General features: G+C 39.7%; 5 protein-coding genes across 9 annotated transcripts in view; 1 reads left to right on the forward strand and 4 right to left on the reverse strand.

Moving 5' to 3' along the window:
• LOC132863811 (serine/threonine-protein phosphatase 6 regulatory ankyrin repeat subunit A-like) overlaps positions 1 to 184 on the reverse strand; it is a 34256-nt gene extending 34072 nt beyond the window's left edge. The window contains exon 1 of the mRNA XM_060896808.1: positions 1 to 184. This exon is cut by the window's left edge and continues 11 nt beyond it. Within this exon, the coding sequence (XP_060752791.1) occupies positions 1 to 16 (16 nt within the window). The 5' untranslated portion in view covers positions 17 to 184.
• Positions 185 to 2387: 2203 nt separating this feature from the next.
• snx13 (sorting nexin 13) lies at positions 2388 to 35373 on the reverse strand. Of its 2 annotated transcripts, XM_060897052.1 has the most exons (27): positions 35318 to 35373; positions 34358 to 34538; positions 20306 to 20418; positions 19404 to 19506; positions 18314 to 18403; positions 16209 to 16330; positions 15742 to 15863; positions 14465 to 14569; positions 14054 to 14142; positions 12989 to 13072; positions 12070 to 12208; positions 11686 to 11774; positions 11498 to 11597; positions 11202 to 11395; positions 10901 to 11005; positions 10669 to 10801; positions 10514 to 10551; positions 10354 to 10423; positions 9212 to 9354; positions 8832 to 8939; positions 8634 to 8744; positions 8385 to 8546; positions 7126 to 7194; positions 5895 to 6040; positions 5474 to 5542; positions 5284 to 5396; positions 2388 to 4800 (listed from the first exon to the last, which is right to left on the reverse strand). In XM_060897052.1, the coding sequence occupies exons 2-27, from the start codon at positions 34469 to 34471 to the stop codon at positions 4568 to 4570; spliced, it is 2964 nt and encodes a 987-aa protein (XP_060753035.1). In that variant the 5' UTR covers positions 34472 to 34538; positions 35318 to 35373; the 3' UTR covers positions 2388 to 4567. The 2 variants fall into 2 exon arrangements, with proteins under 2 accessions (XP_060753035.1, XP_060753036.1); XM_060897053.1 differs by lacking the exons at positions 34358 to 34538; positions 35318 to 35373 and adding an exon at positions 32057 to 32230.
• Positions 35374 to 37851: 2478 nt separating this feature from the next.
• Positions 37852 to 86396, forward strand: LOC132864009 (histone deacetylase 9-B). Of its 4 annotated transcripts, XM_060897184.1 has the most exons (13): positions 37852 to 38079; positions 39071 to 39284; positions 40238 to 40317; positions 57128 to 57339; positions 59694 to 59874; positions 60821 to 60959; positions 61601 to 61725; positions 70951 to 71085; positions 72332 to 72438; positions 76296 to 76418; positions 78910 to 79057; positions 80014 to 80225; positions 84175 to 86396. In XM_060897184.1, the coding sequence occupies exons 3-13, from the start codon at positions 40296 to 40298 to the stop codon at positions 84532 to 84534; spliced, it is 1764 nt and encodes a 587-aa protein (XP_060753167.1). In that variant the 5' UTR covers positions 37852 to 38079; positions 39071 to 39284; positions 40238 to 40295; the 3' UTR covers positions 84535 to 86396. The 4 variants fall into 4 exon arrangements, with proteins under 4 accessions (XP_060753167.1, XP_060753166.1, XP_060753164.1 ...); XM_060897183.1 differs by lacking the exon at positions 39071 to 39284 and having other exon boundaries at positions 37853 to 38079; XM_060897181.1 differs by lacking the exons at positions 37852 to 38079; positions 39071 to 39284; positions 40238 to 40317 and adding an exon at positions 47448 to 47945.
• Positions 86397 to 122396: 36000 nt separating this feature from the next.
• twist1a (twist family bHLH transcription factor 1a) lies at positions 122397 to 123736 on the reverse strand. The gene is made up of 2 exons (XM_060897390.1): positions 123071 to 123736; positions 122397 to 122834 (listed from the first exon to the last, which is right to left on the reverse strand). Exon 1 carries the CDS (start codon positions 123613 to 123615, stop codon positions 123106 to 123108), a length of 510 nt encoding a protein of 169 aa, XP_060753373.1. The 5' UTR covers positions 123616 to 123736; the 3' UTR covers positions 122397 to 122834; positions 123071 to 123105.
• A 2711-nt stretch (positions 123737 to 126447) lies between these two features.
• On the reverse strand, positions 126448 to 126981 carry LOC132837596 (fer3-like protein). The gene has a single exon (XM_060857349.1). It carries the CDS (start codon positions 126865 to 126867, stop codon positions 126448 to 126450), a length of 420 nt encoding a protein of 139 aa, XP_060713332.1. The 5' UTR covers positions 126868 to 126981.
• Positions 126982 to 144179: the final 17198 nt, after the last annotated feature.

The raw sequence follows: 144179 nt of genomic DNA on the forward strand, positions 1-144179 counted from the left end.
TTTTGAGAACCACCATGTTTTTGGCTCGTTGTTAGATTTCATACGTTTTTTTTTCACTTTAGTTCTCCTGCAAGAAGCCAGTCCTCCGCCAGGTAGTTACTTTATTGTGGTTTATTTCAGTTCCCCACACACGGTCTGCGGTTCCACAACATTACCGCCACCATAACCGAGCAGTTAGGACGTATGCCATTGGCTGCTAATTTGTTCGACGTAGCAGTAAGGTTCTCTCCTATTGGTTTAGAAATGTATGGCGGAGTCCTTTATAGATTCACGCAGTTGCCTGTCAAATACATTAATTTAGCCAATTTTCATACACTTTATGGCACGTTTGTAAACCTTTTTTAGGTATACAATTACTGGCTATAGATTATCTGGAGCAGTTCTAAAAAAAAAAGAGGCTTTTCTCTAAGACATGTTAAATGAAGTGAAGGAGTCTCCAGTGTCAGGGCTTTGTGACTCAGTATAGAGGAATTCGTGCTGTCTAGTTAATAAGCTTTGATAAGCTTTTTCAGCTTATTAACTAAAAGGGAAAGATAATAATAAGTTGGTGAGAGAAGGAACTAGATATAACTTCTATAAGTGGTGTGTGTATAAGATGTGTGTGTGTGTATATATATATATATATATATATATATATATATATATATATATATATATATATATATATATATAATGTGTGTGTGTTTTATATATACTTATATATTGTGTGTGTGTCTTATATATACACACAAAACACACACACACACACATATATATATAAAATGTGTGTGTGTGTTTTGTGTGTATATATACATATACACCACATATATACACACACCACTTATATATACACACAAAACACACACACACATTTTATATATATATGTGTGTGTGTGTGTGTTTTGTGTGTATATATAAGTGGTGTATATGTATAAGTGGTGTGTGTATATATGTGTATATCAAAAGTCACAAGTAAGTCTCAAGTCACGAACGTCAAGTCAAAGTCAAGTCTTTTTTTAATATTAGTCAAGCAAGTCTCAAAATTGCGACTTAAGTCTGACTCGAGTCAAGTCATATGACTCGAGTCCCCATCTCTGGTGTATATAAATGGTGTGTATATATAAGTGGTAACCGGAACTAACTTGTGTTTTTTTAACTAACGTTCCCTAAATGTAAATATAAATGGATAAAACATGTAGCACGTTCTGTAATAAAATACACCACCTAGTTGATGATTATTTGTTTGTTTATGTTGCTATTGGATGCTTGAATTTCCTCCGGGACCAATACAGTATCTGTGTAGTTGTGTAGTGCCAGGGGTTGGAAAGAAAAATAATAAATAATTTAAAAAAAGCGAGTGAAATAAATTATAAGAGGAAATAAAAGCAAATCATTCGCTGAAGTTGTATGTGTATAATATTTCGTTTGAATTTTTTTCTTCTTAATATATAAATTATATATTATTATAGTATATATTGCAAATTTCACACTTGTACATACAAATTGTCTATATTGTATATGTCATTATGTGGATATAATTATAGCTGATTCTGAAATTAGTTCAGTCCATTACATCTTATATAATATAAACAGTTGTCTTACCATTTACACACATATTTACACAGATATCTGAAATAAACCATCACATCGATAATAGTCATTGAGAAATTCTGTCCATCGGTCATCAGTCATGTTTGTAAGGACCTCAGATGCAGTTGTGTTGATGTTCCGTGTTTGGCTCCACCATGTGCTCACTTCTGTTAGCGCAGAACAGCTTCACACAATTGTGCTCGTCAGTCTATAGAACTGATCGTTTGACTGTTCAGAGGTTCCTCGTGTTCATCAAACCCCACATCCTTGTGTCGGTGCAGTGTGTAGCTTTGCAGTCTCTCAGCTCGCCCGCATCCCCACGGTCCATCCTGACCTCGGCTCACGTTTCGCTGTTTACAGGTTTCATTCATTCATCTTCTACCGCTTATCCGAACTACCTCGGGTCACGGGGAGCCTGTGCCTATCTCAGGCGTCATCGGGCATCAAGGCAGGATACACCCTGGACGGAGTGCCAACCCACACACACTCACTCATTCAATCACACACTAGGGACAATTTTCCAGAGATGCCAATCAACCTACCATGCATGTCTTTGGACCAGGGGAGGAAACCGGAGTACCCGGAGGAAACCCCCGAGGCACGGGGAGAACATGTAAACTCCACACACACAAGGCGGAGGCGGGAATCGAACCCCGACCCAATTTTCTGAACTAAAAGACTTTAATTTCTTAAATGGGTAACTAAGGGGGATGTAAACTTTTGCACTCAACTCTCTACTCCACTATACTGAGTGTTAAATGACAAAATGACAGTAACGGCATTCAAACAAATTAGAAATGACACCATTTACTGCACAGTGAGTTAGTCAAAGTTTTATTAGTGTTATACTGAGATCTGCTGCTCAAAAGGAGTATCTTAGAAGCAGGATGCAAACACTCTAAACCATTTTAGAGTCTTTTTTTTTTTTCAGTCAACTGACCAGAACATTCAGCTTCACTTCTTTTTTTTTTTTTGTTTGTTAAAGAAAAAATAAGAAAATATAATTGACAGTACATTTAGGCACACTGTTGACACATACTGTACACTGATATGTACAAGGTAATAATTAGAGATTCATATATACGGGAATTTAACCGACACAAAAGAAAACAACAGCACTGTCCTGCGTCACCTGCACAGAACCGTTTACTTGGTTCTAGGTGAAAGTGGAGTGTGATAACGCATTAAAACGTCTCTGTATAGCGTCAGTTTAACCGATCGCAGAAGGCTGCGGATAATAAACCGAGTTTTTCCAGAAATCGGGAATGGTTTAAAAACTGCATATGATGGTTGGGGTGTGGAGAGGAAAAAAGAAAGAAAGAAATGAATCAAGAAACCCTCATCTCTATAATTTAAGTGCTATTTAGTTTAAAAAAAAAAAAAAAATTTAGATTGAACCTCTAGTCAGGTTCACTGTGCTGATCGATTCACGGAGATCGTGTGACTTCGGATTAGCAAGTGGCACTTCCTGCATGCTGTAAAGCCTTGAGGAGAAGCACGACTTGTTTACTTTGACGATTCAGATCCGGTAGAGATACAATACAACTCTCAACCCTATAACCTCGAATTAACGAGTGTCAAAGACACAACTCTCAGTACAGATCTCCGTTGGTTTGATAGAACGCTTCATCTCCTGGAGTGAAAATGCCATGCACGGACGCACGAAATCCATCATCAAGGAAGCACTACGGTCACCGGGAGACGAAAGGAAACGAACGCAGACTTTTAAAACAAGTCTTTACAAAAGCCGAGTCTTTTACGACGGAATGTATTGTGATGATTTTTTTTTTTTGTTTATTTTTGGATTATTTTATCTCAAATCTGAAAATCATTTTCATACCAGTATTTGAACACATGCAAAGAAAAAAAAAAATATTGCACAAAAGATGAAATTACATATTTCTGTAAATAAAAGTTGTGATTAGAGCTGGATATCTTTAATGCGCCTCTGAAAACTTGTGGATGTGTTTAAGGAACGTTACGTCTAAAGCACACCTCTCTTTTGGTTGTAGAGTATTAAGGCTGATTTTCTAACTGGCACAGACTTCTGACTTCAAACTTGATGCTACAAACTGGTCTTTATAAGCCTACTAGTATTCAAGACATGTACACATCCTGTATGTTCAGTATGTGATCTGTGGGGGAAAAATATGAAGGACGAGTACAGACAGGTTTGCCAGAGACAGATACATTCTTTAACGCATAGTGCTGTATGCTTGGAGTGCTGCAGGGTGCCGAATCATTTGTGTGCGTGTGTGTGTGTGTGTGTGTGTGTGTTTGTGTGTCTTCCGCCAGAATCTGGTTTGTCTGAAACGCACCCGAAGTCGCAGCGAGTCGTGTGATGGCTATAATAATCAAAAGGCCTGTATGTCAGTGCTGTGCGTATATTTGGTTATTGAATCACTCGCATGGATTTGACGATTTCACTTGCTAAAACGTGTGGTGCAATTAAAACCCGCCTAAAAACAAGCTTTACCTCGGATACGCTTGTGATAAGTGGCTCGGTACGAGCCACGCGTGTGTCAGTTTTCTCTCCTTTCGGTGTCTAAAACGTCGTTTAAAATCATTTAGTCTTGACGTCGACTCGATGACCTTTACAAATGCAAACACAGGTTTTATCCACCGCGAATCTTCCCACATTGCAACTTCTTCCCAATAATAATAATAATAATAATAATAATAATGACAAAATAAGATACAAATACTGAAATGCTGACGTTACAGGTCAGGCACTGCAGCATCTTAGTGGTGACGCTCCACAATGCTAAAATGAATCCTCTATGCTACAGCTGTGTGGATACAGTGCTTCTCTTAAGAACAGGAAGGACTGAGAGGGCTGAGGTGTGTGATCCACAACACACACACACACACACACACATCCCCTCATACACGCGTGCACACCCACACACCCCCAGCCCTGTGTCTTTCTCCAGCCTCGCCGTGGGCCCGGTCACTCCCTCTTCTGTGAGTGGTGCTTCCTACTGCCTGAGCCGCTGCGTCACCTCTTCTGTAAAGTGCGGACTTTCTGCGAATAAGTGTGGATGCGCGGCGAGCGTGAGTGCAGCTTGATAAACAGCTCGGGAAACTTGTACTGAGGGAACATGGTTTCTAGAAACCCCTCCAGGAAGACGTAGACCAGACGGCGGTTCAGCTGCTGGTGCTGGAACATTTCGAAGACCCGGAGGATGCCCTTGCGTGTGGTTTCTGCCCCGATGATGTGCTTTAGCTCGTCTGAGGAGGACAGGAAGGAAAATAAACCGTCGTGGTAAAGAACACGCGTACGCTACAGTATCTCAACAGATGACTTGAAGTGCTATCAGAAATATACTAATTATGAGGAAAGAGCACTTTTGCATGTGTGTGTGTGTGTGTGTGTTTGTAGAAATCAGATAAATCCTTTGTGCATGTACAAGACAGGTCAATTTAATAGTATTTTCATGGTTATGGCACAAATCTTTTAAATTCAGGAAGTGCTTTATCCTGGTCACATTTGTAGTGATCTGGAGAAGATCCTGGGAAGGATGGGAAGTCTTAGAAAGGAATACACACTGGATGGGCAGCAAGTCTATCACCGTGTACAGAACACACACATTCATATAATGCTTTACTTCCAAAAGCACTTTAGCACAGCCGATCGATTTTACTAGCGTGTTTCTGAGAGAAGTCTACGGTCTGGCTGGAGACGAGGTGTGTTATGTTGCTGTGTGTACAGACCTGGCATGATGCCCAGGAGGATGGTCTTAGCTGCTACTCTTGTTCTCATGCGGGTGCTCTTGTCTCGGCGTGGTGGCGTCTCTGCTAGGATACCGTTTGGCCAGTAGGAATCTCTGCGAGCACGCGGGAAAGTCGTCAAAACTAGGACTTTTCAAAACACCCAGGTGTGTATACTAATTACAGCACTTACCTAAACCTCTTGACGTAGTCGGCTACTTGTTCAGGAGACGTCATGAGGTCTACGTGATCCACAATTTTCCTGTAATGACAGAAAATCGAATTTAATAAAATACAGCTGCTTTGTCCCATTTTATAAACACGCCGAATGCTCAGATTTGACTGCTCAGGTGGTGCCGAAGACGTTTCTTTATCAGCAGCTCGGACAGTACGTTCGAATACATTACCGTTTCTATAGCAACAGCTCATTCACAGGGATGTGTTTGATACTCCACATAATCTAAGCCTAATAATAAACCGAACAAATGTGTACCCGTTGATATGGTGGAGTTCTTTAGAACGAGACGTTCCTTTAACATTTAACGTCTCTGTGTTGGTAACAGTGCGTGTGTGTGTGTGTGTGTGGGTGTTTGTGCATACGGTATATAACAAACCTGTTGATGGTGTCTCCGTAGGTGGCTCTAATAAGTTGCTGTAGAAGGTTCTTGATGTTCCTGCGGAGCCACTGGTTCCTCTCCTTCAGGTCAAACACCTCGTCCATCAGCAGCAGCATCACACGCAGTGGGATGTTATCGTCCACCTTCACACAGCCAAAGACGAATCGTTTATCATTGATCAAGACCACTGGTCATTAATAAGAAACATGAACTAAATGTATTAACCTGTTAAAGCAAAAAAAGTTCTAGCAGCTAAGCATCTAATCTGCAGAAGATTTCATTATTAAACTCAACACGCTCAACCTAGATGACTTGCACTATGTGGCCAAATATTTATGGACGCTGGACCATTAAACCCATACGTGGTTCTTCCCCAAACTGTTGCCACAAAGTTGTAACAACACGCTTGTCTCTGATGTCTCTGCACGGTTTAACGTTAGAATTTCACTTCACTGGAACTTAAAGACGGAAATCACGTCCCAGCATGACGATGCCCCAGTGCACAAAGCACAGAGCTCCATGAAGACATGATTTGGGAAGGTTGGAGCTGCAGAACTCGAGTGTCCTACACAGATCCCTGACTCTACCTCACTGAACACCTTTGGGATGAACCGGAACACCGACTGAACCTCAGACCTCCTCACTCTTACATCATCGGTGTCTGATCTCACTAATGCACTTGTAGCTGAATGATCCCTAATCCCCACAGCCACGCTCCAACATCTGGTGGAAAACCATCACAGAAGAGAGAGTGGAGTTGATTATAACAGCAGAAGGAAACTAAATCTGGACTAAATGTGATGTTCAGCTCTAACGTGACTAATGTACTAAAACCCTTCTGGAAGTACTGTTATAAAAAATAATAAGTAACTGTTCCCACCTGAAGCTGAGTATCACTTCCTGACGTGATTCCACAATAATTCTGGCAGTGAACCTTTAATTAATTAATGAGTCACATGCTGTACTTTTTATTCATTTTAGTCACACTTAATGTTGTGGATCATCAACAAGACTTGTTGTTTCTTGTTATCACTTATCAGGTTTCTGACACCTTCTGACTAATCAGATAGGAGAATTTTGTATAAGAAATAAACTATATAACAGATGTACTCCGTCTTTTTACAGGTAAAATCATTAGCGGTGCATTTTTTTTCAAGATTTTCTCTTTACGATAGATCAACATGCTGTATTATGGTTCCACCGGCGTTTATTCCTAGAGGGCACTCACATTGTCATCCAGCTGAGCAGACACACGGCAGTGCTCAGGATCGATGTCCGACTTCGGAATTAAGGGCACCTGAAAGCAAAAATCACCAGATTAAAGGTGGGGTGCACGTTCTCTGAAAGCCAATGTTGACATTTGAAATCAACAAAACAAACACGGCCCAACCCAAATGGGTGTCACCCAACCGCTCCGCCCACACATACATACTGTACGTAACCCAGGCAACTATTATGGCGGAACCTGCTGGGGCGGCTGGCCGAGGGGATATTTTTATCAATAAATGAACACAATGAGTAATACTATGGTAATACACATGTGTTTTTGTAGTACTGTGTGTTGTACCATGAAAGGTTTAGCTCCGTTTCACCCGGAAGACGACGTTCAACACCTAGAACCCGAGGCAGAGGTAACGGCAGGTATCCGCCATGTCAATGTTTCAATCGCTTTCTGCTAATGTCACACATGCGCACTGAACACTCTCTCCGCCGCATATTGACAAGACACGCCCCTTTCTGCTCATTGGCTACACGTTTGTTTTGTTAGTCGGACCGACTCGGTTTTCTGAAGCATTTTTGAAACATTGTGCACCCCACCTTTAAAACGTGAAATGAGAACATGGAGAACTGATGGGTACTGCATTGTGTGGTATATCTGGGGAAAAAACTCTGGGGCTTAAAACTCCTTATCTTTTTATTAATTTAATGAAATCCTGGATCAAAATATTTCAAACAGCACAAAGTAGATGATGTCTGAAACATCGCTAGATAAGTGTGATTGTGTTCGGTGACACATTTATATTCCTAATCAATACAAATTGAATCTTTACATCTTTAGATTTTTATTAATTGTGGGTTGTTGGGGGGAAGAAAATGCTGGATATGAAGACTATTTGTAAAAAAAAAAATCAGAAAATATAATTCAATCATGAATGTTGTTAATAGCTACGATACCGTTGTATTCCATTGTGTATCTACGTTTCCCCCAATTGGGATTTTAAAATGCTAGAACTTCACTTGTGGTTGCGATACGACGCAGGAGAGAAACGTGTCGGTTCAGTAGTTTTCAGAACTACATGTGATTGGTAATCTTGGAAAACCAGACACACAAGAAATCCCTGTTCACAAATCCAAGCCAAATTCCACCAAAATCCAGATTAACACACACAAACATTTCTTTGTAGCCTGTAGGAGAGTTTTCATAGCCAAGCTGTGTCTAATAAATAAATAAATGCTATTAACCAGTACACAGAATGATGCACCTGCCTTGAATATGGACTGTTTGATGTCCTGGCCCAGTCTCTCGGACATGCGCCCCATGTTGTCCGACACTTTGGTCATTCCTTCAGCGAGGCTGTCAGGAAGTGACTTCACAGCATTTGACACGTTCCTCATGGAGCTACGCAGAGGGTTCACAAACGTGTCCATCTACACACGCATAAAAACAGTAAACATCGTCACTGTGAACGCCGGAGGTGTCGGATCCGATCCGGCAAATCGGTAACACGCTCTCACCTTTCGTGCAAAGTCGCCCTTGCCTTTGCTGTATGCCTTGTTCTCCAGGAAGTCATGGATGTAAGGTATCAGCATGGGGCAGGCTTTCACCATCTCTGGGTTCAGGAGCAGCTGAAACATAAATGCCACGTGTTCAAACAAACACATACGGTACAAGACCCAGAGAGAGTCAGAGACAGAGGTACAAACCAAGTCTACCTGCAAATAAGCGTTCAGGTCCTTTTTCCTTCTCTCCAGGAAGTCTCTGTCCATGTTGTTGAACGTTTTCTTCCCTGGAAGTTTTAATATCGAGTTGAGGTTCTCGAACTAGAGTCGATTCCAGGTGAGCAGGAGGAGGAAGAGGAGGAGGAGAAGGAGACACAGAGTTAATATATTACAACATAAAGCTTTGTAATGCAATATTTATAAAATCAATTTCACATATCTAAAAGCAAGAGGGTTCAGGATCAGGATTCTTTAAAACGATTATAATGCGATAACAGGAACTCTGGAGCGGTCACAGTGACATGAGACCAGAGGATAGCTCATGAGAATGTGTCCTCCTGATGGAGCCACAGAGTCATGTTCTGTGGTTTTACCTGTTCAGTGATGCGCATGTGGAAGTCGTGGAAGTCGCTATAGCGACGGTAAGTCTTCCAGCAGTCCTCGCTACCGTCTGGGTTCTTATGGAAGACGGTGATGGCGTAGAGTGCATAGGTCTTCCCGTGGTCATTACACACACCTAGCACGGGAACTTGGGTTAGAGAAGCATCGGCTACTACACACGAACCGGCGGTCAGAGGATAGATGACGGCCAGAGGCCAGGATACAGGGAGTGTGGCAGATGGGAAGAGAGCGGGGGAGGCGACAGACAGTACATGACCCGAGCCAAAGCATAAGACAGGGCGAGACAAAATGAGCAGCAGACAATGACAGGACGGGGAAAGAAGAAGGAAGAACAAAAGAAATGGTAAAGGTGACTGAATGATAGAGCCATGAAAAAAAGCTTACACAAAAAAGAAATATAGATAAATATTTCTATATAAAAAAAGTGATGAAAATAGACGGCACAGCGGCTGCGTATAGGAGAGAAAAGGTCGGGGGGGGGACATGCAGTTTATTTGGGGGAGAAAAAGAAAAACTCTTCCAAGAGCTTCAGATATAAATACACAAATTAATAATTCAGCAATCATTCGACATCAAGTAATACTTTACATCACATTAACGTTCCTTAAACTAACCGTAATAAACCTCAGTATTAATGGGACAGAATGCAACAAAGTCAGAGCTGTTGTTTGTAATTAAATGAACAAATCAAATCAAATAATGAACTTATACAGGGATTGTTTTCCTGTTATATTTTATTATTATTTACTGGTGTTTTTTTTTAATTATTATTCTCTCTCACCATCTATAGAGCACCTTGATTAATCCGTCAGTGAGGGTTAATGGTTAAAGTCGTGGGTGCCAATATTTACACCAGGAAACCAGTTAAATTCATTTCTAATAATGAAATGCTCAGTTTTAATGTGTTCATTTATGTGGGTTTTCCCCATGCATTAAATAACTGAACTGCATTAACCCTATTCTCCTTACATTACAGTTCTGTTTCTTTAACGCTGAGGTGTATGCTTTGTTAAAGTTAATAATAATACAGTAAAAAGTTAATAAAAGAAACTTTATTAGACGTTTCAAATTTCATTCAAATCCATAGAGATAGAAATCTGGGATGTTTTCGTACCGGTATCGGAAATAAAAGCGTGTAGCTGCAAAGACTCGTCTGCCGTGGCGTTCGCCAGGTCATCCAATGACTGAAATAGACCACAGAAAGAAAAAAACATTAGACAAAAACATAGAAAGCTCGTCAGAGAATAAGAAAACAAGGTGAAAGGAGTAAGTACCAAAGTAATGCTTCCGGTTGGAGATCCATTAAAAGACTCTGCAACAAACAAACAAACAAACAAACAAACAAACAAACACAGCAGCATTGAGGTGAGAGAGTTGTACGTGAAGAGCGTGTGTGAAGCGTGAAGCGTCCTGTGTCGGTTCTCCTCACCTATGTCTCCGTCTTCCGATCCCCGGTAGCTCGGCTCTTTCAGCATGTCCAGTTCGGCCAGCATGCGCACGTACAGAGGGTGCTGCTTAAACGAGGGGTAGAAGCGTTCGTCTCTCAACATCATGTCATACACCTGTGAGAGAGCGAGAGAGATGGAATGAGATAAACGTGACATGGCACGTATTATATGGCACGTATTATATTTCGGAAGTAACGATGAACTATTTACTACCTTTCTCTGGATGTCATCGAAAATCTCTGGAGTCGGATCTTCTTTGTCGAGTTTCTCAGCCAATCTGTCCACAGAGGCCGGGTCCACCTGCACTCTGGGAGACGCCTACACACAACACAACATGGATTATACGTTATTTATTTGATTTCCTGCAGCCAACACGGCATGCCTGCTGGACAGCCCTTGCCTGGCGAGTTAGCTGATAACTGCATCATGTTTAAGCTGTGTGTCAAACAGGGCCGCATTTCTGACAGTGTCTCAGTGAAGTGTAGCAGAGAAAACCCTGGTGTCATGGACCGACCTTCTCTGAGAGGTACTGCTCATAGACGCTGAGCGCGGCGGCTTTCAACAGGCCCTTAGTCTGGCCGATCTGCTTCCTGCCGTCTTTCTGCCAGCTCTGTAGAACCTCGAGCTGCTGCTGTGCCGTTACTCGGTATCCCTCCACCGTCAGCCAGAAGAACAGCTCTGCCTGACCTCCCATCTGCTGCATGTAGTCTGGATTTTTGTAGAAGAAACAGAAGAGGCATGACGACCGTGATGAAACCGATAAGATTTAGAATGCTAAAAGTCTTGCGTTTGTGCTTTGAAATAACTAACCCATAAAAAACTGAAGCGCTATGTTGTGTACGAGGATCTGGTCCAGCGGGATTATACACAACTTGCCGAAATTTGCCGCGAGTTTCAAAGCGTCGACTTCCTGCAAAACGAAGATGATGGGAAGAAAAATGAAAACCCTTTTACACGTCCGTGGAAGTGTACGACTGTGTTACGATCCGGTTCCTTACCTTTCCTGATTGTAGCCTTTGTATTCTTGTTTCACAGACTTTTTTCACAAACATCAAACTGTTAATTTGATTCTTGATAGTATTGATATCTGTGGAGAAATGAGACAGGGCGTTGATGGATATATATTTAGCACGTTCTAGAGTGTGTGTCTGTGGTAGCGTGATGAAGAGCAGCTTTTAAGTGGGAAATGTGCAAGCAAGCGTGATGCTTTTACTTTAAGACAAAACAGATCAACAGAAATCATCAGTTCTGCTGTCTAATGAATAACGTAAACAGGAGTGAGATTTTGAAAACCACTGATTTAGATAGTGTCGGTTGTTGCCCTTTATACCCTTACGTGTGTGTAAGGGTGTGTGTGTGTGTGTGTGTGTGTGTACACATACCATCTCCTGCAGTATCTAGCGAGCGCAGGTACTGGAGCTCCTCCAGTACTTTGTCTTTGACAGCCTCCAGTTCGGCCGGCTTGTCCGTCAGCTTCAGGATGTTCATGAAGGCTTCGTAGTTGCAGCTGGAGTCTCGGATCTACACACAAGCACACAAGGAACTTACATACAAACACATAGATGAAAATGAGCGTACAGCACACATGCTTGCACAGACTCATGCAAACACATATGTCAGAGCACATTTTCAGGACTGGAGTCCTACAACCCAGAAACACTAGAATAGGAAAGCTCAAGCATTCCTGCGTGCGTGGCTCGTTCACTGTGCTCGCAATGGTGCTATTTTACAACTGCTGTCTGCAAAGTACTCCAGAACATCTCAGTTTTTCATCAGATGTACAAGAACGCATGCAAGCCGGAGAAAGGCTATGTTATGAATGAAAGAAAACGTTTATTTACAGAAATAACGTTAAGAGAGCGACATCTCCTTGGACGGTTATCATGCAAAATTACCCCATCCACGATACCGCATTCTAAGTAAAATTATTCGGTGTCACTTTTTTCCATGAGACATCACAGCAGTCTGTCCTTTCCTTTTTATCCATAATCTAAACAAGATAAATGTCGCTGGTCCGTGCTTCAAGACTGTTGCACGACATCAGACAAACCCGACACAAAATAATCATTGCTACTGATACTGAAACACAAACGCTGCACTATATTTAATAATAAAAATAAGCCGTAACTCCTTTGCATTTCGTTTCGTTAGCCATCACTACAGAACCCAGAGGGTATCAGAAGGAGCTCTTTAACACGAACGTGCGGTTGCGAGATTAAGGTTCGTAGCTAAACTGTCAGAGCAGCTGCTCTCGAAATGAAATCAACACTTACTGGTATGGTATAAAATCAACACACTTACCATCCAGATGATGAACTGATTGATATAATCAGGATCGCTTAGTTGGTTAATCAGCGGCAGCAGGACTCCTCTCGCCAAAATTTCCTGGACAGATAAATGGCATTTTTTTTTGTGAATAACACAAATAACTGCGCAAACAACTTTCATGAAAGGTGATTGTTCAACTTAATCTCCATGTACCACATCTTTAGAGTATAAAAGATCCTGGACAAATAGCTACGATCCTCTGCACCGAGCAAAAGAACAGGAAGTCTGTGGGCTGCTGCTGCATTATTTATGTAAAAATTGTGGATTCATTTTGAAATCACTGTAATTTTTTACAGGTACAGCCAGCTATACTCCTAACTATAGTATACAACAGTATCTCCCGTGGCCATGAGGAAGGAAATGAAAGGGCCCCTTGGTCAGACGTGCGTCACGTATGCCGTGAGACACGTTACAGTAATTACGGCAGAAATAAATAAAGAAGCTGGTTACTAGTCAGCCGTAACTGCTAGTTGCCTGCGTTAGTATTTACAGAATATTTAGTATTAATATTTTTTTTTATTATTTACAGCTGAGACTGTAAACAACCCGAACAAGGCATTAGCTGGAAGTTAAGCTTATTGTGAACGTGCTCCGAGCAGCCGAGAGATATTTGCTAAATTCCTGTATGGCAGTGTTTCGTTTTTATTATCTATGATCTGTTTCCGTATCTAGATTGAAGCTCTGTTTATGTGTGAAGACATTCACAGATTTATCTGTTCAACAGCACAGGCATGGGAAGATAAGGTACATTAGTGAAAGATGTTTGTTGATCTCTGAAGTCAGGTAGTCTGGAATATTAAGGAAAATAAATCACGAGGTACGACGCAATATATTTGTCGTCTTCTTAGCTTTAAGAAGAAATGAAATGAAAGGGCCTTTCAGTATTTCACCTTTTTTTAGCACAAGGAAATAAACAGAGATTAGTTTTAAGAATGATGACGCATTCCTGACGCATTCCTGACGCATTCCTGACGCATTCGAGCTACTTTCTCGGTAGCATCTGCCGTACCCATTCCCACTTCCATCCCCACGCCTCACCCTGAGGAAGTATCTCATGTTCTTGTTGTGGAAGTCTCCAGGAGGTAGAAAGAGATACAGCAGCACCTCGCACAGATCCCGCAGGAAGCCTGTTGGAAGAGAACGCTGTTAGAAACCTTGCACCATAGCAGCATTATTACCATAGCAGCAGTATTATCTCAAACAATGAAGAAGACATGATATTGACTCTCTGTGGCAATTCGGACGCTCGACCAGGAAGTCACCTGGAGCTTAATCTGTCCATCTGTCATTTTTCTTCCTTATTCTTTTATTTTACTTTTATATTCCATTCGACTATTTTGGTGATGGCATAAAAAAAAAATTCACTGCATGTCATACACTGCATGTGTGTGTGTGTGTGTGTAGCAGCTCTGTTTCCCGTCTCCTTGTGTCCTGTACTGAGAGTCTCACCTTCTTCATCTTTATGGGAAGTGCACACTACATCTCTGCAGATCTTTCTCTCCAGCTCCACCTCGGTCTCAAAAAACGCATCCAGTAGCTCCTCTGGTGCATCACCTGTGTGCGCGCACACACACACACACACACACACACACACACACACACACACACACACACACACACACACACACACACACACACACACACACACACACACACACACACACACACACACACACACACACACACACACACACACTCTGTCGGTCTTGCTCTCGAATATTTCTCTTGCTCATTCATTCTGCCTTTCTCTCATTCTGTCTGTCTGTCTTGTGTTCTCTCTCAGTTTCTTCTGCTCTTGTCCTAAGACTGTCCTCCTCTCAGGTAGTTAAGGTTCAGGTTTAAGGTTCTGGTTTGTTGATCGGAGGATCAGGGTTCGAGCCCCAGCACTGTCAAGCTGCCACTGTTAGGCCCTTGAGCAAGGCCCTTAACCGTCACTGCTACAGGGTCGCTGTATCGTAGCTGACCCTGAAATTAAATCTTCTGTAATGTATATGTGACAAAAATAAATGCTTCACTCTGCATCTCTCTCACTCTTCTTCAGAGGCTCTGCTTTCTGTCTTGCTCTGTTGCACTCGTTCTCTCTCAGGCTCTCACTTGTTGTCTATGCGTCTCTCTATATTCTCTACCCCAACACCCCCCCCCACCCCTCCTGTCCAGCTTGCTCGGGTGCTCTCTTGTTCGCTCTCTGTGTGTAGTTTGTATTCTTGTACAGTCTTTCAGTCTCTACTTTGCTTGTTCTGTCTTTCTCACTCTCATCCATTCTATCGGTCTCACTCTTGTTCTGTTTTCCATCTGTCTATCAGACACTCTCTTTCTCTCTCTTGCTCCCTCAGGCTGTCCATCTGTCACTCTTACTAGCTTGCTCTCTCGCTCTCCCTCTGTGTGTGTGTGTGTGTGTGTGTGTGTGCTTAGTTTGCTCGGTCATTCCCGTGTTCCATCTCTCGTTTTGGATCAGTCCTTTACACTCACACACCTATGTGCCAAAATAATCCCAGAAAACAGAAACCTTTAAAAATGACTGCAGTTCTCAGGCTGAAACGCAGCTCCAGGCTGCAGAGGTAGACAAGTTTATTCTTGTGGTTCATTTTATTACCTATAACTATTTGCTGCAGGTGAAACCGTCCCCCAGCACACGACATCCGTACTAATCAGTGCAGTATGACTCGTTCCTCTGAACGCACAGTGTGATTTAAGTGGAAGTAAACATTCTGGTACGTGTGACTCACGTTGTTTAGGGTCCTCTCTCTCGTTCAGCCTCTCCTGGGCCTTTCGAAAAACACGGAGATGAGTGGCGAAGTCGTCCACCAGCCTAGTGGTGAAATAAGGCTGCCAGTCCACCTCTTTGGACCTGAACAAAGCAAAGCATCATGGTCATCCTGGGTGCTACACAAAAAGCCACCAAATTCACAGACACTCAGCAAAAACTTTGTTGTAAACCGATGCGTTGACGCAAGCTCCACCCAATGACCTATTATTTGCATGTCAAATGTGCAGGACGTGCCCAGGCCTACAGTTTACAAATGTAGTTACAAACCTTGTAAAGAAATCCCAAAAGCTATTTGTTTCTCTCTTATCCGATACGTCCGTACACAGTTTTGTGAGAGACTCGGTCGGTCTCTCAGACAAAAAAATGAACCTCATCACGTTCCTATGAACGCTGAGAGAAGATAAGCGCTGAGAAGTGGAGGATTACCGTGTGGAGAACTGCACGAGAGCATTCTGCACAGTCTGTCTGATCTCCAGCAGGAAGGACTCGTCCTCGCTCAGCGTGTAATACCAGTACTGGATGTAGTCTCTCAGAGCAAACTGAATCACCTGGACAAAAAGAACAGGCGATGTGACTGCTGAAAAACAGAGAGATTCAGATTATTGAGTCACACACACGCGCTTTGTTTATATGAGCCGTAGAACTGTGAAAAGAATCAGCAGACGATCAGACCTGGGGTCATCTGTAACACAGGAAACCAGCCGAGGAGGAACGAGATTTCTATCAGATAGAACAAGGTGGATAACAGAAGAACGATCGGCATGTTAAAACGTTCTCATGTGTTCGCTGAACGCGCTCTAGAAGTCGTCGTTTTTATTTGTCACCAACTTTACAGCACAAAGACTTTTCTTCACATATTCTAGATTAGGAAGAAGTTGGGGTCAGAGCACAGGGTCAGTCTTGATACAGCACCCTGGAAAAGAGAGAGCTAAGGGCCTTGCTCAGGGGCCCTACAGTGGCAGCTTGGTGGTGCTGGGGTTTGAACAATCACTAAGCCGGAGCCTTAACCTTTTAGCCACCAGCACCATGATGCACACGGCCATGACTCACTCACATTGTACATTAGTAGATTTAATTGGGATTTGAACTATAACATCCAGTAAAGAATATTAAATGTGTTACTTCTCATTATATGCCTGCGTTTGGGTCATTCACACCTGACCTTGTTGTTTCTCCCCCTTTTATCTCTGCACATTGGTGTGGTCATGTGGTATACTGTCGATTAATCAATAAGTGGCTTGTTACCTTACTTACTCCTGTCAAAAAAAAATAATCGAACATTACAATCTTCACTCAAAAGGTCTACTTCACTCTACTTTCAGCTTTCCCTTTAGGGGTCGTCACAGCGAATCATATTTTTCTCTATCCTCTGCATCCTCCTCTCTCGCACCAATTACCTTCATGTCCTCTTTCAACACATCCATACAGAATATCTCCTGTTTGTCCTTTCTCTTGACCTCTTATCTGCTTAATTAAAGGTTACTAATAAGGAATAGTGGTTTTGTGCAATTGTGTCGAAGACGCAAATTGATCTGCAACAAGATGCTGAAAAGCCACACACACCCGACATGCAGACACGCACACCCGGCAGACATGCAGACACGCACACCCGGCAGACATGCAGACACGCACACCCGGCAGACATGCAGACACGCACACCCGGCAGACATGCAGACACGCACACCCGGCAGACATGCAGACACGCACACCCGGCAGACATGCAGACACGCACACCCGGCAGACATGCAGACACGCACACCCGGCAGACATGCAGACACGCACACCCGGCAGACATGCAGACACGCACACCCGGCAGACATGCAGACACGCACACCCGGCAGACACGCGCACACACACACACACAAGGCAGACACGCGCACACACACGCGCAGACAGACGCAGACACACGCACGCACGCGCAGACACACGCGCACGCAACCGCAGACACACGCGCACGCACGCAGGCAGACACGCGCACGCAGGCAGACACGCGCACGCAGGCAGACACGCGCACGCAGGCAGACACGCGCACGCAGGCAGACACGCGCACGCACGCAGACACGCGCACGCACGCAGACACGCGCACGCACGCAGACACAGGATAATCTAATATGCATGAGCCTTACTGGTGAACAATAAACCTGCTGACACACTTCAGCAAATTCAGCGCACGTACTCTGCTGTGTATATAACTCAGTTATCAAGCACACTGCAACATCTCAAACAGAAACATGTTAGGAAACTGAACATCAGCAAAAAAAAAAAAAAAAAAAAAAAAAAAAAAAAAAAAAAAAGATTCTTGACGTAATTGCCAAAATAAGTGGAAGCAGTCCTCAGCTACTTCTGAGTTTTAGGGAAAAAAAATTAAAATATCCAGCAGAAAACGTCTGCACTATCAGTGTAGCAGAACTCAACTCTGACCGCATGCAATTGGACAGCATGTGACTTTGACCACCCCTGCTGTGTCATCACTCTTGTGAAAGATCATCCACAAAACCATGATCTAGCAGGGAGTTTTGTGCAGACGTTACCTGTTGCAGAGGCTCGTCGATGAAGTTGGATCCCGTCAGACGCCGGTCGATTTTTATGGGCCTCATCTCCTTCTTCAGCTCCTCTAAAGTCTGAGGAAACAGGGAGATGGAATGTTGGTCTCCTGAACAGGTTTCCCTGCTCAAACACAACGGTCCGCACTTGAGCTGGGAGAGTAAGCTGACAAGTTGATTTGGGTGTTAAAACAAGGGAAGGAACGAAGCCCTTTATGAAATGTAGAGCAAGGTGTAATCGGAGGACAAAAATAAACTGACAGTTTTATGAAGAAGTGCTAATCTATGAGCGTGAGTCAAAAGAAAAGCACACAAGTGTGACAAACGAGAACGGAATCGGCTTTTTTCTTGTAGGTTCTCATGAAGCAGTCGAACACTTAAACGGAAGAAACCCACATGAAACAAATCACCTGTTGACAATAAATTGGAATAAAAAAAAACATAAATTAAAAAAAATACAAAAAACACAAGTTGCGTAATATTTATTATAGTATATTCTACAAGAGTGCCTTCATCTTAAAAACCAATCCAAAATAATCACTTCTGCATTTTATCATTCTTTAAATACGTCAACATCACAAAACATGACAGAAATAACCATGGACAAAATTTATTTTTTCCCCCAAAACACCCTTGAAAGTCAGACGAGTTTCCTGTTTCTGTTTAATCATTAGTGTCATGGCCTATTTCTTAAGCTTAACCTCTAAGAGGTGTGAGATAGATCATATTTCCTTTAAGAAGCCATCGACACCGTACGCCTACTTCACAGCCATTTAAATGTAATAGTTTTCTGACTAAAGCCAGGTTATTTAAAATTATATTGTCTTTCAGGTGTCGATAGTCTGGGGAAATCCTGCTTTGGCTGATTTTTGACAAAAATAAATAAATAAATAATTTGGTAATTGTTACACCTGCTATGGACTACAACGGTTAGTGTCGTTTTTCTTCTATCTAAATGTGGAACACAGATTTAAAAAACAAAACAAAAAAAAAAAACAGCTTGCATTGTGTGTGTGTGTGTGTGTGTGTGTGTGTGTGTGTGTGTGTGTGTGTGTGTGGAGTCAGCTCCGGTTCTTACCTTCGCTATGCCTGTCGGGGTGGGGGGCAGGTAGGAGTGTTCACATTTCTCAAGGTGTTTTTCTGAATTTGTCTTTCCAAATAAAAGCGTGACGGCGAAGCCCCTGAAGAGAGAGAGAGAGAAAAATGAGGCATTATTCTGAACACAGACGCAGGCCTGTGGGAGAAAGATAAGATGTTATATGCCCCTTTTCCACAGAGGCAGTTTGAGTGCTGGTTCGGAGCCAGAGCCTAATTTAGAACCAGTTCTTCCTTTTTTGACAGCCAAAGCACCGACTGAACCAGGAAAAGTGGTTCTTAAGTAGCACCAAAACGATGCTGGTCTACACTTAAGAACCGCTTGTGTCCGGGGCTGTGGGCGGGGCTACTGTTAGCGCATTTTATAATGTACCTTAAGTATACTAATGTTTAATACACTTTTACTTTACCGTGATATGATACATTATCAGCACACATGATAGTAAGTAGCTACATGCTAAGGCTAAACTTTTTTCTGTGTTAATGATAAAATAACGTTATGTACTTTATCGATTACAACCTCCGTTTATACAGATTACATGGAGCTGCACGTACACGTTTTATTCGCTGCGTTTGGATGCCAATGTAGGTTCACAAAGTCATGAGCATTAACAGTAAAGCAACATCCGCCATTGTTTATGTTGTGTTTGTAGCTGCTGCGCTAAAGTTGCTGGGACACGTGACACGTATACAGTGACGTCAGACTCGACTCTGTGACGGCTCTCTAGCTGGTGGAAAGACAAAGCGGTTCTTAGAAGGTTCGCCAGTGGAACCAACTTTGAACCAGCACCAGCCCTAGCTCTGAACCAGCACCCGGTTCTTTTTGGTGGAAAAGGGGCATTAGTGTCAGGGAGAACGGTGGTGCTTAAAGACAGAGCCACTTACCCGCCGAAAAAACAGAAGATGTAAAACGCCAAATAAAATATGGCAAAGGGTCCAAATGTGATGAGGAAAAGCAGGATCCCAAGGCCCCCCCATCCCCAGACGGACAGGCTGGCCTAAAATAAAAAAAATAAATAAAAAAAAAAAAAAAAACACACACAGAGAGAGAGAGAGACTGTTAATGACATTACAGCTTCCTCAGGCAACACTGCAAACATCAATAGCTGTGCATACGCAAGTGCGTCTGTGTGTCTGGGATTTGCGAGAATTCCTTCAGTCAAGCAGGATTGGACTTTATAAACCATCCCACACACAGCTCAGGCTCTGGTACACGTTCATCTGTGACACTTACATACAGCTAAAGAATTTCAGGCTCTGTCTACAGGGTGGCAATTCGGTGCCAAAACATACGACGCATCCGATAACGTTGTTGTTGAGCACTTTTCTGCCAAAAGGCTTCTGAATGTTACAGAGTGATTCACAGCCTCCCTGTAAATCCTTGTGCTGATTTTCAGCAAACTTTTGGACAGCGTTTGAAGCTTAATACAGTACATCCCCTGCCATCAGCAGCTACAGCTACATTCATTTATTATTCAAGGGCCTTTCCATCACACAGCAAGAGTACTACAGGGAACTGCCTAAAGTCAGTAGAGCAGAGCTGAATGTGGACTACAGAAGCAGCAAGCAGAGAAAATCCAATGCAGACATCCATCAGCTATCCGGCTGACCAAGCACTTTCAGTTTATTTTTAACTTCTGCACATGGCAAAAAAAAAAAAAAAAAGAGAAAAGAAAGAAAAAGCACAACTCCTTCCTTCATACTATAGCTTTTGAGTGGCTCCAAACCAGAGTTGACAAGTAAATAAATAAATAAATAGGTTAAGTTACTACTACTATAATATTAAGAAGAGCACATACAATTATATTTTAATTGACACTATCAAGTGGAAAACAAATATCCTAATCATCACCGTCGTTGTTGTCATCGTCATCATCGTCGTCATCTATTGCAAAAAATGTCTTCAGTTTCAATGACACATTACTGCCTTATCTCCCAACAGTATATGTAAAGTACAGTGTACTGTAAAAAAAAAAAAAAAAGGGCTCTCAGGGTTCCCACTCTTTTTCAGAGATCATTTTCCAGGACTTTTCAAATCTAGCAAAAAAAGACAAGGCTCACATATTCACAGCCTAAAGTAATATGTTCTTCTCTCCAGAAGTCTTAAAAACAATGTACACTTTATGGCTATTACTTAACTATACTTTTAAAGACAATTTGTTATGTGAATGAAATTTCAACATTTATAAAATAAAAAGACCACATATTAATACCCTTTCCTTTCTCAGACCAATGCCGTCATGCATGCTTTAGTTTGCTGTGCATTCCCCTTGCACATGATATTCAGATTAACAAGGTTAATATAACCTGGTTACCCGTCACCATTTGCTGAAAACATTCGAGCACTTAAACCATTCCTAGCACCTGAAACCGCCAACACAAGACAGCGTCATCCGTCACAGCGAGATTAAACAGCATAACAAAAAACCCGTCAAAACTCGGCGTCCCTGAACAGAGCGCTTTCTGTTACTAACGTTAATTGTTTCGACCAGGTGTAAACTGTTCTTTAAATGATCAAGAACATTTAAAAATAATAATTTTCCAGGACAACAAGATTTTTTCCAGGACAATTTATGTTTTCTCTCATTTTCCATGTGTTTTCCAGGACTGGAACATTGGTCATTAATTTTCCAGGATTTCCAGGTTTTCCAGGACGCGTGGGAACCCTGGCTCTGTGTTTAAAAACAAAAACAATCATTGACTTTCATCATTTAGCTATTATCACAGTCAACTTAAAGATTTTCCCTGACTCGTTAAGACGATCCTGAAATTATTAGAGTTAGAGATGCGAATCAACCTATCCATCTTTTAACTCGGCGAAGAAAATGAAGTACCTTAAGGTTTGTTATACCTTTAACAGTCTGATTTAAACTCATCATGGACAAAGAAAAAAATATGTAGTTTTATATACACAGTATTATATGTGCCATGCAATAGTGAAAAAAAAATAATCTGAGGCTATAGACTGTTGTGACTGGTGCTTAATTAAAACGCTGCTGCTTTGTTGATCTCACAATCGCGCCTTCTCACCTCCAACCCGGTCACAAGGCCGAGGCTCGTGAATTTCACAGATCAAAGTTCACTCGAATCAAGTTGCCACAAAGTGAAGGTAAACGCTAGCAGAAGCAAATGTGGTTTTCACATCATGTGTCCTTTAGTGATCTGTCTTTGACACAGCTACATGATTTTCTATAAAAGGAGAGTAGACACTGCCAAAACACATTTCCTTAATGAGTTGTATTGCCTACATACCCGTCCACCCGCCAACCCAAACCGCCCACCCGCCGACCCACCCGCCCACTCACACTCACCGCTGTGCTGTATATATGCAATTGCCTCAGATGTGGACTGTTTACACCGATCGCATCAGATGTGGACTGTTTACACCGATCGCATCAGATGTGGACTGTTTACACCGATCGCATCAGATGTGGACTGTTTACACCGAAGGATCAGATGTGGACTGTTTACACCGAAGGATCAGATGTGGACTGTTTACACCGAAGGATCAGATGTGGACTGTTTACACCGAAGGATCAGATGTGGACTGTTTACACCGAAGGATCAGATGTGGACTGTTTACACCGAAGGATCAGATGTGGACTGTTTACACCGAAGGATCAGATGTGGACTGTTTACACCGAAGGATCAGATGTGGACTGTTTACACCGAAGGATCAGATGTGGACTGTTTACACCGAAGGATCAGATGTGGACTGTTTACACCGAAGGATCAGATGTGGACTGTTTACACCGAAGGATCAGATGTGGACTGTTTACACCGAAGGATCAGATGTGGACTGTTTACACCGAAGGATCAGATGTGGACTGTTTACACCGAAGGATCAGATGTGGACTGTTTACACCGAAGGATCAGATGTGGACTGTTTACACCGAAGGATCAGATGTGGACTGTTTACACCGAAGGATCAGATGTGGACGGTTTACACCGAAGGATCAGATGTGGACGGTTTACACCGAAGGATCAGATGTGGACGGTTTACACCGAAGGATCAGATGTGGACGGTTTACACCGAAGGATCAGATGTGGACTGTTTACACTGAAGGATCAGATGTAGACTGTTTACACTGAAGGATCAGATGTGGACTGTTTACACTGAAGGATCAGATGTGGACTGTTTACACCAAAGGATCAGATGTGGACTGTTTACACTGAAGGATCAGATGTGGACGGTTTACTGTAAAAGCCCTAAAACTGCGAGAGAGCATGTGGCCAGTCACCAGACTTCCTGTTTTTGTCAGAGCAGGAAAGCCGGCTTTTTGTCACTCCTGACCTAGTGCCACATACACACACAGACACATTATTTAAAAAAAATTGATACTAATAAAAATAAATAAATAAAATGGCTCATGACATGATCTGAAAATTCCCAGCTCAGTGGTAAATAATGCCGTATAACATTTTCTAAATACGGAGCTCTGCACATGCTTTACACTCAAACCTTGTACTATTATAATCTCCACCAAAACTGCTGGGGTTGAAGGACACATCAGGCATCGATGCGAATTCGAAGACGTGTGGAAATCTGGTAGAGGTGCTCTTCTATCACAGCAGCTACAATACACAGAGCTATTGTATGTGATTAAACTAAAAACAGTCAGAGAGACGGGCGACTGAGGCGCTCATAAGACCTGCCTCGAGCTCTCCGGCATGCCATAAAGAACAATAAGTAAGTTCTTTAAAAGGCCAGATAAGAAGCAGGCTCAGCGCCACGACAAGCATGACTCAACAGGTCACATGGGTGCAGCACAGCAAGACACAGGGACAAACTCAGACGTTTGTGTATTTCATAGCTGATCTGAGAAAAGGAGAGTTCTTCAGATTCCTCTCACCTTCAGAAACATTACATTAGTAGTATTAGTGACTCGAGGTGTGATTGAGTATGTAGGTGTGTAAATGTGTGTGTGCGTGCGCGTGTGTGCGCGCAGTGTCTTGTGTCGTTTTCAGGGTGTATTCGTACAGTACCTCGTACCCTGTGCACGAGGAAGAGGTTTCAGATTCACCAGGATAAAATGATGGTTGAATGAATGAATGATGGTATAAACAACACGATGTGAAAATGCTAACCATTAAAATCCTGAAACTCAGTGTAAGTGAAACCTAGACTCTGTGGCATCATAACAGGCAAAATGAACAGGTTAGGTCATGTCTATTACTTTATAAACATGAACACCTCGTTATGTGAAAAGTGCCAAAGGTGAAGGAAGATTAAGCTCCGCACACCAGACATCCACTCTTGTGCAGCAGATTAAAAAGCCCACAGTGGGGAGAAAAAAAAACAAAAAACAAAACATGGTTAGATCTTGAACACTGGCTAATTATTATAAGTGATGATCTAAAACAGAAAAGCAGTGTGGGGAAGCAGTACTGTACATTTCACACATCCCTTCTGAAACAGGTTAAAGCAGTCGGTCCACTCGCTGTACGTCAGGCGGTAATGTTTTTAAATCAACAAATCAGTGTCCTTCCTGGTTTCGCTCAACCATAAATAGAAACGAAAGCTAGAAATCTGTACTGGTTTAAAGAAGGAAAAAAAAAAAGTTTTCATAAAAATCACTGAGTGAAATTTCTCGCTAGAATACACATTTAGAGACGCCAACGGGATCGTCGAGAGTGACGGGGTGGAAGAGGGCAGAACGGGCTTTGTGTTACTGTGCCAGGAGACGCAGCATGATCAGCAGTTTTAAACAAAGATGTGGCATGACGAGGGAGAGAGAAATTGGCCAGGACGGCTGAAGAAAAAAAAAAAAAAAACAAAAACAACAAAAAAAAACACATAGCATCACTTACACTCATTATGTTATGCTACACTTTATCTATAGATTCAATGCAGAATGAACTTCTTCGGATTCCCACAGATATATTCTGGTGTTTTGGACTGAAGCATTTCGCCTTAGTCCTGACTAGTAATACATGTGGCGTCTTTTCATCAGAGTTTTACTGGCTCTGAACGTACAGCTCTTCTCCCGTTCACCGAGCAATTCATCGGTTGAATTCCTGAGCCTCAGATACGCTTTGTTCGTCTCGTCTTCACTGGCCTCCTACAGAAAAGACTTAACAAGAGGCTTTATACCTCAATGTTCTTGAAGGTGTTCATTAATACATGTTCTATAAAAGCAGCCATCCTTCAAACGACAGGGTTATATTAATGATGTAAGACATTACCATTTCTTTAGTAACAACTTTACTAAAGACTAGAACTAAACGAGTCTAAATCTGAAATCGGAAAAAAGGTTTTGGGGTGTGATATCACACAAGATATCATATAAGTTTAATATCTTACAAATATCTTTAAAAGAAAGAAATAATGAATAGACAAAACAGCATATTGAGCTCCACAGCAGCAGCTGAGGTGTCGTGTTATTGGAGATAAAATGCTTTTTTCCCCACTGCCTTTTTTAATGGTTATAACTTGGTTGTGTAACAACAGATAGGTTGTTATGTTGTAATGTGTGGCGTTTTCCACAGTAATCGTTCACTTTGTAGGTGCAGATGATTCCCGTATTGCCACAAATGAATGAGATTCTGTGACTATCATGTACTGCACTATACAGTTGGGACGTCAGCATGCTTTTTTTAACAGAATAGATTTTTCTATCCTTACACACCTAGCTACTGGTGCATGTTTTCTCTTAAGGTTCGAGGGGAACCTCAAGGTACTTTAGGTAATAAAATGTATTTGTCCAGTACCTTTATTTCTAACAGCACAGATTTTATGACTTCTACTTATCACCAGTGTAGCTGTCAAGCTGGATAGACTTCCTCCTGCTTAAAAACTTGGCCACATTGTGCTTAGAACCCTCTTCCATTTCCTGTCATATGAGCTCTCGAATGTGACGTTCACAGAAACCCAATAAAAGCATGAACCAAAAGTGGTGATAACAGAAGATATGGGACACATGACTGAGTTGGGGAGTTTACTGTAACCCATGTAGTTACCAATGTCACAAGTCTATTGATCGAAAATCTTCATCATGTAATCAGGCATTTAGAAGATGCCCTCACACAGATTGTCGTAGCGTTCAAATAAAACTGAATTATTAAATCCTCACGTACACGGTGACAACATAATCCTAAAACAGCACTGATTACACAAAACGCTGAGAATTTTCCTTCGCTGATTAAGGCTGAAGAAATCACCAAAACGACTGGGAAGTTCATATTCGAGCGAGTTAACAGCAGAATAAGAAACGGCTCATGCTTCAGACACGTCCTTCTTGTGAGCCACAGCAGAGAAAGCTTAGCACGTAACATTTGTTCCACCTCTTCCAATTTTAAAACTAATCTTTAATAATGTTAATGAACTAAAAACAGAAACTTAAAGACACGTTATCAGGCGGTGCTTATTTCTGAAAACGCATCGTATCAAGACACCAACATACACTGATCTACTCCATTGTGTAGGATAGGCGGTGCGAGGTACAATGTTCTACACATCACGCACTCAATACACAGCTTTTCTTATGTTGTCGAAGAGGGGCGGGGCTACCAGGTGCGGATGCTGAATGGGGGGCAAAAACGTGTCGAGATGGCTGAACGACACTCCCGTGAACATGACATCTTACAATTACTACTTGTTGTTGGTCTTCTGCGGCTCCCTGTTCGAGGTCGCCACAGCGGCTCATCTGGTCCACGTATTTGATCTGACGCGTGTTTTACGTCGTATGTCCTTCCTGACACAACCGTCCCATTTTTATCCGGGTTTGGGACCGGCACAGAGAGTAACTCTACAGTGGATGGGTTTACCTTCCTGCTCAGGAATCGAACCTGGGCTGCTGGACGCAGGAGGCATATAAATGTCTTAAATCGTGCAATTTAGTGTTCAACATTTAAAAAAAAAAAAATGCATTACATGCATCAGGCTTGGAAACAGTATATACTTCTTTTTGGTAAAAAACAAACAAACAAACATTTGGAATAAATTCATCTGCTAGGCTGCAGAGTACACAGTGTATAGTGTACAGTAAGTCACTTGGGACGTAGCTCCAGACAGAACAGAACACAACACAACCCTGGTGCTGAGGACATGACTATACAAGCCTCAACCACATTTCTGTTCAAATCAAAGTTTTTCCATGGGAAGGTGGATATGTACGTTACTATGGTTAGCAGATGTTGCGGTAGAGTTATAGTAATAATAATTAAGTAATGTAGTCGTCTTGATTTAGGAGCTGATCTACATTTCTTCAACAATCCCCAGAGCTAGAAGGTGGGCATTATGGCATGAGAGAAACCCCATGAGCCCATGCACTCAGCACTTTACACTCCATAGCTGATTAACTGTGTAACGTGTGCACTGATTAGAGAGAACACGGGTCATCCACGTAAGCTCATTACTTCCTCTGTGGACAATCGTGTCCTAACCTATGTCACAAAACCGCTCAGAGAAACGTATCATTTTTTTTAATTACATTTTTATATTGAATATGATACCGATGTCTGAGCCAGATACCGGAGAAATCAATGAAATCACCACCAGAGCCTTGATTTAACTGATACAGTACGCTGTTTTTCACTTTAAAGTACAGAAGTTGGTCTCTAATGTGCACTGTTGGCCATTTTTTCGTTCACTAAGCTAGCAGAATTTTCAAACATATCAGACAGTGTGAGTCATTAACATAGCAGCATTAACATTTATTTAAAAAAAGAAAAAAGATTTGCGCAGTGTATCCGATCTCGGTCCTCTATCGATATTCAGAACTGATCAGTACATGGCGTTGGCTTAGTGATGAACGTTTGCCACACACCTCGGTTGTTAGGGGTTTGGTTTTCACTTCGGCCGTGTGTGAATGTTCTCCCCGTGCTTTAGAAGTTTCCTCCGGGTACTACTCCGGGTTTTCTTCCTAACCCCCAGTCCAAAGACATGCGTCTGTGATTGTGCCCTGTGATGGGTTGCTACCTTGTCTCTCCAGGGTGTCCCCTGGGTTCCCTTCTGAGTCTGGTTCCTCTCAAGGTTTCTTCCTCATATCAATCATCTCAGGGAGTTTTTCCTCGCCACCGTCGCCTCCGGCTTACTCATTAGGGCTAGATATACAGTACTTTAAATTTTTTACTAATATTTTAAAATTAATTTTCGATTTAGAATGTATGTTTTTGTATGTTTTTTTCTTCTTATTATTATTATTATATTTATTTCTTTTTTCTCTTCTTAGACGACGCCTAGAAAATCGTCACGCATTTGGGTGTAAACATACAACAAGAAGGATTTGTGTGTTTATGTAACAAGTCTTCTGGTCTCCTCGACATTAACCTGATGAGCGTAAGCCCTGAGCGAGAGCGGATAATAAGATTAAGACGAGCGTGCGCTCTTTCAGCATCTTTAATAAGTACTCTATAAATACTTCCTGAGTGTACCCAGAGCTTTGTGTAAAACAGGTGGGCTGGAATTTACCTACTTAACACTAATGGAAAGCACTTAGCATGGCGAACTGATAGAACAGGTGACTCATCAGTTTTCTGATCACAGCGCAGGCTGCAGATGAGACACTGTCGCGGCTTTTATCTACAGCGTTACTGCGTGTGTTCACATAGTGTGAAGATGACAGACTATAAAGGACAATCTTGTGAGGAAAAAAAAGGAAAACACTCCAGCATACAAAAGCTTCGTTCAGGGGCCCAATAGTGGCAGCTTGGCAGTGCTGGGCTTTGCACCCCAATCATCTGATCAACAACCCAGAGCCTTAACCACTTGGGCCACCACTGCCACTTCCCCCACTGCCCCCAGTGTTTAACTCAAATACACAGGGATAAAATGTGTCTAGAGTGACATGTAATCCAGAAGTGCTAGATAAAGTGTGAGCCAAAAACAAAATATACAATAGCCGAGTTCCGAAATCGCATACTGATAATTCCAACAAGAAAAAGAAGTGCACTTCAGGTACCCAGATGATTCACTTATCTAACTGAAAAAATGAAGCGTGGAATGTCGGACACTTCGTGCGTTCAACGCTCGTAGCTTTGCTTATGTAGCGGAAGCGGGGCGGGGATAGCAGACGTTGATGCTGGATGAGGAAACAAAGACGACCAACAGGATTCATTTTTCAAGGTAAAAAACACTGTATGGTGCAAAAATCTAGTGTCGTCACAATCATACTCTAGATGCTAGAGTTCAGATACGCCTAATTTGTAATAAATCAGTCGTAATACAACTAATAAATACTCAGGGATTTTCTTTAATTATCTAGATATAACAACACTGTTCTCTTCCTTATACTGTGCTCATCTAGAAAATAACTACAACTAAGAGAATATTATGATATAATGTGGATAGTATGATCCACTATGCAATATGACAAAAAGATCACAATATCTTAAGCCGTTTCACACAATATTCACGTTTCACACAATATTCATGATGCAGTCTACAGGATTGATGACAAGCAGCCAGAGAATTACCAAAAATATATATATTTTTTTTATATTTTACTTTGATATCCACAAAAATAAATCAGCACTAACACAGAAGGCAGGAATTGTTTTTAATTTTTAAAGATAATTTAACAATTTTTAAAAAATCATTTTAGTTATTCAAAACTGTTCGATTTGTAGTATTTACTGAGCAGCTTCCTGACAGCATCATTGTTAAATATATAAATAATAAGAAAGCTGTATTCAGGATATCTAAAACAAAAAGAGGTGCATTGTGGCGTCACAGTACTGATCACGATAACGGTCATATTTTCCACCTTTATCACACACTCACGAAATGCTTTGGAGATTTCTGAGATAGTGTCACAATATCTTTTAATTATATTTATTATTTATTTATTTATGTTAGTAAATGACTAAAAACGTCCAAAAAAAACAAACAAGAAAAAAAACATAAAACATCTTCAGGAACGTTTGTCAAACACTTAAGCTCTAAACAAACTCACATTTTAAAGCTTATATTCAATTTTTCAAACATAGTCATGATTTTTAAATTTAGAAGAAGTGGTGCATAAGATTTTTTTAAGAGTTTTTAACCTTTTATTCATGAAATCTTGGATATTTACTAATTTAATTTTCTTTATATTGAAAAACTCAAACTGATCTGTGCAATAATAATAATAATAATAATCATGATAATAATAATAATAATAATAATAATAATAATAATAACATTATTAAAAAAAATTGAAAACAGTGAAAACAGTGAAAACAGGAAAAGGTTCAGTTTCGACACCTAATCAGAAATTACTCAGCGTGAAAAAAACGGAAGGAAACCGAGGAAACGCGTAATACTCTTAAAAAAGCATGATGATGCTATTTATGCTGATATTAGTGAAGAATTATTCAACAAAACCTCTCAGTCAGGACAGCTATAATTACGGTAGCAGATATCCTTATTAAGTTCACCGTGAAAGAGGAGTCACGCGAGCTGAATTTCTGCATAAAACCCAAATCGTACAGCAAACACTGTAGACGATTCCCTTCATCGCAGGTCTATCGATAGAAGACCTTATCACACAGACAGTTCAGATTGGCCTTGAAATATTATTGGGAATGTCTCGTAAAATATTCTTAAAAGAAAGTGTGCGGTCTAAACCTGGATGGAGAGTTGGAGAATAGAAGGGACGTGGTAGTGGTTAAGGTGTTGGTCTACCTATCAGAAGGTTGAGCGTTTGAATCCCAAATCCACCAGTTGTATAAAATGAGATAAAAACAAATATATACTACTACATGGCATAAATGTAAAGGAGTTGATCATTTTCACACGAGTGATTCACATAGAGATAAAAAAATGACAGGGGGAAAAAAAAAACTCTACTTGTTTTCAGTAAGGTTTTGGCTTGGTATTGGTTGAGCTGGTTTCCTGTTGACCTTGCACGTAATCTGTGTGCGTCTCATATTCCCAGTTTCTGCACTGTAACATTATGATCTTGACATACATAACATAAACCTGGAGAAAGTTGACGGAAAGTTAAAGCCAGTTCTTTACGCCTTCGCGGTACAGCACGATAAAGATATCAAGAGATTTAATGTGTCAAATATGATCTATAAGTTTTTCAATAGAGGACAATTTAATCTTAAGATATATTTGTATTCAACATGTAGAGCAAAATAAAAAGCAGCTCTAACGTGTGTATGTGTGTGTGTGTCTGTCTGTCTGTGTGTGTCAGTGTGTGTTTTAGGAGAGATGCTGTACTCTTGCAACCAACTAGTGAGACATTTACACTGGAAACACTGGGTGTGTTTGTTTAATGAATCATTAATCTCCTGCCAGCCTTTTTCTAGCATGATGTACACAGATAACAAGCGAAATACAAAGTATTCATTGTGCACCGAATAAACTGCAGTGTTTTAAAAGCAGTGTTTGGTGTTTAACTCACTCTCCACACACCTTTAAACACAACTGCACCGTTTTTACCTGGAACTCTGAGCTCCACTTTACTCCAACACGGTTTATTTATTCATCCAGTTATTTAATGGTTAGAAAGGAGAAATATTCTAACAAAATAAACCCACATAGCATTAATCTGTGTGATCAAAGGCGTGTTTATTTCAGTGCACTGCCCTGTGTTTACCTGTTAGCTTAGCTTAGCTTAGCTTAGCTAGCTTGGAAGCTAATCCAGCTAGCCGGCTGCTGTCACACAACACCTCGGAGACTAAACTTGTTTGACCGAAAGCACTCACCTCGGCAAACATGGTGTTAGACGTCGAGGCAGAAGCCGCGCAGATTAACCCCAGCACATTTTACCGACTGTGTTCTAGCGTTCTTGCGGCTTTTTGTATATTTAAAAACACACAGCCTTCCAGACTCGCTGCACTATCCGAGGAATCTCCATATTGCAAGGTTTACGTGCAACAAGCCCCGCCCCCACGCCTAAGTCGCGCCCTGATTGATCGACGTGACGTGACGCAATGGACTCGCCAGTTATTAGTGCGAAGGCATTCAGCTCAAACTGAGATATCCGTCGAGATAACGTTATCTATTTAAAGGTATTGTTTAACACTTATCACAAGTAAATATGCAGTTACGTTAAGTGCAAGCTCGTCTGTTGCTATGAATGTTTTTCCAGCCTTCCTTCTTCACTATAGGACCTCTGTGGGATTCAAACCCATGACCTTCTGGATCAGTAGTCTAACACCTCAACCGCCACATCCCACAACTCTGTTCAATGATGTGTTTGCTCAGTGGTTAAGGCGTTGGACTACTGATCGGGAGGTCGTGAGTTCAAATCCCAGGGCCAGCAATCTATCACTCCTGGGCCCCTGAGCAAGGCCCTTAACTTTCAATTGCTCAGCTGTATAAATGAGATAAATGTAAGTCGCTCTGGATAACAGTGTCTGCCAAATGGCATAAATGTAAATGTTTAACCAGAGTTCCTATATGTTTTCAGGGAACCCTAGCTAAGATGCGGTTGTTGTGGGATGTGGTTAAGATGTGCGACTGCTGATCAGAAGGTCATGGGTTTGAATCCCAGGTCCACCAAGCTGCCACTGCTGGGCCCCTGAGCAAGGTGTTTAACCCTCTTTAATTGCTCAGTTGTATAAATTGAAATATAAATGTACGTCACTCTGGATTAAGGTGTCTGCTAAATGCCATAAATATAAATGTAAACAGAGGCTGAAAAACATCCATAGCAACAGTAGGGCTGCAGTTAGTAACTATATCTTTTACTTAATAAAGTGATGTAAATGTTAAGCGTAAAACAATACCTTTAAATAGATAACATGGTATCTCGACGTATATCTCGAAGGATAAGGATGTCCGATACTGTACCAGAAGTCACCAGATGATGCCGTAGACTAATCTGTATATACGTGGAATTGTCAACATGGCATACGTATCGAAGCATTTTGCATTAAAAAAAATAATAATTCTATAGAAATAGAAATAATAAAGTAGAATATAGAATAGAGTAGACTTTATTACAATGGAACGGAATGCAGCTTTGCTAGAATAAAACAAAACAGAACAGAGTTTATGATAAAGGATTGGGGTAATTTTTTTTTTAAATAGAATAGAGCGCATTTTTAAAAAACTGAATGAAATAGATGGTTTGATCAGAACAGAAATAGAAAATATAATAGAATTATTAGAATAGAACAGATTCGTTTTTATTATAACAGAATAGAGCCAAATAAAGTTTTATCATAGTAGAATAGAATAGAAGAGGTTTTATCATAATGGAGTAGCAGACAATGCATTTATTACTATATAATATATTTATTTTATCATAACAGAATAGGATAGAGTAGACTGTATCATAGTGGAATAGAATACAGCTTTACTTGCATAAAATTAAACAAAATAGAGTTTTTGATAAAGGATTTAGAGCAGATTTTTAATGAAATAGAATAGAATACAATATGTTATACTTTAACGGAAATGAAAAGAGAATAGATTTATTAGGAAAGAATAGTTTTTTTATCAGAATGGAGAAGAATATGATAGAATTATAACTATAGAATATATTCATTTTATCATAACAGAATAGAATACAATAAACTAGAATAGAATAGTTGTTTTTCTGGCCCAGAACCCAGCTCCTCTCTCTCAGCTGAAACAGAGCTCCACCTTCTTTCCTACTGCAATTCACCTCACACACAGCAGATGGCTGTGAAATTCAGAAACTCCCCCTTTAATGCCATGTGGAATGTTCCTTTTACTCCTCTGTGTTATAACTTCACAGCACAGAATTTATGCTGCATATACAAACACGATGCCAGTGCATTCATGTTAGATTTCTAATGTACCAATTGCTCACATTTACCCAAAAATCTGGATGCATGATCACAAAAACATACTGCATTACCAACCTTTTTTGGGATCTAACCCAGAACAATTTTATATATATATATATATATATATATATATATATATATATATATATATATATATATATATATATATATATATATATATATATGAGAAGAGAGAGGAAGAGAGAGGAAGAGAAAGTCAGTATATAGAGATCTATATGGAGATACCTGTCCCAGATTGAATAAGGCTCCAAGTGGGTCACACTGTAGAAACGGGTGCAGATAAACATCCCAGGTTCCACCTGAGGCTCTGTAGGAGATCACAGTAACCAGGTTCCCCATTATAGTGCCTTATTAACACGCACATTTAAGGTTTCTGATGAATAAGCATCACGTTGACACTGCAACACTGATAACACACACAAACACACACACACACACACACACACACACACACACAGAATCAGGACTGGTTGGGTCACAACCTACCACATGATATTGTCAATCACAAGGTAAAGCAAACTTTGAACCCGTGGACACATTACAGCTGTAAATCTGCAGTGTACATTCACTTTCTCATACAAATACCAACTTCAGGAACATTAAGCTTCATTTGAGTTTTCTAAAGAACGCAGTGGTTTAACATCTGCATACAGAACTGAATGTCTTTGGTAGCAAAGGTACAGAAATGACCCATTAATCTTGGAGGTATTCAACTAAATATGGTTTAAAAAAGTTAGTACTAATAGTACTAAAGAGTAAAAAGCATATTAAAAAAAAGATTTAATTAAGTTACTGTCATGTTTTCATCCATGTAGGTAGCTCAATTTCAAATCTTTATTTGTCCCCCAATGGGGCAATTCATCGTGCAACAGATAGTGTAACAAATCACACACAGTCACACACACAGCAATACAAAAGATTGCCTACTATGCAGGCATAGTAAAATAATTTGCTAATGAATTAAACAGAATGAAAAAACGTCATGCAAATTATCACTATTTACCAGTTGCTAGAATTTGACTTGATGAAATCTATTATTTCTAACATGCCACTAGTGAAGAAAGCAGAATGACATAAATATAGCCAGTCAAATGTTAGCAAATAAGCAAAGCTTAGCATGTTTTTATGAGTTGGAGTTCGTGCCTTCTAGGGAGGCAAAGAAGATGTCAACAAGTCTTTACTTACTCCAGCATACTAAAACGTTTTCCAGAGGTATGATCGTAACTTTCACACCACAGTCCAGTTTTCTTGTCCGTATTCAAACAGTGCTAATGATTTTGTTTAGACATGAGAAGGTGACAACAGATGATGAAATGCTGTGATTCTCAATAGCTTTTTTCTACACTGATAAATGTGATTGGATGGAGCCCAGTGGTTTGATGGGTTGCAGCTAGTCATTGGCTGAATGAGAGATGAAAAAAATGAGTTGAAGAAAGAAAACTTTGAAAGTCTAAACAGACAAGTTTCTGCTTGCTGATATTTATCACTTTAGACTCTATAAACAGAAAAGTGCATTAAGGGGCGTCTGTGCCAAGTAATTTATATCATTTGAAGATTAACATTTACATTTACAGCATTTGGCAGATGCCTTTATTCAGAGCGACGTACAAAAGTGCTTTTAAGTCTCATCATTAACTTTTAACATCATTAAGGTTCATTGAATGCCTTAACTCTGGTTCATTAATTTACAGACTTAAAATGCCATGAGGGGGGCACAGTGGCTTAGTGGTTAGCACGTTCGCCTCACACCTGCAGGGTTGGGGGTTCGATTCCTGCCTCCACCTTGTGTGTGTGGAGTTTGTATGTTCTCCCCGTGCCTCGGGGGTTTCCTCCACATACTCCGGTTTCCTCTCCCGGTCCAAAGACATGCATGGTAGGTTGATTGGCATCTCTGGAAAATTGTCCGTAGTGTGTGATTGCGTGAGTGAATGAGTGTGTGTGTGTGCCCTGCAATGTGTTGGCACTCTGTCCAGGGTGTATCCTGCCTTGATGCCCAATGACGCCTGAGGCACAGGCTCCCTGTGACCCGAGGTAGTTCGGATAAGCGGTAGAAAATGAGTGAATGAGATACCATGAGCCTAAAACATTATTTTATTTAGATATTTATCTATCTATCTATCTATCTATCTATCTATCTATCTATCTATCTATCTATCTATCTATCTATCTATCTATTATTATTCTTATTATTCTTATTCTTCTTCTTCTTCTTCTTCTTATTATTATTATTATTATTATTATTATTATTATTATATTTATTTTATTTTTTAAATAAATACACACATTCAACAAACAGGGGAGAAAGTGTTACTTTATTAACCCAAAAAAGGATTTCAAGAGCATGCTAAAGACTCTTCAAAATGTTTTTAGACACAGATACAAAAGAGTTCAATATTAAGTGACAGGGAGAAAAATAGGATTTTTATGATTGGCAATTGCAGAAGTTTGTCTTATATTTTACATTTGTCTAAAATCTAAAACATATACTGTGAACATTAAATGCAAATAATCTAATAAAATTAAGTATGGACTAAAAATAATGAAGCAGATGAACATATAATGTTATTTAGTGAAAGAAACCATGACAGGCGGAGAGACAAAACTAGAAGAAACTCTGCTAGAGAGACGAATAGAAAAACCAACCACATACATTATTCAGATCATTTCTTCCTTTCACTATTAATAACTTCATTCATTCATTCATTTTCTACCGCTTATCCGAACTACCTCGGGTCAAGGGGAGCCTGTGCCAATCTCAGGCGTAATCGGGCATCAAGGCAGGATACACCCTGGACGGAGTGCCAACCCATTGCAGGGCACTCTCACACACACTCTCTTTCACACACTACGGACAATTTTCCAGAGATGCCAATCAACCTACCATGCATGTCTTTGGACCGGGGGAGGAAACCAGAGTACCCGGAGGAAACCCCCGAGGCACGGGGAGAACATGCAAACTCCACACACACAAGATGGAGGCGGGAATCGAACCCCCAACCCTGGAGGTGTGAGGCGAACATGCTAACCACTAAGCCACCGTGCCCCCCTATTAATAACTTATAACACAAATTTCAAACAATATTATTATTATAATATTACATATCTATGCACATAATATCATTTCACAGTGGGGGTGTGCAAACTTTTGCACTCCAACTCAGCATGTAATATACAGAAACCACAGTTTCCTTATAAAAAGAAAAATAAGAGAAATTGGACTCTATTACGTTTATGATTGAAGTGCGTCTGCGTAATCTGTAGAATTAAATGATAGAGAAAATAAAAATTGTGTTTGAATATAAATATTTAGCTCTCTTTGTTTTTTTGTTTTTGTTCAGTGCTGTTCATAAGGACACGAGGATGTGAAGTGGACCTGCTTCTGTCTCTATTGTGTCACTGTGCTATTTTTATCACGCGCCTTTGTGTGTGTGTGTGTGTGTGTGTGTGTATAGTCACCGTTAGCAGCAACACGTAACACAGGCTTCCTCCCAAACACCCTCATACTAACCTACTAAACACTGTATCACTACGCCCCCTAATGGTTACCATAGTTACCACACACACACACACACACACACACACACACACGCACGCACACACACACACACACACTCTCTCTCACACACACACACACACACACACACACACACACACACACACACACACACACACACTATCAAACACACACACACACACGCACGCACGCACGCACACACACACACACTCTCTCATACACGCACTCTATCACACACATACACACACACGGGATACTAGGGCGCACTACGTAGTCGTGTAGTGTGCGGTTTGGGACGTGACCATCGGCATCCTGCGCGTCCAGGGCGCAGCCGTGGGTCCGCTTATTTAACCAGTCGCGCGCACGAGCTGGACGGAACTGTTCGGTTGTCGCGCGATCCGGTTACCGTCACAGCACCAACATCAACACTCCGGTAAGTGCGAAAACACGTTATTTTTTCAAGAGCAGTGAGGATTGACGAAAAGGAACATCATGTCATCTCAGATAGACTTTAACCCCAGTTTAACCCTTTATGCACGCGTGTCAATACAATTCGGTTAATTATTAAAAAACAATAATAATACGTTTTTAGGCTTTAATCACTCGCATTTTTCACTAATCCAGTTTTTAAGTCGCATGGGATACATCTATACCTTATTGCACGGTGTTTTTCCGTATTTGAAAGTTCAGATCTATTCCTGCTTTTATTTAAAAGAAATAACAACACAGAAAAATAACCCCTCTAGGTTGTCTGTTTACCGAGCATCTCTTCCGTTTAGTTTCTGCAGGGGAAACGTCGCGCGCTATAAATAGCCCGGGCGCACGAGCGGACGCACCGATATAGCATGCGGCAGTTTGAGAAATCCCCAAGATTACCAGTTTCTCGCTGTGGGTTTATGCACCAACCTATTTAATCTTAACCTGTAATCTATTTAAACCCTGCATGCGTTGGAGGTTTTAATATATTTATGATTGCGTGCTTCCTGCTCATGAGTGTAGAACCTTTTCCTAAAGATTTGTCAGTTCAGTAGAAATGTGCATTATATAGTAGGATTTTTGCATTATGTCTAAACTTTAGTAGTGTTTGCGTCTATCAAATGAATAGAAAATGCAGAACGAGGATGATGATGAGATGCATCAACAGGTGTGTGTGTGTGTGTGTGTGTGTGTGTTATGTGATTATCCCTTTTCATACACTTGCATTAGGTAACTGCATCCAGGTTCAAGCGGGCTTGAAATACACAATGCATATAGAAAAATGAAACTAAGAAATGATGATATATATGTATGTGTAGTGAGAAAAACAGGCTGTGTATCATCCAACAGTAGTAGCTAATACTTTGATAATGATCTATAACGATTTCACTGTGTCACTGCTGGATAATATTGTTATTACATTATTTCAAAATATTTCCTTCCATTAGCTAATGACCTCCTAAGGAAGAAGGTCTTCCTGCTTTTGCACTGGATATAACTGCATCCAGTCATAAGGAGGTCTGTTATTGAGTGGGCTAAAATAACAGATTTTTAAAAAGACAATGCGAAAAACCAACTGAAAGTGCATGAGGCGGAAAATGAGATTGAAAGCTGAGATAAATATGGATGTCGAGGAAGAAAATTGCTTTCTATCATCCCGAAGTAGGTATTATTTTGCTATTGCTTTATTGTGAGGATATAAATTGATTATGACTGGATAATGAATGGCACGTTGGATACTCTTGAGGTTAGTAGTGTGTGTGTGTGTGTGTGTGTGTGTGTGTGTGTGTGTGTGTGTGTGCTGATGTACAATATGCAAGAATGATGTGAAAATAAAAAGACAGAGAATCATTCATTTATCTTTAAGTAAGTCATAACAAAAGGTTGTCCCAGGAATGTTGGATGTGAGGTGGGGATCTTTCCTAGATGGGATTTCTGTCCATTGCATGACACCATGCACTCTGTGTGTGTGTGTGTGTGTGTGTGTGTGTGTGAGTGCATGATGTCATGCAATGGACAGGAATCCCATCTAGGAAAGATCCCCACCTACATCCAACATTCCTCTGTCTTTTTTTTCACATCATTCTTGCATATTGTACATCAGCACACACACACACACACACACACACACACACACACACACACACACACACACACACATGCACTCATGTTCACACCCTCATTCATCACACCTGACACCTAAAAACAATTTAGACAGTAAACAGTCCACTAGAATGTTTTGGGAATAGGGTGGAATCCAGAAAAATTGGAGAATCCTATGCCTTCATTGAGATTAAACCATAAAAGGATCTCACAAACAGCTTATAGGGCCAAAGTCCCTCCTTTTCTCTGAATTTAAATGTTGATATTAGATGTTTCTGACATCAAAACCTTAGAGATATTATATTTAACGAGTATCTGACAAGACACCATGTCTGCATTCAACTCACACACATCTATATATAACTATTGATCTATATCTATACTCTCTTTCTCTCTCTCTCTCTCTCTCTCTCTCTCTCTCTCTCTCTCTCTCTCTCTCTCTCCCTCTCTCTCTCCCATATGTTTCTACATATTTGTGAATAGTTGTGCAAATGTGTGTATTTTTCCCCCAGGTGCCCTTTTCCCAGTCTAACACTGCTGGACTTTCCCCCTCGTATACATGGTGATGACATGGGCTCCCCTGAGCACCCAGGTAATACTTGCTTTATATATTCTCTACACTGTTTAGTCCCTGTTATCACGATCACTCCTTTCAGGTGTGCGGCATCTTTAGGGCCAGCGTAAGTCAGCGTAGCAGGCTGCCGGAGGCCTCTCGTGGGCAGGCGGAGAGCGGAGGGATATATTTATCCACTGCTCCCCGCATGCCCGAGGCCCTCCTGCGCGTCTTGGCAGAGGAAGGCGAGCAGATGGAGACCCTACTGGCAGGTGGCTACTTTCATCAGACCAGCGCAGACTCTCTCTCTCTCTCTCTCTCTCTCTCTCTCTCTCTCTCTCTCTCTGTCTTGTTTGCACTCTCACTCTCATTCGTATGAATACCTGGCATGGACATGTACAACAGGTTTCATTTTTAATTCATTATTTTGATGACATTGTATGATTGTACCGTTATTTTTTTATTTTTCTTTGTTGATGCAGTCAGTTTTGTAGCTGTGTAGACACAAACCACTATGCAAACAAAGATAGGATCATAAATAAACTCTTGTTGAGGCTCTAGTGTGCTCCATCTCATCTGTCATATAAAAGACAAACAATTGCAACATCCTACAGACAAATGGCTCTTTTAAAATACCGACTTATTAGTGTGACATCATAATGCTTACATTTTACACAGCCATGTAATGTCAAGGGAATGAATCAAACTCAAATATTGCAAATATGCTTGTAAAACATGTTAATACACAAAGCAGCAAATCAAAAAACGTAACCGCAAAATGCGAAACTAAAAAAAAAAAACCCAGAGCAAATGAGAAAATTAAAAACACATGACTTTAACCTAAAAACAGAAAGTGTAGGTCTTTACGGGAAACACCGCATGCTCGGGGATGATTGGCTTCAGCACAGATGTTTTTGTGTTTATTTTTTTTACATAATGTTATTCACACAAAGTTATTCAAGTCTCTTTAGTTGCATGGAGTAAAACAAAAAAACCAAATCCAGCCCAAACAGTTGGAGCACCGGAACAGCCGAGACATGCTTTCTTAGTCTTTGTATGAAAAACAAGGTCACTGATGTCTGCATACATTTCTGATATTTTAGTAACTGCAATTCTGCAATGTGATTCTGTCATCACCTGGTACAGACCAAAATGGAACATTATAGACAGTCTTTTTCTTTGTTTTTCCGCAGTGTGTGCGGAAACGGCTTAGATTTCATTCTGTCTGTTTTGAAATAAGATCTCAGCATCTGCACACTATTTTTAGTTTCAGAAAAATGCCACCTGCGGACTTGCTTTTTTCCACCCACAGCCTTGATCCAACTCTAGCCCAATTTGGTCTATATACCGTGACTCTGGCAACCCAGCTATCTGTTTGGAGTTAATTCTGATGTGTTTCTGAATTTGTTTTTGTTGTTGCCTTTTCTAAAATTTGCTGGTGCTTTGGGTTTGTGTCATGGGATTTGTGCTTCCACATTACCACCGAAGACAAGTGACATGAATTAAGAATGACTGAAATGCTCCAGTGAGAGCAGATGCAGCAAAATGCATTGAATTATTCAGCTTTTGTTGGACTGTGTGAATGAAGTATCTGTTTTTTTTATTTTAGATAGATAGATAGATAGATAGATAGATAGATAGATAGATAGATAGATAGATAGATAGATAGATACTTTATTGATCCTGGAGGAAATTCAAGAATACTGACATGTCATATTGTGGTGTTGACATGACTGCGCTGCAAATTCTGTGCCTTGAACTATATTAACCCCGCATGAATCAAGTCCAGATGTTCTAATATTCCAGCTTGGTTTATGAGGTATATGAGTCTGACAATCAGGTGTCTGATTTTCGTTCCATGCTCGTCAAGTGGAAAAACCAGTGAGTCGATCGTTTTAATGCGGAACGTCATTCTGTGTTTGGACGATTTCAGCATCGAAAACCTTTTACGATTTAAGATGCAAGAGTTCTCGTTAAAGGGGGCTAGAAGGGTGGAAACTTGTTGCATTCCTGACTTCATAGACAACACACACAGCTGGGAAGGAACAAATCCCAACAGACCTCCACCCAAATGCTTCCTGCTTACAAGATACTTGGGTTTTGACATATAGTAATAGGACACTGCTTCGGCTCATCCGGCTTCTCTTGATGTGTTCGCTGGCGGCCGATTCGGAGCTTTTGCAATCAAACACGATAAAGTTCTGGGTGTGTCTGGTATTTTTTATTAAAAATCTCAAACTGGGAGTGCTGTTGCTACGCTTGTTTAAAATCCACCAGTAACATCGTGGCATAGAATTATACAAAACTCACCGGAATCTACAAATATGATAGTGAAAAAGATAAAACATATATAAATCATGCCAATGGTCAGAAATATCCTTATTACTGTTATAAACTGTTATAAAATTTGACCAGGATTTTATTAAGCACATTTCAAACAGCCTTACAAGTAATAATCGTAACATTCAGATTAGACTAATTAAACTAGATTAAACTAATCTTTTTTTACGTGTCAGAGAAAGACTTCCAGTGCACTATTGGCCTTTGGACCGAAGGAGGTGCTGTTGATCTGAAAGAGACACGGAGAGCGAGACAGTGTGTGTCACCGTGTAGTGCTCATCAGCTGTGATTGATCGGTGAAGGTTGCTCTGGATGGCCTGCAGTTCTTTGAGCATTAAGCCATGACAGACTCGCTTTGTTGCGGATCATCCAGATGGCCAACGCTCTTCTGAAGTGTGTGCTGTTTTCAGCACAAGTGTATATGCACATGTGCGGGTTCAGACCAGTGCGTGAGGCTCTGGTTACACATTGGCTTTCACACATCCTGCATCTGGATTGTATCAAGCATTGAGTTGTACACCTTGCGCTAACGTTTTTGTTAAACGTCAAGAAATGGGTTGAAGTTAAAAGCTCTAGATCTAGACCATCTGAGTAAGAAATACTTATCTTAACTGAGAAACTTAAGACATGCTCTGGCTTCAGAACAACTCTTTGCAGAGGTCTGGAAGTTATCATATGACTCTATATTACACTATATACAATTATCCAAAAAATTCATTTCAGGAGCAACAACCAAGGTTCTGTCCAGGTTGTGGAACCATGAATTGGTTCCTGAGTTTTTGCAGAAAGTTAGCTAATCCAGCCTGCATGTGCTTTGCAGATTTGGAGAACACATATAATAATGTACATTGATGTTTGTTGTAGGAGGATGGGTTGAAATTTGCCCACTCTGGCACCTGCTGAAATCTGATCAGACGACGTTCCATCAGTCGTCAACGAGAAGAGTAACCGGAGAATTTTTTACAACGATCACAGATGCAATTCCACCCCCAAACAATTGGTGGCACTTGAGTGTTTGAAAAAATGACTGCTGAAATGTATTTGCACCGTACTGAATAAATTATTTTGTGTGCTTGAATGTACCCTGCACTTGGCCCTGAATGCAACATGTGGCCCCTTAATGGCCACTGCACTCTGAGATGAATAAAAGATCATTTTATTTTATCTTATCTCATGTGGCTCGCTTCTGTATGAGATCCGTTCTCTGTGATAGTTGTGTTTGCATTAGCTGAATTACAAATCGTTTTAAGGTGGGTGTCAGATTCAAGGGCCAAGGTTTGGTCTTCTTGTTTCTACTCTTCTTTGTGGTTTTCATGTACAGGATACTACGAGGCAGCCATGGGAACTAAAGGTGTCCATTATGGTCAGCTAGAGGTAACATCCCTGTTATTTGCAAGTAATGGTGTCGATTTGCTCTTTCCAAAGTGGACTTGTACTTGAATGTTTTGCTCTTGAGTGTAAAGTAGCTGTGAGCAAAATCAACACCTCCAAGTTCAAGGCCATGCTTTTATTCCTGAACAAAAAATGGGATGCTCCTTTTAGGTCAGGGAAGAGACCTTGCCCATGGTGCTAGTTGGAGTACCATCTTAGAATTCTGTAAAAGATTGATGGAAAAAGAGAGTGCAAGACTGACACATCAGGGTCAAAGAAAACAGAATTAAAGTAATCGTATCAATGTGTGGTGATAAACCAAGAGCTCAGTTACCATATAAAGCATCTACATCCCTGTTCTTACCTACAGTATGAGTCGTTTGGTACTGACAGAAGAGTATAGTCATGTGTCTAGATGCTAGAAATGAGGTTCCTCTACAGGGTTTCTATCTGTAATAGAATGAAGATGACAATGTGGATGAGCCTGGATTGGGGTCACTGCTTCACCAAATTGAGAGTAGCCAGGGGAGGTGGTTTGGCCAACTTACAATGATACCCCAGTAGATCTGTATCAGGCTACAGGGCAGACCCATGACCAGCTGGGGAGTTTATATCTCACATTTGGCTTGGGAATGTTTTGGGATCTCCCAGAAGAAGCTGGAGTGTTTGGCTGGGGACAGAGAAGTGTGTAATGCCCTGTTCACCCTAGTGCCATAGTGGGCTGGAAAATGACTGAATGAATGAATGAATAAGAAATGCTATGAATATAGTTAGAATAAAGATTTTTTAATGATTTTTTTCTTTTGAGAAGCATTGGGCAGACCGGAAAACCCAGCTGAAGTGCACAAACTTCAAAACCAGGCTTAAATATAGTAACTAAGTAATTGTACAGCCGTTTCTCCAAACCACAACTGACAACCGAAACACATCCTTCCTCTAGGCTTTGAGATTTTAAAGTCTTTAATACAAACTTGGTCATTTTCTTTTGCATCATTTTAAGTTTTCTGACATGGTCTGCATGATTGGATTATTTACTCGGAAAATCCCTATCTGAAGTGTTGACTGAATCGGTTGTGGGCTTTTATTCAGCCTTATTGTTGTGCCCATTTTTAAACTCGTCTTGGGAGAAGTTTCTGTCAGTAAGAAGCCTATGCAGATGACCTATTTTTGCTGCTGCAGCAACAGCAGCAGTATCTGTTTTGTCTGGAGAGGAAAACCTTGGTAGCAGAAGGTTTGTGTGTGTGTGTGTGTGTGAGAGAGAGAGAGAGAGAGAGACCTAGGCTTCACTAACAGTATTGTCCACTGGATGAGGATGTATCTGGGGAACTCCCGGGAATAAAAAAAAAACAGTCGTGATGCCACTTTAACCAACAATAGCTGAGAAAACCTGTTGCTTGCAGGAATTTCTCCTGCGGATACACACACACACACACACAGACACACACACAGCTTTTCCTTTCTTTAAGTTGTCCAGCAGACTTCTAACGTCTGCATTACTTGGACTTTTTCCAAAATGTTCTCTTGGAAATCTTTCTCCTGGTCTTATAGCTCTGTCTAGCAATTATAGAGTTTAGGAAATAATTACCATTTTGTTGTGACATGACTATCATTTAAAAAAATTCACTTGATTAACACACACTCAAGGACATTTTCTAACTGCTGATCACAGATTACCAAGAAACAGTGACCTGTGTGTGTTGGGTATGAGTGTCACGTATCAGGACGGTGTGTGTTTTGTTTCGTCTCTTTGTTTAACCGGGTCTGCAGTAAATAAATTCTGGGCACAACTTGACGGAGACATGATGTTTACCAAAAGTGGAGGAAACGTACACGTCCCCAAGGTGCGGCAGAGGGTTTTCTCCGACCACAAACTGCCTGTTCATTTTTAGCAGGCTATTTTTGTAGCATTTTATGCATTACAGGAGACGGACCAGGACGCTTGGAAATGGAACGGCAGGTTTAGAAGCAACTTCATGACTCATGGTGAAATTCTTTTTAAACATGGAAGTTCAATTCATGTTATAATGCTAAGTTTACATGGTGCAGTTTGCAAAAAAAAAAGTTTAAAAGTGTTTCTAGACATGTGAGAAGCATATACACGTCAGAGCTCCAAACATACTGTGATTCACATCATTGACATGAAGTGGTCCTTGTTGGTTTATTTTAGGATTTTGTTTACAGTTTTTATGCGCTGGAAATTTGCTTCGCCCCCCGGCTGGAACAGAGCTGTTCATGTTTGCACTCTTTTCTTAAAAGACAAGTCACAGGGTCATGTGTAGTTTCAGCAGAATGGGGAAGGGAAAGCAGAAGGTCTGTTTGTTTTTTTTTTTTGTTTTTTTTTGTAATTGCAATTATCCTTGAAAGCAGCAGAGGGTGCTAATATTACAGACTGCTTCTTTAAAATGTCAGGGCAAATAGAAATAGCTTCAGTGCAATAAGCCTGGTCTAAAATGCTATTTTTACCTCAGATCACTTCTATTTGAACTGTTGTAATATTTAACGTTATTTTTCTATTTTTCTTTTCCTGGAAAAGTCACTTTTTTGAAGTCACTGTGATTTTACGAGTCTTTACGAGTTGACTGTGACAGCTGACAGTCTACTGAGTCAGTGAACAGACGCACCAGTGTTTGCAAAGCCTTGCATTTTATGCATGATTACTTTTGATGCAAAATCTGATACTTTAAACATCGCTGCTCTAACCTGCATGCATTGAAGGCACGCGCTGGGCTTCAGTTTGAAGGATGCAATGTTTTTTCCTGGTAGTTGTGCTGCATGTTTTGTTTATCTAAGCCTCTATGACACTAAAGGAGTGGTATGTCATTTATTGAGTAACTTAATAAATGCTCCGCTGCACTGCTTCCTCTGTTAAACCTACATACTGTTCGTGAATTTGTTCCTTTTTAGGAAAATGGGTAAAATGGATAAATAAAGTAGCCTGCAACTCGAAAACAAGCCATCTTCCTTGCATTGCATTATAATCGTTGTCTTTGTAATTACAAGATTATTACAGATGTCAACTGAGCGCTTAAAATGACACACAGCATCTTCAACAGTAAAGAGAATGAGAAGAGAGAAAGAAAACGAAAGAAAGAATGAGAACTGAATGCTTATATAGACAAGAGCAGCATATTTATTAGTCCTGATAATAAATAATTTAGAGGCTGACGAAATAACAGATCTCCTGGCGCTTGAAGATAGGTCTCTGTCAGGGAAGTAAGCAAGAAAAAGGAGAAATTTATGCAAAAATAAAAGAGAAAGATAAGGGAAGACTGAGAGGAGGAGATAAAGAGGAACCAGGGAGCTGGGGAGAAGGATGAAGGCAGACAGCTGTGTTTTTGTGTTGCTATTTTAAGCGTCTAGCCGCTGCTCCACTCCCCTGGTTTGGCCCAGCCTATTTCTGTCCTGGGCCGGCCCTGCTGCTATTCCTGCCACCTGGGAGCGAGAGAGCAAGAGAGAGAGAGAGAGAGAGAGAGAAGGAACTGCTGTACATTCACATAGTGATGATAGGAAGAGTAAGAGACAGAGGAGGTGGGAGACAGATAGTTTTGTAGAGATCGAGAGATAGCCAGAGTGTGACAGGCGGCGCTCACGGGTGAATCTCAGAAGCTGAAGCATATACGGAGTAACAGTGCAGTCATTTATTTTTTCTCGCCAGTCAGTCAGTCAGTCAGTCAGTCAGTCAGTCAGTCGGTCAGCTGAAAGACTCAGAAGAGATTGGCCTTATTTTGCAGTGAATAAAAAGACTGAAAAAGGACAGGAGGAGGAAGAAGGAGTATTCTAGTGTTTCCTGCTGTGAGGCTGGTGGGATTTGGTGAGGAACGGTTGCTGGGGTTTAGGGCTCGGCTCGACAGTCAGTATGCTGCAGACTATTTATGAGAGCGAGTCCCGCATCCCTGCTGAGTGGCTCAGGAACCTCCTGGATACACACAGCATCTCCAGCAGTGTGATTGGCTCAGGTATCTTTCTCACTCTCTCTCTCTCTCTCTCTCACACACACACACACACACACACACACACACAGGAGGCCTATATCTTTTCTGCTCTATATTTATCCTTTTCTCTCTGTATGCCTCTTTCTCTTCCTCTCACTTCCTCTCAGCTGCTTCATCCATCTCTCCCTTGCTCTTCTCCACTTATTTTTTTCCTCACTGCTGAAAGTAAAGGTGGAACAGCAGTGAGCGCCACCCCGAACGGCCACCGCTGGCTAATTCAAGTCTAATTCAAATTCCAAAAGTTTTAAAACTCATGTAACTTGTGTAATTCATGCAGACTTTCTTTAAACTTAAAAACCATAACAAATATTCTGCAAATGCAACCTGCATCTACACATAATTCAGTCCTGCCACTCCTTAAAGCACTTTGTCCCCCCTTCCATGCTTTGCCACCTCGTATATCTACAAACATTCTTTTTTCTCAGTACCGGGGATCAGATAACACTCTTTAACACTAACACATTGAATGCAGACAGGTTGTAGTGTGTCTGTGTGTTTGGGGTCATTTTAGGAAGGATGCTGTAAATGGAAAGGTGTTTTTTTTTGTGTGTTTGTGCTTCTTACCTCAAAACATTTGAACTTTAGAGCTGTTTTTTTGTTTGTTTATCTGCGTGTATTGTTACTGAGTGCAAGTAGCACATTGTTACAGAGTGCAAGTAGCTCTCATGTAGCACAGAGTGTGTGTGTGTGTGTGTGTGTGGAGTAACAAAAGTACCTGATGTGATATTGATATTTTGATGAATTACCTCAGAGCTCTTCTCCAAGGGCATTGTGGGTCTCGCTGTTACACAGTGACACTGTTCTTCTATTACATCTACATATATCACAAGTCCGCTGTTGCTCAATGCAAGAATAATAATAATAACCTTTATTTATAGACCCAAATCTCACTATGAGGTTCATAGGCTTAGAAATGATTGAACAGTTTGAACAGTATGCCATGATAAATGAATAAACTTTATTTTATTAACGAAAATAACTAATAGCTCTATTTAAACTAAAAGACCAAATAAAGTAATAGCTCAGGATAAATATGTTGTAAACTCGATCTAAATATATCGAGTTGATAGGATTACAGGGAAAAAAGAACCCTACATGGGGTTTCAGGCTTCTTTGGATATCTCTTAACTTCTGAAATGTTCAGTCTGGAGGATTTTTCTTATTAATTCTTCAGTTTGGGGTTTCTGCAGAGAACCGTGAAAGGTTTCCTCAGAGGCCAATGAAGCCTTCATGGTTCTAAGGTAGACTCTGATTCTATATGGTTATATATTTATTCAAGATTTTTGGTCCGGAAATGTTCTAGATTTAACCCAGATCTTTGCTTCTCAGTGTTTCTAGATTTATACAAGATTTTGGTTGTCGGTGTTTCTAGATTAAACTTAGATGTTGTTTTTTCAGTGGTTGTAGATTTATACTATATTTTGGTTGTGTTTCTAGAATAAACCTAGAGTTTAGTTCATAAGGGTTCTAGATTTGTTAGATAACGTGTCTTTGCTTATAGATGAAACCTACATTTTTGGTTCTCATTGGTTCCGTTTCCAAATCTATATATTTTTATTCTTTTTTTTTATTTTATTTTATTTTTTTTGTAAATTTCAATATTAACGAATGAATAAAATATTATTTGCATTTGCATTTCTTGTTGTTCAAAAAAAAAAAACATTATAAGTACTGAATTAAAAAAAGATCCCAGAACTCTTTCATCATCATTTGCTTAACAAAACTAACCACCATGTTAAATACCACAAACTAGCATCATATGCATTTGCCATATTGTTTTCTCTAAGATGTCTTTTCTTTTCACTGCACACTTTACAGAATCTTCACATTTAATAAAAGACCTTCTGCTTGTCCTCCAAAAAAAAAAAAAATAAAGACAGTCCCTTGCAGCTGGATGCAGAGTGCACACTTCATTAAGCTGTTCAGGCCTAAATTAGAAACAATCCTTGGAGAACTGGTCCTAGGAAACACTGGTACGCAGCCAGAATCCTGAACATGCTCAATACTAAACTACTGCAGCTTTCCCATTACGATCAGTTTTTATCTTGAAGAGCTGAAAATGTGCAGACAAGGAGCTACTTCTCCTGAAATGCAGTCCTGCCCTGAATTTCCTTTGGGCATTATGTACAATATATTTTTATACTCCAGTTCTGCAAGTCTCAGGTGTATGATATTATAAACTCTCCTACAGGGAATTTTACTTAAGCGCTCTCATGTGACTTCCAGTATGAGTACGTCAACTCAAAAATGTCAGCCAGCGCTTCCATTTTTAGCCTGCTCTGTTTTATAACTCTGCGATTCTGTTTATTTGAGCACTATCTCTGTTTCTCGTCCGCTCTGACTCACTCTGGCCACTAAGGGACATTTGAGAGCCGAGCAGCGTGAGTCAGTGCTTATAGCCGTGCAGGAGTCTATAGGCGCTGAGCTGAACACGGTTTGCTCCAGACGGTGTGAGGAAAGAGGGCTGTAGTGGAAATAATGCCGCTCGGTGCTGATGAATAAAAGATAGAGGTCAAGCGTTTTTCTGACACACGTCAGTCTGGCTGAGCAAAACAGCCACCTACATATCTATGTTTTTGCATTTGCATCAAAGATGGACGTGTTTTATTTTTATCTTTATTTTTATAAAATAAAAATATCTTTTTTTTTATCTTTTTTTTTATTATTATCTTTTATTTTTATCTGAAGTGACTTAGATGCAGATGAGGGCTAAGGGCCTTCAAGGATACAAGCCTGGGGATTATTCAGAAATTCAGTGCTGTACCCTGTCAAAAAATTGCACTGATTAAATTAATTATGACGTGTGTGTATATATATATATATATATATATATATATATATATATATATATATATATATATATATATATATATATAATTTTTTATTTTATTTATTTATTTTTAATTTACTTCACATCAGAAATACAATTTTCTAATTTTAGTCACATAACACAAGTCTGTCAGAATAGAACACTTGCAAAATACCACACGAACTTCCTCATAAATTAATCACATATTTTTTAAATGATGCATTAATCTGTAATTAATAATAATAATAATAAAAAAAAAACAATTAAAGGTAGGCAAACACAAGAATTTAACTGAATATTGGATAATGCATAGAGCACTAGATCCTAGATGTGTATCTGGATCCTGAATAGGAAGAAGTTTTTAGTCTCACAATGAAAATGAAAGATTTTGACATAAGTGGTTGAATTTAAATCATTATTAAATTAAATTAAAAATCCATGTTGTCGTTAATGTTTCAGAATACACAAACTCTATTTGTAAATGTATAAAGTCATATTAGTTCAGATTTGTACTCAAAAATACAATAAAATGGATTAACTGCACAGGTATTTTTTTCAGGACTTATCTGGTTTATAATTTAAAGTATCGCTATAAACGAATGCGACCGTTTTCTTACGGCTGGCATTAACGTTACTTTGCATAAATAACCGAAATAAACTTCTTTTTTAAGGAAATCTTCATTTAAATTTACTACGTTGATGATGGCTTTTTTGTTTAAAGCCTTAACAGATATTAAAATCTGAATGTAAAAACTCATGAGAACCCATTAAAAAACAAATAAAATCCTGAGGGATTTATTTTCAAGCTGCCAAGATGAGTGCAAAATGTGCCAAGATGAAACTACTACTCCGTTTCTGTTGTCTTGTGCCAGTTTGTATCTGATTATCATTCTTTCACAGAGCTTTTTGTAGTATTTGAGGCCTGACTGTGGCCCCTGGCGCCAGTTAAAGGCTAGTGTGATGGGCATGCTGTTTACCTCGCTCAGCCTCACTGGACCGGCGGAGCACGAGGCCAGCTCAATGTTCTGGCTCCTTGGCACTCGGGTGCGGCTATTCCTGGCCTCGTTATTTTAGGCTTAAGGCATTAGGGTGCTAAGATTAGCCTCGGTTATCATTCTGTCTGAGTTAACTCCTAATAAATCCGCCCACCGGAAAAGCTTTATTTATAAACCTCACTCTTTCTGCAAGTGCATATGGCACTTATATTTTTTTAATTTATTTATTTTTGTTTAGAAACTTGTAGTGCTCATTGTTCACGGTAGTAGAATTTGCTGATTAGGTGAACGTATGTCCTCAGCGCAGGCCATCACTGTAGAGGTGTCTGTAGCTGTGATTGTGACTGGAGCAGATTCTGGAGTCTATTAGTAGTAATTAACACGGAGGTCAGTGTCGTGCTTCTTTTTTGATGCCTGCTGCTTTTTGCGGAGTGTGTGTATTTACAGGATGAGGGGCCCCAGGAGTCAGACTGACTAGCGGCCACTTCACACACACTTTTACTTTGGTCATGGTTGTGTTCAGAGTCAGATACACTTGGCTGTAAGTCAGTTCCTGTGTCTAGAACGTGTCCAGATCTGCATAGTGAATTCACAAAGGTCTGTGTGTGTGTGTGTGTGTGTGTGTGTGTGTGTGTGTATGCATTGGATGGATTTTATTCCTGCATGATTGCAAATTTTAGTGTATTATAGTATATTTTAGTGCATGCACATGTGTGTATGTAGGCTTGTGTGTGAATTTCTAAAAAAACAACCAAAAAAAGTAGTGCGAAGAAAATGTATTTGTTGTAGCGTTGTGTGCATGGAGGCGTGGAGTGCTAAAATCCGTCTCACACAACAGATTAAGGCCATGTGTACAACATGCCTTTATATATTAGGGCCCAAATCCAGATCCTTCTCACACACAGACATCGACGCCTGCATTCCCACACATGCCAACCAGCCTTTCCTTTTTCTACCGTTTTGTTCGCGGATATAAAAATAGTTGAACCGCGTCTCGAACATGACAGTCACATGCCTTCTGTCTTTAGATTGAGCTTAAAAAAGCTTTCTGTCGCTGGACAGAATGTCTTTATGTGTTTTTCACCCTTGAGAGTTTCACATAGCACCAGTGAGAGCGGGATATTTTTTTCGGGTTAGTCCCGATAGCCTTAAAAGTATTTACGCCGCTTGACGCATGTGACGTGCGGACATGTGCGTCTTTGAGAACAACGTGATCACGAACCTATAGAGTTATTACACATTTATAAACTGTGCCTTTCCTGAGATCGCTTGGGCCTTTAATGTGTAATGTGGAAATAAAGCAGTGTATCTTTACATAACTGGAGCTTGTAGAATAAACTGTAACTTGCACTACATAAACATTTTGAAGTAACAGATGGAGTTAGCACAGCTTAAACAGAGGAACGTTATGGTTTAATGTCAGTACCAGTTTTTGCATTTTTGTGGCTTCACCCCTGAAATTCCAGGTTGATGATGGAACAACTGACACAGTATGACTCACTGGGACTTTTTCATTTTCCTATTATTTTGCAGACACTTGCAAAATAGTTATTGGGTTTGCTCGAGACGGCTCTGCTGCATCTCTGCCAGACACACATGATATTTTTGCTCAAGGTTTAATGTGAGCAAGAGTACTTAAACAGTTTGCATTTGTAAAACACACACACACGCACACACACACACACACACACACACACACACACTTCTCTTAATCTCAATGTTTATTGCACAATATGTCTTGATCTTTTCTATTTTCCTCTATTTCTCTATTCTATTTCCCTCTCTCTCTCTCTCTCTCTCTCTCTCTCTCTCTCTCTCTCTCTCTCTCTCTCTCTCTCTCTCTGTCTGTCTTTCTTTCAGCTTATTGCTGCCGTATATCATTAGCTGGGTGTGTGTGGGTTCTTTCACTCTTAAGTTTCAATTTATATGCTGTTATATAGGCTGTTATTCATCTGGTGTCATGTACTCTGTATAATTTTATAAATCTTTATAAAGCGTAATAATACGCAAATAAATCCTCTCTCTCATTACTAACTATAGTAATGTATACAGCTTCTTTTTGAATTCTTGGTTCTGATTGGTCAGAAGGTTTTGATTAATTTTCTATAACAGCACAGCACGGAGATCTTCCAGCACACACAGGGACTTGGGTTGAGTTTATGGCAGACAAATATGTAATTACTGATAGGTTAACATTTATTTCTGTTACATTTATATAACACTTATGAAAAGAGTCTCCAGTTTCACCTGCGGTTCCTGATATGGGATGGACTTTGGACGTCTTTGCTCTTTTCGGTTTCTGTTAATTTTTTTTTTTTTAAAAGAGAGAAGAAAAGAGAGGTTGTTAAGGGAACAACTGTTTATAGCTGATGTAACACGTGATAAAAGAAACTAACTTGTTTCGTTGGAATTTGACAACATTATAATTAACTATGATATAATTATGATTAAGAAAGAAAACTGTGGTTGTGTCGAAATTAGATATAATGGTAAAACGGTACAATGGTAAAAATGTGGTATTATTTATTTCATTCAATTTATTCGTATAGCGTTTTTAACAGTTCACATCGTCTCAAAGCAGCTTTACAGAAGAACAGAAACAATAAATATTTAAAGTTAAAAGTTGAAAATTAAGTTACTATTTATCTCTACCGTCTATCCCTAATGATCAAGCCTGATGTGACGGTGGTGAGGAAAAACTCTCTAAGATGATATAAAGAAGAAACCTTGAGAAGAACCAGACACAGAAGAGAACCTCATTGTCCTTTGGGTGACACTAGACAGTGAATAATGTAAATGTAAACAATGTCCAACAGTTTTTAGTTGAGTGGAACTAAGCAACCAATTGCTCCCGAGGAACAAACAGGACAGCATCATTTCTGAGTTCACCACAGACGCAACAGTAATTCAAAGACGGTGTGACGGTCTCAAGACGCCACCGTCCACAACAATCCCATGAGTCACGGGCTGTCCTTGCAGATCTGTCCCCAGCAGAGTGCACATCAAGCAACGAGATTCCAACCAGGAGTAGTTTCGGAAGAAGAAACAATCAGATAGCAATAAGAGCTTAGAAATTAGAGCTACTATGAAACATTAGAAGAAAATGATTATAAATATTCATAATATTCTCAGTTTGTCCTGCGGTTTAGCAGGACTTGCACTGGGAAATATGATTATATGAAATTTATATTGTGAAAGAATAAAATAAGTACACTTTATATTGTCGGTGTGATCATCAGAAGTCTTTACTTTTAATTTTACGTCATTTGGTAGACGTCCTTATTCAGAACGACGCACATACAGTAAGTGCTTTGAAGTCTCTGTCAATGAATACATTAACACTGGTTCACTAGGTTACAGACTGTATTTTTTTAAACATACACCTAACAAACAAGGGGAAATGTGCTAGTTCTAATATTTCAGGAAGAGGTAGGTCTTCATCCGTCGTTTGAAGATAGCTAGTGACTCAGCTGTCCGGACCCCTAGGGGAAGTTCACGCCACCACCTCGGTGCCAGAACAGAAAAGAGTCTTATTGTATACCTACTGTACATGTTTCCCTGAGATGGGACCAGTGGAGCAGTGCTGGTGAAGGTGAAGGTGCGAGGTGCAGTACAAGGAGTGATAAGAGCTTTGAGGTAAGATGAAGCTGGTCCATTTTTGGCTTTGTAGGCAAGAATCAGTGTTTTAAATCTGATTCGTTCAGCTACTGTACCAGAAGCCAGTGGAGGGAGCAACAAGTCGTGCAGCTGCATTTTGGATCATTTGCAGATGACGAATTGCGTTCATTGGTAGATCTGTCAGCAGTGAGTTGCAGTAGTCCAGTCTTGAAATGACAAGAGACTGAACAAGTACCTGAGCAGCCTGTGTGGACAAAAATGGCCGAATCCTTCTGATGTTGTAGAGAAGGATGACATGAGCGTGTCACATTAGCAACATGCGAGAAAAAGGACAGTTGATTATCCATGGATACTCCAAGGTTGCGAGCTCAAAGGGAGATGTTTATCCTTATACTGTAGCAGACTTGATTGTTAAGTGATTTAGATATAAGTGATTTTTTTTGTGATATCGATGGGAGCAGGAAATAGGGCAATGGGGCAAAATACGGAAGGGCCCCATTTTTACATCTGGCTTTTTGAGATCTTTGTCTGTGCTCTGAGCGACCAGTGAGATCAAGGCTGCTAATGAAAACCAGCAGACCGCTATGTTCTCAGACGTGAGGGTGGATGTCTGTTGAAGAAGAGAGCTGTGGGCTGGAGTACAGGTCAGAGCTGTGAAGCACCTGACAGAGCTATTATGTGCTACGGTGAATCGGGTGGACTTTGAGGTTATACACGTGAACCTGACAACAACTGTGTAAGGACTGTGTGAAGCTTTCCAAGTAGGTTAGACTGCCATGTGTGGTGCTTTGTATGGGCGAGAAATACCGTACACTCCCAGGTAGCAAAGGGATGTTGGCTCTCAGTCTGTTCTGAATGGCTGTGTTTGCCCTCTGGATACAACAGTGGGGTAACTTTGAGCCAGTGCGGGCAAAAGAGCAGTTATAAAAGCAACCCTGGCAAACACTAATAATAGCAACCCTACTGTTAGGCCAATGCTGGCAAAGCAGAATTTATAGCTTTAAGTGATCTGATGTTTGGTTGCTACCTGGGTTGCAATCTAGAGCTAAGGAAAACAAACATTCTGTAAATTTCAGCAATATTTTCCTTATTTATCATTATTTCAAGTTTTTCATGTGCACAAAATGTCAGGAAGAGTCGAGGCTTGTTATGAGGCTCAGGTACGCTACAGCTGTTTAACTGAAAGTATAATCTTAATTGCTCCTGTTTTGATGTGTTCATGTTCAGTATTGAATGCCTTTGTCATGTCCCAGTCCACAGTGGTGCTTAATATGAATCTCATATGAAAGTAGACACTCAGGGCTTTAAGAATTGTTAGTGTTACATAAGTATTTCTGTTTTTATCTAGCTTATAGGGATAAATATTCATTAAAAAATCCCCCTAATAAACCCCATACTGTCTCCCCCAAAAAAATGTTCTAAAATTCTGTGTAAGGTTATCAAAACAAAGGGAAAAAACACGTCTCACACTGAAAGCCAACATTTTACTCATTCTATATCAGACTTACAGCAATAAAATAATTCACTTGTTTATACTGATTAAAAACATTGTCGGTGGAATGAAACACCAAAAATAGCAGAACAACCATCAACATGTAAAAGTGAGCATTATTGTAATTCTGTCCATAATTCTCTCTCTCTCGCTCTCTCTCTCTCTCTCTCTCTCTCTCTCTCTCTCTCTCTCTCTCTCTCTCTCTCTCTCTCCCCCTCTCTCTGTGTGTTAGGATCAGAGCTGTTGTCCCCGGTGGGCAGGTCTGAGGTCAGTATGCCGGAGTGGGAGCGGGACTCAGATGAATGGGAGAGGCAGTTACAGAGGGAACTCCTGCTGATCCAGAGGCAGCAGCAGATCCAGAAACAGCTGCTCATTGCCGAGTTTCAGAAACAACATCAGGCATTACTGCGACAGCACCAGGCTCAGCTACAGGAGCACATCAAGGTCCGATCTGCGTCCTGATAGTTACTCTTTACTCAGAAAAAAAATAAAAAATACTTTCATACGTTCGTATGGCTCATACGAGGGATGTGGTAGCCTAGTGGTTAAGGTGCTGGACTACCAAGCAAAAGGTTGTGAGTTTGATTCCCAGGTCCAAGGCCCTTAACCATTGATTGCTCAGTTGTATCAAATGAGATGAAAATCGAAGTTGCTCTAGATAAGGGTGTCTGCTGGAAATGGTTATGTCATAGGGATTGTTTGCTTACTTGCCTGAGTAACTTCAGTGCATAAAGTGATGTCCACTAGAGGGCAGGACTGCCACAGAACATCTCCATGTCAATCTGAAGAATGTTTGTGCCAGAGATCATACAGAAGTCCACTCTTCAAAAAGTAAAAGTTTTTTTTTTTAATTTAATTTACTTTTTTTTATTTTTTATGTTCATCATAGATCTAAAACTGGAATGTACTTATAAGGGGAATTCATATAAAAACACGTGATGTAAACAATTTCATTAAAAAAATGCATAGTACATAATCAATCATTGAGACCACAAATAAAATAAAATAAAATATTTATATGAAACTCAAATAAAATTCGAATCGCTTATGTGTATCACTGATGACTTGTGCAATGGTCTGTTTGCAATGTTCAGAATATTTGCATATATGCTCATGTAATTTTGCAGGAGTTTATTTTCCTGCTGCTAAGAATCAATTTAAATGCCTCTACATGAATATGAAATTTATTCATTTTGCCTTGGGAATTGCAGTTTAAACCCTGACAAGTCTTCTGACACAAAAAGCTGTACTTGTTTTAAAGCGAGTAAAGCTGTAGGTGGAGTTAATCTCAGAGCCTGAGATATATGTACCCTGAAGCCTTAAAAATGTAGATTTACTGAATAAAAAATTGTCAGTTAAATAAAATATTTGCAAAATAATATCACTGTTAAAGGATGAGAAGTATTAAAATGTATATATGCTAAAAATTCATCTAAAAAATGAAATTTACAGCTCACATATAGGTTCTCTAGGGGAAATGTTTAAATGCCTATTTATATTTAAGGAGTATTGATCATTTTAAATAATGTGCTGTTGTATCCAATATTTGTTTGCAATTATGCTTTGATTATTTCAAGATTTACAAAATGTTATAGTTTTAATGGATGCATGAGAGAGAGAGAGAGAGAGAGAGAGAGAGAGAGAGAGAGAACCAACTGACTGTGATAATCCAAACTCCTGACTGTTATAATCCAAACTGCTGACCGTGATATTCCAAACTACTGACTTTTGACTGAACTAATGACTGTTTTAATACAAACTATTGACTGTTTTAATACAAACTACTGAGTGTGATAATCGAAACTAATGACCGTGATATTCCAAACTACTGACTTTTATAATCCAAACTCCTGACTGTTATAATCCAAACTCCTGACTGTTATAATCCAAACTGATGACTGTGATATTCCAAACTACTGACTTTTATAATCCAAACTACTGACTTTTATAATCCAAACTCCTGACTGTTATAATCCAAACTGATGACCGTGATATTCCAAACTACTGACTTTTATAATCCAAACTACTGACTTTTATAATCCAAACTCCTGACTGTTATAATCCAAACTACTGACTGTGATAATCAAACTACTGACTGTAATAATCCAAACTTCTGACTGTTATAATCCAAACTCCTGACTGTGATAATCAAACTACTCACTGTAATAATCCAAACTACTCACTGTAATAATCCAAACTCCTGACTGTGATAATCAAACTACTCACTGTAATAATCCAAACTTCTGACTGTGATAATCCAAACTACTGACTGTGATAATCTGAACTAATGACAGTTTTAATACAAACTACTGACTGTGATAATACAAACTACTGACTGTTATAATCAAAACCAATGACTGTTATACTCCAAACTACTGACTGTTATAATACAAACTACTGACTGTTATAATCCAAACTTCTGACTGTGATAATCCAAACTACTGACTGTTATAATCCAAACTCCTGACTGTGATAATCAAACTACTCACTGTAATAATCCAAACTTCTGACTGTGATAATCCGAACTAATGACAGTTTTAATACAAACTACTGACGGTGATAATCCAAACTACTGACTGTGATAATCTGAACTAATGACAGTTTTAATACAAACTACTGACTGTGATAATACAAACTACTGACTGTTATAATCAAAACCAATGACTGTTATACTCCAAACTACTGACTGTTATAATACAAACTACTGACTGTTATAAACGGCTCTAAACCGTGCAAGTGACATGAAAAATCTTGACATTCTCAGCATCTGATCCACTGTCTTGTGCTCCCTCGTCCAGCTCCAGCAGGCATTGTTGACCCTCCGACAGCAGCAGGAGGCTCTCGCAGAAGAGCGCACGCCTGAAATCGAGATAGATGAGGAGATTGAGGAGGTGCAGGGAGAGGAGCTGGAGCGCCACAGGAGAGAGCAACAGCAACACCCACACCTCAACCACAGGAAGAAGGAGCGCAGCAAAGAGAGTATGTACACATTTACTTCTCCAAGTCATTTTAATGCCTTTTAATTAGCCATTTCAGATTTGAAGTCAAGAGGATGGCTCAAAACCAGGTGCAGTCCAGGAATCAGATCTCGGGTTCTACTTTGACCTTTGTGAAAATGACCTGAGTGGTTGAATAGTTCTTGTCTGATGTATTACAAAGAGACAGAATGCTTAGAAAAAACAAAAGTCACTTATGCTGGCTTTGTTGTGCAGGTTTCTGTAGTATTAAGCTCTTTTATCATGTTATAGTTCTAAATTAATGCCTTTCACAGGGTCATCTATAGCAGATGTACTGCATAATCTCATCTAAAAAACATTAATACACTTCTTTAAATATGTAAATTTGAGGTTTATTCAACTATGATGGAAAGAGTCTCCAGTGTCCAGCTTTATAGCACAATGTGTAACACAGTGTTTTGTGCTGTGCTATTTCTTAGCAAGAGTTGTGAATGGAGATGGAAAAAAAAAGCACAACATGTCAGTGTTTTTAAATAAATGAGTTTTAGTTTAGAAAAAATACACAGGTCCATATTTTTATAGACCCGTTTTATTAACACTACTCAAATGAATCTCAGCTATCATCATCTTCATAACCCTGATGGTCCCCTGGACCCCATTTTATGTATCTGGAACGGTAGAAGAACGTAAAGGAGCCTGGACATTAAAGCATACTCAGATATTAGCGATACACATGCCAGACTTCCTGAAGGTGTGATCTGTGAGGCTGCACAAACACCAAGATCATATCAGTGCTTTTGTAAATCTCCAGCACGATTTTACAACCAGAAGGTGGCAGTGTTTGCACATTTGTCTTTATTTAATATGAGTTTGGCTCAAACTATAGTTGGTAATGATTCATTATGGCATTTGAGTTTAGTGGGTGGAGTTTTCGCTCTTAATAATGCATTGCATAATTTTTAATGCAGGCCCGGATCTTTTTCCTTCAGGTGCTATGGCCAGCACTGAGGTGCGACAAAAACTGCACGACTTCCTGCTGAATAAATCATCTAAAGACACGCCTGCATCTGGTCACCCACTCAACCAGCGTGCCAAACTCTGGTACATGTACGTGATGTTTCATTAAAATAAATGAAGACCCTGAGATCTTTCAGTGTTTTGATTAATATCATTTTTGGATTTTTTTTGGTGTCAGGGTTGGATTTATTAGATTATCTCCAAAGCATCTACACCAAGATCTACGTCATACGGCTAACACCATTTTAACAGAATAGTTTGGTTGAATTTCACTTTTACCAAACACAGTCTTCAGTGATGTCACGCTGAGTTGGTATGATTTACAGTAATCTATAAAAATGTGGGGGGAAAAATTCACTCTGCAGCTGAACACTATTCCTGGAATAAAGGAAGTAGTAAAGATGATGATGATGATGATGATGATAATGATGATGATGTTGTAATTCCACTTTCAACTGAAATTTGCCCTAAAAAAGGAAATGAAATGAAAATCCTGGCATGTAATATTTTATTGAAAGAGGTTTTGGGTGAGAAAAACGAAAGCCAACAGAGGAAGTAAATGTTGGACAGCCAGAACACTTCATCTACACGATGTTAGCTACTAATCAGGAAGTATTTAGGAATTCTTATTGTGAACCAAGTCCATGATTACTGAACATGTTTCTAGGCATTTGTATACGTTATGCCTGGAGATGACGTATTAATCCGGTCAACTGTCTTTTTTTTCATAGCACCAGCCAGCATATGTCCATGGAGCAGAAGTCTCCTCCTTTAGGAGAGATGCCTCCTACGTTCAGATCCCCTCTGCCCTCTGGCCTGGACACCAGGGAGGAGGACTTCCCCCTCAGGAAGACGGGTAGGTCACAGTGCAGAGGTCATCATCAGAAATAATGCTGCTGTGGATAAACAGTTAACAATGAAAATCTGAGAGAGAGAGAGAGAGAGAGAGAGAGAGAGAGAGAGAGATTAATCAAGGCTTGGAGAAGACTTGGTGGTGTTTGCATACAATTTAGTTCTTCGCTTCAAATATGGAAAATGTTGCCTAATATAATGTGTAAAAATAATCAGAAGATCAGGACACATCTTGATGTGTTCAATTCAATTCAATTTATTTGTATAGTGCTTTAAACAATTCCCATTGTCTCAAAGCAGCTTTACAGAAGTATGGAAACAGAAGAGAGAGAGAAAAAAGAAATAAATATATATAATAATAATAATAATAATAATAATAATAAACAAGGATAAAAATAAATAAATGAATATATGCAATTGGGGGCACGGTGGCTTAGTGGTTAGCACGTTCGCCTCACACCTCCAGGGTCGGGGTTCGATTCCCGCCTCCGCCTTGTGTGTGTGGAGTTTGCATGTTCTCCCCGTGCCTCGGGGGTTTCCTCCGGGTACTCTGGTTTCCTCCCCCGGTCCAAAGACATGCATGGTAGGTTGATTGGCATCTCTGGAAAATTGTCCCTAGTGTGTGGTTGCGTGAGTGAATGAGTGTGTGTGTGCCCTGCGATGGGTTGGCACTCCGTCCAGGGTGTATCCTGCCTTGATGCCCGATGACGCCTGAGATAGGCACAGGCTCCCCGTGACCCGAGGTAGTTCGGATAAGCGGTAGAAGATGAATGAATGAATGAATATATGCAATTTAAATAATATAAACTTAAAATACTATATATCTATTCCTACTTCTAATGAGCAAGCCGGACGACGACGGCGGCAAGGAAAAAGTCCCTGAGATTATATGAGGAAGAAACCTTGAGAGGAACCAGACTCAGAAGGAAACCCATTCTCCTTTGGGTGACAATGGACAGTAAATAATGTAAATGTAAATACTATCCTTTCTACAACAGTTTATAACAGTGCAATCGAGAGCTCCTGAGGAACTAATGGGTCATCGCAATCTCTGAGTTCAGTGAAGACCTGATTGCTGATAAAGACCAGACCATACAGGATCAACCTGTTCAACATCCAACACCCTCAAACTTACTCTGCACAATTTTAAATGTAACTATAAATCGATAAACATCATGACACGTTCATTAACATGTTAATAAGATTACTGAAGACCTACCTCTTCCTGAAACATGCTTCACTCCAACTTGTTGCTGGATATTTTCCTATAACAGCAAGCTACCAACCTCTGAAGAAGTTTACCTTAACAAAATGTTAACATGTAGTAACAGGAAGTAAGTTGTATAGCATGCAGGTTGTGTGGCTGAAGGTTTCTGTGTACATCTGCTTCTTTGGCACGTTGAAAGAATTACTTCAATAGAAGTGCTGTAGAATTTTAAAATTTGTAAACGAACCACTTTTTAAAAGTTAATGAAGTGAATATGTAATATGTCGAGTAATGAGAGAAACATGACATAATCCTATAGAGTGATTTCATTTCCTGATATCATTGTCACACTGATGTGATTTTTCCTCCACGTCATCCAGGTGTTAGGAGATGAGTGTGAGAGCTGAGTCGTGAGCCTCATTTGAACGTGTGCCATTGGGGCTCAGCACTGGCGATGCTGGCTAAATGTTAGCAGATGAGCCTGAGCGATATTTAATCACAAAGGTCAAAGTGCAGCAGTGCGTGTCACGGAGCCCGTAGCCCTGCGGCTGGAGCTAATGAGGCTTACTACTGCCCCTGTTTACCTTCAGGGTCAGCATGGTGATACTGGTGGCCTGTGTCCACGAACACTGCTTCAGGGCATCCAGCGCAGACTTTTGCAAACAATTATCAATACGAGAGGTTAAAGGCACCGGGTCTGGGCTTGGATGCTAGTTTTTTGTTCTAATCAGGGTGAAAAGGGGGCAAATGCACTAGATAGGGGCTAAACCTCTTAGGTGGAGGGCAGAGTTGAGCTAGCTTTAGGCCGTACGCTTGTACCGGCTTTCCGATGAGGTCTGCTATACCACCACGTCTTAGTTATTTACGCCGAGGATATTTAATATGGGTATTTGACCTTTTACCTTTTTCCTAATGCCTTCCTCTTGTCCTGAGGACACTGGTGTCCCTTCTACCACATCATGCCATGACATCATTTTTAATCTCCAGTTCATTTTTGATAAGAGCAGGCTGTCTTTCTTATAATACAATTTGTTTCAAATTTAGAATTTATTCATTTTGAATTTAGGTGCTTTATGTTTCCTGTCTGTTTTATTCCGTTTCAGTGACATTTTGTTTAAAAAACAAAACAGTGATTATATATTATGTAATTTTCGTATGACTCGATATAAAGGACATATTGCTTTCGTGCAACTTTGAGTAGGAAATAGAGGAAAGTTAAAAAGAAATTCTAGGACGTAATGTCTAATAAGTTCCAGTTAAATGCAAATGTTTGCATGTGATTAAGACAAAGTAAAGATAAATGAACAAATTGAGTGAAAAACACTTAGTCTTAATTGTAGTATCAAAGATGGTTTTAAACATTAGATAGATAGATAGATAGATAGATAGATAGATAGATAGATAGATAGATAGATAGATAGACAGATAGATAGATAGATAGATAGATAGATAGATAGATACAAAGATACATAGATACATAGATACTTTATTGATTCCAGAGGAAATTCAAGCATCCAGTAGCAACCTGAGCTACATTTTCCTTTCTGAATGTCATGTAAAAAAACTATATGCCATAGTGAACATAAATAAATGTATTTAAAAAGTAAATGTTATTATGGGAACATTTAATGTTAAACCTATAAAATATAAACTATTTAACACAAGTGTAGTTTTTTTTATTTCCTACTCAGAAACAATGGGGGGTATAAACTTTTGCACCCAGCTATATTTTACAGTCAGTAACAGCGTAGTAATAAAAGCACTTTAGCCTCATGATATCCTTGAAAAGTTTATTGTAACATCAGTATATTTTTCAATGCCAGCAGCTGTGTTAACACCAGAGAGCTGGCATCTGATTCAGGCTTTGCTGGGAACTCTTATCTGACTAAGCTAATTTATGGTAAGAATGACTCGCTCTGGTCGAATATTTTGTAGCTGACAGCTACAACGTCAACCCTGCGCTTTTGTCCAATCACATTTCAAAGACTTGTCTGCAAAGAAAGGCGACAGTCAGGCTGTGGGTGCGATCAACCCAAGATTCTTTACAGTGCAGCTTCAAAAATAGACCTGGTTTTCATCCACACACTGATTTTTTTTTCAGAATTTTCAGTTCAGAAAAAAAAAAAATTAGGCAGAGGGTCGTGTGGCTCACAGGCAGGAACAGTGCAACCTCCAGGGGAGAATTTCCTGTACTGCATCTGAGATCTTTCATCCTCCCTCAATAACTCAGGTAACAGCTTTTTAAAGGGGCCGTCTGCTCACATTAGGAGATACAAAAACAACAGGAACGAAACAGCGGGGGAAAAAAGAAGAAAAGAAAAACAGTCTCTTTTTTCTTTTCTTTCTTTTTTTTTTAGGCTGCGGAATAATTTGTCTGCGCTGACAAGATGGTCTGCAGGACCACTTCCTGCAGGTCCGGTTTCAGGCTAATAGATCAGAAATAGAAAAGATCGAGACAACACGGCCAATTAAAACACCAAACACTTCCTTGGGGCGCTAAGTGCCTGCTTTTTCACGAGGGCAATCAAATTCCCATCGGATGCTCACTTCTGAGCTCTTCGTGCATAACAAAGCCGAAAAGATGTAGAAGGTGTGGAAGCGAGCCTGTATCTATGACTTGGAATGCGTGCGTGTTTTCTTGAGAAACTCCTCCCCCACTTCCTGTCTGTCCTGCTCTGGTTCAGGCTGGCAGGGGGTGAGGTGGCTGAAAAGGGGGAAACTGAGGGTGGAGGGAGGATCATAAAGGTAGTGTTTGTTCTCTGCCCTGCTCGGGACCTTGCGTGGATGAGTGATTGGCAGGTCGAAGGGGTAGGCGGAGCGCTGGGAGATGTGGGGTTAGTGGGACGGATGTGTTTGTTTAAGGAGAGGTGACAGCAGGAGGAGAAGTTGAAATGCTTTGCCCGAGCCCTGTTTGTACACATTCTTATAGAAAGGTTGCATTATTAGTTCAAAATTCCTTAAAAAATTCTTTCTTAATTTTTACATTTTGTGTGTGAATGAATGAGTGAACAATTGTATGAATGAGTGAACATTTGTATGCCTGGTGGACTGGTGTCCTGTCCGGGGATTATTCGGTCTTCTTTGTGTGTGCGAATGAGTGAATGAGTGAACAATGAGTGTGTGAAGAATGAGTGTGTGAATAAATGTGTGAATAATGTGTAATTGTGGTTTGTGGAATTGTAGATTGTGTTGTGAAGTGGTTACTGAGAATTAAATTAACGAATAATAATAATAATAATAATAATAATAATAATAATAATATGTTTTGATGAGATTATAATCTGCTGGATGATCTGACTGGAAAATGATTGTCAAAATGTCAGAGATTGGAGTTAATTGATTATGATCTTAGAAATAAACCTTACATTTCCTTTGGGTTACTGTATGCTAGCAAGGTGATGATGAGGATTCCTAAAAATATTTAAGTTATATTTGTATTCAACCCTGTAAGTAAAAAAAAAAACTCAGTGTGTTTTATTCTGGAAATTGTATAATTGTTACTACAAATTTTACTCTCAAATTAAATTAAAGCTCCTCAGAGAGAGAATTTCTGAGAGAAATGTTTGTTATAGCATTTATTATATTTACTACTAACATCATGTTAGTAACATGAAGTACCTAATGTTGGCTAACTTGACAGGATTTCTTAAAAAAAACATTCGTAAAAGTTCTTACTCTTCCCTGTATTGCTAGCTAGATGGCTAGCAACTAAACAATATACTTTTTGAGTAGATTTTTATATAATATTTATGATAGTTTATTTTTTACTACTAACATTATCTGGTTAGTTAGCTAGCCTGGGCTTGTGTGACAGGGTTTCTGAGAGTCTGACTATTCACATTGTTTACTACAAATGCTAGCTAGCTTGTTAACATGGGCTAGTTGGACAGAATGTCTGAGAGGATTTCTAAGGCATATTTTAAATGTTTTTAAAGACTTCACAGCTAATGCTAGCTAAACTGCTAACATGGGCTAAGTCATAACTATCATCTTTACTGCTAATGTTGACTCTAAGCTAACCTGACAGATGCCAGTGTCTTTGAAGATAGGTAGAAAAGGCTGTTAAAAGAAGAAAGTGAGTGAGAAAGAATGAACTTTTCACACAGTTTCAAACACATAACCCATGATGGCTTTAAATTTTATGTGAAAGCTAAAAAAACTACACAGGTGCATGTGGGTTTATTATATGACTCCCCGTTCGGTCCGTGCATGCCCTGGAGCCCCCAGTGTTCATGTTTGTGTAAGGAAGTTTGAGTCGGGCCACATTCAAAGTGCCCTTTAATGACACACTCTAATGTAAACACCTCAGCCAGGTCGTCGTATTTTTCCATCGAATTAAAAACATGTAAATCCTTCCCGCTAATTGTTGCGCAAATATTTTTTGTCGTATTTTTCTAATAGCCCTTATTCATCATGTGTCAGTGAAAGGCGTATAACAATATTTTGCCATAGCAAAGGCTCGTCCTCAAGCTTTCAGCATCCAACTTTTCTTCTTCTTCTTCTTTTTATAAATCAAGTGTTTTTAATCATTTCTAAAGGGTAATAAGGCCAGCTAATGGTCGTTTCTCTTAATGAGCTTCAGCTCCACAGAGACCAGATTTTTACAGTGGCGGTAAATCTGCTCGGCTGGCACGGCTTTCATTTGGGATTGATGATGTCGGCGTGAAATGTGAATGAAAGTTAAAGACAAACACTCGTTCACATTCTCACGGAAATGCCTTGTGCTCTCTGTTCCCCCCCCTTTTTTACTGTTTTGTTGAGTTTTTGTGAATGAAACAGGGAAGAGAAAAATTGCAGACGTAGATGCTTACAAGTAGCTTTTCATGAAATTAAATTTATGGATGCAGAACACTGTGACAGGGTGTGTGTGTGTGTGTGAGACTCTGAGTCAGTGTATATAAACTATATGTCATGTCCTCTATCATCTACATATCTAATGAATGCCCAGCATCCCAGAGTGAGTGAGCAAACCATATTCTAATCATGGCACTTACTGATATCTGTTTACTTCCTGCTTCTTTGATGCCCACCCACTGGTTGGTGAGGATGCCGGTGGCGTCTCTGAGACTCCCGTTTTGCGTGCCTCGTGCTGATTCAGTAGAATAAACTTAACTCATTAGGAGGTCATGGAGTGGAACTGGGGCATGGTGCTGTATGACGAAAAGTGAAGGTGGGGGATTCCCTTCTTCCAGGCAGCCAACACACACAAACACACACTGGACACACACAAGCACACACATGGTATCCGTGTGTTAGTTTAACCACGGCTACTGTACAGGGACTGTGGTTGCCTGGCCTGCAGGTAACGGACTTTTTCACTTAGAGCTCTGTTGCTCTTGACTAATCTACTCCAGATGAGGCAGCGAAACGATCCCCTCTATTTGGACTTCATTACAGCTGGGATGTGTGCCTGTGAAGTCTGTGAGCGCTATAACCCTCACACTTAGCTGAGGTAATGTACCTGTATTTGAGTTGTTGCACAGGGCATTAATATGGGTGACATTCTCAGATGCAGAGATAAAGCAAGATGGAAGATTCTGACAGAGTTTGCAATTGGTGAGAGTAATGAATATCAAGGACACTTTAAACTGACAATAAAGTTTAAAAAAGTACACAATTCATCTTCTACCGCTTATCCGAACTACCTCGGGTCACGGGGAGCCTGTGCCTATCTCAGGCATCTTCGGGCATCAAGGCAGGATACACCCTGGACGGAGTGCCAACCCATCGCAGGGCACACACAAACATTCTCATTCACTCACACAATCACACACTACGGACAATTTTCCAGAGATGCCAATCAACCTACCATGCATGTCTTTGGACCGGGGGAGGAAACCGGAGTACCCGGAGGAAACCCCCGAGGCACGGGGAGAACATGCAAACTCCACACACACACAAGGCAGAGGCGGGAATCGAACCCCCAACCCTGGAGGTGTGAGGCGTACGTGCTAACCACTAAGCCACCGTGCCACCACAGTTTATTTATATAATATAATATTATTATACAAGGTATTTAAATTTTTCATTTCATTTAGTTTAGTTTTTTCACATTAGGGAAGCAAAGTAGCTATAAATTAGCCTGGTGAGATATCCAGAGTAAACAGGATCAAGAAAAATCAGGAATTGTTTTGGACTCACTGACTATTTTTAGTGTAAAACATTCCAAAACCACATCACGGTTAATTTTAACCGTTAATTTTTTTTTTGTATTAGTAGTTTATTCCAACTATTTGTTTTACATTCATATTTCCCGAAATAGCAGATGACCAAACTAAATAAACTTCTGTAAACAAAAAAAAATTCAAATTTATTTGTATAGCACATTTAACAATGGACATTATTATCAGTTATCGTTTAGTTATCATTTTAGTTTCATTTAAGTTTTCATGAGATCATCTTCCATAAAAGATGTCCAAAATGTCAGAAACAAATTACAGGATTTCTGAGAGAAATTGTGATTGTGATGCGATATTAGTAACAAATCATCCATTTCCTCCATGTTAAGAATTTATTGATGAGAATTAAAAAAATTCTTAATCTTAATTCTTAATCTTAATAACATTGCTAGCTGATTAGCAAACACAAGCTAACATGATAGGATTTACGTATAAAAGAAATCAAATAAATAAAGTTTCCATTAGTGCTCGCAAGTTTTATTAAGCTTTATTTCAGAAACGAGCTCATATCTGAAATCAGATGAGTTTTTACTAAAATATGTTACTGCCTCTATCAAAAACATACTCTTATGCTAGTAAACAAGATCAGGCACCAAGCGTACCCTCAGACTGTGAGCTATGTATTTGTATTTGTTTGTAGACAGGCAGTTAATCAGGCAGTTCATTCCTCCAACTGTTTCAGGAAAGAGAAGAGTCTTTATATTTACTTCCTTATAGCTTGAGAAATGGTGGTTCCATTCTGGTGCAGAACAAGGTTTAATAAGTGCTTGTTTTCGGATTTGTAGGCAAGCATCAGAGTTTTAAATCTGATGTGAGCAGCTAAAGAAAGCCAGTAGAGAGAGCATAGTAACAGAGTTGTGTGGGGAAAAAAACAAGCCATACAGCTGCATTCTGGATCAAAAATGAGGTAATATTAGGCAAATACACACCATCGTACACAGAGAGCTTTTTATTCCTGAATTTCAGCCACAGGCACCAACACAGCTACACGTTGTTGGTGTTAATCTGTAGAGTAGATCTGTTTAGTTTTAGTAAAAATGAAATAAAAAATAAAAAAAAAAATGGAAAAAAATGAAAGGAAAAAATGTCAACGTCTTTGAGGGCAGAATTTTCCCATAGATAAAATATGTAATATTAATAAAAATATGTAGATTCTTTAAATAGGAATATATAAATTTCAGAACATAATTTGTAGTGTTGTAGTACAAGTGTAGTAACATGGACAGTATTCAATTCAGTTCAGTTTTATTTGTATAGCGCTTTTAACAACAACAGCAGGTATACAGGAATATTAAAATTTAAAGTATAAATTATACAATTTATTATAAAATTTCATTAAAACCTTAATGAGCAAGCAAGGGGTGAGGACAAAATGTTTGAGATGATATGAGGAAGAAACATTAAGAGGAACCAGACTCCATTAGGAACTTTATCTGAGGGACATCAGAGAGTGGGATTATCAAGTGTTAATGGCTCTGGGTTGTTGCTTGGAAGGTTGATGATCAAGTCCCTGCACCACCAAGCTGCCACTCTTGGCCCCTTGAGCAAGGACCTTAACTTTCTCTGCTCTGGGAGCGCTGTATCATGGCTGACACTGTGCTCTAACCAAAACTGAAACTGAATTTCACTATTTTCCAAAAATAGTGAATACAAAAATAAAAAATCTTCTTCATCACTTTTTACACTGCATTTGTCCTGATTTTTTAAGTCCTTTTTTTGTATTAGATAAAAAAATAAACAGCCACAATCTTGATCCACTTTTTTATGTGAAATCACAAAACAGTCTTCTACAAAAAAAAGAACATGTGCCATAATCACTCATTTATCTCTCTTCTTGTCTCAGCATCGGAACCTAACCTGAAGGTGCGCTCACGACTGAAGCAGAAGGTTTCTGAGCGGAGGAGCGGCCCTATCCAGCGCCGCAGAGATGGCAGCGTTCTCGTCACGCCACCTAAGAAACGCCCGCTGGAGCTCAGTGGTGAGGAGCATCAGATACTCATTTAGACGCCACACATATACCAGCCTAGCGTACATACTGTACCTACTGTATACAAGACATTATACAAAAACAACATTAAACATTAAATACATTAAGCAAAAAACTGATTATTATAGTGTTCATTTCTGTACAAAGTATATTGTCACCTGAATACTCAACACTGAATAAAGCACAAACTTCACCCAGTTGATTGAAATGTTGAAGAAGGCTACACAGGAAATCATATATGATCTCACAGTTTTATTATAAAGGAGATTTGAGGTGAGAGGATTCAAGAAACAGTCATGTATAAATCAAATATCCATTACCCTTCCTTTAATTAGCTTTTACATATCAGAGCAAGTTAGCATTGATTTAGCATCAAATTTTCATGTAGTCTTACAGAATTCATTCTTAATTCTGACTGCGAAAAGAGATCACGTCTTGTCTGGTTTCAACAGGGAGCTTTTAATGAAACATTACATTCCAGGTAGCACACAAAACTGGCTAACTAGGTAGATTTCACCTCAACATGACATTACTAAGACAACATTTTTAATTGTATTACTAACTAACCAGGTAGATTTAGATAGCTAACTAGCTAACTGGGTAGATTTTAGATCGTTAAACTTACAATCAACATTACTAAGACAACATTTAAAATTTTATTACTAGATAACCAGGTAGATTTAGATAGCTAACTAGCTAACTAGGTATATTTTATATTCCTAACTAGCTAACTAGGTAGATTTTAGGTAGACAACATTACTACAACAATGACAACATTTTTTATTTTATTACTAGCTAACTAGGTAGATTTTGCATCAACATCACATGTCTTTTATTTGTTAGTTACTAAGACAACACTGGATAACAAGGTAGATTTAGATAGCTAACTAGCAAACTAGTTAAGAAGCTAACCAGGTAGATTTTAGATAGATAGCAAAGTTTTTTTTTTTATTTCATTAAAATTGGTATTAGCATTTTTTCCTGAATAGTATTGGAATTTATTTCCAGAAAAAGACTGTGTGAAAGTGGCTGAGTTAGTCACTTTGCATCCGTACAATTAGCAAATTAGCTGTGTGTGATGGGTGCAGATTAAAATACAGGATTAATGCACCTGTAAGGATTAACTACATCACAAAATAGCATGGTTCAGTATTATGGAGGTTTTTTCTCTCACAGTAAGGATTACAGTATTTTAGAAGTAAAATGTTAATATCCTGTCCTGTTCCTCAACACACAGACTCCTCAGCCAATGACAGCTCTCCCAGCTCTGGACCCAGCTCTCCCATTGGCTTATGCAGCAATGAGAACGGCACAAGCTTCCAGGCTAGCTCCGCCCAAATGGAGGTACTGAACAGAGAGTAAAACAGGACACAGCTCTATTGTTTGTGTTTTCTTGCAACACCAGCTTGCGTGCTTCACTACTGTAAACTCTGAGCTCAGCAGCACAGGTTAAGCTCCATGTTGCTTTAGCACGCAATGTGTTGTTTATGCGTGTTGGCTAGAGACTGAACGCTCAGCTAATGGTCCATTGTTTTGGAGGAATTGTGAAAGTGTGGTGAAAGAGTGAGTGTGTGTCCTCGTAACTGTGTACTGTTCAACACACAGCATCATAAACAACACTATTAAACACTCATTCTGCTTCTCAGTGTGATTACATCACAGCCCCGAGTGCAGGCATCTGCTTTTCCTCTAAAACACACACACACACACACACACACACACACACACACACACACACACACACACACACACACACACACACAAACAAACACACACTCTCTCTCTCTCACTCTCTCTCTCTCTCTCTCTCTCTCTCTCTCTCTCTCTCTCGCTCTCTTTCTCTCTCTTATAATCTCTCACTCCACTTCTCTCTCTTCCATTTTTCATGCTATATCTTCTTCTTTCTCTCTCTTATTTCTCTTTCTCCATCTCTTTTTCTCATCTTATTTGATACGTACAGCCTTATATTTTCCTACTAATCTCTCTCTCTCTCTCTCTCTCTCTCTCTCTCTCTCTCTCTCTCTCTCTCGCTCTCTTTCTCTCTCTTATAATCTCTCACTCCACTTCTCTCTCTTCCATTTTTCATGCTATATCTTCTTCTTTCTCTCTCTTATTTCTCTTTCTCCATCTCTTTTTCTCATCTTATTTGATACGTACAGCCTTATATTTTCCTACTAATCTCTCTCTCTCTCTCTCTCTCTCTCTCTCTCTCTCTCTCTCTCTCTCTCTCTCTCTCTCTCTCTCTCTCTCTCTCTCTCTCTCTCTCTCTGTTTGATGTGTGTAGAACATTTTTGTGTGTGGGCGTGTGTATATTTCTGAGAATGTGTCCACGCATATAGGAGCTCTGTGTGTGAGTCCTGTGTGAGTGTGTGTGTTTGTTTGAGTGAATGTGGGCGTGATTATGTTCAGCTCAGAACACTGTGAGTGACAGGTCCTTTCCGCTCTGTGCTGCGGTTTCTGGTCTAATAGCTGGTTGGGGGCTGAGGGGAATGAAGGGGGGCTGAAGGGGGGGCAGCAGTTCTGTGAAGTTCTGCCCAAGCATTTCCTCACACGGGGCAGAGAAGGACCCCCGGACACAATGGAGCTCTTTCTGCGGCTCATCTTCACACGCGGCCCCCAGAGACGGCCTGTTTGTGTTTGTCTGTCGTAATTCTGCAGTGAAACGCAAGCAGAGTCAGCCCTCTGACTGGGTGTGTGAAAGTGGGTGTGTGTGTACATGTTTAGGGCTTAATTGCTATCCCAGGCGCTGGGATCTGTAGACCTCCCAGGCTGCTCACACACTTGTGCACATAAACACACACAAACACACACTTATAAACAGACTTATGGTATAATATTGACACACCTACAGTCATTTCACAAACTTTCCTGTTTGTCTGATGGAGTCATGGCATGAGGCTTTGTTACGTTAAACTTTCCTTTTCAGTCCCATGAGGTTTAACAAGAAGGTGAAACCCAGGAGCGAAGGGGTGTGTGTTTGTCTGTGTGTGTGTGTGTATGTGTGGATCTCTCTGTGTGTGTGTATCTGTATGTGTGTGTCTATGTGCCTGTGGAACTGTGTGTGTGAGTGTGTGGATCTGTGTGTGTGTCTGTGTGCATGTGGATCTGTGTGTGAGTGTGTGTGTGTGTGGATCTGTGTCTGTGTGTGTGGATCTGTGTCTGTGTGTGTGTGTGTGTGGATATGTGTCTGTGTGTGTGGATCTGTGTGTACATGTGTGTGTGCATGTGGATCTGTGTGTGTCTATTTGTGTTTGTATGTGTGTATCTGTGTGTGTGTATCTGTGTCTATGTGTGTGGACCTGTGTGTGTGTGTGTGTCGATCTGTGTCTGTGTGTGTCGATCTGTGTGTGCGTGTGTGTGCATGTGGATCTGTGTGTGTGTGTATCTGTGTGTATCTGTGTGTGTGTGTGTGTGCAAGGTTGTCTAATTCATTTAAAAGTTGATTTATTGTTTTCATTTTAAAATTGCAATAGAATAGCAAACATTAGCTGTAGTATTACACTGTGTATCAGATCACATAAACCACAGAGGAGGAAATTTCTCATTCTTTCTTAAGTTTCTTCTCTAAAGGATGTAAGATCAGAGCTTTCTCTATCATGTTGTTTGGAACATTCAGTAATTCAGTAATTCACTTGTTGCTAATATTTAACAGGATTTTAACATAATCCGGAATCTGTCACTCACATCAACTCTGTATTTTTTTTTTACATAGTTTGACCAAATCACAAAATACAGTTCACTGAATATATTTAATATAAAATAATTATATTAAATATAATAGAACCTAAGGGGGCACGGTGGCTTAGTGGTTAGCACGTTCGCCTCACACCTCCAGGGTCGGGGTTCGATTCCCGCCTCTACCTTGTGTGTGTGGAGTTTGCATGTTCTCCCCGTGCCTCGGGGGTTTCCTCCGGGTACTCCGGTTTCCTCCCCCGGTCCAAAGACATGCATGGTAGGTTGATTGGCATCTCTGGAAAAATTGTCCGTAGTGTGTGATTGCGTGAGTGAATGAGAGTGTGTGTGTGCCCTGCGATGGGTTGGCACTCCGTCCAGGGTGTATCCTGCCTTGATGCCCGATGACGCCTGAGATAGACACAGGCTCCTCGTGACCCGAGGTAGTTCGGATAAGTGGTAGAAAATGAATGAATGAATAATAGAACCTACATATTGTATATTAACATTATATGTACAAGTAAAATTAGAGAAAAGACTTACTTATTACCACTAAAACATAAATGTAATATCACTTTCAGGACACGTACTGGAATTTTTATATTTAATTAGAAAATTGACACAATTTAAAGAAATATTCAGTTATTATTATTATTATTTATTCATTCATTTTAATTGACTTTTATTTGTGTAGTACTTTTAAAATGGACAGCTTTATATTCAGGTTCAGTTCACCCTAAACTAGACCCGATTCACTATGTAGGGCACTATTCATGTTTTATTTTATTAATATTATTTATTAGAGCCCTTTATGATGGTACAGAGAAGAATAAAATGGTGATAAAGTATACTCATGAAATCCTAAAATGCATGTAAATGGTTACAGTTAGAGAATACCCATAATGCACCATTTAACCCATATATACCACTTAAATAACATGCAAGCAATGCATGCATACACACACACACACACACACACACACACACACACACACGGTCTTGATAAACAGCCTAATTTTGAACCTGCCGTCTGACTCCACTGTCTAAATCCATCACACGTATAGCGTTTCCTTATCCAAGCCCATGATAGGAAAAGTTATCATTTATGGAGAGGTGTGAAACACTAGAGTCATCTCAAACATACACACTAGTGTCTGAATGATATATATTTAAATTCCAAAGACAAATATATACAGATAAAGCTGTTTAAATAGTCTACTGCAGGAAAACTGCTTTTATAACTGCGAAGCTGTGACTGTGAACGATTAAGTTCAAGAAATCAGCTCCGGCAGTCGACTTGATGTCATCCTTTGTATTTTTTACATATGGCTGCAACAAATACTCATAACTAAATGCCAAGAAAAAAGCCTTATTTTTTATTTTTATAGTATTTATTTTTCTTAAAATGCTCACTTTACACCAGCCAGTCCTGAATATTTGGTATTACTTGGTATAACCATCTCTCATTCTCTCTCTCTCTCTCTCTCTCTCTCTCTCTCTCTCTCTCTCTCTCTCTCTCTCTGTTGCAGAAGTATTTACCACAGGGAGGATTTCTGAAGGCAGACGGCTCTCTCACTCTGTTGAACCTCTACACGTCACCTTCCCTTCCTAACCTTACCTTAAGCCTCCACTCTGGGCCTTCGCCAATCAGCGTGAGTTATCTTTAAACCTCTCCGATAAAGAGAATGGCAAGATAACCTCAGATAATCAGAGATGCATCGTAGGAGAGCGCTCAGAGATTTTGACTGGGGTGTTTCTGCCATCTTAAGAAAAAGTATTGTCAGTGATCAACCAGAGTAAATCTGACTCCTGTGGAGCTCTAAAGAATATCATCGACATTCGCCACATTCAGATATATAAGAGTAGAAGAGTCCCATTAGCATAAAATATGGACTATGCTTAGCATTATGTTTTAGTGTGAATAGAGCTTGTATGTCTGTGTTGATGAACTCATCATTATTAAGTAAGCATAGGAAAATGTACCATAATCTTTTTTACATTGATTCATCAGTGATTCCTCAAGCCACCTCAATCCTTCCCTCATCTTTCACCTGCCGACTGAACCAATTTTGCACATTGACACGGTGACATGCAGCGACCTTTTACTCAGCGCATGTTTCATGGACATGTAGTGAGAGGTTTATACCCAAATTGGGTTAAAAACCTTAAAAAGATATAACCGATGATATACCACAAGTCAGGGGTGGAGTTTGCCCAAAACAAGCTGGTTTTAAAAGGCATTTTTTTAAAGGCCATGGTCTAGACAGTTAGCCTCGTCTCAGAAGATTATACTCAAGAAAAATCTCCCAACCTCAGAGGGTTAAGCTACAGACGTCAATATAGTCATCTAAATAGAGTAGTCATAAAATCACATCTGAACACTTGTCTAAATATTGACAACGACTCTGAAACTAGCTTCAAGTTTGCTCACCATACAAGGTTTGGACAAAGGAAAGTTTTTGTGATGGCTCAAATGTGCCGCATGTTTTATAGCTTTCTCTGCAGATGATGGACGCAAACAAGAAATAGTTAATTTGTTCATTTGGGTAGATTGACTGTCGTAGGATCGATACAATCTTTTTTTCAGCTTGAGTGACAACCTTGAGAACTTCCGTACATTTCTATGTTAAAACTGCTGCTATAATAATAAACACTGTCCTTTATAAATCTCACTGATTTCTGTCACCTAAACAAGGATCCATATTGAGCTTCTCAAAAGATCATCAAGATGTTTGTTTTTTTCTTTCTAGATTATGGTCTGAATCTGAATATTCGTGAAGCTGGTTGGTTACAAATTGCATTTTTTTTAAAGCGCTATTAAAAATGAAAATGTATTTAACTAGATAATTAACCATCAATCTTTTTTCCTCAATGTCCATAACTGTCTAAATGCAATAAAATGCAAAACAGAACGTGTCCAGAAACAGGCCCGAGGTCTCACTCTGCACAGGAACAGATATGAATAGGTATTCTCCGAAAAAAGACGAGGTATCCGAAGCAGTATTTTTAGGCGTAAGCGAGCCGCCGGGCCCCTTCTATTTCTGGAGAAAGCAAGAAATGCCGTATGAGGAATTCTCCTTCTGGGACAGATATGAATATAAACCTAATCATTCTTCTCAGAGAGAAACATGCAGTCATGTGTTTGTTTTTAGAAGGTGCATGATGACCGGAACTGTTGAGATAAAGATACGGCAAGTTTTATTTTAGAATGACAGAAGGAAAGAGTGAAAACAGAGAAAAAAAGAGACATGCTGTTGATATTCAGCTATTTTTCCCCCCTCTGTCTTTGCTTTAACTTCATGCTAGCACAGCTATGGGGGGTTTTGCCCTCTGACCTAGAGGCTTTCGAGCTTTGTGCGTAAATAGAGAGAGTGAGTTTTGGGTTTCAGGGTGCACTCTTTATCGCCTCATTCATCACAGCCTGATAAAACCGTAAGGAAACTGGGCCCTGTAACTGCCCCTCATAAATATGCACTGCCAGGTTTTAGATTTCAAGTTAGCCACTTGTTATGCAACTGGTGTTCATGCATGAATGCTTTGAACTTGTTTTATGCTCAAGCTCAAGCATTTTTTTGGTTACCAAACATAATGTACTTCAGCAGCAGGATTTCAGCGCACACAGTGACTCCAAACGTTTTTATTGTGAGGTGACACAAGTTGATGAGTTGCCTACTCGACTTGGAGCACATTTCATGACATGCTGACAGGAAATAACATACAGTACTAATATATAAATCTATTGATCTATAGTTTTCCTTGAATATGTTTTAAACAGGATTACCAAAAATTCAGACCATTAAATTTTCACACAAATAAAACAAAACATCATAGTTTAAAGTGAGATTTTGTTTTAATTGTTTCTCAATTATTAATTATTATTATTTCTTCATTAGTAGAAGCTGTCTATATATGTCTCTTAAACTAATCAAAAGTCTATGCATGTTTGTTTAGGATATTATTTATTTAATTCTTTGATTCACTGATTCAGTGAATCAAATTCTTTTTTTTTTTGCCCACCTGATTCCTGAATGTTTGTGTTTGTGATCATTTCAGGGGTTTAGCATGTTTCCAACTTTCCCTGTCTGAACCCTCTCTCTCTCTCTCTCTCTCTCTCTCTCTCTTTCTCTGTTTGTTGCTCTGTAGCCTGCTTCATCTGTAAAGGAGCGAGCAGGTGAAGCGAGCTCTGTATCTGCTGCCTCCCGGGAGCCGAAGGTGAACACCAGCCATCAGGCTCTGCTGCAGCACCTGTTACTGAAAGAACAGACCAGACAGCAGAAGATACTCTCATCCGGTGAGTAAATCTGCCACTCAGTAGGCTAAAGCTACTGTATGTTCACACTTACCAGTCGCTACCAGTAGGCCTTCCTTTTACTGGTTGCCATAATAATGTTTTTTCAGCGGCCGGAGCAACTAGCATTCAACTTGACAACAAATCAGATTTCTTGCCACTAACATTCTAGAGGGAGATTTGGTGTTTATGTATAAAATTCATCAGTGTATATTCACATGCATCATATCATAACATTTACGGCATTTGGAAGATGCCCTTATGCAATTGAGGGTTAAGGGCCCTGATCACGGGCCCAGCATCTTAATAGAAATGGAATTAAAACTCACATTCTTCTGATTTGTTAGTACAACACCTTAACCACTTAGCTACACATCCCACATATCAGAAGAGATGAAGTAGTGTGTGCTGTTTGGCACGTACAGTATCAAGCGCTATCTTCACTCCTGTTTGTAGTCTCTGCAACAAGTCACTCCATATTTGCATGATAGATAGATGGATAGATATGTAGAAGCCTTTATTTTGTAACATATACATTACAGCACTGTGAAAGTCTTATCCTACAGCACCCCTGGAGTAGAGAGGGTTAATGGCCTTGCTTGAGAGCCCAAAAGTGGCAGCTTGGCAGTGCTGGGGCTCGAACCCCAATCTTCCAATCAACAACCCAGAACCTTAAGCACATGAGGCACCACTGCCCCTGAAAAGCTAATAATGAATAATGGACAAGAATAAAATCATGGCTGTATTATAGATAAACGTAATTGGTATTGCAGTACCAGAGTGAATCATGGTTCTGTAGTTATGTGGTTTAGTAGCCACAGTTACACATACAGTATCACGTTTGGTAACCATAGTTACACATCAGGTATAAACCACAGAAACCACAGTATACCACTGGTTTTCAGAGAACAGACTCATTCTCATTCTCTCTTTCTCCGTTTCTCTTTGTCGGCTTGCAGGCAGTGTTTCAGTTCTTCCCCAGTCTCCTCTGGTGATGAAGGAGCGCTCAGGCGGAGGATCTCGTCCCAGGCTGCCTCGGCACCGGCCCCTGAACCGGACCCAGTCTGCGCCGCTTCCCCAGAGCACTCTGGCTCAACTCGTCCTCCAGCAGCAGCACCACAACTTTGTGGAGAAACAAAAGCAATACCACCAGCAGGTCCACATGAACCAGGTATCTCAGCCCGGATTAACGCTGGTATTTCACTCAGGCCAAAGTCTTTTCATAGAGGGCTTCGAACGAGACGGGTGAGCGTGTGAGGTCTGGAAAAGCACTAACTCTGCGGTACTGTAGCTCATAGTGACTGCTGTGTGACAGTCTGGAGTGACACCATGAGTCAGCCTAGGATATTTTATAATGCTGCATACCTGTGGGTTACCGCAGTGAATTTCTAAAGGAAAACAAAAGCGAAGGCCTTTTAGAAACATATATACGTGATCTGAATTAAAGATGGGAATATAATGATTATAGAGTTTAAAGGCCAGACCTGAGTACTCACCTGATTGTACTATTGCAATATAGGAATTTTTTAACCTTTTCCCTTTGAAGCATTTGCGTCAGAGAAACCAGCAGGGGCATCACTGGTGAGGGGCAGGGGTATGTGGTGGGCTATTTCGGGTTTAAACCCCAACCAAATTATTTGATGACAGTTCAAATCCTCATTCCGGGTTGGTTAACATAACACACATTCACATCAGATAATGTACATTTCAGCAGTAATTACTAACATTTATTTTTATTGACTACCAGCCACTATAGTTAGAAACGGGATTAACCAATCAGAATCCTGCATTTTTCCCAGTAGATCTGGTTTTTATAAGGCCAGATCTTAAAGAGAGAAAAAATGTGGTTGAGGAGATTGGTAAAGGAGTGAATGTTAATCGTTTAAATGTAAATTGCTATCATTGGAAATGTCAAAATACTTCTTTTATTTCCTATGTCTGTTATCATTATTTATATGATAAGATGAGCGTGTGTTGTGCATGACACTTTTAATTCTATAGATCACACAGTGGTTTTATTTAGCACTTCTTGTCCTCGGCTTATTCCTGAGATTATTTCATGGATTTCTTATTTTTATTTCCTGCTTTGCAGCTCATGTCATAGATACGATCCACCCAGGAATTTACATGATTTATTTTTTATTCTTACTTATGTGAAATAAATCATCTAATTCATCGCTTAATATTTCATAAACTAGCATTTTGTTGGGCTAACAGCTAAGACGTATGTAACTCTAATAAATTTGACTAGTGCCGGCAAGACATAAGACATAACTAGCTAGCTAATATCATAATTTGAATACACTACTTTTATAGATATCCTAAACTGAATTGCTAGTTAGCTTTAGATCGACACCATCATTTTATTTTATTTTTTTAAGAATTCTTTACAGATATTTTGGACGTATATATTCAATTCAATTGAAATTTATTTGTATAGCGCTTTTTACAACTGCAGCTTTACAGAACATAAACATTGGAACAAAAGGTTATTATAAAGAATAATATAAAGATATTAATTTGCGCACCAGCTGCTTTAAAGTAGGGACTTTTCAGTGGACAAGGAGTTACTGAGGTCGAACTTGTCATATTGAACATCACTTACCGGTCAAACAAAACCAATTTACAGGATGATTAACTCTCTAAAGTAACATTTAAGCTAATGAGGGATCTTAATATATCAACAGTTTGTCACGAAAGGTAAAGCTGCACATTATTGCAAGTGTTTAGTTTGTTGTTGTGAGTCACAGGAGATCTTTTCACACATGCTTCTAGTGGCATGTCACTTGCAGCTAGTTGAAAAATGTTCAAAGCATTAAAAAATCTGCTTTGCGTGGACGTGGCTGGTTTAAAAAGCAATGTTAACGTATAGTTACACAGCTAACAGTAAATAGCAAATAAAATGTAATCCGCTTTTGTCATTTAATATATCACAATGTTATATAATATATAATTATCACAGTGTTAATACAAACTAGAGAGTTGTTCCTGAAAGGTGTTGTTCTCATTCCGGTGAATCTCTGAACACCTTAGTTCTTAAATTGTTCACAATTCTTCCTCTAAAATTGTGTGTGTGTGTGTGTGTGTGTGTGTGTGTGTGTGTGTGTGTACACACCAGGTGAGTTAACGAGCCCTCAGTTGAGTTGCTCCTGACGGCCTTTTTATAAGAGCACAGGGCTTTTAAAGGCACTGCGAATTAAAGGCCCCTCGCTGCTGCCCAAACGAGACAGGAAGTGGATAAATCCTGGCAGGATGTTTACACTGGGGCCACACTAACAGGGCCTCACCTTTCTTCCCCTCCTTCTTTCTTTCTTCTCTTTTTTTCTTACTTTCTCCGCCCCACTATTCACATTCTTACCTTTCCATTCTCCTGCTCCTTCTTTTCTTTCCTTTTCTATTGATTCTCTCATTCAGTCTTTTTTTTCTCTATGTATACCACAGCTCATCTATATATATATAGATATATGCGTTCCCTGCTCCGTCCTTCCCTCTCTCATTCTCTCTCTCTCTCTCTCTCTCTCTCTCTCTCCCTCCCTCCCTCCCCCCACCTCTTGAGCCTGGTACCTCAGTTTCATTTCCTGAAGGCCTGAGAGAAAAGCTGGCAACACTCTCAAACTATACATGTTTAATTTATCTTTTCTTGTAAAAACGAGCACAAGCGGCTGAATTCCCCCGTCTCAGATCCCTCAGGATCAAGTTAAAAGCATTCAGTCTTTTAGACATACAACCAGTTTAAATGATGAAAACCACAAAAAAACCTAAGTGAAAGTTAGATATATTTATATGAAATGAAATGAGGTTTGTGAAACGTTAAAGTGAATTATGTTCATTACCATATATTTATAAAGTAAATATATTTAAACATATTAACTACGGTTCAAGTTTATGTTCGTGTTGATTTTTTACTGTTTGAATTTACATATGCAAGGGATAAAACCCCACATACACATGTGTACCAAGTGTCAAGAGGTTTTTTTTTATTGGTAATTGAAATCTTTCTATTTTTCTATCTATCATCTATTAATGACCCTTGTCCTAGAGAAAATGGATATAACTTTACTGCATTAAAACGATAAATACAAGTGCTTTTAAATATATATGTTTTTAAAGTGTGCGAGGATCTAAAGGATTGAGATTTGGAATTAAGAATATGTGCTAAGTTGAATAAAACGTAATATTCAAAACTGGTAAAGTAATAAAATTCCTCTAACACATTATTTAGGATTAAAATATTTATTTATTTATTTATTTATTTATTTATTTATTTATGCCATTTCATGGGAAATTATTCACGTTTACATTATGGCAGTGTTGAATTCCCGATTCTGATACACTGTTTATACATTATTTACACTCCTAACGAATTAAAAACATGCAATTGTTGGTTTAGTTTTAGTTGTTAGTGAGGAGATGTTTATTTAACATGTTTGGAAGGAGTCTCCAGTATCACTAGACGGTATGAATGGAATAATTTTGCTAATTTTTCAGGACAGAAGGGTTTTAACATGACAAGCTGTGCTTCTTTGTCTTATCAACTTTAATTGATAAGAATTGGAATTACGATTCACGGTGTTTATAACAATTTATATACAACAGACCTACAATATGTTGTACTTCGATATATATGCAAAAATCAGAAATTCACGAATTGGTGTGAAATTACATTGTGAGCTTCTGTTTGTAGGAGAATTCACCAAATCATTGATTATTTTTCAGTGCCATCACACCAGAAGGGTTTTATCATTTATAATTCTTTAGATATTTTAGCCCAACTGCTAAAGTTTGTGTTTTTGTGTGTGGTGAATGAGGTATGTGTAAAATTATAGCTTCATTAATATTCATATTTGGTTTCTAAATCACCATAAAAACACAAAGAGACAAGATGGAAAATGATCGAAAAAGTAACAGTGGAAATGGTGGACATTAGTGATGGATTTTGTAGGTGTTTTTTCTTGACAGATGAGATTTATGACAGGATTATATTTGCTAATTCCCTACTTTTTTAAAAGGACTCAGAAAGATGGTGAATCTGTCCTTACTTTTCTAGCTGGATCCATGTCTTTTATATACAGGATCAAATAACGATAAAGTAATAAACCCTTAATCTGTACTGTGTGTAGGTGCTATCACAGTCTATCGAGCAGCTGAGGAACCCCACCGCTCACCTGGAGGAGGACGAGGAGGCGAGAGCACTGGAGCTCACGCTGCCCCCTGCTGGAGTCATCCGGAGCCACAGCAGCAGCAGCAGCAGCAGCAGCATTCACTTAGAGAGCGGCGTCCAGAACGAGACCTCCAGCACCCCAGCCAGCGTGATCAGGGTGAAAGAAGAGCCACTGGATCCTGAGAGCAGGATGGAGGAAGGTGGAAGGAGTGGAGGAGTGGCAGGAAGAAGGGATGAACGAAACGAAAGAGGAGAGGAGCCGATGAAAGAGGTCAAGTCTGAACAGAATGTAGAGAATATGACCGAGACGGACGTCTGAGAACGAGAAGAGGATGAACGAAAGAGCGTCAGAGAGAAGGATAGAAAGAGAGAATGAATACAATCAAAAGCTTCAGAGAAAGAAAGAATAAAGGAGAAGTGAAAGAGTAACGAGTGCAGGAGGGCGAAAGCACCTTCCTGTCTCAATACAGAGCTCTTTACTCTTTTTCTCACATTTCTCATCACCTCCTTTTGTCTTTTCATTCTTTTTTTTCTGAACTTATGGAAAAAATTGAGATCATTACCACTGACCACGTTATCCCAGGCAATCGCAATGGTTATGAATGTGATATTACAGGTGAGATCAGCAATGTGACAGGTTTTAAAGATGGATAGAGTTTCTATAACATATACAGAAGACGCAACGTTAAATATATTAAAATTGACTTATAGGGTCATTCAGCCAAGCACAGGGGCAACATTAGTGTTCATGTTTCTCTTTAACATTTATCAAAAACAGTTTCTCCTACACATGTTTAACATTGGGTTAAGATCAGGTGAGACATGGTGAAAGCCACAGCATGTGATTTACATAACTACATCATCCTCATCAAACAGTGAGTCGTCATGTCCTGTAGATATGGGGGCGGAGCCATCCTGGAAGAGACCACGCCCACTGGGATAGAAAAGAACCAAGAAGAACTTTGTACTGATGTAGAGTGACGTTTCGCTTTCTGAGGGGACAAGCGGAGCCAAGGCATGGCATTGCAAATAATCAATTTCCCTCACTGCATAGCATTAAGGGACGGAGTGTTGAGCTTGATTTTAATGGAAGTGTGCAGAGGACGAATGTGCCAAACTGTTATAATAGACTTCTGGATGTGAGCTTACAGCCTTAATTAGTTTCTCCTCCATCCTCCCTAACATCCATGTGACTGAGGAAACATTTCTTATGATTATTCAATTCGCTTCTATTCGCTGACACATGTCCAAAAAGGTTAGATCAGCCCATTAAAAATGATTGACTGTTTGCCGGCTTGGGAGTGTAATTTTTGCACATTGCCTTGTGTTGATGATCAGCATTGAACATTGCAGTTATGATGTATAGAAAAATGCACTTGTGAACGCAGCTTAGCATAACAGATTGAGCAGATTTGTAGAAAAGTTTTTAAATGGTGAGTAAAAAGTTCAGAATATTCAGAAAACACTAAAAAATTCAGAACTTGACCAAGCTGGAATGGGGATGGTGGATATGTCATTTTACTGTGATCTCTCTCTCTCTTGACTGACACTGACACTTGACTGACACTCTCTTGAACTGACACACAAACACACACACACACACACACACACACGACAGTTCCGCCGCTGATTTCTGCTGTTGTGTTTTCTCTTTCATATGTATATTGCTGTGCATAACATAGAAAAGCCATGACCTCCAAAATATTGTTTTTACCAGCCAGAGGATTCTCAGTGTCTGTGTAAAAAAACCCTGATAGGGAGCTTTTCTGTTTTTCCTTTCTAAATGTACATATAAGACCTGGGATGAGTGTTTTTTTTGTTTGCATTTTGCTGATCTTAATTTAGTCCCCTGTGCTGTTAAAGATGTCATGTGCATCCTGCCACATTGGCCTTTAAAGTGAGCTGCAAGTTCCTCTGAGTGTACTTTCATATATTTTACACATTGTGCAGTTTGTTCATCTAAACACTGGGACTATTTGTAATTGTACATTTTAAGGTTTTTATTATTATTATTATTATTATTATTATTATTATTATTATTATTATTATTCTGAGTAGTTTAATTTAGCTGATCTCATCCATCTGATGATTGATGTGTACATTGGTGTGTGAAGCATATGAGGAATGACAATCTGGCTCGAGTTCTTGGAATAAAAAAGGCTTTGCTGTTTATAAACCAAATGTCCATTGCATATATTATTTTATTCTTATATATCAAGATGTGGCAACTGCAAACCTCCTCACAAGTCAAGATGGCTCACGAAGGATGCAACAGAAACACAGTCACCTAAATGTGACGTAGCCGTGTGTGTGTGAGTTTGGTAGTGTAATGCTGGCTGCTGGTGGGAATTCGCCAAGATCAAATTGGTAGAAAATTTTCAAAAATAAAAAAGGAAATGCATTTTCTGTACATTTCTGTCAGGACCACTTTGTCAAATGAGAGTTTATTAGATGATATGCATACAGTTAGTTGTAATGAGTCTGTCTGTGTTTCTGTCCTGTTTCTGTCTGCTGTCTTTTCCTGTGGTTAATTGTTTGCCCCGCCCACTCTTTGGTTTCCATGGACATTCATTGTACTCCTTCAGGTGTCTTGTCTTTGTCTTTAATTAGTTCTGCTGTGTGATTGGTCCTTGTCTCTTATTTATACTCTGTTTGTTCACTTCCCTGGTGTTGGTCGTTGTCTCATGTTGGATGTTGGTGTGCCTATTCCTGTGTCCTGTTAGCCCTGTTTGCTGCCTGTCTGTTCTTCTGTTTCTTGTGTTTTGGACTATTAAAACTTGAAAATCTGCATTTGGATCCTCACTCGCCTTTGTCCTGCAGCGCAACAGAACGACCAACCACATGGATCCAGCAGAAATTTTGTTTTGTTTGTGTCAGGGAGATTCCCCTATTGAGGAATATACGGAGGTATTCCTGGACTTATCCAACCAGGTGGATTTTGGGGAGAGGGCCCTCAAGGACCTGTTCAGGCATGGTTTGAAGGACGGGCTGCGCTACCTAGTGCCATTGGGCCGAGAGGTGGGGCCTTTCTCGGACCTGGCCAACGTAGCGTTGCTCCTGGGTGGGTCCTCCTTAACCGTGCACAGGACAGAGTCGGACACCGGCCCTAAATATTTTTTGGGGGGGGGCAGTAGGCATCGGGGTCCGTGGGCTGCGGAGCCAGGCCAGCCACGGACGCCCGAGGCCCCTACAGTACCTCGGTCCGACCCAGACCTGTGCACACCAGTGACCGAACCCGTCCACATGGGTGCCAGACCGGAAAGCTCGGGCAAGGCCCGGGGGAACCGGCTGATCGCCAAGCTGGCGGACACCCCGATGACGTCGGTTCGGGCGGCCGGCATCCCTACGGCACCGGCTGGAGCACCGAAGGCACCCGAAGCGCCTGAACCTGCCGAAGCGCCTGAACCTGCCAAAACGCCCGAGCCTGCTGAAACGCCCGAGCCTGCTGAAGCACATGAACCTGTTGAGGTTCCTGAACCTGCTGAAACGCCCGAACCTGCTGAAGCACTTGAACCCGCTGTAGCGCATGAACCTGCTGAAGCGCCCAAACCTGTTGAAACGCCCGAACCCGCCGAAGCGCCCGAACCCGCCGAAGCGCCCGAACCCGCCGAAGCGCCAGAACCTGCCGAAGCGCCAGAACCTGCCGAAGCGCATGAACCTGCCGAAGCGCATGAACCTGCCGAAGCGCATGGACCTGCTGAAACGCCCGAACCTGCTGAAACGCCCGAGCCTGCTGAAGCACATGAACCTGTTGAGGTTCCCGAACCTGCCGAAGCGCCCGAACCCGCCGAAGCGCCCGAACCCGCCGAAGCGCCCGAACCTGCCGAAGCGCCCGAACCTGCCGAAGCGCCCGAACCTGCCGAAGCGCCCGAACCTGCCGAACCCGCTGAAACACCGGATCCAACCGGGCCGACCAGGTCGACAGAACCAGCCGAACCGACCGGGTCGATGGGACCGACCGGGTCAACCGAGCCAGCCGGACCGACCGGGTCAACGGAACCGACCGGGTCAACAGAACCAGCCGGGCCTACCAGGTCGACAGAACCAGCCGAACCGACCGGGTCGACGGAACCAGCGGTCCCCAGCTTTGTCTCCCTGTCTCTGTCAGTCTCTCCCTTTCCTGTCCGTCTTTACAGGTTCAAAGCGCCTCCAGTACCACCCTGGCCGCCAACGCCGTTATGGTCTCTGGCCCGACCTGCAGCGCCACCCTGGTCTCCGGTCCTGCTCTGGTCGCTGACTCTGCCTGCGGCGCCACCCTGGCCTCCGGTCCTGCTCTGGTCGCTGACTCTGCCTGCGGCGCCACCCTGGCCTCCGGTCCTGCTCTGGTCGCTGACTCTGCCTGCGGCGCCACCCTGGCCTCCGGTCCTGCTCTGGTCGCTGACTCTGCCTGCGGCGCCACCCTGGTCTCCGGTCCTGCTCTGGTCGCTGACCCTGCCTGCGGCGCCACCCTGGTTTCTGGCTCCGCCCTGGCCTCCTGCTCTGCCGGCTCCGCCCTGGCCTCCTGCTCTGCCGGCTCCGCCCTGGCCTCCTGCTCTGCCGGCTCCGCCCTGGCCTCCTGCTCTGCCGGCTCCGCCCTGGCCTCCTGCTCTGCCGGCTCCGCCCTGGCCTCCTGCTCCGCCACGTGGACCTGGCCCGCCTTCCCGCCCCCTGTTCCGCTTCCGCCTCCGCTCCGCCACCCTCCAGTTCTGCGTTGGAGTGTCTGGAATCCACTCCTAGGGGGGGGGCTCTGTAATGAGTCTGTCTGTGTTTCTGTCCTGTTTCTGTCTGCTGTCTTTTCCTGTGGTTAATTGTTTGCCCCGCCCACTCTTTGGTTTCCATGGACATTCATTGTACTCCTTCAGGTGTCTTGTCTTTGTCTTTAATTAGTTCTGCTGTGTGATTGGTCCTTGTCTCTTATTTATACTCTGTTTGTTCACTTCCCTGGTGTTGGTCGTTGTCTCATGTTGGATGTTGGTGTGCCTATTCCTGTGTCCTGTTAGCCCTGTTTGCTGCCTGTCTGTTCTTCTGTTTCTTGTGTTTTGGACTATTAAAACTTGAAAATCTGCATTTGGATCCTCACTCGCCTTTGTCCTGCAGCGCAACATTAGTGTTGCCGGTTTGGTTCTGTTCGGGGCAGGAATCCACGCGCCCGTTCGTGCGCATGCATGGACAGAGCGGGGAGAGCAGCAACTAGAAAATAGAATAGACCCCCGTATAACTTTTCTTTACTTTTTTTTTTTTGCAAATAATAAATGAATAAATGGATAAATAAATAATATGTGGAGACTTAAGACGTAAACTGGTACAACGAACACGGGTTCCGGCATGGTGGAGTCGGGGTTAGAGGAGGGAGTTTAGATCGCAGCAGTGGCAACGCGCTAGAAAGCGGCTCAGTGAATGGGAATTTAAATGGTCGGGTAATATGGATGTCGTAACCGGATTGGTGCGTGTCGTGGACAGCTGATTAACAGCTGATGCACGCTTGACGACGAGGCCTGCCAGAACTAACGCGATGCTTGATTTCGGGTTAATCAGAGAAATGCTAGATTACAGATCTTCAATCATAATTATCATAAATAGTTCACTTTATAAGTTGTTTTACTGGCATGTGCTACATTTCTGCCCCGTAAAAAATAAAAATAAATAAAAAAAAAATTCTGGACAAATGATTTAGTGGCTTAGTGGTTACGCAACCTTGGATTCCCATCTCTACTTCCTGTGCTTCAGTGGTAATTAAAGAGGGTAATTCAATAAAGGAAATGTACATATCTCAGTCCATGACTCAGCTATATGCTACTTCCTCAACCATATTTTTCATCTTGGATTTGAACAATAACAAGAAGCAGAGCCTCAGGTCTTAAATGTTGCTTATTCTGATATTAAATTTATAAATGAAATGTTTCTACAGCTTAAATCTTAATCTACTCAAACCAATATTATGTCATTATTGATAGTTTGGGGATGTGAGGGGTGTGTGTGTGTGTGTGTGTGTGTGTGTGTGTGTGTGTGTGGATGGTGGTGGTGGGGAGGTTAGGTCACATAAACACAAGGCTTAGTATAGTCTATAGTGCTCTCGTTTATATCAGTTTTTTTTTTTAATCTTAGAGCAGTGTTAAAGGTTTTGTTTGATCCCTGATCTTTGTTCAGCTCTCATTTTTGCATCATTTTGTTCAAATAAATGACAGAAAGTGAGCCTGACAGGTCCAGCTCTGGGTCTGGCTTTAGTCCTGACCTCATTCCTTTTCCCCTGTGCTGTTTTTGACACTTTTCCCACAACCCTTCACATCCCAGAGTCTCACTGGCGAACGTTACCTTAACACCCCCTGTGCTTTGCCAGGGATCAGGGATCAGGTTAACTCTTTGAAGTGGGGCTTAGCTCAGCTCTGGCATCTCCCCGGCTGTGAACGGCAGAATGTCCCTGACGCAGATATACGATTGCTAGATCACAGAGCACAGAAGCCATCTGATATGTGATTGTGAGACCTTTGTGTATTCCAGGTTTAAACAAATACACTGCTCTGTCCTGTAGCCACACATGGATATTATTTTGTGTTTGTTTATTTATTTATTTTTACATTTTTTAATGAGATATTGGACAGCAAAGTTTGACATTCCAGCTAAAACTAATACATACAGAATGTGCAAAATTCTATATATATATATAGAAACTTAAAATTTTCAACCTAAGTCAAGGAAATATTTTGTTGAAATCTGAAAATAACTCATTAAATAACTAAATAACTGGTAATAAACAGCAGAGAAAGATCATAACATTATAGATTAATATTACATAATGGTAATATTTGCTTTTCTGTAGGCTTTATTTTTTTTAAAAATGTATTTTAAATGACACTAAAAGTCACTTTTTACAGTTAAACACTTAACAATATTAAAACACAAGTACAGTAAGTACACACTTCTTTACAAACGATATTACAATTGTACAATATTAACATTCAATATGATAATGTGACATTTTTAGCTTACTGCTATGCTGAAGACTTCCTAATGTACCAGATCGTTTATCCCGCTGAGTACAGTAGACCTGTACTGTACCTGTTTTGTACATTTACTTTCTTATGACTCTTGTAGAGCGAATGTAGGAAATCTTCAGCTAAAAGTTAATTGTTACCTTTTGGTGCTTGTGTCAATACAACATAGAAAATGATTGGTCAAGGTTTTAAAATTTAAACAAGTTTATTATTGATGTAGAGCGAGTGTGATTCTCAAAGTGAATGTAATTCATGTAGTATTAATGTACACCAGCTACAGTGGGAAATCTCACTCATGAAGATATTTACATTTACAGCGTTTGGCAAATGCCCCTATCCTGAGCAACATGTATTTTTTTTATCTCATTTCATATAACTGAGCAATTGAGAGGGAAGCCTTGCTCAGTGGTCCAGCAGGGGCAGCTTGGTGGACCTGGGGTTTGAACTCACAACCTTCAGACCTGTAACCCCATTGAGCTACCACATCCCTCAGGACGTTTGTGCTAACTATCGTAATTAAACTTTGCTCTTTGAAACATGCATGAAAGAGAAGCACAGTGGTAATGTATCTGTTGCAAAACACCAGTGTCTTTGGTTTCATTTTCAGCTTAGGCGTGAGCTCTGTGTTTAATTTTATTCAGGGCTTTGAAAATGCACAGTCAAAGCATGTTGGATGACCAAAAACTGACTACATTAAAGTTACACAATTCACTTTCATGGAAGTGAAGTATACATTTAAATGAAATAAATTCAGCAAACTTTTTTTCAGCATCACATTCCTGTATTCTTCCTCTATAATGGATGATAGAATCTAATAATGAAAATAAATAAATAATTTTTTTTTTAAATTAGATTGTATTAGTTTCTCAAACGCACTGGAAAAATTAAAACACCCAAAAAATGAATAAAGTATTCAAAAAGCAAGGAAGCTGAAGTATTTTTTTTTTACCCAAAATACCAAACACAGCCTTGTAATACAATGGTCATGATTTTTATCCACTTACATATACCATGTAAAACATATTTCTCCCAAACAAGGCCTTTTTTTCTGGTTTAAGCCCATTAAACTACTTCTCTTGTATTACACATTACTACTCTTTACTTTTCTGTAAAGTTGGTGGTCTGATATAATCCATTTGCTGCCATATTGCTCTTTTACGCCTTGAAAAATAATGTGGTCAGCCCTCCCTTTAACAGTGTACTTCCACATTTAGCCAAGAAACCCATGGGCTCTCCGCAAACGAAGGTGAACTGCGGCTGTAAAAGAGCTTAGGAAGCACTTCAGAACCGAGGGATTATCCTCACCTCAATTAGACAGCAGGAACGGGAATTACCCCCATATCAATTAGCGAGTTTTTCCCTTCTCCCTTCAGATTATGGTATTCACCTTCAGCCTCTGAGGGGTTTCTCATTTGCTCAGGTTTTAGCCAAGGCGGAGGTCCACCTGGACCACAGTTTAGCAGCTGTGAAAGCAAAATCGTTGCTGCACAAACCGCTGCTCAAAGCTGAAACCATGAAAGGGTCTCTGCAGACCCGGCTCTGACAGCGATACATATTGTATTTGAATTTTTTTTTTCTCTAGAAATGTAGCATCGTTGCTTTTGGAAAATGGGAATTGTGGTAACATTGAAAACTTCCTGTGCCAGGTGGGCTGTTTCTTCAATACAGTTCGGGAAATTTATACCGGAAAACACAGCCGAGCGCAAGGCAGGATACACCCTGGACGGAGTGCCAACCCATCACAGGGCACACACACACATTCTCATTCACTCACGCAATCACACACTACAGACAATTTTCCAGAGATGCCAATCAACCTACCATGCATGTCTTTGGACCGGGGGAGGAAACCGGAGTACCCGGAGGAAACCCCCGAGGCACGGGGAGAACATGCAAACTCCACACACACAAGGTGGAGGCGGGAATCGAACCCCGACCCTGGAGGTGTGAGGCGAACGTGCTAACAACTAAGCCACCGTGTAAAGCACCTGCTGCAAGCTGGATAATAAGACGCATGCGTTTGTGGATTCCTGTATGACTTCACCCTGTCACTGTTTCCTTTAAACATCATGCTTCCTCATGCAGTCAATGGGAGTCAGGGTGTGGATGGAGAGTTATGGTCTTAGCGAGTACAGAGAGATACGGTCTATAAACATTCAGGCTTTGCCAGGAGAAAGTCTCCCCTACGAGGCATATAATCATGACGGACTGACTGTGTCCAATTTATGTGCACATAGCAGTAACCTCTGATCAGTCTTAAAATACCGTGATGCCAGGATGTTAAACAAATAAAACATCTATCCTTATTAATGCTCCGACACTGAGGTGACACAGAGGTCGGCTCCAATTAAGGCTAAGTTTATTATTCTCCTTTTTTTACTGACACAAATGAGGAAAAGAACCTGCATTCTTTCGCTGTGAGCTCAGCTGCAGTGAGACCTCAGCGTAAAAGATAATATATTTATGTTGAGGAACGTGTGAAATCTGGACCGTGCTGCTGAACAGAGAAAAACAGAAAAATCGCCGTGTGCGTGAAGGCCATATCCCACCTCTAAGACACAAATGACAGTCATAAAATAGCTAAATGTGTAAAACATCATTAGAAATGAGCCGCATTGGAAGACCTTGTGCAGATGACATCATGCAGGATATAAAGAATATGTGTCCAGGAGGGCTGATTTTATGAGAGGCATATGAAAGATTAAATCTTTGTAGCAACCGATGTTAAAAATCCTGATTGAGGATTCACTCTTTTATTGTCTTCAGTGTTTTATTGTCTCTGATTAATGGACTCCGTTAGAATAAAGTGATAATTAGGAGTGCCTGAGGTCTGAGCTCACTGAATGAAGAAAACTCAGTCTTGTGTCAAACACTAGTACACTTTACACCCACCTGTCATCACGGCTGTTATGCTCCAGCAGCTATTAGCAGCCTTCAGATGTTTAAACGCGCTATGATATGACTTACACGTGGGACAGTCTGAGGAATCTGGTTTATTATCCTTCTTTTCAACGTCCCACTGCTGAGAAAAAAAAACTCTAGTGTGTGCAGGCGTTCGAGTATGAAGCTGTAATGGCTCGTGGTTGTTATTCTTTCCGTGCATGGTTACCGCACGGGCGGCGTGGGACAGCGCTGGCAGGCCAGGCAGGGGAAAGACTCAGAGCGTGAACGTAAGAAAAGGACCACCTCTGACTAGCAAACAGAGGAGCTGGCCTGCTTATGACTTCAACCCAGCTATTTATTTCCGCGCGCCGTCTCCTGCCCAGTTCCCGAAGGCCACGCGCTGATGTTATCCTGAGACCTGGCCAAACGGCACGCTCGCATGGTGCCGTCCGATTGTTCATGCTGCCAAAATGGCTCAGGGCAGACGGGAGACTATAAAACGTGGCTTTGTTCCGTTATATTGCTTTCAACGGCGATGGGGAAAATTGAGTTATACAGAGGATGACGTAAGAACCTGTGAGCGACTGCTTCTGACTTTCAAACTCTAAATGAAGTGATCAAAATACCACTGCATGAGCCACGTTCTACCGAATATAACATGCACGTGTCGAACATGTTTGATTTTAAAAGTCCCTGTGAAATTTTAGGCTAAATTTTGCAGTAAATTTTACAGGCCGTGACACAGATATAGCATGTGCAGTAAAACTACCCGACATGGATCGAAATTTTTTATTCAACATGAGTGAAAGGACAAAAAGCCAAAAAATGCGAGATGACTGAGCTGCTTAGCCTACACAAGAGGAATTTTACATGAGATCCTACACACACACACACACACACACACACACACACACAGACACACACACACCTCATTTATAGTGAGATAAATGCACCCAGACCAGGCTAGGTTTATGAACCTGTCAGCATGATGGCTCACATTGTCCATACTGTTATCTCAATACCTAGTTCAGGGGTTCGAGCCTCCCTCTTCAGTGAAAGCAGATAAGGCCTGAGGTTCAAGGAGGGGCAGTTGAGGAGGTGGGAGTGCAACTCTCATATCTATAGGAGTTCAAAGGAAACTGTTTTATCTCCACCATGATGAGTATTGGCAGGGCTGGAAGGTGAGAACCTTAAAGACCTGCGTCCCAGTGGGGCAGAGCACTGAGCCATCTGCACATACCCCCTTATCCAGAGCATGAAAACATTTACTACTGCCTCTCCTCTGACAGTTTTACTTGGTTTGACAGTTTTAGTGAGCTCAGTGGGTCCGAGCGGGTATATAGCTGCTTAGCGATAATCATCAAAAGAGACTCTCGAGCCAAATTAACTTGATCCGCTATGAATTGAGCAGACTCAACCCTAAACACTGAGTCACAATCACAACAAAATAAAAAAATTACATAACAAACACATGAATATACTTAATTTATACTGATAGACAATATTATTGAGATTTTCATTCTATCCATATTTGAGAATCGCACACAAACAAACAAATCAGCATTGACTCAAGTAAAAAAAGGATATTATAGGTATTAAATATGCACTGAAATTTACTGAAGAAAGATTTAGGGCACACTTTTATTTTATAAGTACAGTATATAAATAAACTGTAATTACTAATAATTAACTGGTATGTAGATGATACATGGCTTGGATCTTGATTTTTTTAAATATTGTAATTAATATGAGGAAATACTTAATGCGATAGAAGCTAGAAATGTAGAAATGTATAACACTCAAGTCATTTCAAGATGGTGAAAGTTTACCTGCTGCCTTAAAAACTTAAAGATAAGCTTTGTTTCACCAGTAAAGACAATGGATATTGCAATATTGCATATTATGCATTTTTCAAACACTCACATACTCATATTTGTAATGTATACACATATTACTTATTACTAGAACTGCATAAGTACCCATTAAGATCTGAGTCATTATTGGACAGGCTACGACTTACATACAAAGTACACAAGTTGCTAACAGCTTGAAATAATCAATATGTATCTACTGTATCATTAGCTATTAAATTCTATGTAGTTACTGTAAGGTTACATATACTGATAGGCTGCTAGATTATATTACCTATGGATTTAAACCTCTTTATTTTACTACAAACCATTTTAGCACAAGCTCAAATGATATTTTCCCTGCATACCAAGGTCTTTCAGTCTTCCCCTGGTGTTCAGTCATTATTTGAACCCACCATCACCCTGGAAATACAGCCACTGAATTTAAGTCAGCGCTCTGTTCTGACAGTTCTGTGATTTCTTTCATATATAGACACCGATCGAGTCGTCCTTCAAGGACACACACTGTAAAACATTTCAAGATGGTTAACTTAGAAATGAAAGGTCACCTGCTGCTTTTACCTTACTATCATCTGACAAGTACATGTATACACCCCCCTCCCCCCACACAGATACACACACACACACACACACACACACACACACACACACACACACACACACACACATATATATGTGTATGCATCCTAATCCTCTCTGGGGATAGATTCCACATGTTTCCCAATACAGGACTCCAAATAGAACTCCTTTAGGGAGGTAAAAATCCTGAACCCTGGAAAAAACATTTTTTTTTAAACTTTGAGTCTGGTCAAGAACATAAAAAGTGTCAAGCTCATAAAACCTCCTGAACTCCAGGTGGTCTAGTTTTCATCTGGTTCTGGTGAACTGAAACACAAACTATCGTGCCTCCACTGTTACACCACTTTAACAATATGTCTCATTAGCAATAATCGTCAAATATGACAAGTGAGCCAGGTTTGTTCTGAGAACTGAACAGGGAAGAATCACATTAAATTGATGAATAGATAGTCACACAGTATTAGAGCTAGAATCTTAATCTCATGGTATTGGTCAATATTTAAAAAAAAAAAAAAAAAAGGTCAAGCCTATAAAAATGTCTTACTACATGTCTTGAACTCCAGGGGGTCTGGTCTTCATCTTTATCATACAGTATAGAGTTTGGTCCAGGTCTGGGGCTTTAAAAGTTGTCCTCAGGTAAAGCACATATAGTAAGACCTCGTGCAAAAAAAGTGAACTGAAAATAAAGACGTCGCTCGGAGATAAACTGATGAAACTCCTGGCTCTAGAGGAATTTACCAGTGTGTGATGATTGCCAATGTTTAGTGGAGAATCTTCCTCATTATTAATCGAAGCTGGCTTCAGGGTGCGTCTTTGTCAATACTACTGCAACAGTGAGATCATCTAGGTCAAAATCCTCTTTATATTAAGCCAGCTTTCCAGGATCGCTAAATTAGATTGAGTTAAATGGTTTGATGTCTACAAACAGAAAAGTATTGTGTTTAAAAATTTTTTTTGTTATGTGTTGGATATGTGTTGTGTATCTGTCCATGTGAACCATTTGTATTCGTTGTCCATGTGGAAAAATATGGAAAAGTTCTGTTTAATCAGATATATGCATGTTTTGTCATAGAAGAGAACTTGAATACAAAAAGTAAACAGTCTATAATTTAATAATAAGTCTGAAAAGCTGAAGTGAATCTAATTATGGGCATATCTTTGAGAATCTACACTGCTTTTCTTTTATAATCCTTTCATGTTTTTGCCTCACTGAGGAGCTGACTTGAAAAAAAAAAAGAAAAAAAAAAACAAAAAACGGTAAAGAAAAAGTATTTTTCAGAACAGTGAGTCTAAAAAGGTTATGCTTAACCCAATATTTAACATAAATATCCCTGAGCAGGTTTGAAAAGAGAATTATCTTCATTTTTCTCTCTTCCTCTCTGATATGCTGATATTGCAAATCTTCATGCACCTTGGCGACCCACTGAAATGATGCCTAATATCCATAACTACCTCTTGCCATGAAAGTCTTGCTTTTCAGCTTTATCTGCGTGGAAAGACTTCCAGCTTTGCACATCTGTAAGGTATTACCCAAGTCCCTCCTCCCCACCCCACCCCCCACACCCGACACCCCTTTTTCCACCCCTACACACACACACCTAGAGGTTGTGCAGTTGGTCGGCGAGGGGGCAGCTGCTGGGAGCTCGGGGTCAGGCTGGCTTGAGCTGTTGGACATAGGGGACATGGCTTCAGGGAGTTGATGAGTGTTTTTGGACAGGAGGAGCTTAACCTTTACTTCCTCTTGGGTCAGAGGAGTTATATAAGGGCTCTGAAATAGCACACTGTAGCAATGACGTGCAATTGGATTCATATGATTGACCAGCTGAGGGAAAAGCATCATTAATTAGAATATTAATTAGAATTTTTTTTATTCCTCTTATACCACAGCAATTTGTCAACTAGATTTGTAAAGTTCGTCACGACAAACTTTGATGTTGGCCTTGACGAGGCGAGTATTCGCAAAGGTTGGTGCTTTTTGGAGGCGAGTGGACATAAGGGTCAGTGTTACTTTTGGAGGCGAGTGGACAGAAAGATAGGGTGCCAAAACATTTGGAGGCAAGTGGAGACGAGCATGTGACGTCATCCAAATACTCCTGAGGAAGTTCCCCTCATTGTGCTGAGTGTTTTGATATGTCACATGCCCATGTTGTGCAAAATTTTTTATTTTCACGTGACATCATCAGAATACACGTGAGGAAGTTCCCCTCATTGTTGTGAGTGTGGAAGTACCGGTACTCGGATCGCTTAGAAAAGTAATAGCAACAAACTTCAGACCAGGGTCTACAACATATCCCAATTTGGTGCATGTGGCTCGAAAGCCCTAGGCCGCATTAAATTTTATACATTTTTGTCTAAGCTGAAATAGGAAAACAGAATGTTGGCTTCTACAAAGCCAACATAATGACTTCCTTTTTTTATTCATGAAAGAATAACGAAGGACTTTAAAAAAAACATTTATAGTTACATTTGTCATTGTGGAATATATGAAAAACAAATGAGTTCCTGTTGTCACTTATGTTATAGCAGCTATAACAAATTGTTCCTTTTATCAGCCTCTAATGTTAATCTGTCTTGAAAATGGGGCAAAAAATGCAGCTACTCAAGAAAGTCCAAATTCATCTGCACTTTTCACAGTTACAGACTGTTACAAAGCCATTATCCTGGAGATAATATTTAATGGTTAAGTGTCCACAAACCTTTGGGCATATTTTGAGGAGTGGTGTTTGAGGACAACAACCTCCTAATTGTCAGACTGCATATAACTGTATAAAGGACATTATATAACACTCTCTGGGGTTTATAACAGTTTATAATCACACCCTCCAGTGTCACCCAGATGAGGATGAGGTTCACTTTTGAGTCTGGTTCCTCTCAAGGTTTCTTCCTCTTCCATCTAAGAGAGTTTTTCCTCAGCACAGTCACCTTATGTACAACTTTTGTATAATATTAATCTTTGTATAATATTAAACCTTTTTTTAATTATATTTCTTATGTTCTGTAAAGCTGCTTTGAGACAATGTCCATTGTTTAAAGCGCTATACAAATATAGTGAATTTAATTCATAAAGTGCTTAGTGACAATGAAAGCATGAAATATTTATGAACTTCTACAGTTTTCTCAAGAGGATATAATCTCCAGATTTACTTTCTTTATCAGCAAACCATATCAACACACTCCAATCGTACAGAAGTAAATCAGCTCAGGTGACACGTCTGTGATAATCGTGTGTAATCTTTCGATTTACTTAATGACTTGGAAATGTGAACACAATCAAAAATCACACTTTACAACTGATAGAATATAATAAACCTTTACAGCGTTAAAGCCTAAAATTAAGTGTAACACTGAATATGTGGGCTAGATGTAGATTGGGTATTGTGTGGCTTGTTTTTCGACATCATTTTGACATTTTACGCATTGTGAGCCAAAAATATTGATTATGTTGTTTAGATTGTCAAAATTTCAATTCTATAATTCCTGTAGTTAAAATAGTTGAAGTGTTTATTTATAAAGGTTTCACATCACGTCTTATTTCCAACACGAAAGACCGACGTCTGTTCAATTGTTGTGTTTTATATGAAGAGAAAATCCCGATATAAATTTCAAACCACAGAACAGAAGCGTTTTTTTTTTTTTAACTGGTTTACATTGTTTATATTATTTAGATTGATCTCAATGATATCACTGCTGTGATACTTGATGGAATTTCTGGAATCTTCCTGAAGTTTTCTGTTTGTATTTGCTGTGGTTTTAATCAGAAATCTGATCTGTTCTTCTAATCAGCGCATTGATTTCCCTCCCACTACCACAGGTCAAACGTTCCAGATCTGCTTTCACACACAGCCGCAAATCGATGCCTGCAGAACAAAATCCCTTCTGTGTGTTTGAGCGAAGAAGGAGGAATTAAAATGCGTCTCTTCTTCGAGCTCTCCGACAGTCTTCTCATTAAGGCGTCGAGCAGGACAGGACGGCTTCGGTTGCTTTTGCAGTCTAGCGTTTGATTAGCGGAAAGCTCTTTCCTTTTTTTTTCCTTCCAACATGTGCTAGATTAAACTTCGGGACTTTAGTTGCGGCTGAGGTAGACAGGGCAATTTTGTGGTTTTGCGAAGCCTGTGTCTAGAAATCACTGATGTCGATGGTGAAAAGTTTGGCTGTTCGTGCACAAAGGCCCGGGTTTATGCCAAATTCATCAATAACTGATTAGCAATGAATTTTTGGAGCTTTGTGAGATTTCTGTGGAGTTGCCTTCATGAGATAAACATATCCAAGGACACCAAAATCTCCAAAAAAAGTTTCTGGAACAGTTGTGTAATCGAGATTCAGTACTGTATCTAATAGCCATGACTGATTAAAATCGTCACCAGGGAAGTGTTTCTGACTCTCAGCTTGGAATAATTCGAGGACTATATCATGTTGCGATTGTTATTGCCTACGTTACTATCATCACATTTTGACTTGTTTTAACACGGCATACTTCACAACTGACCCATTTAAATCTTGCAGGGTGTCTTTCTGTTTCAACACATCGATACCAAATGAAATCATTCGCCGAGCTTAACTCTGTAACCGAAGCAGCTCCGAAACTCATTTTGTTTCGAAACAACAGAAAGAGATGGATGATCCAAACCAGGAAGGAAAAAGACCGAGGTAGAGGAGAAAGATTTCAGGACAGCTTAACCCTGCATGATGAACTGGTTAATTAAGGCTTATGTGCCAAAACAGAAATTTAAACCTGGCTGACTCCAGCTGAGCAAGGAATTAAATTAGGGGTTGAAATTCCTCCAAGAGGTATGAGTCTGGAAGAAAAGAAGTTTTTTTTTTTTTCTTTTCTTCTTCTTCTTCTTTTTTTTTTGTTGCTCTGGTATGAAAACATAGCAGGAAAGTGTGGATATGAGCTAATCAGCAACTCAGCACACACCATCATGTCAAATCCCTGTGTACAGACTCAGGTTTGTATATAAAACACACACACTTAAGGGTGTGCTGTTACAGGAAAATAATCAGTGCTGGGTTGATGTGATACATTTCCACCTCCGATTGTTTTGCTCTGTTTATAACAATAAGTATCTTATTTTATTAAATTTCCTCAGCATTTATTAGCCTTGTGGTATAAAAGTTCAAAAATAAAACCCACAAGATGTAAAGTGTGCACGAGGGTTGAGATGCAGACTTACGAGGACTTTACGGAATATTTTTTACATGTACGTTTGTCTTCCAAAAGAACAGAGCAACAGGACAGAACAAAAAGATGAAGAATAATTAATATTTTCCAGAAGCAGCTCAGTGAGTGAGTCAGACTTGGGTAGAGTTTTTTTTTTTTCGTTTGAGATGGGGGTTGAGCAGCGAGGTGGGAGGACTGTACTGTGGGATGCTGTGTGTGTGTTTTGTCCTGGTTATTTCTATTGGCATTTTCACCCTAATCCTGCAGGATTTGGGTTTGTTTCATGTGGATATGGGAGACCGGGGGGATCGGAGCAGAAATGGAAAAACTCTCCATGCTGAAGCAACAGGGGAAAGAAAAGAGCAACATTATCAACTCTTCCCTGCTGAAAAAAGCATCATACAGTATGTAAACCCATAGTGTTTACTAAAGCAGTATTTCTGGAATTGAGCACTGTGTGGTGTTTATACGGTACAGAGAGCCTGCTCCTGATTATTCACCATGGCTGCTGGAAAACCCCCCACCCAGCCACCTGATTCACATCGGAAACCAGCATAAATCTCCACTCAGAAAACATATTACGCTCCAGAAAGCACATAAATAACAAAACTATGAAGTACAGTTCTTTTTTTTTGAATACATGCCTGTAGAGAAGTCATGTGACTTTCACAATGTGAGTAATCACATGATTCACAGGTAAAACTGTGCTTGTGTCATGTTTTTTCACATTTTAACACACGATTCATTTGTCTTCAAATGATTTCTTACTTCTTCCTTTTCTCTGATTTTTTTTTACAGGCGTAATTTATTCACACATATTTGCACATTTGTGTATTTATTTTAATTGTCACCTGGTGTGATGAATCTGTTTTTACAGATCATGCAGTGTTTTGTTTTAATTTTCTTACAGGAATAATTATTTTTCACAGATGATCTCGTTTCAGTGCATAACCTGTTGAAATGCATAAATATCACATATTCCACTCGTGATCATATTATGTATCACATTTCTCAAACAACCACATGAGGAATTTTTTAAGGAACTTTTTCGGTTTTTTTTGTTTTGTTTTCTTAAAAGACCTTGTTTCGTATCTGATTCTCTCATATTTAGAGCGATTCCTTGTTCTAAATATAGCCCATGGATCTGATTCGTATCAGAGACTGAGGAATGAGCTGGACTCGCTACAATGCCTCGCTCTACTAGGCCCAGCCAGGAAAGCCTTGAAAGAAGAGAAGACCATCTCTTAACAGCACTGTCATCAACTCACAACCTTCAAAAAGCCCCCACAGAGTGTGTTGTATGTCAGTTTGACTGGTTGGCAAGTCAGATTGCTTGGTTTTGCTCTGCGTATAACAGGATCGACAGAAATTACCAACAGTTGCCTGCTCTGTTCGCTTTACACAACATGCTTCGCATTTATTCCCCTAAACTACCTCCAGTACTTGCACTTTATCCAGGAAATCTATACCCCATCAAACGATCTAAGGAAAAACAATCTCATTGAGAAAGAAAAAAACCCAGATACATTTTGTCCTATATGATTTAGCAAACAACATGTGATAATAAAAAAACAAAAAACTTTCAGTGTGTCAAGCCTGTAAAGCCCAACTCAAGTCAAACGCACCATTTGAACTCAATCGGTCGATTTTAATCACACGAGAAAAATATTTATTCCATTTTCATAATTCATAATGTAAACACCACATGCCAAAATGAGATGAACCACGTGTACAAATCCTATTTTTCCACATAATTCATTTATTCCTCATTTTATTAAATGTAATGCAGTGTTCTTATTTTTCACATATGGTTCATTCTTGTGAAAACAGATAATCACATCTTGTTTCATGTGCAGTTTCCATATATTTCACATATTGTCCACACATGATCACATATTTTTCAATAAGAAAGAGAGAGAGAGAGAGAGAGAGAGAGAGAGAGAGAGAGAGAGAGAACTTCTTGTTCTAAATTTAGCCCACGAATCTGATTCATATCAGAGGATGAAGAATGAGCTGGACCTGTTACAATTCCACGTAAAAAAAAAATTGTCACGTCAAAAATCATTGTCACAAAGCAGATTTACAGAAATATATACATTCCAGAAATATTTGTTCTCTTGTTATGTGCATGGCCTCATGACCCATGAATCCCTGTGCTTCACTTTGGAAAGCAAGTGAGAGCTCTTAGAAATATACAATCTTTTTATATGTCAAGATTGGAGTCAGCTTAGTTCAGTGCTGGCCAGAATACTCTGTAACTTATATTGAATTTGCTTTAAAAACTTCCTGGACGGACATATGGAACTAATTTTGGAGTTTCCTTATTCTATAATTTTACTATAAACACTGTTTCTCTGTTTCACAGTTTCTAATGAGCAGGTTTCTTTATGTTATTCTTCTGGATGATGAATCCTAGATTGTCAGTCATGTGATTTTTCTCTTGCACTTGACTCTTGTCAATCAATCAATCAATCAACAAACAAACTAACATAAATACGTTTCACTGGAAGAAAAAGTCCTTCACAACTGGGTAGGTCATCAATCCCAGGGAGTTTCTTCAGGAGAAAGAAACCCTCATTTTAGGGATGATAAGTTGGTATTGGCTAAAGTGAACAATGCAGTAATTTCCCAGTTGTCCCATAATGTAACTAGCTAGCTAACATAGCTCTGAATTAGCACGACAGGGACAATCTGCTTCCATGCTACTTGCTGTAGATGTATTGTGAGTGTATTAGTGTAGTCGATTTTTCAGCATAAAGGAAAGTGTATCCTTTTAATGAAGCACTGATTCGGCATTCGTTATGCAGCCAGTCTCTTGTTCCCTTCACAAAATGCATACCATCATATGAAACATGTGGATATGGGAATGTTCAACATAAATGAAGTGGAAATGTAAAGGAATGAAATCTCCATTGCAGAAACCTTTACAAGAATGTAAGGGGTTTAAGTCCATTTCCATCATTTTCTTCTGAATCTCTTTTAGACTCTTGCAGGTTTCCACTGCAGGAACATTTTCAGGAACTTATGATCAGTTTCCAACACATGGGCTTCTGTAAGAACTTAGGGAATTTCAGCATGTTTCCTTGTCAGGAACTTTTTTGGGGGAACATCAAGTCAAGGACAATGAAGAACTTCCCTACTCTCAAAAGCTCCATGCCTGAAGGTCTGAGCAGTTGCCCAGTTTACTTCATTTCTGTTCATTTACAAAATGGAGATTTATTCATCTGGAGAGTTATTTACGAAACAATAGGCATGAACGAATCCCTTGGTGCGCTGGAACACCTGGAGCAGGAACAGGATCAGTCTCTCCGCTCAGCAGTGATATGTAATATCACCACACTGGAGCAGCTGCACTCCTGGAGTACGACTGTGTTAGTGTTGGATGTGAAATAAAGCAGTAAAAGTAAAGAAAGTTTCGAGATCTCAGCATTTTGGCTTTGTGTTCAGTCTGGGCCTGCGGTAGCCTGAACCCATTCCTGACAATGAAAGAAGTCAGGACAAATGCAAACATTTCAAAACAGAGAGAAAAAGAGAAAGAGAGAAAGATAGAGAGACAGACAGAGAGAGGAGAGAGAGAGAGAGAGAGAGAGAGAGAGAGAGAGAGAGAGAGAGAGAGTAATTGTGAATGATGTGTCAAACTCCCAACATTCTTCACTCAGTGCTAAAGCAGGTGCTTCACTCCCTCTACCTTTCATGGCTCACATCTGTCTCAAACCTAAACCATTTCTCTCTCTCTCTCTCTCTCTCTCTCTCCTCTCTCTCTCTCTCCTCTCTCTCTCTCTCTCTCTCTCTCTCTCTCCTCTCTCTCTCTCTCTCTCTCTCTCTCTCTCTCTCTCTCTCTCTCTCACATCTCTCTCTATCTCTCTCTCTCCTCTCTCCCTCTCTCTCTCTCTCGCTCTCTCTCTCTCTCCTATATTCTACCTGTATCTCACTTTTAGTACTGATAAGACTTTCTTTCTTTCTTTCTTTCTTTCTTTCTTTCTTTCTTTCTTTCTTTCTTTCTTTCTTTCACTTTTAATTTGTGTATTGCCCTCCTGGAATTTTATGAATGATTTCTTTCTTTCTTTCTTTCTTTCTTTCTTTCTTTCTTTCTTTCTTTCTTTCTTTTCTGTTATCGGATTGTACTACAGCCCTTGTTTTTGAGAATTAGATTTTTAATCACAGTTAGAGAGAGACATTGACAGAAAGAGAGAGAAGGAGATATGTGCACGTGCAGGGTTTATTTTTTACATTACCCAGACTCCCCTTGGAGAGTGCGAGGTGGCGGAGCGGCGTTGTGTGAAGACGCACTGACAGGAAATGAGGTCAGACAGCAAGCTGGAACCAGCACACCTGGAGCCAATCAACTCTGTTCATCAGATGGTAGCGAAGGTTTTAAACCATTTATTGTGCACCAACCCCCACAAAATCTGCTCAGCAACTAAAACAGGAAGTAGTCCATAAAAAAAAGATGCATTGTGGGATAGCTGTGAGAGGTACAGTGTGGAGATGTAAGGGTTTGCTGTGTAGGTTTTTTGGCTTCACACTGAGAACAATCCAAGTCTCGTGGCACTGTTTAATTAATATATTGATTTAAGATTTTCAGAGTGTTTTAAACCATAGAAGTGTTTTAAAAAAATAAATTGTTCATCATTTATTAAAAATTAGTCTGTTTATAGTGTGAGTGAGCATTGAAATGTCTGTTTTGAAGCTGTTGTGGGCTTTATGTATTTGTGTGGCCTCTGTGTTCTCACAAAAGAAACCGAATTCTTCCGGGGGTTAATAAAAGAGAAACTAGCGGCCTCGCTGCGCTTTGGTGTGGCTCTGTGTCACAGAGGACGTTTTTGCTTACGCAGTGTTTATCTTAGGAATTTCCTTGCTTCTGCGTGACTTTGGAGTAAATTAAATGTAACTTTTCCCTCGTTAAGTGCAGTCTGATTGTGACACACTCTATTATGTAGAATTAGCTTGCTCCGTGACTGCATGTCTGCTTAGTTTAACTTACAAGACTTTTGTTTGTTTTCTTCTGTCTCCTCAGCTCATTCATTCGTCTTTGGCTGTTTAGGTGGTGTGGACCGAAGGCGGGATACGGACCTGAATGGTGGAGGTTGGGGTGATGTGGGATATTGAGAGGGGGGTTATAGGGGTGTGATGGGGCACAGTTGATTTAGCTGCGCAGGTTATGAACTGTTGGCAGTCAATAAAGCAGAGAACTCCCCAGTGAAATAAGACAGGAGGAGGAATAACAGAGAGATGAAGAGAGGAAGAAAAAGAAACAGAGAGAGAGAGAAAGAGAGAGAGAGAGAGAGAGAGAGAGAGAGTCTTAAAGTGCAGGGGAATATGAGAAGACCAGAGGGAATGAGATAAATGAGTGAGGGAGTGTGATGATTGAACAGCAGAGATGGAGTGTAAGAGGGGAAAAGAAAGTGGCAGAGAATAGCGTTCTTTTGTAATGGCTTGTGTGTGTGTGTGTGTGTGTGTGTGTGTGTGTGTGTGTGTATGTGTGCGTGTGTGCGTTTGTGCATGTGTGTGTGTCTGTGCGTGTGTGTGTGTCTGTGCGTGTGTGCATTTGTGCATGTGTGTGTGTGTGTGTGTGTGTGTGTGTGTGTGTGTGTGTGTGTGTGTGTGTGTGTGTGTGTGTGCATGTATGTGTGCGTGTATGTGTGTGTGTGTGTGTGTGGAGATAGGACACAGAAGATAGGAGACTTAGAACTCTCAGTTAATATAAATTAGGAAAAGACTTGCAAACACATTGTAATAAAAAAAAATCATAATAATATAATAAATAATCATAAAAAAAATAACATAATAATAAGATAATAGACATAAATGAAAGACACATAATTAATAAACAGACCCAAAACTACATTCACATACACATATATGTGTGTGTTGGTTATGCGTTGGTGTATCTTTATGTTTGTTGTGATTGTGTGTGTGTATATGTGCATGCTTGAGTGTGTTCCTCCTCTGTCTGTATGTGTGTATATTGTATGTGTGTTAGCGTGAGTTTGGACCTCAGCCCTCCCGGGTCTATCCTGAGATGAAACAGATAAGATAATTGGCTCTAATGAAACACAGACCATATGGTCCAAACCCACCTCCTTCTCTCTCGCTCTCTCTGTTTCAGTCAGATAGAAGTGAGGTCTCTAATTCAAACCAGGCTCTTGGTGCTGAGGCTCCTGTATTTCTGTTTGAAGTTGCAAACTGAGCGCGCTCACAGCGCCGCTGGCCTGCTGGGCCCGTCGCCGTGGTTACTCTAATTGCCTTTGGTGCTGTGGCTTTACGGTGCAGGAAGAGAGCCATTATGGGTTCTGTCCGTGTTCCTCGGTTTTCTAAAAAGGTGCTTTAGGTGGAAGGTCACCTGGGGCGGAGCCAAAAAAAAAAGATTTTGAGACACTCAAGGCAGCCGTCGCTGGCGCTTGAAATGGATGCAAATAAAAAAAATGGAAAAATCTGAAACCGGGAACTCTGAAAAAACATAAGCATGAGGTCACAGTCAGCTGCCATACAGGATGCAGAGGGTAGATTTTGGGGGATTTTTTTTGTTTATGAAAGGTACATTGAGTTTATATGTAGTGGTAAAATGTTAAGAAAAAAATCAAGAGAGTGTTGGGGTCTATTGAGTCAGGGGTGAATTTGAAAAAGCACAGGGGAAAATGGTTGAGTATTGAAAAAAAGATAGTTTAGAGATACAAAGGAGATTCACAAAACTAACCTAAACCTAAACTCATAAATAAACCAATTGGTTATCAAGGTAACTAGTTAACTAGCGTAATTGCTTTATTAATATAAAATAGCATAACATTATGGTCAGTGTTGATTATCTATCTATCTATCTATCTATCTATCTATCTATCTATCTATCTATCTATCTATCTATCTAACTATCTATCTATCTATCTATCTATCTATCTATCTATCTAACTATCTATCTATCTATCTATCTACTTTGTTAAATGTACTTTGTTTAATCCTCAAATAAAGCTGTGGAAAAAAAAGAACCCATCAATCGTTCTTCATAGGTTTCTTGGAATTTTCTAGGAAAATTCTTTTCCCGATTAGGAAACAGAGATGTGAAGAGCCTTTCAATGATCAAGATTTAACCTTTTTTTATCTAATTTAACTATATATGAACTTATCCAGAAAATGCTGCCAGATCCAGATTCCAGATTCAAATTCTTGCTCTGCTGGAACATCAGGAATAAAATGGTGAATCAATGAAGATTTATTCAACAATTCCAATCAGTGAGTCTACATCACACCCCCTTTAAATATTTTATCTGTTTGTAGGAACAACATATGTCTCAGAGTAGAGGAGGAATTTTCCTGATGTTTGAATTAAGGCTCGTGCAACAGAAGGCCTGCATGGAATCGGAAAAATATTTTTCAAGCCAAGATGGTTTACATCACAATGCCAGTGAAGCATAACCAAACAACATTAGCATTAAACATGAACTTAAATGACTAGAGACAAATGCCTGGGAACTGAGCAAGGAAAAGAGTAAATGAGAGAGGATTTACAATACCCCACAGAGACATAAAAACAGAGTGGCAGCCTTTAGTGCTTCTTATCTCCACCGACCTCTTAAAACTTGAGCTTCACACTTCCATGTGCTGTAGTCAGGCACCCCGGAGAGAAGGCGAGAGGGGTGATGAGAGGCATCCAGGCTGTTATGGGCTCCTGTAGGACTCATGGGGACTGAGTATGGAGTTGGTGAGACTTGTTATGGTAAACCATCTGTTTCTAAGTTTGCTGTCTTACCAAATTTGTTTTAGTGTCTCAGAATCTACCTGTGATCAAGTGACCCTAAAGCCTTAAAGCTGAAAAATGTTCACAAGCCAGGGTTTTTGACTCCTTCTGTGACAGCCATGCGTAATTCATAAACTACATTATCCTTACATCCCTGTGATCCTTCAGATGTCTAAAGCCAACAGAGTATGAGTTATAGATTACTGAATCAAACATCAAATAGGCTACTTATCAATCTCAACTTACTTGTGTGTTGATAAGGATGTGACCTATTTAACCAAGTGAAAGAGAGAATAAATCCAGTAACTGAACTGAACTCCTGTTTAGGTCACAACGAGCTCAGCTCTACTGAAACAAACTCAATGCATTTTCATTTTTCTTTTTTTTTTAAAGAAAAAAACCAAACATATACCAGACCTGGTAGTTTTAAATCTCTATTTCCTTCTATCAGAATTTGAAAATCTATGAGTTGGAAAAAACATAGATAGATAGATAGATAGATAGATAGATAGATAGATAGATAGATAGACAGACAGACAGACAGACGGATGGACGGACGGACGGATGGACGAACAGACAGACAGACAGACAGACAGACAGACAGACAGACAGACAGATAGATTTAAGCATCCAGAGGCATGCATTTGTAAGAAAATAGTTAAAGTTTAATACAATGTTTGTTTTATTTTAACTATATATGAACAATGTACACAATGTACTTTAAAGCTCTCTATGGTTGCACTTAATGCCTCAGACTTTCTCACTTGTTACAAAGTGCTATTGCTGGACACTACTTCCATACACTTTAATCTGAATCTGAATCTTAATCTGAATCAGAATAAATCTGAATCTACTTAATCCTAATATTTGGCTTTGCCAAATAAAACATCGTCTTCAAAACAAATCCCTGTGAATGAGCTATGACTGTTGAAAACGAATCAACACATTCTGATCTAGTCTGATCATTATCAAGGATTCAGTGATGTGGTATGGATCCAACACACAATTAACATAATAAAAACAAAATAAAACAAAGATACAGATAGTATTAAAAAGTTGTTTTCCAATTTCTTCATTTTGAATGATATAATAAGACATTTTAAACATTTATTTAGCCATTCAGTGACTGCTCCTGTTGTGACTACTCCTTGTACTGAGCATTCACATGCTACAGATACAGTAGATTAGAATTGGTTTGAAAACCACCAGGGCATTCATTTAACAACGACACAACATGTGCTCCATCAAAACATCATCCTGAGAAGATTTGTTTCTTGGGGCTGAAGAGATTAAGACATTCAATGCCACAGGAATATCAGTTCATGGCGTGTGGTGGTTTCCAGTCCCCCATTGGCCTAAAGAATGAAAAATCAGGGATCAAGTTTGCCAAAAAATCACTTGTGCAGACGACACTTCAATCCTGAAACGAGTGAGGAGCTGACGCAGTGAATAAAAGTTGCAAAAGTGAGCAGGAAATATAAAATTTTATGACTAATCTCAAAGATAATTTGTACACCCACTACAAGTCAAGCTCTGTTTTGAGACAAGCAATCATCTATGGGAAAATGTTCAAATGAATCTCGCTTAGCTTTTATGGTCATTGTATTCAATACGACAGTCTAGTGTGCCTGTAAATCATTTTTAAGGAAAAAACCTTAGTTGATTTAGCATTTTTCCTTGTATTAGAGCTGAGTGCTGTTTCCTGTACAATTCCCAATAGAATCTGAGTGGGATGTGGAGTTTACACTGGTAATAAAGCATTATTTATCTTGTGCGCATCCACTGTATCAGAGAATATTCCAGAAACTTTGTTGATTTCCACCTTTTTTTTTTCCTTTCTCCCCTGAGCAATACATGAACAGGCCCTTTGTGTGTACACACAGCTGCCAGCATTCATACACACACAATTTATATGGATTGTACAAAGCATTTCAATATACACACATACACACAGTCGAATTCACAATCCTGAGAGTCATGAGGTGAGTTACAGCATCTTGTGTATTTGTATAAGTCCTGCACATGGGCATGTGTGTACTGTGCAGGATAACTGTCAAGTGAGCCACCAGCTAAGGAAACTTAATTTAAGGCTCAAGGTCTGCCCAGGAGGTAAGGGGCTAAAAGATTGTTTGGAGGTGTCACTGAAGGCTAATTACCCCCCGGGGCATGGAGGCCTGGATTTACCCCCCACGGATCCCCTCCAGGAGGTCCTGACAAAGATGCATTAAGCAGCACTCTGCATTAACAAACCCCCTCACACAACCTGTAGTGTAGCTAACAGAGGTGTAGCATGCAGTTTTTGTCGTGTTGGCTAATGTGACATTGCAGAGAAACAGCAGAAGATCTGGACTTCTGGAAAATGGTCTGTAAATCTAGAATAAAATCAGACAAGCAACAAAAGAAAACCACATTTATATTGAAATATTTGTGATTTGTTTAATGATGTTGGTGCTAATAGATGAATAAATGAATGAATGAATGAATGAATGAATGAATGAAATGATGGCTTAGAAGCCTTTATTATCACCACATATACATTACAGTACAGTAGAATACTTTTCTTCACATATCCCAACTGAAGAGGTTAGGATTTAGAGTGCAGGGTCAGCCATGATACAGCAGCCCTGGAGCAGGGAGGGTTAAGGGCCTTGCTCAAGGGCCCAACAGTGACAGCTTGGCGGTGCTGGGGTTTGAACCCCAATTCTATAATCAACAACCCAGAGACTTAACCACTTGAGCCAACGTTTACAGTAAAGTTTAATAACAACAAACATTGTTTTTAAAAGTTGTAATTTGTTAGTTGGATGATTGTATCATATATTACAGAGTGTATGTTGTTATACAATAGATTATATATTAAAGACTGCATATTGAAGACTATCACACTCATATGTGGTTCTTCCCCAATTTTCTAGCATGTGACTTTATGCTGTAGCATTACAATTTCCCTTCAGTTCAACTTAAGTCATGTCCCAGGATGACAATGCCCCTTGCACAAATCTTCTTGAAGACATGATTTGAGAAGGTTGGAACCGAACTTGAGTGTCCTGCACAGATCCCTGACTCTGACTCAACCCCACTGAACATCTATGGGATGAACTGAAACACTGACTGAACCCCAGACCTCCTTACTCTTACATCATCAGTGTCTGATCGCTCTAATGCTCTTGTATCTGAATGATCCCTAATCTCCACAGCCACGCACCAACATCTGGTGGAAGAGTGGAGTTTATTATAACAGCAGAAAGGAACTTAATCTGGACTGGGAAACTCAACAAGAACATATAGGTGTGATAGTCAGGTGATGACAAACCTTTGGCCAGATAAGTGACAGTCTTAGACATATTAAGAGCACAATACACCCAGCCTAACTAGATCATATAGTCTGTATATATGATACTGGAACATGATCCGTCATCAAACAAGAGTTTCCATGGTTGAAGAGAAGAGATTTCTGAGAATGAAGGAGCATCTTCATGCTAAAAAAGTGAAACACTATAGCTTGTGCTGTATGTTTAAATCATATAACTGTAATCATTTTAAACCACTGGAAATGGTGTTTGTCAAGAAATGTAAAATAAGCAAGAAATCCAACATAATCAAATATATAATGATCAAATAATTTAAAGGTCACTGCTGATTAAAATATTACATTTCTCCAACTTTCCAAAGGTTATTTCTGACCTCTGCTGCATTCCAGTCATTCAGAAAAATGAATTAAGGGCACAGAGACATAACTCACTGTTCCAATCTGCACTCACATCCAAGAGATGAAGAGACAGGAAACACAATCATACATCTTTCTGCGACAGCTCGCTGTCCAAGTCTCTCAAATCTCTTTCACTTTCTTTCTTTCTTTCTTTCTTTCTTTCTTTCTTTCTTTCTTTCTTTCTTTCTTTCTTTCTTTCTTTCTTTCTACTTTCTGACATTTTATTTTCTTTTTGTCTCTGTCATTTTCTCTCTCTCTCTCGCTCTCTCTCTCTCTAGCTCTCTCTCTCTCTCTTTCTGTCATCTCCCTCTCTCTCTCACTCTCCCTCCCTCTCTCTCTCTCTCTCTCTCTCTCTCTCTCTCACAACATTTAATCAGTTATTCTTTCATTACTTCATTATTTTCTGTTCTCTAATTTACTTTCATTTTCTCTCTCATCATCTCTTTCCTTTTCTTCATATACATCCTTTTCTCTCTCTCTCTCTCTCTCTCTCTCTCTCTCTCTCTCTCTCTCTCTCTCTCCTTTTCTCTTTCTGTCATTCCTGCTTTCTCCCTTTGCCTCTGTGTCTTATTCTCTCACACATTCTTTCATGCATCTCTCTCTCTTTCTCTCCCTCTCTCTCACTCTCTCTCTCCTCCCCTTAATAGTGAGTTAACTACTCTGCCGCACAGACGTGCTTTTGCACGGCTGGCTGGAGTTTGTTCTCCTGGCTCAGACAACTTTTCCACTTGACTTTCTGTTTATGCCTCCAGGGATCCAGTCGTTATTTAGAGGAGAACCGGCAAATGCAAATAAACACAGCACAGGAATGAACAAAAAGGAACACAATTTGTGCCTTTGATCACGCACGATGCGTGCAGCACCATTGTGTACACTAAGCACGGCATTATGATTGCCTGTTTATTTTCATGAAAGCTGTGATCCAGCCAATCATAGAGCCGGGGCTTTGGGAACTGCCTTCTGCACATTTTCCTGCTGGTGAAATCATTTGTGTATGGCAATCTGACTGGGTGGACAAGTCTGCCAGCAAGGTCACAGATACTTTGACCAACCGTGATTGGAAGAAATGTCATTTGCATTTTCTGTTTCCTGATTGGTCAGTGGGAATGAGATCATGATAACGATTACTAAAAATTAAAAAAAAATTGTGGACAACAGTGTGTTATAAAATGATGTGTATGAAGAAAGTGCATAGTTACAGTTGTAGCATATGGAATCAATTCATTTGATGCAGATGTTTACTGTATAGTTCTTTGTTAATTTCAGTTAATTTGTCTACAGTACACAGTTATACAGTGGACAATAACAAAAGGAAATTACTTATTAGATAAATAAATTCTATTCATCTATTCATCTTCAGTAAGTGTTTTATCCAGGACAGGGTCACTGTGGACCCCAAGACACACACATACACATACACATACACATACATGGAAATGTAGAGTAAACAGTCCACCTACTGGCATGTTTCTGGCAGGTAGCAAGTAAACAGGAGAAACCTGGAGGAAACCCTAATGGACACAAGGAGACTATGTGACCTTGGAGCAGCAACCTGACCAGCCACGCCACTGTACCACCAATTTATCATTGTATTCAGTACAAATGAATTAAACCTACACCTATGTACACCATTACACAGTATTTGGCAGACACCCTTATCCAGAGTGACTTACATTTTTATCTCATTTTTTATACAACTGAGAAATTGAGAGTTAAGGGCCTTGCTCTGGGGCCCAGCAGTGCAGGGTTGGAGGACCTGGGATACAAGCTCACAACCTTCCGATCAGTAGTCCAACACCAGGCTACCACATCCCAGTCACCATGTGGCTTCCTTTGTAATTTGGATTTACTCAAAGTTTCTAGAGAATGCTTATATGGAAAATAAAGCGACATTTTAAAAAATCTGTCATGGATTTCTGCTCAGTTCATTGGGCTTTTATTATAGAAGCCTGGACACTTACAGTCTATGATAACAGAGGCAATGTTGATCATTTCAAAAAGTGTATTAATGTTAATTAGAATTAAATACCATGTTATTATCTTATGGTAAGTGTGGGGTGTGTATCATTCAGTCATAACCAGTCTCTTAATCACAATCAGGTCACATTTATTACTAATCATTTCAAGACATCCTACACATCCTGAAGTGTCTTGTGTGAATCTTCGCTTCGTGTGTGAAATATAGATATCCAACGACAGCAGAGCTGAAACATTTCATGCTTGTTCATAAAACAAAAAATCTCAGGGATCACTGGACTTGTGAGTGGACTGATGTTTTATTCTGGGTTAATCTTCTAGCGTGGGTGGTTTGATCACTAAAAGATGGGGCCAGGCCATAAAAATTGGTTATTATATCCAGGATCTTCCACTTTTTTCAAAATGGGATTGGAACTGAATAATTCTTGTATGATCAACATTAGTTTCTTCCATGTTTGAAAAATGACTCAAACACACAACAGCAAACATTCTGCAACAGAAAATTAGAACAACCTAATCTCATCATAAAAATAATGAGACAGTAAAATTAAACTAACACAATTAAAACTCAGGTTAAGTACTACAAGATTAACATTTGCTTTATTGTATGAGGATTAACTCTTCATGGTTTTACTGTCAGTGTTTAATATTATTTATAACATTAACAATCTTACTGGATTTTTGGATTTTTCATTCGACAAACACACCCAGTTCAGAAAATATAAACATGAACTGTAAATACCCACATAACTTAAATCTGAATACACACACACCAGGATTAGAACAGCAAAGACTGATCTAGACTCTTGTCTCTCCAGATCGTTTAGACATGAGTGGAATCCATTTCATAAGAACAAAACCATTTTTCCAAGCAGAAAGTCAGGGCTGATGTGAAGGACCCATGTGGTTCCATTTACGGCCCAAAGGACGGAACCTAGTAAATCAGAGATGAAAAGGCCTCCGCTAAAATGAAATCACACATGAATCCAGGTTTTCATACTGATTCGGGCACGAAAGGCCCGATGCATCACACCATCTCTGTGCTACACATTTTTTCCTAAGAGAAACAACACTTCAAAGGACCCGAATCCAGATAGGCTAACACGTTACAGACCATCTGACTATAGCAACCGTGACAGCCAAATATTTTAGTGTATTGAAAAGCTGGAGAAAAAACAGAAAGGTAATAATCCCATAGGAGCAAAATATAAGATGTGTCTCATACCATGATACAATGACCTAATACTTGAAAGCATTCATAATATATTAGTGTATAAGGTCAGAAAATGGATCAAACTTTTAAGTGTCTTCAATAGATTTGAATGTGCAATGACAATAAAGTGAAATGACATTAAAAATGCATGTGGTGTAAAGATTGATGCCAGACTGTGATTAGTCATTTATGATGCTACACAAACAGCCTTGAAACAGAGAAAAAAATCTCTTTGATGTTGGTTCTGTTTGCTATTTCCTACAAACACTGTCCATATCATTCTGTGGTGTATAAAGGAACACCAAGAAACACCAAGAATGGCTTATACGATCATTAGACTATACTGAGACACAGCTGTGTAGCCTGTATAACTAAATATTACAGAATGTATCTTCATGCGCTAATATCTCCTCGGTCATAAGACAATGACTTGCCTCCACACACCACCTGATGTCAATGACTTGCCTCCACACACCACCTGATATCAATGACTTGCCTCCACACACCACCTGATGTCAATGAATTGCCTCCACACACCACCTGATGTCAATGACTTGCCCCCACACACCACCTGATGTCAATGACCTGCCCCCACACACCACCTGATGTCAATGACTTGCCCCCACACACCACCTAGATCTCTTGCTCTTTTCTGATTGGTTCATTAATGATGTCATTGGTATTGTATGGTTTCTGTGTTCACACTGAAAATAGCAAATGAAATTTTTTTTTTGCTAGAAGCCTAGTCAAAATCCTGAACTTACAAAAATGTTTTGTTAGTTATATACATGATGCTTTTTGAGGTATGTATTTTTTTTAACAAACTACCAGGAAGATAAAATATATGTAACTGACTAGCTGTTTATTGAGAGGCAGTTTGAGGACAAGTTAATGATAAGTTCAAAGTTGCTCATGGAACAAGAATGTACACACAAACACACACACACACACACACACACACACACACACACACACACACACACACACACACATCACTTCATAGCTAACATAAAACTCTCTAAAACTAACTAAATAAATCAGTGTGGATGAAATGACACAATTTGGATTCGTCACAATTCAACAATTCATGAGCATTAATTTCCCTCAGAAGTCACATTTTACCCCAAGTGTTGTTACAGCTCACCCAGATGTGAATGGAATGTCATATTTCTGTCAGGATCTTTGGAACAGTATACATTTCTTTTTTCTTAGAGTTCAAAAGAGGAAACACTGATATTTGTCAAAGATGCATGTTTAAAATGTACTCATTAATAATGTATTTAGAGAGAAATGTGCAGAAAGATGAACTGAGTTACAGCGTCTTCTATAGTAGGACAAACACATGACGTAGGTCCATGGAATGGATAAGAAATCGCATATTTTCCAAACAATTTTAGAGTGAGAAATTGTCCTTATTGTGTGCTAAGTCAGTTTAGTTCTGGTTTCTCATCTGATAACCTGTCTTGATGAGGATCAGCAGAAAGCAATAATGACCGGATACAGGAGTTTCCTGAGCACCTGTTAACTGGAGATGAAGCGAGATAAAAGCAGAAATAATTCAATATTACTCTGATAAAACTCTGTTAGTCCAGTCCCTTAGACCTGACTTCATTCGAAACAATAAGCATCTATTTAAAACTGTGACTGTTATTTTTTTTTTTTATTTTGGTCCAAAAACAAATATATTGAATTCTATAATGTTTTCTGTTCATAAATACTCATTCGAACACATATATAGGTATCAAAATAAATGTACATTTTAATTACTTTTTTAATTAAATATTTATTTGAATCATTTCACAAATCATTCAATCAATTTTAAATATTGTTTATAAAAAATTAGGCTGCGCATGCGCAAATATATAAAAAAATATATATATATATATATATATATTTAATATATATATATATATAAGTTTGATTATAATAAAGCTGTAAAAAGTGTGATTCTATTAATGATTTAAAAATAATAAAAAGTTGTAAAAGCCTTTAATAAAGTGCATAAACAGACATTTTATAATCCAGAAAATAGTTGAACATAGCCTATTTCACAGAGATTATTTTTTACTATCAAGATAGACTTTAACACATGCAATTACTGATCCGTTTATCAGACGTTAATTGACATTTAACGAAAAATCGCACGTGAAATATGATCAGTGAATAAATATCTCAGAGAAATGATTAGTTGTCATCTGATGAACTTCAGGTCACCTGCTAGATCAGAATCGGAAGCTGTGCAAAGTGACGTGTACGGTTACACGTGTCATATAAAATGCGCCACATTCTGGAAATGTATAAATATAACCTAACATGTAACTAGTCTGTATGTGAATATGACCATGTCAGAGTGACTCAGGGTGTGAGGAAGAAGAAGGGTGGTTGGAAAGACACCTTTTGTCAGCGCCATCATCATCATCGTCATCATCATCATCATCGTCTCTCTCTCTCTCTCTCTCTCTCTCTCTCTCTCTCTCTCTCTCTCTCTAACAGCTTAAAGAAATGTACATAACAAGATAAGGAAAATTGTTTTGAACATAGTAATACATGATGACAAACTCAATGATAAATGTAAGATTATATAGATTTATTTTATTTATTAGACTTTTAAGATCTCTGTAATGTTGAGACTTTTAAATGACGACAGTAAGTCATTGAACTAAACATGTATCTAAATAAAATCAGATACGTCAAATAAGTTAATATATACATTGATTCGGAGTCTATCTATCTATCTATCTATCTATCTATCTATCTATCTATCTATCTATCTATCTATCTATCTATCTATCTAACAATTCTGTCCTTTCATTTTTTATTAATTCGTTTCATCATTTATTCATCAGTTCATTTATTTCGTCCTTATTTTTGTCCGTCCTTCCTTCCTACTTTCCTCTTCTTATTTATGTACATTCATTCGTTTATTTATCACTTCCCTTTTTTGTCCTCCCTTCCATAGTCCTTCCTTACTTCTTTTCTTCCACAATTTATTGATTTTAAACATTTAATCATTTGTTCGCTAATTTTTTAAAACCTTCCTTCCTTTCTTCCTTCCTTCCTTCCTTCAAATCATAAACATCTTATGTAGCTCAGGTCACTCTGATAAAAAAAAAAGTCACCGCCTATAACCACAGAAGTACTCGTGTGTGTGTGTGTGTGTGTGTGTGTGTGTGTGTGTTTGTGTGTGTGATCTCCACTTTCTCCCAACCCTCTTTTATAATTTGTAAAGGTTGGAATTTGGCCATAATACACTAAAGAGTGTATGAAGTGTTAACATTAGTCCCGGAGACCTTCCTCTTCCCCAGAACACAGCCTCAAGTTCAAGACAACACGGACACGGTCATCTGAAGATGGGGAATCGATTCTCTCTCTCTTGGTGAATAATTGTCGCCTCTCGGGTCAAACCGGATGGTTTTACATTCACACACACACACACACACACACACACACACACACACACACACACACACACACACACACACACACACACACACACACGTCAAATCGTTTAACTGGACTGCACATGTGAGTTTTGTTGCCTACAGCCACTGAAGACGGAGGAATTTCAGCTGATCTAATGTCCTGCATTCTTCATGCAGGAAAGAAAAACACAGCCATGCCACTGTAATTCTTCTTACATATATTTATTTATTTATTTATTTAATACTACATTTTCAAATTAAATATTTACAAAATATTAATGAAGATTAGCCTGGCTAATGTAGCTCCTTATTTATCATAGATTATTCATTAAGATTTGATACTAGTTACATTTTAGAGTTTCTGGCCTACTCATGTAATAACCACATGCTTCTGGAAAACATCTGTAGATCTGGAAAGAGGCAACATTTCTAATATTTAGTACATTAAAGTGTTATTAGAATATCAAAAATCATGTTTTAAATGCTAGCCTGTAAAGGACGTTTAGAGCTACATGAGTATTTACCATTTTCTCTGCTTCTCTTCTCCTTGGGAAAGGAAAAAAGTGTCCTGAAGTGTCTTCTATCAAAAAGAGAAATTCCTCAGCAGAACAGAGAAGAAAGGGGAAGGACAGAAGAGAGTGCTCGTCTTCTTCTACCTAACTTCGATCTAACAACACCAGAAGAACATCTCCAAACTCTCCGATTAATATCACGTTTTAAACATCTTTTCTTTCTTGATTAAAGAAATTCAGAGCGCTTTGTGTCAGAGCTGCTGTTCTGTTCTGCGGCTGTGCGCTCTCGAAGGCGGACCCCCAGCTGCAGCTAAAACATCTGCTCGCTGCTTCACGTGACTTTAAAAGAAAAATACGAAGCACATCTGGTAAAAATAAGTTTGATTCAGGTGCCTCGGTTCTTATTTTACTTTCTGTACAAGTCAAAGGAATATCTGAAACTCGTTTGAATTTTACTCGTTGTATATAATACAAAACCTGGAAAAAAAAAGGTGTAGGGACCAAGTCTAAAACTTTCTAATAGGGCCTAGCTGGTAGAATAGCCTTGTAACAAAATGTTATTAATAATTATAGCAATAATAATTTGTAGTAACATTATGAGATTAAGGATTAGTAACAGTAACATGAATAAATAACGAGATTAAAGATTAGTAACATTTAGGAGATTAACACGTGCCAAATTGACATTATATTGATTCTCATTAAAATAAAATAAAATAAAATAAAGATTATTATATTAGGATTTCATTGGATATTGAATCTGCTAACTGGAATTTTAAAAAATAAATAATGGTGCATAACAGGATCTTAAAGACTACTAATGTAAAACTTTACTCTAAAGTTCAATTTAATGATACAAACTAACTGTACAAAGGCTGTACCACACCAAACAACAAAAAAAGTATTGTTTGCCATCATATTTTGTTTTGTATTCTTTTTAGAGATCATTTGGCTACTAAATTAAAACAAACCAAAAAAAAACACCAACCAGACCCAGTGGCTACTGGTTATGTGCGCTCTATCTTTCTTCATCCAAGCTATCTGAATGCATTGAATACTTAATAATTTTATTCTTTGCCTTTCATTATGTTCTATGCTCATATCAGTATGATGATAGTGGAATAAAAATATCCGTTATCCCTCCGCAACACACCTCGGCTTGACCCCGTGACCCAACCGCGTTTCATTCGCATCTGGAAATTCCACACCATCCCAATTACACACACCGTGTCTTCAAACGATTCCTTCACACCAACCTCAAATACTTTCCCAGACCTGTTCTTCACCTGACACACCAGACACTTCTGCTTTTTTTCTGTACCAAACTGTATCACATTACAAAGAATCCTTATACGTTTATTCATGCTTGTTTTTACACTTTCTCATCACTTCATGTCCCTGTATTTTTTATCGCTTTTTAATAATGTCTAAAAGATCAACAGTGAGGAATGAGCAATTGCACTCAAAAGACTGCAATGAAAGTAATTAAGCATTTTGAGACCACTAAGTGTGCATTAGGAGAGATCTTCTGTGAGCACAAATTTTAATGTAGACGACGTGAACAAATCTCAGCATAAGTGTTGTAGCTTTAGCCTGGTTCCCAATTATAGGGTTTAATAAGATATTGCATATTGCATACCAATAGCAGTGGAATAAACTTGCACATAAATACTTAGGTAAAATATTTTAAGAAAAATAAGATCATTAACACTACTAGGATTAAGAGATGATCTTTATACCAAATCACGTCAAAAGCCTGTGATCTCTAAACCCTCTAGAAAAATAACAATTTGCATTTGAATAAATTTAAGACAATTAGTTAATTAGTTAGTAAACCTTGTTTTCAAGATTATGGATTTGCCATCATGCAGACATTGAGCTGCATGCAGTCTTGTTTTTGCCCCTAACTTGTTACCCATTATTGATACAGACACGAGAATGTTTACATGAGTTTGTATTAAATAAATTGAAGAAGAAAAAAAAAATCCTGATTTGTTCATAATGGTAAATTCAGACCGGAATAATTTATATTCAAACCGCTTTTATTGCATAAAAATAAACGTATATTTACAAACATTAAACACACAAATGAATGTAGACAACGAATCCATTCTTCATCATGATAAGTATCAATAAATAAATAACCTTTCATTCATAGACCAGATGAAAAAAACATTTTTATACAGATATGAGCCAAGTTTCGTTCTTTGACGAAATAAATAGGACGACATTCATATTCGTGGCTCCACGCTGTCAGCCCGAAATGAAGCGCCTTCTTCCTGCTGCTGCAGTCTTTGTGGTTTGGTATGAGATGGCAAGGCTTGTCGGAATGCATGCATATAGCCTACACAAAAATAAAGTTCCAACATTCATCGTCAAAATTCACCGCATTTACAAGCACGGATCTTGAAGAAAAATCCTTGCATACTGTCGTTAAGTGCTCGCGACGACGCCACCGGTCCACCCCGGTAAGACTGTCTCCAAAACCTTCCCTGTTTGGCTATAATCCGGGCCTGCTTACTCTTCCTTTTGGTCCTCTGGCTGTGCGCAGGCTTTCTGCTGCTGTCCTTCTGCTGCTCAGTCAGAAATCTGCATGAAGAAAGATGACATTTATTAAAATAAACTATAAAGTAAAAAATATTCAATATTCTCGGATATGCTAGTGTTTATAGTGTGTATGATTTTATATTTTTAGTATGTGTGGTAGGCCAGTTGATTCTACAACAGGACTGCACACTAATTAATGTCATGATACGAATCTGAACATGTCATGCACTTAAAATGCAGTTAAAAAAATGTCTGTGCAATGGGTTTGGCGTGCATACCATCGCTCTCCAAAGAAGCCGCAGGTCTGTGCGCGTTAGTGAGATGTTGACATGGACCATGCGCCTTCCATCCTCCACACGGAAAACGCATAGCTCAGCCGTTCATGAGCCACATAACTGCAGCTCGCCATTTTGGAGTCCAACTCGTCGCTTTGCAGCACCTGACAGAGGAAGTCGATGTAGCGCGCGGCGAGCTTGAGAGTCTGTATTTTGCTCAGTTTGTCCGAGGGCAGGGTGGGGATGATCTTGCGCAGGGAGGCGAACGCCTCGTTCAGGGACTGCGTGCGTTGCCGTTCCCGCACATTCGCCATGACGCGCTGCGTCTGCAAGTCCTCGAAGGACTGCGGGCTTCCGGCGCACTTTTTGCCTCTTTTCCCAGAGCCTGGTGTCGGGCTGTCCGAGTCCTCTCCGCTTCTTCGACTAGCTCTCCTTTTTCTTGTGCTGCGCTTCTGTTGCCTGTCGAGCTCCTCTTCACTGTTACCGAGACTGTCCACCGGGGATTCCGGGGAACTTGACTCGTCTTGCATCGCCTCTTCCTCGAACATCACCTACGGTTCGGCTCGGTTCGCTTCGTTCTTCCTTTCTGGAATTCGCCTTCAAAGTGTTGCGCACTCGCGCTGGCCCCGCGCGCCACCGAGGTGTCGCTCAAACTCAGGAGAAAGTTTGGAGCGCTCTTATAGTCTGGAAGGCGCAAACTTTATGGAGAGGCCTCTGATTGGCTAAGAGTGAGTACGACGTAAGATGGAGGAGTAGGAGAGGCTGAGCAAGTATTTTCAAAAAATCCGTTATTACAAGTTTGTAGACTTACGATAGAGAAATAACAGCACAGACACGTGCACAGTTTGAAAAAGATGCAAACCGTCAGAAAGAGACAGGACGCTTAACAGAGATGTTATATTCATTTGGTCAGTGTATAACTTGCATAAAATCCCCATCTCACGTGACACCCAATAAACCTGGCTAACCCACACCCTAAAAAAAGACGTTTGCACTAGAACGCAATCTTGATAAAAATGTGTTCTAATTGTCAAGAGACTTTGCAACAGGATTTTCCAGTGTACACTTTTTTCCTCCAAAGAGACATGATCTTTTGTTTTTCAAATCTTAAAAACAGTTAATTAATAGAGTTCATTATTGTTTATCTTTGTTGGCGTGGAGATCACCGACTGGGCAGTTTCACTGACTGCTCTTTGGTACGAATAAGCTTCTAAGAATACGAATATTCTTTTTTAAAATGAAACACCAAATAGCTATGTAGCACTTTTAACACAAACAACAGTTAAGTGTTATTAATTCCAACACTATGCGGTTTAGTGTGCATGAGCGCAGTTACTGTTATTACACCAAATAAACAGGTTTCAGCCACAAACACTTGGAAATGTAATTGATTCATGATTGGTTTCATTGATTATTGTTGTTATTATTAATGATAATATTTGACGCGGAGGTGTGGAATAGTCCAGAAGTTTCATTGGCTGGCACGCGCATCCTGGACGCCAAAAGAGGTGCTACTTTTCGCACATTCTCATAGTCTGCTCTTTTCTTTTTTTTTTTTTTGCATGTGGTCGGTGCAAGGTGTGGTCGCGCCTCGTTCCAGCAAAGTTGCCAGATTGATGCGCGTTTCCAGCCCAATCACGTTTTAAAAGCCTTCTCATTTACTTATTTTAAACCTGCCCATGATATATCTGCCAGAAAAGGGTCCTCTTTTTTCCCAGCAGTGTGATTAAAGAATGTTCAGAAAGTTTAGGATTCCATCCAGTTATTTTCCAACTGTCATACTGTCATGTAATTGTTAGTTATATATACAGTAGTATGTATTATACAGTGAAGGTATTGTCTAGGGTAATTTGCTGCATGTGAATATGCCAAACTGTCCAGTTATAATCTGACTATTATTTAATTTGTCTTTGCATGGAGAACAGAGTGAGTCTGGACTGCTTAAATAGACCTCACTGTTTATCTTAACATGTTCAATGCAGTCTTGAAAAGTGCATGCCTGTGTTAGCATTCAGCCCACTGGGACTGAGAGCAGAGAGAGCTGAGGATTTAAAAGCCAAGTCAGACTCGGGTTTCCACACACACACACACACACACACACACACACACACACACACACACACACACACACACCGCCCACATTGGCAGCTTGGAGACCCGACGCATCAAGTGTGCAGCCAAAAACACAAAGCAAACATTAAACTAAACGAGATGTCAGTCCAAAGAAAATATGCAGTCCAAAGTGCCCCTTGCTGTCACATGGGCTCAGAAAAAAACCCAAAAACTACAAAAAGAAATGCAAAAACAAAAAGGCTTTTCTTTTTTCCCTAAAAAAAGTCTCCTCTCTCGCTTACTCGAGGAACACAAACAAGTCAGATCGAGACATCAAAGTCTTCACTACTTGCGCACGCACACGCCAATTTTTAGATAAGAAAGTTCAATCTTTCAACTGCTGATTATTTTTCGCGTCTTTTAAAGATGCCACTAGGGGGCGCAATGAAATCAATCGATAATTCCAGATCAGTGGTTTCCAATTCTAAATGTCTCTGCGATGCTCTCTACAGTGTTTTGTTTGCGCCTGAACTCAAATCACTCTAATTAAAATATTACATTCATAAGGCTGAATTTCTATTTGTCACAAGAAAACACTACAGCTAATACAGTACAATAATTTGAATGACTCAACATCTTAAGCAAGTGGAAACAGAATTAAATATATTCTGAATTATTTATTACTTTCTAAACAATTTGAAAATCTTCTAAAGTTACCCATAAGACCTATGTAGTTCCAAAAACCCAAACAACATGGGCAAAACACGACTAAACACCAAACCAGCTGCAGGTGGGGTTACCTGAGCTCTGTCCATGGTCCTGAAACAGGCATCAATAACTTGATCATCAAACACCTGTTCAGATACATGTACAATTGTACACCAATATTTAGAGTCATATACAGTATATATTATGTCCAAATTGTCTTAAGGTAAATATCTCAGTCGTTGGCCGTTACATTTGGTCCAGCAATAATAATAATAATAATAATAATAATAATAATAATAATAATAATAATAATAATAAGCAGATAACATATCCATCTTACACCGTTTTTTAAACCTACTATGCGTTTTATTACTTAGGTATTTCACAGTTAAACACTTTGAATATAATATAATTATTATTTAAAAAAAAAAAAAACAGAACAAAATAACAGTCAAATCGCTTTATAGTTCAATCCAATGCTGAATGTTTCCTTGTCTGATTTCTTTTCTGATAGGCATCCTATTCAACAATTTTTGCTGGTATTAGAACAATTCCATCTCTTTATTATTATTATTATTATTATAATTATTATTATTATTATTATTCTTTTTCTTTTTTTTTCATTTTTCCAATAATTCCGTCATAAAAGAGATGTACACGATGGCGAGGCGCAGCGTCTCGATCCTCGACAGCCTCTTCTCGTAGGCGAAGGTCGGCACTTTTCTCCTGAGCTCATCGAAAGCCTCGTTAAGGCTGAACATTCTCCTGCGCTCGCGGATGTTGGCGGCTCGACGCTGCACGCTGGTGATTACACGCTTTCGCTTTGGTGTCTTCCGGACGTCACTTTCACCTTCACTTTCATCAAACCCGTTAATAGCGGAGGTGAAGTCTTCACGTACTCCGTGATAGTCCATGTGGTAAGTGAGTGACGTGTCTAGGCCTTCTGAAACTCCAAAAACTGAACGCGGAGGCACTTCGCAGTTCATGTCGCTGACGAAGTTAAACATGGTCGATTCGAGGAAAGGCCTCTGCGTGTCCATGGCTCAGAAAAGTCCTGTGAATCGGCTACATGACAACCTTGACTTTTATACCACCATATCAGCATATTAAGACTATTCCTTATGAGTGAAGAAGTCGGAACATTTAATCTTAGTGTGACATATCGGATGATGGTCCGGGACGCGTGGATGCCAGGCAATGACGCCTGTTATTCACCTTTTTTAGTGATAATCCTGTCAGAGCGTTGAGGTCAGTTCCGTTTTGGCAAAACTCCAAAGGGCCCAATCCCTGCTGATTCAATAAATCTGCCTATTCGGCTCCAATTTCATGTCTTCAGGTGCCTTTAAAATTCAATCTAAACCCAGTTTAAGATGTAAGAGTAAGAGAAAAGGTCCAGCAGTCCTGCAATAACCCAGTGATTCTTCCATTTGATCTCACTTGTGCTCTGCAGTCCTCAATGATGGCCTAAAGAGAAGAGCCTCTTGACAAAGGGTCACTCAGTCGTGTTTGCTTGGTTTCCCAGTACACTCTGAGGCTAAGTAATGAGACTTCTGCTACTTAAATGGCCAATGTTTGAGACCAAATATAACATTCCCTAACAGTCACTATACTTGAGTGGCCTTTCTTTTGCAAATTAGCGCAAATAGTTCCCTGTTCCCATGGAAAAGCTCCCACTGGTGTCTTTGAGTTAAAAAAAAGAAATTTAAATCTTAGTCTTTAAAAAACTATTCTGAAAAGGGTGTTTCATTTACTCTCATTATGTGACTATGTGAACATGTGGGTTCTTAATTTATGTAATATTCAGCCTAATAATAGTTACTGAACTATTGAGATTCCTTTACCATGTCTTTAATTCCATCCAAGCAAACATTTAGCCTTCTAGTAATCTTCTCATCAATGAAAAATCCAATTACAATCGTAGTTCTACTTTTATGTATCTTTGAACTTAAACAAGTTAAAGAAGTAACAAGTCTCTCTCTCTCTCTCTCTCTCTCTCTCTCTCTCTCTCTCTCTCTCTCTCTCTCTCTCTCTCTCTCTCACTCTCTCTCTCTCTCTGTCTCTCTGTGAAGTTGAACGTTTTATGCAATGAGGCCTCATCTAATTAAATATGCACAGGTCTTCATACTTCACATCACAGCTTCAATTGTTTTTAAAAAAAAAACATTTGATGGAATATAATTTATTCACTTTTAGTCAAGAAACTATGAAAGCACTACTACAAATATTGGGTTGTTTTAAAGCCATACATGTCATTTATATCATACATTATGAAACAGAGATAGAAATGGACAGGTAATAATCTGAGTGAAGAAAATAATTAATGAATTAAACCTAAACATGGTTAAATATAATTCCACACTATTAAGAGTCTTTTATATGTTTTACAAAAGCAGCTAATTTTTATATCATAATGACATAATGTTTAGGAAACATCATTTATGATTTATGATGTTGTGCTAAGTGGGCGGAGCTTAAACTGTTCTTCAAAGCTGATAAGTTTAAGATAAAGTGCTGATTATGAACAGATAAAAATAGTAAAATAGTCAGTTAAAGGCTGGGTTTTGAGATATATTACAGTTTAGGGGTAGAGATATTTCACAAATCTAAAAAATGTTTGTCGTGACAAAAATCAACATTTCTGAAAGAAGTGTCTTACCTTTTTGGAATTTTCACATTAGTTCTATGAAATATTCAATCAGTAAAAGCACTAGACACTGAAATCTGACAACCAGGCCATCAGGAAGCCACTAAAGCTCCTTTTTCCTCAGCTTTTCCTATTAGCTTCCCTGCATTAACAGTGACAAATAATGCACTATAATTACTGCATAAGATGGTTTAAGATGCAAAACCAAACAGTAAATCATTCATTAAAGATCAAGTCAAGTCAAGAAGCTTTTTTGTCATTTCAACCATATATATGAATGATGAAGGATATATTTTAATAACATTGGAAAAAGCAGAAGAACCCTGGCATCATTGCACAATAAATATGATAGAGTAGGCAATATATGGATATGTCTGTTGGTCTTTCAGAGCAAGGCTTTGTTGGTCAGACAGACAGCTTCTCTAATCTTTAACACTATGAAATATGGATCACTGTTGGAGTGTTGACCTAGTCATGCACTGTACTATTTCCTGTGTGTGTGTATGTGTGTGTATATATGTGTGCAAATCTAAGGACAGAGTGAGTGTGCGGTGATTTAAGAGAGCAGCTCATTCCATCTTCTGCCTGTAATAAGTCTTTCTGAAGTCTTAGTTGATAACAGATAGTCTGTCTGGAGAATATTTATGAAGACTAATCAGAAAGGTGTGACATGATGGCTTTTGTACAAGATGTCAAATAGGCAACTGTCTCTAAATCAAAGTGTGTGTGTGAGTGTGTGTGTGTGTGTGTGTGTGTGTGTGTGTGTGTGTGTGAGAGAGAGAGAGAGAGAGAGAGAGAGAGAGAGAGAGAGAGAGAGATTGTTTTAAAGCTTTTTTTGTGATATTAACATGAAGAACACTTAAATGCTCAACCAACTAAAGAAAGAAGTTAAAAAAATTATATTAAGGTGTTTCCAGAACAGGAGCTCTGACTGTTTCTATAGTAACATCTTACACAGAGAACTTACACAGTATCATCATATAAAGTATAAACCGTATAAAATATATTTAAAAAAACATTTTTTTTAAACAAAGACAGTCTAAGAAATCTAAACACTGATATGGGGAAATTTCCTATTGAATATTAAATATTTATTGAACATTTATTTATTTCTTTTCTCTAGCATGAGAAGGTATTCAGGACTGTTTATAGCTGCTGTACCAAGTGATTACTGCAAGAAACGTCCTCAAATAATAAGAAATATCTAATAATCATGATTGCATAGTATAACATTCAATATCAGTAAAGATTGTAATTGTTGCTAATAGCTGTGGTATAAGAGGATTTGAAGTCTTTTGGACTTGCTGATATTTGAAAATAATAAGTAATTAGCAATTAGTGGCATCACAAAACAATAGTCCATTAGTACAACAGCTTCACTTTGTCATAGAATTGTGTTCATTGAAAAAAAAAAAGCTATTTGTTCTGGAGCACTGACTCTCCACAGGCTTCGACAGAGGAAGGTACGAGCATCTTTGCTTTTTCTCTCTTTGTCTTTGTCTGTCTGACTTTTCTTGTCAGGAGGATAAACATGATGTGCACATTCCTGTCGTTGTCATGGAGACACTGAGAAAGCACAGCTGGACAAGGAGAATATGAGGTAATCCTGAGATCCTGAGCCACAGGGGCTGCTCCTGGGTAAATATTGATTTTAAATAAGAAATAAAAGAAAAGAAAAAAGCAGCAAAGAGACAATGACTTGTTTCACCCAGAGTAAGCACTGAGGGCTTCCAGTGCCAATAGGCAAACTGTAGATACAGTAAGGCAGATGACATCCTGCTTTATATGAGCTTTTAAAAAGGTCAAAAGATATAGAAAGCAGTCTTTCTGCTTTCACCGATAAATGAATACTAATTCTCTTAGACCAGGCATTATAAATATGATGTAATAAATTGTCTAGACATTTCTTGACAAGATTTCAACGGCATTGCACTAAACTGTATCATATAAGGTACAAATCCTGGTCACCGTCAAGAGTCTTTCTTGTACTTGCAAATACGAATGCCACTGCAAGAAGAAACTCTGAACTGGAAAGTGAAATGTACTCAAGCAATAATATCATTTTAGATGATTAGTACCGCTTTAACCGAGCATCATTACAATATTTCCATGTTTCATGGTTCATGTTTTCTCATTTAGTCGGGCTATTAATCCTGTCACAATTCCATGTATTCGACATTTATTTATTTATTTATTCACTTAATTTGAAGTGTGCTGTTATCAGAAAATAATCAACAACTAGATGGTGTAATGAGCCCAAACTAATAAGTTTTTAAATAACAGCATGTCATGATGTTTAACTTCTCCTCATACCACAGCAATTAACCAGTGATTACAGTGATTGTTGAAGAATTTCCATAAGAGAAGTGACTTTCTGTTACCACCCATGAAATAGCAGCAATAATTAAAGCAGGCATTCTCAACACTCTCCATTTTTCTTCTGTTGGACTTTATAAGAGACAAGAACTAGGATTGACATGTTACCAAAAAGTACAAAGTATAAAACGAGTTTTACTAAGATACTGGAACTTCCTCACAGAAACTGTTACCTTATCAACAATTAAAAATTATAATCATTTGTTTATGTGGAACAATAAATCCAGTGCAAACTAAGGAAGGGCTTTCACATAAAGGAAGTCAGGAATGATGGTGATATAACAAATGAAGAGCTCTGACCCCAAGCTTTCCATTGCCACTTTACCATGAAACTGTGTTGTCCTGACAAAAATTTCAAGTAAAACTGACTTTTAATTTTTAAATACTTGAATCTTTTGATAAACATTTTTAACATGTGTTGGGTATCATTTCAATTCATTGACTAGCTCATTTTAAATAGGGAATATTTTTGACACAATATTTATACTTTTATTAGGAAAACTCTGTGTATTGCTGCTGGGACTAAATACATCATGTCTCTAGAAGAACATTGTGGGACCACGGAGACTGGATTTGCAGTGGGAACAGAAGCTCTGATTGTACATTTACAAATGTACAGTACTATTCATTCATTCATTCATTCATTTTCTACCGCTTATCCGAACTACCTCGGGTCACGGGGAGCCTGTGCCTATCTCAGGCGTCATCGGGCATCAAGGCAGGATACACCCTGGACGGAGTGCCAACCCATCGCAGGGAACACACACACTCTTATTCACTCATGCAATCACACACTACGGACAATTTTCCAGAGATGCCAATCAACCTACCATGCATGTCTTTGGACCGGGGGAGGAAACCGGAGAACCCGGAGGAAACCCCTGAGACACGGGGAGAACATGCAAACTCCACACACACAAGGCGGAGGCGGGAATCGAACCCCCAACCCTGGAGGTGTGAGGCGAACGTGCTAACCACTAAGTCACCGTGACCCCCTATGTACAGTACTATATTTTGCAAATTTACACAAACAAGTAGAAAGTAGGAAGCGGTAGAAAACAGAAAACACAGAAACACGGTTAAAAAAGAGAGTTCATTAAAAAAGTTATTAAACACCAATCCTGTAAGCAGGCAGGAACAAAGACTGAAACATAGTTCTGGCCAGATCCAGAACGTTTGGCCTGAGGCTTTTGGAACTGGTCCTCAGATAAGTCTGATCTGTGCATAGTAATATTGCTGACCATTTCCTCAGCCTCCCTATTTTCTGCCCCTCGATATGGCTTGAGGACCATTTCCTCTCACTTTGTTGTGCAAGATCTGTGGATAAAGTCTTACAAAAACACATGGCCATTACTCGATTCACCAGAATACAAAACAAACAGGCCCCTAATTGTGGCCAAAGTGAAAAGATCATGGCTAAGATGAGCAAGAATGCTGAGAACGGCAGCAAATTGAAGTCTCGGAGCAGAGATTGAGGTGAAGTGATCCGAAGCGAGAAAGGGAGATAGGCCTGGGAGCAGACTGGGCTGGAGTGCTCCAGGCTTTAGAAGAACAAAATTTCAAAATCATTGCTATACCCAGAGGACTGAGAAGTGGTATGAAACCAAAACACAAGTTGTGCAAGAATGACCAAAACAAAGTTACTGTGAAGGAGAAATTAAACATTTTTGGACATCTCATATGAATTAGGCAGACCATAGAAATATTTGCATTCAAATGACACTATTTCACAATTCTGTAGTGTAACCTTTCCTAACAAAGTAACACACAACGGTCATTCGGTTACTTTCAGCAAAAATATTGGCTCTTTCCACACAGGTACAGAATATACAGTGTAAACGTGTATCAGTGTGCATACACAAAGGTCAAAGGAAAAACTACATTTAAATTCAATTCAGTTCAATTCAAATTTATTTGTATAGCGCAATTACAGTACACATGGGTTAACAATTGACATTGTCTCAAAGCATAACAAGAGCCAAAAAGAATGACAACAAGAGCCAAATAAATACAGTATAGTCAAAGAGTGTGGGGTAAAAGATTAATTAATTCATTCATTCATTCATTCCATTCATCCAGTGGCCATCTGGATTTGGAATCTGTCCCAGGGAAACTAGGCGTAAGGCAGGAAAACATCCTGGATGGTACATCAATCCCTCACAGAACACCATGCGTGAACACACACACACACACATACACACACGCACACACACACAGAGGGGCAATTTAAAGCCAGGCATGTTTCTGAGAGATGGGAAGCCAAAAGGAAAGCCACTCAGACACAGAGAGAACATGTGAAACTGCAAACACTAGAGCTTAGGGCTGAACCTTTATTTCTGTATTTTATGTCAGTATTTCCCATACCGAGTGAGACTGGATAAGTCTGGCATCTAATAACAGAAGTGACAAGTTCAAGTAGATCTTAAGTGTCAACATCTCACCAACATGGTTTGAGATGAAATTAGATTCTTCTGGATGTATAATTGCACTACTGTTAGTTTTTTTTTTTAATTGCTTCAGTTAAAGACTTTTGCCGTCCTCATTCCGGTGTTGTGAAATAAATATATTCCATGTATCCGTGGCCACACTTTGCTTTTATAACAGTCTCCAATCTCTAGATCTAGAACAGTCAAGGAATAGAGCAACTGTCTCATAGCTCCAGGGTTTTTCAGTCTGAATCTGAGTTCCTGTTAGTGATGACGTTGAGATTGTGTTGTGCATGTTCTTCCAGTATCTCCATGGGTTTCTTATGGGTTTCTCCCAAAATCATTCCAGTAGCTGAACTATTGACTTTAAACAATTGCTACAGTAGGTGAGAATGAGTGTGTGATGAGATGACTTTCCATTAAAGTGTACTCTGGCCAGAAATGTCATGATAGCATCTTAATCCTGGTTCTTGTAACTGTCAACATCTCTTAATTTCAGTTTACATTCATATTCTAAGAACAGGGTTCCCCAGAATAAAAGGAAACCTAACGAAGGTTCTTCTTGGACCCCTTTCTGAAATGAAAACATACTGTTATATGTAGACCCTTTTCTGATTCTCCCGCAGGGGCAAACCAGAGGGCTGTAGACCGAACAGTATTTCCAAGAGTGCGGCTAATGTATAATACGAAAAATAACTGAATTATAACTGAGGTCTAATAAGTGGTATTGTCTTATTTTCATTTTTCCCCTAATCATACTTAAAAGTAAATCCCTTCTCTGCACTTTTAAGATCAAACTCAAAGTCTCCAGATAGTGTATATTTAATACATAAGCAGAGCTGCATATTTTGAAGTCTCAGGCTGAATCTAAAGCTTCTCTACTGGTGCCATTTTACTGTTTTAGTTTCTTCCTAACCACTTCCTCTGGATTGTATGCATTGCACCGCCAGTAGACTTCCCTTCCCAGCCCAGATAAATCAGAAATAAAATACCTCGACCTCCCTGTCACTGTGTGCCTTATGGTCTCCCAGCATCTTACTCTTTCAGTGAGGATGGTGTCTTCCTGAGACTTTCACTTTGCAGTTATTTTTATGATTTGCTTATAAAGCAGTAACTGTTAATGAGCTGTATATACCCAGAACAAAAATAAATATTTAAATAACATCTTTCAGCCACTATACGAGGCTCAAAGTGCCCTCTGAAGACAATAAAGGCATTAAATAGATAATAATTAGAATTGATTGTAGGCACATATAAGGAGCAGCAATAATAACAGAAACTTAAGAATGAAACATAGAATGGTCAGAGCCTAAATAGGGACAATAATCACAAAGAAATGCAAAACAGGTGTGATCAGAAGGAAATTTGGTCATGTGATCTAGATGTAGTCTGTGCGGCTGATGGGAAATGAAGTATTCGCAGGGTTCCATGGCTGAAATCAGCACTGACGTGACATTAAAATATTCATTCATTCATTTTCTACCACTTATCTGAACTACCTCGGGTCACGGGGAGCCTGTGCCTATCTCAGGCGTCATCGGGTATCAAGGCAGGATACACCCTGGACGAAGTGCCAACCCATCGCAGGTCACACACACTCTCAATCACTCATGCAATCACACACTACGGACAATTTTCCAGAGATGCCAATCAACCTACCATGCATGTCTTTGGACCGGTGGAGGAAACCAGAGTACCCGGAGGAAACCCCCGAGGCACGGGGAGAACATGCAAACTCCACACACACAAGGCGAAGGCGGGAATCGAACCCCCAGCCCTGGAGGTGTGAGGCGAACGTGCTAACCACTAAGCCACTGTGCTCCCACACTAAAATATGATGGTACTTATTCTTCAAGTGGTTTATGCAAAGAATAGAAACACTTGGTGCACAAAGCAGTTTTCTTATTAAACCATAGCACAGGTTTTTAGAATCTAAACTTGTGCTATGATTTTTATTAATAGTTTTATCAATGATTATCCACCAACCAAGTTAGTTCTTGTTACATCTTATGTCATTGCAGCTATAAACTCTTTCTTGTAGTTAATAAGATCAAATTTTGCTTGTCTGTCAAAAATAATTTCCTGTGTTGGAAAACCTTTTGTTATAGCTTTTACACTGTTAAACTGTTACAAAAAAAAAGCTGGACTCTTTCCCAAAATGGCTTAAAGTAAACATATTTCTTCATTTAAACTATCAAATACTTTTACACTTTTACATACGTTTATACAAACATACAGACATACACACACACACACATATATATATAAAATCACATATACACACCAACAAACACTATATAAGCTAGATATAGCTTAATAAAGCTGAAATTATATGCTGAAAGCAGGTCATATTTACACCTTATTTAAATACATAAAGTGAAGAATACAGTATGTTTTGCCAGACGGTTTTGTGATATAACGTATAATACAGAAGATGAATGTACACAGTGTAGATCTCCAAGCAGCCCTGAGGCTCATGCTTCTTCTCAGAGCCGTGCTGGAATTTCCTGTGCCCTCGCTAGTGCAGTGAAGGATAGGGTGGGTGGGCTTCAACACGTCCCCCAGGCACAACCATTATGTCCTTTCAAACTTTATGTTTAAACATATAGGCCTAGTATTACACTCGCTGTACGCTTCGAATAACTGAAACACTGTGCTCAGAGTTTACATGAGAGGAAGGTCCTATTTTTTCATTCATTCATTCATTCATCTTCTACCGCTTATCCGAACCACCTCGGGTCACGGGGAGCCTGTGCCTATCTCAGGCGTCCTTGGGCATCAAGGCAGGATACACCCTGGACGGAGTGCCAACCCATCGCAGGGCACACACACACACACACTCATTCACTCACGCAATCACACACTAGGGACAATTTTCCAGAGATGCCAATCAACCTACCATGCATGTCTTTGGACCGGGGGAGGAAACCGGAGTACCCGGAGGAAACCCCCGAGGCACGGGGAGAACATGCAAACTCCACACACACAAGGTGGAGGCGGGAATCGAACCCTGACCCTGGAGGTGTGAGGCGAACGTGCTAACCACTAAGCCACCGTGCCCCCCCCTCCTATTTTTTCTTACCTTAATAAAGTGACAAATAAATAAAGTAAAAAAAAAAATTAAATTGCTCTCTCCTTTTATACATGATTGGTGGCACCATGCAAGGAAAAGCAATATTTATTATTTTAAATGTTATATTAAAATGCGTTTCATCGTGTAATAGAAATGGGAAGAAATAATCTCTAAGGTTTGCAAAATATTAAAATATTTACCAAAATGTCACAGAATGTCACTATAAAGTTCAAGTTGTATAAGAAGCCAGTTATTAAATTATTAATTAGGTGTCACACATTGTACTAATATTGTATTAATAGTAGTTAATGTATGATTTGATCAAGTGTACATAAGCGTGATTGAATTTAATTCAGCTGTCAAAGTGTCTGCTTTGGCCCTGCACTATCACACCATCATAACAGATAAAAGTGCTAAAACACGCTTTACTGATTATAGCAAGTTTTTAAATCACCCAGTGACAACCAAAATGAACTGACTGAGTTACTCAATGAACAAAAAGAAATACTCAAAGATTATTTCCCCACAGATGTTAGAGATCATTTAAGTGCTGATGAGATTCGTGATAAGACGGAGCCTGATTTGGTTGATGCTGATAATCAAAGTGAACACTCATTTCACATTCTTAACAGTTTGTCAGTAGATTAGGTTTTGAATGCAAAGGTCAGTGGGGAATCTTTCAGTAGAATCTTTGCATCTTTATTTGCAATCTTTTCCCTTTCTCACATTTAGACTTTAATATGCTAGAACAGGACTTGTGACTAAAATATGTGTCAAATTATTTTTATGTCTCTTTCCACAGATGCACTTTCACCTGGGAATTTCATAGAGATTTTGGTTAATATTAATACATGCTATAGCTTTGGTAGAAATCCTCAGAAGAGACATTGAATAATTCCTGAAAAATATCATATTTTTATATGATGTACTAACACCATTTGATATGAAACAGGCCACGTGGGTGAGAAGCCAAAAATGCCAATGAAAGAGAACCTCAATAGCCCAAACAAATCGGAAATGAAGGAATACTAAGGACTAAATGTTCCATCAGATGAATGGCACAGTCAGTACTGGATGAAATTGGTTAGAAGAAGGTCTTCTGTAACATAAATGTAAACACATACACATGTTTGTCTTGTCTGTGTAGGTTTACCTTTAAAGACATGTTCAAATGTGTGAATGCTAGCGCAAAGGGGGTAGCAGGTAGGGATGCATATCCTCCATGTCCTGATTGGTTGGCTGTTGGTGGTCCACATTTGTTTTTCTCCCATTTACAGAGCCCAGGGTGCTACCAAGACCAGAGTTTCTCCTGTGAGCAAATATTTTATTAACAGCCTGGAATGTAGTTATAAAGAGAAGACACTGGTGTCTTAAATTCCAACAAATCTATTTGTATTTGGGATTTCTGTTGCATCTTATATAATGTTAGATGTTTTAATGGGAATGAGTGCATACTGGAAAAATATCATTAGAAGGCTGGTACAAAGCTCAATTGACATTGCCAGTGAAGGTATGCCAGTAATGTCCTGAGTTATGACTATGTCTCCTTCTTTGAAGTGATGGTCTCGCCATCAGACTGAACTTTCAGTCTGGGCATCCAAAAGGCCAATAAACACTGAGGGTATAGTCTGTCTCCTTTTGACAAACTGTGCCAAATGTTTCTGCATGCTTAAAGATCAACAGCAATTTTCCAAGATGGCTTTGAAATACAGTGTTAGGGGTTAAACTACCAACTCAACTCACACACTCTGTCTCGAAGCATACATTTTATAGCTATATATATAAAAAATATGAAAGACTTCTAAATCTAGTGTCTATTTCAATGAAAGGACGTTTATAATTTAAACGGCCCTACAATTGCAGTGTCACCGTATGCTGTGAATAGGGTGTAGTCGTATAATAAATAGCTCTTTCCCATCAAAGTGTAGTGCAGTAGAAGGTACAGCTGCCAAAATATGAAACGATCTTAAATATAACAGTGAAACACTGCAGATATAGTCCACACTGTGACTTTTCACCATGCTATGTGGGTGTGGGTTTGGTTGTGGAGGTGGTGGGGGCGTTTGTTTAATTCTAATGAGGTGGTAAATGGCTCTAACACAGGAATGAGTCACAGACCTTTCATTTGCCAAAGAAAAATAAACCCGTCCAATATCTGATCCCATCCACCTAGTATTTTTTTTTTTTTTGCGTATGTTGTTTTTTCAAAGGGGAACATAATGTACGTGTAAAGTTGAAACGTCTCTGTTTTACACACAGCCGTCTGCTCACGAACAATCCTCGCGTGACTGACGAGTTATGGCTTTAAGGCAAAGAGATACACACTCTTTCAGAGCCAGAGAGGTTTGCTGAAGCCCTGTGAGACAGGGATGGTGGTGGAATATGAGGATAAAGATCGAAAGAAAAGTGAAAGGAAGGAGGAATTACGGCCGAATAGGGAAAAGGAGTGTGAGAACTGCAGATAGCGAGAGAGATACAAAAGAGGGAGGCAGAAGTGTGGACAAATTTCTTGTAACAGTTCTGGAGTAACCTGGCTCTCTAGAGACTGAGCAATGGAGTTATGAGGAACCAGAGAGAGAAACTAAAGTTTTGGGTCAGTGCATTTCCTCCATGTCTCAGGCTTATTGGCCAGCCATTCCTTCTCCGCCAAAGCCCACTGTGTGTGTTTGCACAGCTGGACAGACAGCGCAGATAGATGGACGGAGAGATCACATCCACCCCCTCCCCCCCCACCCCACAAATTCCCAAAAATATCAACCCCCAAATTCTCTATTTGGCTTTTGCCCCCACCAACACTTCCACTGGGGGTTTCCTCCACTCTTAGCCCCGAGGTACTACAGCCTCTGCCTGAGTTTGTTTGCTTTAGCAGGCCACCTCACCATGACTCCAGGCTCTCAGTATTTTTAGAGAGCCTTCTTTCGTTTGCCATGAAGATCTAACCACAGTCTGTTTGCCTTCCTATTATTTTCCCTTTGTCCTATTTATTTAATTTGTATTGTGCATTTTGTTCCCTATAATGAAACCCCATAGCTCTTTGAATACTTTTGATCTGTAATAGCACAATAGTCAAGAATTCAAGGGAGGGGGGGTGTTATTGCTTTGGTCTGAATTGCAACACAATAGACACAGAAGAAATAGCCAGCCTTCAAAAACCACATCATACCGATAGGTAATTCATGGTAATAAGCATAGCTGGCCACAATAACTGCAGAAGCATTCATATAAAAAATGTGTACTGTAGAGTCAATCTTTAAATTGTAGGTTTGATAAAAGTAGATTACAGACATAGTACATTTAGTAGTCACCACACTAGTGATAATGGTGGTCTTTAACATGTCCATGTTTAGGAATTTACCTCTGATTTGGTGGTATTTATTTAGCATATTTTCTGTAATCATGGTGTTTTTGAAAGCCTACCATGTTGTTTGAGAAGACTAACTCAAATCATCCTACACAGATTCCTTCATCAAAGAATAATAAATAATAGACTCATCCTCCATTTGACCTGCATGTGTTATTGTGCTGCTGTGGTGCAGCCATGCGTTTGCGGTCCACCTGCGACTGAACGGACAGTGACTGCAGGTGGAACAGCTGGGCAACAGATGTCGCGGTTAGCCAGCATGCACAATCTCATCACTGTCTCTATGAAAATACGTCCAGTGCTCCACTCGCTGCTCTGGTGGCCATTTTGTTTCTCCGATGCATGGCCCGGTTTCCTTTTTCACAAAAGGGGAATCACGGAAACAGTAGAAATTACATTTGTGTGGTGAAAGACTGTCCGACTGAGGTTAGTTAGGTCCTTTTAGCACTTCTGCACTCCTCTGGATCTGTTCAACAAGAAGCCAGCAGAAAATCCCAAACAGATGTCCATTTCTCCCGCTTTTATAAAACATGCATTTCCAATTACCTGTCAGACTCTGAAGCCATGTGCCTTCATGCAGCCTGCAGAGCAACTCAACACTGCCTTGTGCTAATGTTCAGGAAGTATTACATCACTGAAAAATAAACTAAAGCAGGTGTAAATATATTTGTGTGGCTAGTTAACAAACTATAAATAAACTTATTATTCCCAAGTGCTCTTAAAATTCCCCAAATGACTAATGCCCTCTACGTCTAATAATATTCCCTTTAAACATAAAGTCTGTCAGGAAAAAGACCAGCGTATATAAATTCATAACTGCACCATCAAATGCCGTAAAACAGAAGGAATTAAGATTTTAAGAGCCGTAGTTGAAGGTGGATGTGCCATTTGTGAGCATGAATTTACGTAGCTACTAAAGATTTACATGTGCAAGTGTTCTGCTGGACTAAAATAGAAAGAAAGAATTCATGGGGTGTATGCAGAGGTTTAATTGCATACTGAAGATAAATCAAGCACTTAGCATATACACCTCAGTTGTCTTTGTCAATTTGTTTAACAGATTGAAATTGAACTTTAATGCCCAGCTCTCGGGTGCTTTTAAAATCACTTTCCCAGCAATCAGCATGTTTGTGTGACATTCTCCCTAAACCTCAACTTACTTACTTATGGTATCATAGTGCTCCATTTGGAATGACACACTTGCAATATGCATGGAAATCTACATGCAATCAAGCACATAAAATCAACAGTCTTCATGTGGTTCCAGCAAAAAGTCTCGTTATGTTTATGTGGTGATCCCATTAAATCACTGTATGCTTGGCTTTTATATGCTTTCTCTTGCAGGCCTGACACATGGTTTGTTGAATTTCTCCCTTGATATTCACCGGGTGGGTACAGACCATGCAATTCATCTTTAACTAACACTGTCCATTATCTCTCTAAGGATTCAGGCACATCGTTCAGAGAATGACAGGTCATGCCTGATGGTCCTCTGGGTCTTTGTTTAACAAAGGTTAGCGAGGAGAAAAATGGGATGTTGAAAAAGAGCATGCGCCAAGTCAGAGAAACAGGGGAGCAATATTTTGAGAGAGAAGGAAAGAGACAGTGAAAGCGATATTTCTCCTCTCCTCCTCAGCTGTGGAACCTCACATCTGGCTCCATGCAGGCCAGATTAATGCCAGGCTGTCAGGCAACAGTGGCCTTACCCCACCGAAGGGAAATGTTGTTCTTGGAATGCCCTGCCACCCTCCGAACCTTCAGACTGACTCCCCCAATCCCTCTCTTCTTTCCCTTCCTCTTCTCATTCCCTCTTCTCTCTCTCTCACTCTCACTCTCTGTCTTTCTTTTCCTCTCGTCTGCCAACATAAACCCCCAAAGCCGCAGCAGCTTCACTGCTGACGGGCAGAAATTAATCGTGAAGGCCTTACATGGAGTGATTTATCAACGGCCACTCCAGTTCACAGTCTGCGGTGAGGCAGGCCGGGGCCTGGGAGCTCTCAGGAACCCAGCCTAGGAAAAGTCAAAGAGAGAGAGAAGAAAGAGCCAGATATACCATTAGCAAGCAAGTGCCACCAACTAAGAATCTCTGCAAGGGCAAGACTCATGACTCAACCAAGCTCAGAAAATAAAAATGTGCATTCTAAATACTCTGAGCATGATTTTCATAAGCCTTCCTGTGAGTAAGTCAACACTGATAAGTCTGTTCTTGGCTACTGTACTCTGTACAGAACATAACCAAGAACTGGAAAAGGAGGTCCTGTCTCTCTTTCACATAGCCACCCAACCTGAAAAATCTCTCACCCCCTCCAGCTGATCTTATCCCCCACATAAGCACTTGCTCCTGCTCTACTATGGACACCATCCCAGAATAATCTTTAGGCCTTATACAATGGCAAGGTCTCAGGAAGATTGAAAGCTTTATACCAAAGGCTGGAACAGGGACACTCTAGTCAAATACATAAAACTTTAATTGAACATTTGCTGTGCATGGTTGTAACTGCAGAGGACACTTTGCCATTCTGGTTCCCTGAGATAACGAGTAGTCATTCGATATAAAGTAAAGCCATTGTACAGTAACATATCAATTTTATGGCCCAACCTCTTACGTAAGGAGTATTTTGAGCAGGCCCAGTGCTTTATGTGCTGTGTCCCATTGCAGTGAACTCTTCCTTTCACTGAGAAGGCCTAATGCTGTCTTTGCCTAATCCTGTCCATGAAAAATTTGGAAAGTGGGGTAACTGGCTCTATTACTCTACCGTTGTTCTCATGATGATAAATCAATGGCAGTTCAGACTTCCCTCTAACTCTCTTTTTCATACACTCTCTCGGTTCTTACTCAGGGTATCATATTATTAAGTTTGTGGTAATATTATTCACCATATTATTTCCCAGAATAGAAATGCTAAGAAAGTGATATAGAACAGTATTACACACCTATCTGCTGTCCAGGTCTGGCAGTACCGTGATGTAGTAATGAGGAAGGCGTCTATGTTCTAAAAGAAACAGTAATGGATGGCCTGCCACCCACCCGGTCATGGCAGCTTTCGGAATTATTAAGGGAAAATGTTGTGGCTTTGTCTGCTGCTTGTGTAAATGGGAGTCTGAAACTAGGTCAAGCCCAGGAATATGTGTTGGACTGAGCAACTTTAGCTTGGCTTCTTTGTAATGGACTAGCTAATTTAACCTGGTTGCTTTGAGCTGAACCGGACCACTTTAGCTTGGCTTTATTGTCCTTGACTGGTTCATTTAGCATGGCTTTTGTATGCTGGGCTAGGTCACTTTAGTTTAGTTTCTGCGTAATAGACTTTTTCTATTTATTTTTCGCTAGACTGGCTAGTTTAACCTTAGATATATTCGTTCTAGACTGACTAGTTTGCCTTGATTTATTTGTACTAGACTGGCCATTTTATCCTTGGATTTATTTGTGCTAGACCAGCTAGTTTAAGCTGGATTTATTTGTGCTAGACCAGCTAGTTTAACCTGGATTTATTTGTGCTAGACTGGCTAGTTTAACCTGGATTTATTTGTGCTAGACTGGCTAGTTTAGCCTGGATTTATTTGTGCTAGACTGGCTAGTTTAGCCTGGATTTATTTGTGCTAGATTAATTTTTGCTGGGCTGGGTGATTGAGAGTGGCCTTTGTGTTTAGGACCAGGTAACGCTAGATGGGCCTTTGTGGGCTGGACAAGCTAATGTAATCAGGCTTATGTGTGCCGGTCTGAGTCATGTTAGACTAGCTTCTATGTGCTAGTCTTGCCAAGTTAACTTGGATTTTTTTGTCCTGGCCTTTGCTTGTTAGACTGGTTCATTATAGACTGAAATTTATGTGTTGGAATGGCTCATGTGTCTGGATTTAAATACTTTGCTTCTGTGTGCTTGACTGGGCCACATTAGACAGACATTTGTGTGCAGCACTGACTATTTTGGCCTGGGATATCTGTGTAAGACTGGTGAACATTGGACTGGCTTTAATGTGATGTATTGGCTATATTGGGGTAGATTTTGTGTACACAACTTGGCTAAACTTTTGAAAAAAAAAAGATAAAGAGATGTAGAACCATATAACATGGGTTTGCCTCTCAGAAGAGGTTTCATGTAAAACTTGCATGTAGAAAGCTATAACTGTTAATCGTCCAAAAAACCCTTGAATAACTTTTTTTCCTAATAGAGAAGCTTGGCTTCCATGTCTATCAAGGCCTCTTCATGAAAATTTTCCTGGTTTCTCTATGTTGGCCAAATGCAGCATGCAGGCATTTGTGAAGCTGAGCCAATATAGCTTGCAAGCTTCTGTGTAGGCCAGGGCTGGCAGGGCTTAGAGTCAAGAGTCAGGAGTTCCTTGGTTTGTTCACACAGGGGCTTTTGGTACTTAGCATGCACAATTGATGATTTCTGCTGGGCAGTGGTATCTTGGAAAGTACGCAAAATAGCATAAGGAGGGTATTTTTTATATTTTTAAATTGCCCATGTTAAATG

This window comes from Tachysurus vachellii, chromosome 21, assembly GCF_030014155.1.
Source record: "Tachysurus vachellii isolate PV-2020 chromosome 21, HZAU_Pvac_v1, whole genome shotgun sequence".
NCBI classification, from domain to species: Eukaryota; Metazoa; Chordata; class Actinopteri; order Siluriformes; family Bagridae; genus Tachysurus; species Tachysurus vachellii.

What these genes read in the sequence shown, in the direction of transcription:
- snx13 (XM_060897052.1), bottom strand. Translation starts at nt 34,471, where the DNA reads ATGGGGAACCTGGTTACTGTGATCTCCTACAGAGCCTCAGGTGGAACC. An exon ending in AGGGCGACTTTGCACGAAAG is followed by an intron (nt 8,547 to 8,633) that starts GTGAGAGCGTGT and finishes ATGCGTGTGTAG; the next exon opens with ATGGACACGTTTGTGAACCC. An exon ending in GACTACGTCAAGAGGTTTAG is followed by an intron (nt 5,397 to 5,473) that starts GTAAGTGCTGTA and finishes GCGTGCTCGCAG; the next exon opens with AGATTCCTACTGGCCAAACG.
- LOC132864009 (XM_060897181.1), top strand. Translation starts at nt 47,846, where the DNA reads ATGCTGCAGACTATTTATGAGAGCGAGTCCCGCATCCCTGCTGAGTGG. An exon ending in CTTCCCCCTCAGGAAGACGG is followed by an intron (nt 61,726 to 70,950) that starts GTAGGTCACAGT and finishes TTCTTGTCTCAG; the next exon opens with CATCGGAACCTAACCTGAAG. An exon ending in GCAGAAGATACTCTCATCCG is followed by an intron (nt 79,058 to 80,013) that starts GTGAGTAAATCT and finishes GTCGGCTTGCAG; the next exon opens with GCAGTGTTTCAGTTCTTCCC.
- twist1a (XM_060897390.1), bottom strand. Translation starts at nt 123,615, where the DNA reads ATGTTCGAGGAAGAGGCGATGCAAGACGAGTCAAGTTCCCCGGAATCC.
- LOC132837596 (XM_060857349.1), bottom strand. Translation starts at nt 126,867, where the DNA reads ATGGACACGCAGAGGCCTTTCCTCGAATCGACCATGTTTAACTTCGTC.